The 144,179-nt window shown below is 36.7% G+C and overlaps 4 protein-coding genes, 8 long non-coding RNA genes and 1 other non-coding gene across 16 annotated transcripts in view; 10 read left to right on the top strand and 3 right to left on the bottom strand.

Annotated features, from left to right (window-relative positions):
* Positions 1-33,187, top strand: part of LOC106911123 (protein NLRC3-like) — a 52,310-nt gene extending 19,123 nt beyond the window's left edge. Inside the window, exon 11 of the mRNA XM_088010774.1 lies at positions 32,288-33,187. Coding sequence (XP_087866900.1) covers positions 32,288-32,294 — 7 coding nt within the window. The 3' untranslated portion in view covers positions 32,295-33,187. The remainder of the gene's footprint in view (positions 1-32,287) is intronic.
* LOC148160422 (uncharacterized) lies at positions 8,802-10,124 on the top strand. The gene is made up of 3 exons (XR_015764857.1): positions 8,802-8,888; positions 9,299-9,425; positions 9,638-10,124. It is a non-coding gene; the product is annotated as an uncharacterized LOC148160422 (long non-coding RNA).
* Positions 17,644-18,500, top strand: LOC148160421 (uncharacterized). Its single transcript, XR_015764845.1, has 2 exons — positions 17,644-17,940; positions 18,012-18,500. It is a non-coding gene; the product is annotated as an uncharacterized LOC148160421 (long non-coding RNA).
* On the bottom strand, positions 19,766-20,370 carry LOC148160420 (uncharacterized). Its single transcript, XR_015764848.1, has 2 exons — positions 20,226-20,370; positions 19,766-20,125 (listed from the first exon to the last, which is right to left on the bottom strand). It is a non-coding gene; the product is annotated as an uncharacterized LOC148160420 (long non-coding RNA).
* A 16,335-nt stretch (positions 33,188-49,522) lies between the features above and the next one.
* Positions 49,523-49,657, top strand: LOC148160419 (small nucleolar RNA SNORA17). Its single transcript, XR_015762426.1, has one exon. It is a non-coding gene; the product is annotated as a small nucleolar RNA SNORA17 (small nucleolar RNA).
* Positions 49,658-51,532: 1,875 nt separating this feature from the next.
* On the top strand, positions 51,533-52,348 carry LOC148160418 (uncharacterized). Its single transcript, XR_015764862.1, has 2 exons — positions 51,533-51,648; positions 51,861-52,348. It is a non-coding gene; the product is annotated as an uncharacterized LOC148160418 (long non-coding RNA).
* Positions 52,349-58,895: 6,547 nt separating this feature from the next.
* On the top strand, positions 58,896-73,985 carry LOC148160416 (NLR family CARD domain-containing protein 3-like). 3 transcript variants are annotated; one of them, XM_088010799.1, is made up of 10 exons: positions 58,896-59,188; positions 62,048-62,194; positions 62,969-63,088; positions 64,282-64,360; positions 64,466-64,667; positions 65,495-67,250; positions 69,027-69,206; positions 70,169-70,342; positions 70,866-71,018; positions 71,536-73,985. In XM_088010799.1, the coding sequence occupies exons 2-10, from the start codon at positions 62,067-62,069 to the stop codon at positions 71,549-71,551; spliced, it is 2,808 nt and encodes a 935-aa protein (XP_087866925.1). In that variant the 5' UTR covers positions 58,896-59,188; positions 62,048-62,066; the 3' UTR covers positions 71,552-73,985. The 3 variants fall into 3 exon arrangements, with proteins under 3 accessions (XP_087866925.1, XP_087866922.1, XP_087866931.1); XM_088010796.1 differs by lacking the exon at positions 58,896-59,188 and having other exon boundaries at positions 61,902-62,194; XM_088010805.1 differs by lacking the exons at positions 58,896-59,188; positions 62,969-63,088 and having other exon boundaries at positions 61,903-62,194.
* Positions 58,982-59,663, bottom strand: LOC148160417 (uncharacterized). The gene is made up of 2 exons (XR_015764844.1): positions 59,443-59,663; positions 58,982-59,342 (listed from the first exon to the last, which is right to left on the bottom strand). It is a non-coding gene; the product is annotated as an uncharacterized LOC148160417 (long non-coding RNA).
* Positions 73,986-89,517: 15,532 nt separating the features above from the next.
* LOC148160415 (uncharacterized) lies at positions 89,518-91,215 on the top strand. The gene is made up of 4 exons (XR_015764855.1): positions 89,518-89,807; positions 89,880-89,975; positions 90,385-90,511; positions 90,729-91,215. It is a non-coding gene; the product is annotated as an uncharacterized LOC148160415 (long non-coding RNA).
* A 6,617-nt stretch (positions 91,216-97,832) lies between these two features.
* LOC148160413 (NLR family CARD domain-containing protein 3-like) lies at positions 97,833-111,777 on the top strand. Of its 2 annotated transcripts, XM_088010810.1 has the most exons (10): positions 97,833-98,260; positions 101,114-101,260; positions 102,036-102,155; positions 103,343-103,421; positions 103,527-103,728; positions 104,556-106,311; positions 108,082-108,261; positions 109,224-109,397; positions 109,921-110,073; positions 110,591-111,777. In XM_088010810.1, the coding sequence occupies exons 2-10, from the start codon at positions 101,133-101,135 to the stop codon at positions 110,595-110,597; spliced, it is 2,799 nt and encodes a 932-aa protein (XP_087866936.1). In that variant the 5' UTR covers positions 97,833-98,260; positions 101,114-101,132; the 3' UTR covers positions 110,598-111,777. The 2 variants fall into 2 exon arrangements, with proteins under 2 accessions (XP_087866936.1, XP_087866938.1); XM_088010812.1 differs by lacking the exon at positions 102,036-102,155 and having other exon boundaries at positions 97,967-98,260.
* LOC148160414 (uncharacterized) lies at positions 98,054-98,773 on the bottom strand. The gene is made up of 2 exons (XR_015764846.1): positions 98,514-98,773; positions 98,054-98,413 (listed from the first exon to the last, which is right to left on the bottom strand). It is a non-coding gene; the product is annotated as an uncharacterized LOC148160414 (long non-coding RNA).
* A 7,706-nt stretch (positions 111,778-119,483) lies between the features above and the next one.
* Positions 119,484-120,804, top strand: LOC148160412 (uncharacterized). Its single transcript, XR_015764860.1, has 3 exons — positions 119,484-119,570; positions 119,979-120,105; positions 120,318-120,804. It is a non-coding gene; the product is annotated as an uncharacterized LOC148160412 (long non-coding RNA).
* Positions 120,805-127,400: 6,596 nt separating this feature from the next.
* Positions 127,401-141,304, top strand: LOC148160411 (NLR family CARD domain-containing protein 3-like). The gene is made up of 10 exons (XM_088010818.1): positions 127,401-127,632; positions 130,489-130,635; positions 131,411-131,530; positions 132,718-132,796; positions 132,902-133,103; positions 133,931-135,686; positions 137,464-137,643; positions 138,607-138,780; positions 139,304-139,456; positions 139,974-141,304. The coding sequence occupies exons 2-10, from the start codon at positions 130,508-130,510 to the stop codon at positions 139,978-139,980; spliced, it is 2,799 nt and encodes a 932-aa protein (XP_087866944.1). The 5' UTR covers positions 127,401-127,632; positions 130,489-130,507; the 3' UTR covers positions 139,981-141,304.
* The last annotated feature ends 2,875 nt before the right edge of the window (positions 141,305-144,179 follow it).

Here is a 144,179-nt window from a genome sequence, read left to right as displayed (position 1 = left end):
CCGTGTGCTTAGAATGATTTTATTATCTTTCGGTCTAACAAATAGGTTTTTTGCTTCTACGAATTTTTTGTCTTTAACCGTTTTAATTTGTTCTTTCCGGTCTATGGCTGCTTTTAACCATAATTTAGCACATCTCAGCTCATCCTCCTTTTTAGCCTTTATTATTCCCGTTTTTCTTTCTTCACTACTCTCCAAAATTCCAACAATTGTTTGTCATTGATCAATTTTTAGCTTCGAAAATTTTTATTTATTTAAATTTAGTCCAGGTTCGTTGACTCCTAGGGAGTCCTATGAACTGGAGATCTTTTCAGTAGGCCAGCAATTAAAAATACCTTGTTGTGGTATTCTCCACTTCAACTCTTTTGAGTGGGAGAATCTCGCCTTTGCATCCACAAGAGGTTTGCTGCTTACAACCCTACTGTGTTATATGAGGTAAAATACTGAGCAGTATTTAAACCTCCAATCACTCTTTCACGCACACACACACATCAAAGCAGCAGACAAACAGCAATATCAGCACAGTAATAACAGAACAGTAATAATAAGCTAGGACTTACCCTTAAGAGGTGTCCTCTAAATAAGGAGGCTCTCTAAGAGCCTTTCCTTTTGCCTTTAGTTGAAACTCTGTCAACTGGGACCCTTATAACTTCTTTAGTCAAGCTGGTATCTGACAAGGACTCAAACCTCTAGGACTTTAGTCAAAACGCTGTTTGACAAGGACTCTAACCTCTAGGACTTTAGTCAAAACGCTGTTTGACAAGGACTCTAACCTCTAGGACTTTAGTCAAAACGCTGTTTGACAAGGACTCTAACCTCTAGGACTTTAGTCAAAACGCTGTTTGACAAGGACTCAAACCTCTAGGACTTTAGTCAAAACGCTGTTTGACAAGGACTCAAACCTCTAGGACTTTAGTCAAAACGCTGTTTGACAAGGACTCAAACCTCAGAGTTTTAGCAGAGCGACATCATACAAGGATACTCAAACCTCAGAGTTTTAGCAGAGCGACATCATACAAGGATACTCAAACCTCAGAGTTTTAGCAGAGCGACATCATACAAGGATACTCAAACCTCTAAAATAGTCATTTTAAAATTCACCTACGTTTCTGTAGTTTTCGGGTTGTCCAGTCGGATCTCGTCACTCCGCCGTTGGCAGACAAAGTCGGACATGTGTCGCTGGCCCAGCGAAGAATTTTGCTTCCTGGGTCTTTCTTTCCAGGTCCAGTTGACTCTGGCCGTGCACGGATTCAGCGCGTCTTCCTCTGCCTGTCAGCGAGCGGGGAGAGATCCGGGTCACGGCACCAATTAATGTTGGGTATTTTTCTCGAACCTATATAAAAGACCACAGACAACGTATATGAATTTTATAGACAAAGCTTTTGCAAAAGGAGAATTTTCCGCCAACGACTTCATCAGCCGTTCACAGAGAGTTCTGATCTGCTTTCACGTGAGCTCCTTCTTTTATTGTCAAAGAAAAACAGTCACAGGGGGCAGTCAGGAAAACAACAGAGGTCGTAAAACATTTAACCTAAACAAACCAGTAACTCAGTTCCAGGTGTGATATCTGATCTACTGTCTGAGCCCAGTTCAGCTCTAGGTCAAACTGTCAACAAAGAGGGAGGATAAACAAGAGACAAAATACGACTGCTCATAGGCAGTTAGGAGGTATTCTGGTTGATAAGAATTAAGGTCTGGGAAACACAGAGTTAACTGTTTCACATGAAGATGAAACAGTCAGTCGTAACCTCCAGGTCAGTTTATACACACATAAGGAAGAGAACACTTTAGACTAAAAGTCTTAACATTAGACTGAATATGAACAAAATGATAATACCAAAAAATCTCTATCACTTCTAACATCTGGTTAGCATTCTCTGAACACTAGCCAAAGTTTACCTAAACATTAGTTGAAAGCTTTAGCTAAGATTCTCTAAATACCGTCAAATTGTTAGCTAAAACCTTTAGCTAATATTCTCTAAATAGGTCATATCGTTATTTAAATTGTTAGCTTAAACTTTTAGCTAAGGTTCTCTAAATACGTCAAATTGTTATTTAAATTGTTAGCTAAAACTTTTAGCTAAGATTCTCTAAATACCGTCAAATTGTTATTTAAATTGTTAGCTTAAACTTTAAGCTAAGGTTCTCTAAATACCATCAAATTGTTATTTAAATGTTAGCTAAAACATTTAGATAATGTTCTCTAAATATGTCAAATTGTTATTTAAATTGTTAGCTAAAACCTTTAGCTAATGTTATCGAAATACCGTCAAATTATTTAAATTCTTAGCTAAAACTTTTAGCTAAGGTTTTCTAAATACTGTCAAATGTTTTATTTAAATATTAGCTGAAACCTTTAGCTAATCTTCTCCAAATAATGCTGAAAGGTTAGCTATTCTACCTGTTACTTCTAACATCTGGTTAGCATTCCTTGAACACTAGCCAAAGTTTACCTAAACATTAGTTGAAAGCTTTAGCAAAGGTTCTCTTAATACGTCAAATTGTTATTTAAATTGTTAGCTAAAACCTTTAGCTAATGTTCTCTAAATACCATCAAAATGTTATTTAAATTGTTAGCTAAAACCTTTAGCTAAGATTCTCTAAGTACCGTCAAATTGTTATTTAAATGTTAGCTAAAACCTTTAGCTAATGTTCTCTAAATAACGTCAAATTGTTATTTAAACGTTAGCTAAAACCTTTAGCTAAGATTCTCTAAGTACCGTCAAATTGTTATTTAAATGTTAGCTAAAACCTTTAGCTAATGTTCTCTAAATACCATCAAATTGTTGTTTAAATTGTTAGCTTAAACTTTAAGCTAAGGTTCTCTTAATACCATCAAATTAATTAAATGTCAGCTAAAACTTTTAGCTAAGATTCTCTAAATACCGTCAAATTGTTATTTAAATGTTAGCTAAAACCTTTAGCTAATGTTCTCTAAATACCATCAAATTGTTATTTAAATTGTTAGCTAAAACCTTTAGCTAAGATTCTCTGAATACCGTCAAATTGTTATTTAAATGTTAGCTAAAACCTTTAGCTAAGATTCTCTAAATACATGAAATTGTTATTTAAATTGTTAGCTAAAACTTTTACCTAAGGTTTTATAAATAACGTCAAATTGTTATTTAAACGTTAGCTGAAATCTTTAGCTAATGTTCTCTAAATTCCGTCAAATTGTTATTTAAATTGGTAGCTTAAAATTTAAGCTAAGGTTCTCTAAATGCCATCAAATTATTTAAATGTTAGCTAAAACCTTTAGCTACTATTCTCTAAATAACATCAAATTGTTATTTAAATTGTTAGCTTAAACTTTAAGCTAAGGTTCCCTAAATACCATCAAATTGTTATTTAAATGTTAGCTAAAACTTTTACCTAAGGTTTTCTAAATACCTTCAAAATTTTTATTAAAATATTAGCTTAAACCTTTATCTAATCATCTCCAAATAATGCTGAAAGGTTAGTTTTTCTACCTGTTACTTCTAACATAGGGTTAGCATTCTCTGAACACTAGCCAAAGTTTACCTTAACTTTAGTTGAAAGCTTTAGCTAAGGTTCTCTAAATACCATCAAATTGTTATTCAAATGTTAGCTGAAACTCTTAGCTAAGATTCTCTAAATACCGTCAAATTGTTATTTTAATATTAGCTAAAACCTTAAGCTAATGTTCTCTAAATACCGTCAAATTGTTATTTTAATAATAGCTAAAACCTTAAGCTAATGTTCTCTAAATACCGTCAAATTGTTAATGTTAGCTGAAACCTTTAGCTAATGTTCTCTAAATACCATCAAATTGTTATTCAAATGTTAGCTGAAACTCTTAGCTAAGATTCTCTAAATACCGTCAAATTGTTATTTTAATATTAGCTAAAACCTTAAGCTAATGTTCTCTAAATACCGTCAAATTGTTATTTTAATATTAGCTAAAACCTTAAGCTAATGTTCTCTAAATACCGTCAAATTGTTAATAAATGTTAGCTGAAACCTTTAGCTAATGTTCTCTAAATACGTCAAATTGTTATTTAAATTGTTAGCTTAAACTTTTAGCTAAGGTTCTCTAAATACGTCATATCGTTATTTAAATTGTTAGCTTAAACTTTTAGCTAAGGTTCTATAAATACGTCAAATTGTTATTTAAAGTGTTAGCTAAAACTTTTAGCTAAGATTCTCTAAATACCGTCAAATTGTTATTTAAATGTTAGCTAAGACATTTAGCTAATGTTCTCTAAATACTTCAAATTGTTATTTAAATTGTTAGCTAAAACCTTTGGCTAAGGTTCTGTAAATACGTCAAATTGTTATTTAAATGTTAGCTAAAACCTTTAGCTAATGTTATCTAAATACCATCAAATTATTTAAGTTGTTAGCTAAAACTTTTACCTAAGGTTTTATAAATAACGTCAAATTGTTATTTAAACGTTAGCTGAAACCTTTAGCCAATGTTCTCTAAATACCGTCACGTTATTTAAATATTAGCTGAAACCTTTAGCTAATCTTCTCCAAATAATGCTGAAAGGTTAGCTATTCTACCTGTTACTTCTAACATCTGGTTAGCATTCTCTGAACACTAGCAAAAGTTTACCTAAACATTAGTTGAAAGCTTTAGCTAAGGTTCTCTAAATACCGTCAAATTGTTATTTAAAGTGTTAGCTAAAACCTTTAGCTAATATTCTCTAAATACCGTCAAATTGTTATTTAAAGTGTTGGCTAAAACCTTTAGCTAATGTTCTCTAAATACCGTCAAATTATGTAAATTGTTAGCTAAAACCTTTAGCTAATGTTCTCTAATGTTCTCTTTAACAGGACATGAGAAAAAAACTTAGAGCATGGCAGACAGGTGTGACCTCTGACCTCACAGCCTGTGATGTCCTCAACTATGCGAAGTCCTAGATAGAACTGATCTTTGGTCCTACAGCCTCTGATGTCGTAAAGTATGCGAAATCCCTAGAATATGTGAGACATTCCTTCTGACAATAACTTACACTGCATTATTTGGTGTTTGACAACAGACTTATAGCTAGTTAAGAGGGGCTGACCTCTGACCCTGCAACCGTTGATGACTGTCTCAGGCAATTGTTCTGAAGGAAAACAACAGTTTAACTGTTTTACTGCAATATTTATGTGTAACACCTGCTAGTGTGATACATTTCAGTAAAAGTTCCTCATCTGTAACTGTATTTCTTAAGGATATGTGTCAGGTACTAAACAGGCCTACATGAGGCTACTCAAATTTTACTTTTAGCTTTCTGCAGTTAAAGTGAAAGACAAACTCTAACATCGATCCCTTTCCAGAATTTGTCCTCACATCATTGTGAATGCTACTTTGCTTCAGTCTTTTTTTTCTGTTGTTGAATCAACACTGATCTTCTCAGTGCTTCATGGTTTCTCCAAAATAGTAAAGGTTGGTACATTTGAAACTCACAGATTTTTTTTAATGCAACACTTGCTAGTGTGACACATTTCAGTAAAAGTTCCTCATCTGTAAATGTATTTCTTAAGAATATGTGACAGCGACTAAACAGGCCCAGGTGAGGCTGCTGCTCATATTTATCTTTCAGTTTTCCCCAAAGTTTAAAGTTTTTTTACACTGTACAACCACACTCCAAGAGTTGCTCCAACATGGTAAATTGTTTTGCTACCTTTAAAATTATCTACAGCTTTTGTTTCTGACTTATACGCTGTTTGCTTTTTTTGGCCCTAATGATTCTTTTACTCCATCCGTTATCTTACATGCTTAAGTGCTCTAACAAAATATAGTTCACCTGTAGTTGTTAAGGTTCCATTACTAAAAAATTATAAAATATCAATGTGAACCGTCAGTCTTAAAATATTTAGTAAAATTTCTATTTATTTAGATTTGATGTTTTGATGTGAGCACTTGGATTTCTATCGATTTATTGAATGATGCTCTATGTAAATATTTATCAAACTGAATGATCATTCAGGATTTATATAGTTTTTTGCTTTTCTTTCAATGTTTGTTGCACAAATTCAAACATATGCTGGCTATCGACCAACAATTCAATCAGTGAATCTTTGCTTTTTTCTCAAGTAGCCCCTCTCACGGAGACTTACTTACATCTTCTGACACCTGGCCCAACTTATAATAACATTAACCAACTTAGCTGTTGGTACACTTACCTAAAGAGTAAAACCTGCTCGCTACACAACCAGGCTCCATGAGTTGGTCACAATGTGGTAAATTGTTTTGTTACCTTTAAAATGATCTACAGCTTTATTTTTCCCTTGGTCCTAATGATGCTACCTGTTCATTAATGTTCACTAACAGACAGTACACCTCTTGTAACTGATAAGTGTATAAATGTGAAGCATCAGTCTGCGTTCAAGAAGATCACATCAGTCAGATTTCGTAAAATATCATGAAACTCCAAGGAATCAAAATTATAGTTCACAGAAAGGTAATCTATCCCTTTTAGGGAGCTTTGACTGTGAAAAGAATGAATGAAATATACTATGAAAAAATTCAATTTGCAGAATCCTGATAATAAAACTTCAATTGTGAACTGAATGATTAGATTGTATCTAGACACAAAAGAATCAACTGTTAATTAGTAACAATACTGTGGAAATGACCACCAAGATCTGAACAAACAAGAAACTTGACTACCTCAAGAGATTTCACTCGTTGGAGAATGAACCGTCTGACTTTCTTTAGTCGACTAAATTTAATCTTACCACATTTTAGCTGTAGAGCAAACAGGTACTGAGTTTGAAGTGGATCAGATGCCTCCAGCCGTCTGCTAAAGCTAGACTCCGGCCTTCCTCACTGTAAAATAAAACATTCTGCTTTATTAAAGAGTTCAAGTGAACATCACTTCATTCTCAACAACTTGTTTGTACTCATCTTAAACAAGCGGCAGGAACTTTTGGATTTAGAAAAGAAAAAAAGATGCTTTATAAGTTAATCCATTTAAGTTGAGTCTGCAACAACTAGAATAAAATAAAAAGTGAACTATTTGAAAGTAGTGAGGATTTTGGGTGGTAAATGTTTAACATTTTAACATACACAGACATTACTCCATTTCTACTCAAGCAAACCAAAAGGTTTGGAACAGAACCGCTATGTCAAGTAACGACATTAAGTAAATACATTGCTGCAGCTGCTGCTGCCGCTGCTGCTGCTGCCGCTGCTTCTGCTGCTGCTGCTGCCGCTGCCGCTGCTGCTGCTGCCGCTGCTGCTGCTGCCGCTGCTGCTGCTGCCGCTGCTTCTGCTGCTGCTGCTGCCGCCGCTGCCGCCGCCGCCGCCGCTGCCGCTGCCGCTGCTGCTGCCGCTGCTGCAGCTGCTGCTGCTGCTGCTGCTGCTGCCGCTGCTGCTGCTGCTGCCGCTGCCGCTGCTGCTGGCAGAAAGTAAAATACATTTTGCATTGAATAATATTTTGGATGAGTTTAAGAATATTATTTGCCAAAATCACACAATGTAGCTACACTTGTCTTTTACATGTTGCAGTAATTGAATCTTTTGAGACAATTGGTTTGCATAAATTTAAGTAACTACAACCTATTTTCCTGCTCCACATACTTGGCTAGCAATTTTCCAGTTAGCTTCCCAGCCTGAACTTCTGCACAACGTCTCGATTCAGTCAAATCTTCTATCCTGTGTCTCCTGTACTTTGATATTCTACTACATCCACTCTGTGAAAGCTTTGCTTGCTGGTCTTCTTCATGCTTTGAATGCAGTATCTGGTTTCTCTTACTTTAACCCGCCCAACATGCAGCTGATTGGCTTGTTAGCCTTTCCATTCCCTCCCAGTGAGGCGGTGCTTCACCAACAAACTGTTTGTCAAACTGTTGATGTCCCTCAGAAGACATGGTGACTGAGTTTTAGACACTAGCAGCCAGGTCATACGGCTTTTTTACTAAACGGCAGTCCTAAAAGTATATATCTTTATTTATGAATAAATACGTACAATTTCATAATTATTCGATCCAGCAGTTATAGAAGTTTGGTAATATTGTTGTTTCTTAATGTCAGTGTTTCTGCTACTAGACAGTAAGAAGACAAGGAACAGGGTTAAACGAGGATTTAGAAATAAAACTACAAAGATGATAGTTGTATTTACTGGGAGAAAGGCTATGACTAGTTATCAGGACAGAATGAGACCCGTAAAACTGTTGGGTCCATATGATCCAACCGGTCATCTGCTCCAACAATTTATTACCCTTTAGGAACCATGTCTGGACACAAGGAGCAGGAACATCACAACATCCTCATATCAAACACTTTTCATCCTTATATCAGCGATTTAAAACTATTTCTAATTTCTGATACCATACGGCAGGCTGCAAAGTTGTGCATGACTGTAAAAGTCAATTATTTTCTTCACCGATAGAAAAGTGCAATGTGTTTATTATGAGTAGGATTAACCGAGCTGAAGGAAAACAAAGGAGAAATAAATATTCAACGATACAGAACCGAATCAGCAAATATGAACTTATGAAACTATTGAAAACCTTCAAGAATCTTATGTTGTGTAAGAAAATAATTCTGAAACCGCACACATGAATTTCTTTATTTGACTGTTATCTCTAAAATATGTTACTTTTTATGTTGAACACCAGACATCTCACCTCTTTCCCACAGTTTTTCATTTAGTTCTGCGACTGCAGTGGATTTTATAGTCAATGTTTAAAGCAGCACAGAGTCTGAACCGATGGAGGAAATTTACGTCAACATGGAACCTGTTGGACAAACTGCATCTAATCACACAGGTAAGAATAAAGTTACAGATAAATCTAGTATGTATTTAATTACATTTTGGTAAAGTTCAGGTTTTCGTTAAGGTTCAGCTCCAAAGAGAGGCTCTGCCTCTGTGTGGCTTTGGGATTCCTGAATGTTTTACTTTTGGCTGAACTCATCGCCATCAGTGAACGCAGTGAGTCTTCTTCTAGTCACCTGAAAGATGAGTACATTTTAATAGAGTAAATTTCATGTTTCTGTAATAAAAAATGTCATCGGCTCTTCTGAAATCAAACTGACCAAATAACAAGGGTTTGAAAAGCATAAAGCTTGGTGACTCAAAGTGCTGCAGAGGTGAATCATTACACTGTGTTACGTGAGTTTGGTTCATTTTGAGCATTGGATGCATTTGCAGCCATTTAGGTTAGCATGTCTTTAATATCTCCTCTTTTTCACACTATTTACCCAACAATTTATTGTTCAGTGTTACCTCAGTTTAAGTTCTACAGCCATAACCAAAATCATAAAACAATTTTATAAGTCTTAAGTGAAAATTCGATGTGACTTCTATTTTTGCAAACATGCTTGTTGATTTTTTTTTTCCAGCTCATGACATGACAGCAGATTTTTCTGACATTAGTAACTTTCTGACTGAGCAGAGCAGCGACAGCAAGTTTCCCTCCACAAACGCTAACTTCACTGAAACGACTCCACGAGCTGAAGAGACTTCAAGGTTTGTCAAAACTTTGAAAAAATGTGGATCTCATTAAAATGTCTAAAACCTTTTCCCCTCTGAATTGTAGAGCATAACTAATAACGTTCCTTTTGTGGCTAAATGAATATAATGTAAATGAACAACATTTATTTTAATTTATTAAGTACTGTATAATTTGTGTGCTCTAAAAACAACAATGTAAAAGAAGCAAAACTTTTTTTTTCTTACAGAACGAACAAACATCAATTGCTCCTTTTAATCCAGGGACTGCAGAAGAAGAAGAGAGGAGCAGATCCAGTAGAGATTTATGATTAGGATTTGTGTTCGGTGTGATATTATTTACCAACAATCATGTAGCTTATTAGTATGGTGTTACATAAAACCTAGAGATAAAATGTACACTTGTTGTGACTTATAAAGCAACAATTTTACCGGTTGTCCTCTTTCTTGTTAAAACTCTGACTTGATAAACAAACGTTGGAGGATGGCTGGTTGTGGGGAGAATCGGTTCAGCATGAGGCTTTCTGATTGTGTCTTAATGTGACTTTTACTACGAGACTTTATGGAACTCCATTGGTGCCCAGTAATAAAGAAACAAAGAAAGAAGGTAGCATACGTACATGTTGGTTCCCCTGAAGAAATGGATAAAATCAGTCATTACAGGGTAAAAGTAATTTGAAGAGGGGGAAGCATATAAACAAGTCAAGTCAATAACAAGTCAATGACTTGATGCAATCCACATTTTTAACTCGGATAACTTAACTTTTTTTTTACTGTCTTAAATAATACATTTAAATTGCTGCACTGTTAAGTAGAATGGAAATGACTTTTTTGTAAATTGTCTTAAGATTACCTATTGTAAATTAGTGTTATGTAAATCAAATTAATTGTATTATGAAAGGTTTCAATTTGCCCAACGGACTGGACTGAAGAAAAATGATGAGCAATGTTTTATAGGATGATGAAAGCAAAAATTGGTATTTTTTTGGTAACATGAAAAGTTCATTTTTGAGGTCAAACTAAAAATATGTACATTTCTTTCCAATACATTTTCCCACATACCATGGCCTGGTGTCTGAGCAGATGAAGGTCATCCCTATTGTCAGAAACCGTGATGTTAAGTTTGACTTACGAACCAGTTTTCAAACACACTAGTCATAATATCCTGTTCGGCATAATTCACAGTACACAAAGTCTAAACAGTCTAAAAACAAGCATAAGAATCACCATAAAGTCATGACCTAAAAACGCTTGTGAAAACATTCTTGCTCCTGAATCTGGCTCAGGAAAATAAAGCTAGAGGAGCAAACTCTTCCTCAATTTAAATTTACATTTTAATAAATAAAACAATGTATACATAACCATTGCATTTCATTTGCCTGGTGTTCTTTGTTGGATCATTTTTGTAGCTTGATGTACTAGTACTAGTAATATCATGTAGTGCGATAGTGACAGAGAGCAACATCAAAGTTTGCAATAAGTTTTGCATTAAATCAATGGCAGGAAACTGAGTTGTCATTATGGTACTTTTATTTGAAGAACTTTTATTCCTTAGATAATAGTGCTGCAGGAGGAGGTTCTATATTTAGGACCTTGTAAATATATAATGTTGTATTTACCCCCATATTCCACCCTCATTTGTTTATTTTACATCAATGGGATGTTAAATGGGCAGGCTGTACACCGTGATGGAGATATTTGTGTCTTTAAAGACTTGTTCCAGGATCTTTGTAAAGTAAACATCTGATTTTCACTTTTGAGACGATGGCATCAAGCTGTACGCCAAGAGCGAGCGAGACATCGACTCACTGATCCACACCACCAGGATCTACAGCACTGACATCGGGATGTCATTCGGACTAGAGAAGTGTGGCCGGATGGTTACAAAGAGAGGGAAGGTCGTCCGCACAGAGGGGTCTCACTCCCAGAAGGAACAATAGCAGACATAGAGCACAGCTACAAGTACCTGGGAATACCACAAGCAAATGGCAACCTGGATGAGGTCACAAGGAAAGGAGCCACAGCCAAATACCTCCAACGAATAAGGCAAGTCCTGAGAAGCCAGCTCAATGGCAAGAACAAGATCTGTGTGATAAACAGCTATGCCTTACCAGTAATCAGACACCCTGCAGGAATAACTAGCTGGCCAAAGGAGGAGACAAACACCACGGATGTTAAGACTCGGAAGCTACTAACCATGCATGGAGGGTTCCACCCCAAATCCAGCACCCTGAGACTGAACACGAGCCGTAAGGAAGGTCAATAAGGCAGGTGGTTCCTTGAGTTTTGGTTTTCTAAATTGAGGGAACCAAACCTTTAGAGAATCCTAAAGACCTTTATTGGAAATAAAGGCCCCTCTTAGAGGATTAAGAGGCAGAGCGACCACAAAGCTGATTTGTTGGATTCTGTGAAGACGTTTGCAGTCTACAGAGGAAATCCCACCCAGTTCTAGAAGAACGGGTCTAAGTGGTTCCAGCACACAACCTCCTCCTCTGGGTGAATTGATTGGAATAAAATGCTGAACATAAATCTGTTGTTGATAAATTACAGGCCTTAATATGTTTAATTTTTCTTTTGTGTGTTTGAATAAATAAATAAATATTTCTTAAAAGGATCAATCAATTAATGAATTTTATTTATAAGGGACCCTTTCATACTAAAAGCAGCTCTAAGAGCTGTTCCAACAATGAGCCCTCAGGTTTCTCTGACAAACTTTTCCAAAAACAGGAGCCATAATACTGGATGGATAATAAATGACTAAAACTATATGATCACGTAAAAGGTTAAAATAAGATTCATAAGTATAAATGTATATGTATGGAAAACAACAAGGAAAATGACAAGACAAACCCTCATCGATTTTCTATTTGCTTTTTCTCTTCCCTTCTGTCTGAGCCTCACACGGTGCATCTGACCTCTGACCTCAACGCCTCCCATCTGTCCCTCCTACAAAACCAGCCAATGAAAATGATGGAGAAGATCTGGAGGATCAAGAAGACAAAAAAGACCTCCATCACCTGCAGGGGACAACTGTCGGTCTCCTGTTGGGCATTTGGACTGAAAACCTCCGCTGGTCTGCTGTCCAGTATCAGCGAAGAGGAAGAAAAGCTCTTCTCTCACAGGAGCTGTGAGAGAAAAAGACTCTGAACTGTTGACTCTTGTTTCATCTGTGGACAACATGGACATTTCCTGAGGGACGATCTGGATAACCCAAAGAACCAACACCAGAACCAGTTGGACTGACAGGAAGCTGGAGGAGAGAGACGGGGCAGGATTTGGCTGCAGCAGCACCGAGACCGACTGGGGCAGAGGGGCGAGAAGGAAGGAACAACCTGGATCCACATCAACCACTGTGAAGGACGACCTGTCTGTAACGTCCATCTAGATCACGACTTTAAATCTGAAGCAGCAGCAAAACTTCCCTCTACCAAGTATCAAGAACTTCAACTGTTGACACCAAAGAGGACAACGTCCAGAGCAACAGCGACTTTAGATGTTTCTGAAAGGATCTCCACTCAAAGGACTATTGCTGGTCCACTGGCGAGTGACCGAAGCGGAGAGTGAAGATTTAGACTTTTCTGACAGGAGGGAACAAATCCTCCTGAGCAGACAGACGATCCGTGTTCCTGCTTCTACGCTTTACCTACAGATGGAAAATCTGTGCTTTCTTGTTGGGATTTGAACAGAAACTTATCTGTACCTTCACTGCACTGATGTCATTTTTTTGTGGGGTTTCCTAGAAAACACATGAAATTTGGTAGCTTAATTATAATCTTTCTTAGTTGTTTGACTCCTCAGGATGTTTAAGAGTTTAGAAATTCATTCTTCTAGACATAAGAGAAGTCAACTTAAAATGAACTTTAATGTGTGTAAAATTAAAACTGATAAGTTTAAAACTTTGGACTTATTTAATTACGCATCAGGAATGCACAAATTTATGTTCTGTCACCGCATTAAAATAAGACATTAAGGTTTAGATTAAACAAATGAACTAAATGACTTAATATGTACATTTAGGCTGTAACACCAAAATTAAACTGTGCATAGATCAAAAGTGAATGGGGTTAACATAAAAGCATGTAATGCATGTGTAGAAATGTAAAATTAAATTATTCACAGGGAGGTCTAAGGATTGAAATAGATGCACTTATTTTGCACGGAAGAATTTGGGATTAAAATAATGACTTATTTAAGCAATTGGACATATTACTTTGAAAACGGTTTGGTATTCTGCTGGTCCAAATACATTACTTCAAATTTCTGCTTTAAAAGTTTTGTGAAAGATGACAAAAGATATAGATGACAAAAGATATAGATGACCGTCTCCCTGGCAAGGAGAAACAATAAAGGGATGAATGGATGAATGCCGGTAGGTTTTTTGTATCCTGCCTATATGTTTTTGTTTCATCTTACAGAATAATGTTTCAGTGACTGAATGAATATGTAATGTCTTCAAATGTATGGGATAATTTCTCACTTCTCACCATAAAAATTGTACAAATGTCCTTTTATATAATCAGTGGGGATGGAATAAAATTTGACGTGTGATTAATAGTAAATATTACATATTTACTAATAATCAAAAGGAGGGAAAAGTGGTGGAAAATTACTACAAGTTAACATCTGCTGATCATATTATATGAAATGCTTGTGAGCTCATTAAAAGAGCTATTTGGGTCACATGTAGAAGACTGGGAGTCGTTTTCTACAGCTGCATCAGAACCAGACTGTGTCGCCCATGTTTTGAATTCTTTTCCCTTGGTATAAAACTCATATGTTGTCTCTGCCTGGCAGAGCTTTTCACCGAGATCTGCTTCATGATTGGTTGTCCTACCAGCTCTGAGTTGTGCACAATTCATAAATAAACCTGATTGAGTAATTTTACCCGAACAGTGCTTGTCCCCCCTCCCCACAACAATGGATACAGACAAATACAGATCACCGCAACTCTTTTTTTGCGCATTAATACGTTGCATGACAGACTTTATTCAATGCAGCGCAGCCGCAATGTGTCCACCGAACTGCGCAGGTCACTGTGCACCTGAAATGACAGGATATGATTCACGTACACTGATATTACACAGCTTCAGTGTCGCTGCCAACATCTATTTAGCAAAGTTTTGTAATAACGAGTACGGTGATATTTTAAAGTATAGGCACAAAAAAAGTCCACAAGACAACGTATTTTGTCCTGATTAACCACCAAACAATAATTTGTATAACGACATTGCCAGGTGCGGAGCTATGGGGGGGCGGGGGGGGCGGCTGCCCCCCGGCCCGGGATGCGGTTTCAAGTCGCTTATAGACAGAGAAAGTGGGTCCACGCCTGTTGAGAAAGGACCATTCAATGTTAAAGTCCCTCAATGGAATATATATCAGTCCCATTGACCGTTTCACTCACGGTTTTGCCGAAGTGCTTCCTGGGTAAAAATCAAACGAAAAACGCTTCTGTGATAATTTGGTCACTTTGTCTTTTTTTGTCAAGTCAGTGTTTGTAAAAACAAAAACGCAAATATTCTAACAGTTTATAAAATGTATATTTACAGTTGTGGTCAAAAGTGTACATACACTTGTAAAAAATCATAATGTTATGGCTGTCTTGAGTTTCCAATAAGTTCTACAACTCTTATTTTTCTGTGATAGAGTGATCGGAACACATACATGTTTGTCACAAAAAACAGTCATAAAATTTGGTTCTTTCATAAATTTTTTATGGGTCTGCTGAAAATGTCACCAAATCTGCTGGGTCAAAAATATACATACAGCAACAAAATTTGTCAACTTTGGTGATGTAGCGAGTTGTGTCAATCAAATTAGCTTCATGTCATGGCCTCTTCACTTCTTCTAAGTGATTCTGATTGACTACAGCTGTTGACTTCTCATGAGCCCATTTAAATAGGGCTCATTTGACCCAGTGATTAGACTCAGCTACAAAAGCTACAATGGGAAAGTCAAAGGAACTCAGTGTGGATCTGAAAAAGCGAATTATTGACTTGAACAAGTCAGGGAAGTCACTTGGAGCCATTTCAAAGCAGCTACAGGTCCCAAGAGCAACTGTGCAGACAATTATACGCAAGTATAAAGTGCATGGAACAGTTGTGTCACTGCCACGATCAGGAAGAAAACGCAAGCTATCACATGCTGCCGAGAGGAGATTGGTCAGGATGGTCAAGAGTCAACCAAGAATCACCAAGAAGCAGGTCTGCAAGGATTTGGAAGCTGATGGAACACAGGTGTCAGTCTCCACAGTCAAGCGTGTTTTACATCGGCATGGACTGAGTGGCTGCCGTGCAAGAAAGAAGCCCTTGCTCCAGAAAAGGCACCTTAAGACTCGGCTGAAGTTTGCTGCTGATCACATGGACAAAGATAAAACCTTCTGGAGGAAAGTTCTCTGGTCAGACGAAACAAAAATTGAGCTGTTTGGCCACAACACCCAGCAATATGTTTGGAGGAGAAAAGGTGAGGCCTTTAATCCCAGGAACACCATGCCTACTGTCAAGCATGGTGGTGGTAGTATTATGCTCTGGGGATGTTTTGCTGCCAGTGGAACTGGTTCTTTGCAGAAAGTAAATGGGATAATGAAGAAGGAGGATTACCTCCAAATTCTGCAGGAAAACTTAAAACCATCAGCCCGAAGGTTGGGTCTTGGGCGCAGTTGGGTGTTCCAACAAGACAATGACCCAAAACACACATCAAAAGTGGTAAAGGAATGGCTAAACCAGGCTAGAATTAAGGTTTTAGAATGGCCTTCCCAAAGTCCTGACTTAAACCCCATTGAGAACATGTGGACAGTGCTAAAGAAACAGGTTCATGCAAGAAAACCATCACATTTAGCTGAACTGCACCAATTCTGTCAAGAAGAGTGGTCAAACATTCGACCTGAAGCTTGCCAGGAGCTTGTGGATGGCTACCAAAAGCGCCTAGTTGCCGTGAAAATGGCCAAGGGACATGTAACCAAATACTAATGTTGCTGTATGTATATTTTTGACCCAGCAGATTTGGTGACATTTTCAGCAGACCCATAATAAATTTATGAAAGAACCAAATTTTATGACTGTTTTTTGTGACAAACATGTATGTGTTCCGATCACTCTATCACAGAAAAATAAGAGTTGTAGAACTTATTGAAGACTCAAGACAGCCATAACATTATGATTTTTTACAAGTGTATGTACACTTTTGACCACAACTGTATATTACCAAAAAAAAATTACATACAATCTTAACTAAAGGGGCTATAAATAGAAATATATAAAATTATAAAGAATACATTGAAATACTGTAGGTAATAAGGCCTGTTCGTAATCTGCACCTGATTGGCTCAGCTGGTCATTGGTGGCGTGATCCTCGGATACTCAAACCCCGAATCACACGTCACAGATTGACGTCAATGACCGCCTGAGGAGAGTCATTGAATGTAGGCCTTCATCGATCATTTGGTCACTAATCATTTTCTTTGTCTTGCAGGTAAAAACTTTAAAAAAAAAAAAAGCCATTAAACATAGGTTATCCTTTCTTAATGGTCGAGCATCACAATGCAGGATAAAAAGAGAATCTTTAGTCCAGGTCTTTATTTAAAGGCCTGCATGAAAAGGAGGATGTGTGGACTGTCATTGGCTCAGAGTCCAATCAGAGGCTGGTTTTAAACGGGCTGGTCTCAAGTACAACAAACAGCTGGCTTCCCTAAAACTAACACACTGCGCTCCCCACAACAACCGGACACTTTTCTAGCTCTTCTTCCTCCCATCGCCTACATGTTGCTCTCTGCTGCCCCCTAGGGAAGAGAGGGGGCACCAGCTACACAACACTGCACACTTTAATTCATATTTTAAAATGTATTAATATGCACTGATGCGCTCGTGGATCCAACAGTAAAACAAAATAAGAAAGCGTAAAATATTCTTGCAAGACTAAGTTGCTGGGGTTTTAAAGAACCTTTATAATAATCGGGAGATTGAATAATTTTTAATATTATGTTAATGATAATTATTGGTAAGTTACTAAATAATATTTTTAAATGTGTAAATAACATTACAACATTATTAAGTAATATTTATATTATATACTGAGACAAATTTAAAGACAAATAAGACACTTCCGGTTTGTGTTTTTCAAAACAATCAGTATGATGTCTATGGTGATAAGAAACTACAGCTATGCCATTAAGCTAGAGAATTTACACATCACTTCCACTTCTTTTGAATACTTTCACATTAAGAGCTATGTGTAGCCGGGGCATATTGTTTCACACTGAATGTGTGCTGCTGCGCCCTCTTCCTCTTGCCCATATATGGAAGATGCTGTGACAGAGCGCAGCTGGCTTGTTAGGGAGACAGGTGATCAGCATTTGCATTTAAAAGCAGGTAGATCGCTGAGATGATCAGATGCAGGCTGAGAACTTGTGCACAGGTATGTTTAACATCAATCATGGAGTGAGTTTAGAATTTGTCTGATTCTGCCACTGATTGTTGTAGGAAACGCACTTTAGAGAGTGACGTCAAGAGCAACATTTACTGGTTTCACTGTAGAGAAGGTAAGGGCCGTTTCTTATGATTTATCTGGCTGATTAATGTTCTTGTCTAACTTGATTTCTTTTGTGTGTAGGTTGGCCTGCTACTGTTTCAGTTTTTGATTTGTTTTGATTTCAATTTACTTATTTTTAGAGGTTGTTGATTAAAAATAACTTTTCTTTTTTTGGGGGGTTTGTTTAGGGAAAGGGACTTTCTATTTTAGCCCGCTGACTTGTTTTAAACTGGGACCTATGCTGTCCCTGGGTCCTAGGCTGTTTTATTTAGATTGAGGAGACTAGTGGAAGGGGAGTTTCTTTGTTTCTTTTCCTTTGTATTCACTAGGGATTTTTGTGTGAGTGTGCTTTTGTTGGAACACTTAGGTGTATTTGGTTATACTTTTGTTTTCTTATTATTCCTCCCCCAAACAGTCAAATTTTTATCTAGTTTTTAATTATTCAGCTTTAAGGATCCCAGGGCCAGCATAGACTTCCACCTTTAGTGTGGTCATTTGGTATAATAAAATAAGTTGACTATTATTGCACATGAAACATTTGTGAATTCAATAAACTGTTTGTAATCTGCAGCAGTACCTCTGTCCATTTTTACAAACTTACCTGAGTGATCTGGTAAAAAGATCTAAAGCTGTACCCAAGGTCACATATGGAAATGAGTTCATATCCTCTGTTAGCTTTATATTAAATAATGCATTTTACTTTTCTTGTTTCCACCCTTAAACTTTTATTTAGAAGCATGAAATTAAATTCTGCCGAGGTTTTCCACCACCACCGTATAACTTTCCTGTTCCTAGTCATTTAAAACAGATTAAAGTATTTAAATAATATTAGCAGTTGCACCTTGATGTTGTTGTACATGTAATACATTTATTCACAGATGAATTCAGTTATACAACATGTAGTGGCGATTGTTTGTCAAACCAAACATCCAACAAAAGTTCCAATAAGCCACTGAGACACTGGGGTCAAGTATTTCAACGCAGGCAAAGAAGGTTCAGGATCCAAACTTGTAACATGTTCTTCATGATTTATTTTGATATCTTTGCAAAACAAACAATTACAGAGTTCAAACTTCCTTTGTTTTCTCTGCTACCTCCTTGCACTGGTAAAAACCATAGGCCCCTAACCCAAATGCCTGCTGGTCCTTTACCAGGCCCCTACATTTATAGAAAGTGGACCAACCCACCTCACTTCCTGTTTACTTAAAAAATATCAATAAGAAAAATAATAAAACAAACAATATACATTTAAGAACAAACTAACAAAATTCAAATGGATAAAGAATATAAACAATAAATAGCTCCAACACAACAGATTGCAGTTAAATAAGTAATATTAACTAGTCACATTTTAAACTTTAACTTTTATATTAAGTTTTTTTCCCATTAGGAAAAAAAATGCATTGAGCAGCATTTTCATCCTGCTCAATGCTCTGATCTCAGCAGGTTGGATTTAATTACGCATTTTTATAGTTTATATATTTTTTCAGGCTTGATTCTTAAAGTTACAGACATCCTCTTTTTGTGAGGATTTTTAACTAAGTAAGTTTAATTTTCTTTTCCATTTATTAACCCTGCAGTGGCTCTTTAACAACATTAATTTAAGCTGATTTTATTTGACCTGATAAAGGTGAAAATGAGAACAAATGAAGTTAAACAAATTACCTGGTTAGTATGTAGCGGAATATCTGTAGTTACAATAGGTGACCACCAGAGGGCAGTGAGCGCTCATAATCCACAATCAAAAACCTGTTAAACTCGTTTGTTCTGCTGGTTTTCTGCAGAACAAAAAGCTGCTCAGCTCCAGATCTTCTTCAATAACAGCAAAACAGAAATACCGAAAGTTTTCTATCTTTATTCTAGTTTTATTTCACTTTGTAAACTGAAACTGATGAATCAAACTTTGATTCTGGACGCAGAAGAAAACACAAGTCACCTGACTTTCTGTGAAAAAGAAACTGAAACTAACTTTGATATTTTTCTTCAAGTCAGCCTCCATTTTGAGCGGAGGGTGGAAATAACATGTTGACTTGTTAACAGAGGTAAGTGTTGCCGCTCCGGGTCCCTCCGAGTCTCTCTCGGCTCTCTGGAGCCTTTCTGACCGATAAACCCTCCGAGGCTTCCCGGGGCCTCGGCCACCTCGGTCTGGGTCCCTCGTCTCTCATAGGGTGTGGTCCCCACAGCAGTGCTCTGATCTGGAAAGGAATTAGATTCAATGAAATGTTTTATTGTGAGACGTTGCTGCTTATAAAGTGATTCTAAGTGAGGATACATTATGAGAGAAATAACACAAACCATAAACACACAGCTCAGTAACAGTGTTGTAGTACTCGAGATCGGTCTTGGTCTCTAGACCATTTTTTGATGGCATTTGGTCTCGGGCGCTGAGGACTCGGCATTTTATTGCAAGATCAGTCGAGACCGCAACTGTGAAAATATCACTAAGCGTACAGCATTCTGTCCAGTTTCTTTGTTAACATCTTTGTTTTCCGTGGATGCCAAACGCACCGACTAAAATCCAGGCAATAACGTGTTTCTGTTACTCCCCCTCCCCACCCTTCACTCGCAACGCGGCGCTCCAGACATGCGCAGTGGTTTCCTCTGAGTGGCAGAAGATGTCTGTCTAATCGTCAGTAATATAATAGCGCTGCATAAATCATAAGAAATCCAATGGGCACTGCTAACTCAGCAGCGCTTCATTTTCACAGCCAGTGGGGAAAACGTCTAACTTTTTTCGTCACTTAGAAAAGTAGCTCAAAGAAAGGTAAGCTCCGTTGACGTGATGTTAGCGAAGCTAGCTGTATAGAGACACTAAGCATTTGTGATGGAAAAAAAAGTCACTCACTGCACTTAATTATTGTGCGGAGGTGTTGACTGACTTGTCCCAGATATGGGACAACGCTGTGTCCAAAAGTCTGCAATATAATGATGTGATATTCAGGAACAGTCCGGTTCTTCTGAACGGCTCTTTACTTAGAAAATAGGACTGGAGGGTCACTGAGAGCCGTTCTTTGTTCTTGTAATGCTTTGGGTACACTGCAGTAGCTATCATTATTTAATCATATGCATTGATATTTTTTTAATTGACAAATAAATAAAACACAAGAATGAAAAAGCATGCACATTGCTCTATGATCGTTTTTGTTCAAAGTGGCAGCTGTCATGTCTGCCATGGTGTCAGACTACCTGGCCTCATGTAGCGGGAGAGAGGGTGAAAACAGTCACAGTGAGCACCTTGTGCTTGGTTACTTCTTTGTTGCTCCCTGGTCAATGTTCATAGTTGAGCGTTATTTACCGTCAGAGCATTGCCTCAATTGCTATGTTTAAAGGTGCAGACAGTGATGGTTTCTGACATGACTAATATGGGCGTTATCTTTTTAGGGATGGCAGGAGACCACAGCGGATTGTAGCACTTCACTTTAATATTGGTAAAATTTATTAAGTATTTAATATCTAGGTGTTTTTATGGGAATATGGATCTTTCAGATCAATTTGAGAAGCAATTTTGATAATATTTCAAATTTTATCGTGTCATTTAGCGCAGGCCGCTGTTCTTGGTCTTGACTCGGTCTCGACTTCCCTCGGTCTTGGTCTCGACTTGGTCTCGGACCCTAAAAGTCTTGGTCTTGTCTTGGTCTCGGGTTAGGTGGTCTTGACCACAACACAGCTCAGTAACTGCAGAGTTAACCTGGTGAATGATCAACTCTATGATACAACTTTTAAAAACTCACTTAAAACCCATTTATTTCTCTGGGTTTTAACCCTGAGTGAGCTATAGAGTTAAAACCCTTGTCTCCACCTTGTATGTTGAAATGGGGTCCAATCGACCCCACACACGTAAAACCTGCATCATTTTCCATAGACCTCTACGTTTGCCTCAGTCCTCGCACCCACAAGGGTTAATGCTGCACTGCTACTTGTATTTCTGATGTTTGATTTCTATTTTTCTTATATTTTATCATTTGTTTTCATTTTCCTGCAACCCTTTGGTCAGCTGCTGTTTTATTTTAAGTGCTTTAGAGATAAAGTGGTCCACCATGACAGCTGCATCTAACTCTGATCTGTTTGAGTGGAGTGTGCAGCAATGACCTTCTCAAATCTAACCTAAATGAACTAAACTAAAAAAGTTAACCTCATGTAACTTTTTACATCAGTGTTCTTGTTGTAGGGACTCTCTGTGAATCTTTTTAACCTAAAAATCAGAACAAAAACAGTTTTAAACTAGTTTCTCTGCTTGTTGAAGTCAGCAGAAAGTGAAAGACATCACTCCGTCCCTCATCAGTCTGGGTTCATCACAAACTGACGTTTCTCTTGTCTGGATCAGAACCGGCTTTAACCAGTCCACAGATTTCCTCTCTTCCTCTTCACTGACTTTGGTCTTTTTTAATTTTTACCTCTTGTTGCTCCTTGCAGCAGAAAGAATCAGGCCTCGCTGAGTGTTTGGGGGCTTCATCCCCTCATTGAAGCAGCTGATTACCCATGATTCCTTGCAGTGGGTCCAGCTGGTACCTCAGCTGGATGCTGTGGTCCCTGAAAGCAGCTTTAGCTGAGAGGAAATCCTGCTGAGCTGCTCACATGACCACAGAGGCTGACATGTTGCTGAGATCCCAGCTGGACCCGGTTCTGTCTGGAGGAGAGCTGTGGACCCGACCTGAGCTGCTGCTCCCTCAGAACCTTCTGCACACTGACTCCCTCCATACGGAGCTACAATAGAGTCATGATGCGTTCAGGTCCACTGTGGGAGCTAAACAAGTTCACTAGTTCATAGGAAATGTTCACTTGTTCATTCATCTGATTCACTCTGATCCTCTGAACTCCTGATGGGAACCAGCTTTCTGCTTCACAGGACACTTACTGGACCTGGACCACTGGTCTGACTGGTTCTGGTTTCTTTCTCAGGCTGACTGAAGTCCAGAAGATGGAAGATCTGGATCTAAAGAAGGACAGAGCAAAACCTCCAGGACCCATCAGTCCGTCTGTGAGGAGTGACTGGTCCAAAGATGAAGATCTAGACTTCAGTACTGAACCTGGACCCTCAGACAGAAAGTAAGAAACCAGTTTCTATCTGGTTCATGTGAATCTATAGAGATAAAATATAGATGATATTAACTGGTTGATCTTCAGTGTTTGATCAAAAGTAACTTAAATTTCTTCCATATTAATTTAAAGTTAAACATGAAGGATGTTGGTCAGTAAATCAGTTTGAATGAAAAATGATGAAAATGAAACAAAAACCAGCAACAATGTGAGGAGCAACGACTCAGATTGTCTCTGAACTGGATGTTGCAGCAACTAGTTGACTCTTTACTCTGTAGTAACTTTTCCATCACTAGTCTCTCGTCTCAATCACGTCACTAAACTGATTTTTACAAGAAGATGAACCAGGTGAGTTTGTCAAAGTTTAAATTGGATAAACTTCCAGAAAACTGTACAAGAGTCGAAACACTGAATTTCTTTAACTCCAGACTAAAAACCATCTGATTTTAGTGGCTTTGATTAGAAATGAAACAGTGACCAACATATTTGATGGTTATGATTTTGGTGATGCTCTCATCAAATATGTCTGTTCAGTTGTTGAATGCCTGGTGTTTTCTTTATAGCTTTCTGTCTTTATTATGCAAAGCGCCTTGAACTGCCTTGCTGCTGAAATGAACTGAACTAATAAAGTTGAATGAAGGTTCAGTTTGACCAACAGATCAGTCTGAATGTTTCACTCTGGAGCTTCAGACCTGCAGCAGTTTGTGTTCAGAGCTTCTTCTCTGGGTTTTATCTCAGTTTCTCACTGATTGATCTGAATAACAACATGTTTGTGTTTCAGAGGTCAGAACCACAGAGGGAGAGCAGAACCTCCAGGATCCAGCTGTCCCTCAATGAGGAGTGACTGGTCCAAAGATCAACCTCCATTCTTCAGGACTGAACCTGGACCATCAGAACCAGAGTAAGAAACCAGTTTCTAACTGGTTCATGTGACTCTGCAGAGCAGGACTGGTTCTAGGCTTGGATACACGAGGAGACAGGCAGAAAGTAAAGGAGGCTTTATTATGCGTCCATTTTCTGCTCCATGATATTTATTAACATTGATGACTAGTGATTGATTGATGGGATAAACTTTGTCCAACTCCACAACAAAACTCAACCCTAAAACCTTGAAATGAAAAAGTTTCTTCATAAACTTTTTATTTTCTTGTTAAATCCAAGATTTAACCAACAACATAACATTTATCTACTTGGATTGTGATCATGCAGTTTTGCATCTTAAGCTGATTTGAACCTAAATGAAGATAAAAACACATTTCTTTCAAACAGTAATAACAGACAGACTAAAGCAGAAGGTTTTTAAACTCAAAGCTTCAAAAGTCTTTCTTCCTGCTCCTGTTTTCTACTGTCTCTTTGCTTCAGTGCTCAGTGAGACATCAGGCAGGATGAATGATCTTAAAGATTGACTGAATGTTGGCTGTGGTTGGTTACCCAGCATTGGCTCAGGTGATGCACAGCAGCTTTATTACAGGAGACACACCTGATGGAGAACCAACACAGAAAATGAGAAGGGAGAGGGCAGGTCAGACATTTTCTGTTTCATTTGGAAAAGGCAGCAATTTGACTCAAAATAGGGATTTTGTTTGAAGTTGAAAAAGAGGAAAAGGATAAAGAAGGAAGATATGTAATGATTGTAGGACGAATCGGAGAAATGACAATTTGAGTAATAAATGTTTATGAGGAGAAGGACAGTTTCCTGAAACAAATAGTCAGAATAATAACTGATGATGGAAAAGGAATGAAACTGATGGGGGGAGACTTTAATACGGTTTAAAATAATGTATTAGTTAGATAATCTTCTGATTATGGGCCACAGACAACGACATCCAGAATGCTAAATAATATTACTAAAGAGCTGGTCTGATTGATGCTTGGAGAAATATCAACCCCAAGAAGAGAGACGACACATTTTACTCAGATCCACACAAAAGCTACTCTGGAATAGATTATCTATACAAATCTGAGCCACATATACATAAGGTATTAAAATGTAACATAGAAAATCTAACTATAAGTGGCCATGCAGCTATAATGTTGTCTCTGTGTGGACAGACAGATTCTGGTTCATTTGTCCTGGTTCCTCCACAGAGAGGATCTGCAGAGCTCAGAGGTTCCCACTGATCCGTCTGTCCAGCTGGACTCCATATTTATGGTCTGTACATCGGTTCTGTTCAGTCTGTAGACCAGAGGACTGTCAGTCTGTCCAACATGGACCTGATGTTCAGATCTAGTCTGATATCTTCTCATTCTGTTCCAGCTGCTGGAGGAAAACATTGTCACATTCGTGAAGAACGAGCTGAAGAAGATCCAAAAGGTTCTGAGTCCAGATGACCCAGAATGCTCAGAGGGTCAGAGTGAGGATGAGGAGCAGAGGAGGAGCAGCAGAGAGGCGTTGATGAAGATCACCCTGAACTTCCTGAGGAAGATGAAGCAGGAGGAGCTGGCTGACCGTCTGCAGAGCAGTAAGAGGATTTCTACAACAATTCTGCTGTTATGTTGAATAATTAAAACATGATTACATGAGAAAATGAATTCAACTGAAATCAAACAAGAGAAACGAACAAATACAGAAAATCTTAATCAAACAGTCACATGAGCTCAATGACGTTCTGGATTCAGCAGCTTTTTTATTTAAACATCACCTGTGGTGACTGATGTGCTGCTCATGAAATATAAACTTTGGGAACTTTATATTTACCGTAAAATACTGTAAAAAACAAACATGGCAGCAATGCACAAGATAAAAACCCATTTTAGTTTTAATTCCTGCACCCAGTACATAAAAATGTTCCATTCAGCTGCAGATGAAGAACCTTCAGAAACACACAGACAGCTACCAAATTCACCCTGTGATGCAGCAGCGCCAACATTGAGGGCCAGTAAATGATAAACTGCTGCTGATCTGCATGACATGAACTCTCCGACTGTCTACCGTCCATCTACATGCATCCAGACAGAAGAGGTGGCTAGAAGGCCTCCTTGTTGAACTGAGCTGCAGGCATTTGATGCAGATCAAGTTCAAAAAGTTCTTGCCAAGGTTTTTCTACAGTTTTTCCTGTTTATCCCTAAACAACCAACTATCAAAGTGTCTCTGAATCCTTCTGCTTAGGGCAGAACCTGGATTTCTACTGGAAGTCGGTTTGTAAAGAGTAAACAGGACAGTGGAGAGAACAGTTCCCTGGCTTGACCCAGTGCTGCGTAAAATTGTGTCCCAGTTTGCTGTTTTCATTGGTCACTCTCCCCAGCTACAGTGGCCTGTCCAGACCTTACAGTGTGTTGTCTCCATGCAGGGACTGGAGCTGGAAAATGTCAACGGAAACTCAAGTTAAACTTGAAGAAGAAGTTCCAGAGTCTCTCTGAAGGCGTCGCTGAAGCTGGAAATCAAACCTTTCTGAACCAGATCTACACAGAGCTCCACATCACAGAGGGGTTAACTAGAGAGGTCAACCAGGAACATGAGGTCAGACGGATTGAAACAGCATCCAGGAAACAAGAAACAATCAGGAGAGAAGACATCTTTAAACCTGGAAGTGATCAACCAATCAGAACAGTGATGACCATGGGAGTGGCTGGCATTGGGAAAACACTGTTAACACAGAAGTTCACTCTGGACTGGGCTGAGGGCAGAACCAACCAGAACATCCAGTTCATATTTCCATTCACTTTCAGAGAGCTGAATGTACTGAAAGAAGAAAAGTTCAGCTTGGTGGAACTGATTCATCACTTCTTTGAAGATATTAAAGACGCAGGAATCCGCAGCTTTAAAAACTTCCAGGTTCTGTTCATCTTTGACGGTCTGGATGAGAGTCGACTTCCTCTGGACTTTGATGATAATCTGATCCTGACTGATGCTACAGAGTCCAGCTCAGTGGATGTTCTGCTGACAAACCTCATCAGGGGGAAACTGCTTCCCTCTGCTCTCCTCTGGATAACCACACGACCTGCAGCAGCCAATCAGATCCCTGCTGAGTGCGTTGGCATGGTAACAGAGGTCAGAGGGTTCACTGACCCCCAGAAGGAGGAGTACTTCAGGAAGAGATTCAGAGGTGATGAAGAGAAGGCCAGCAGGATCATCTCCCACATCCAGAAATCAAAAAGTCTCCACATCATGTGTCACATCCCAGTTTTCTGCTGGATCACTGCTAAAGTTCTGGAGGATGTGATGAAGACCAGAGAGGGAGGAGAGCTGCCCAAGACCCTGACTGAGATGTACATAGAGTTCCTGCTGGTTCAGCTCAAAATCAAGAAGGAAAAGTTTGATGGACGACGAAAGACAAGAAATATCTGGAGTCCAGAGAACAGGAAGCTGATTGAGTCTCTAGGAAGACTGGCTCTAGATCAGCTGCTGGAGGGAAACCTGGTCTTCTATGACAAAGATCTTGATAAATGTGGCATCAACATCAAAGATGCTGCGTTGTTCTCAGGAGTTTTCACTGAGATGTTTAAAACGGAGAGAGGAACGCGCAACATCTCCGTCTACTCCTTTGTTCATCTGAGCATCCAGGAGTTTCTGGCTGCCGTCTACATGATCCACTGCTTCACCAGCAGGAGGTCAGAGGTCATCAAGACGTTCCTGGGAGAAAAATACAATGAAACATCTCTAGATGACTTCATGAAGAAAGTCATGAAGAAATCCCTCAGCAGTAAAAATGGCCACCTGGACCTGTTTGTCCGCTTCCTTCATGGTCTCACTGTGGAGTCCAACCAGAGACTCTTAGAGGATCTGCTGGGTCAGAGAGAGAACCGTCCAAAAACCATCCAGAGAATCATCACCAACCTGAAGGAGATGAACACTGATAGAATCTCTCCTGACAGAAGCATCAACATCTTCTACTGTCTGGTGGAGATGAACGACGTCTTATTTTATCAGGAGATCCAACGGCTGCTGGATTCAGGGAAGCAGCTCTCAGAGACTGACTGTTCAGCTCTGGCCTTCATGCTGCAGATGTCAGAGGTTCTGGATGAGTTGGACCTGGAGAAGTACAACACATCACCAGATGGACAACAGAGACTGGTTCCAGCTGTGAGGAACTGCAGAAAGGCTCGGTGAGTCCAGATGTTTTCATTGTGTGAATGCTGATTCAGCACTATTGTCCTCCTGTTTCTTCTTCTTTCTTCAAGTTGATTCTGGATGTTTTTGGCCTTTAACTACTTCCTTCATCCTCTGGATGATTTCAGCCATTCAAACATCTAAACATTCAGTTCATCCAGGACAGCTGCAGCTTCTGGTTTTTACACATTTTGATCTTTTAAAAATATTTAACTTTTTATCAGTTTTCAGGTTGAAATGAATAGAAAACCCTGAACTCTAGAAAATGTCTATTTCCTCTCAGATCCAATCAGCCAGAGAGATTTTTAAACTTTAAACTCTCTTCACTCGTTGAGCTGCTGCTCCATAATTCACCTTTTAGGATCTTTGACTGTTTTTATAAAATAATTGTTTAGGTTTGATGGAAAGTTGAACCATTAAAATAAAGCGTTGCATTAATTATAAACTTTGTGAACAGTGTTGATCTTCTTCATCCCGTCATCATCCTCTCCTCTTCCTCCTCCACTAGTTTCCTCTGAGTTTGTAACTGAGACCAAAATGTGGTGATTGTTGTCTGGTTCCAGAAAAAGTCCTAGTTTCTGTCAGATCCTCCCAAAGCTCTGAGAACTCTGCTTCCAGAGCTGGAACCATTTTCCTCATCAACTCTTCATCTGCAGCCTTTGTTGAAGCTGTTAGCTGTCCTCCATGAAGACCTGCAGAGACATGAGCTTCAGCTCTTTAGACATCCCAGCCTCTTTAGTTCTGGAGAACTTTCACTGCTTCACCATGAAGATGCTGCTGGACCCAAACGCTCCGTCTCCTCCAGGGGTTTTGCTCTTCAGCTCTTTAGGAGTTTAGCAACAATTTCTTCTGACATCCAAACCTTTGTTCCTCTGAGACGATGGACAGACCACTGCAGAGACACGTGTCCCTCTTCCAACCAGTTTGTCCCAGTTCCTCTCAGGTCAACAGAGGACGGTCCAGACCTGAAGGAGCAGCAGGACCGGTTCTGCTGCTGCTCTGCAGGACGACCAGAACAATCTGCAGCTTTTAGCTGAAGCAGGTTGACGACTGTCCACTTTCTACTTTGTTACAGCATCAAATCCAGCAGATGAACGGAGACACAACTGGGAGCATCATGTGTCTGGTCTGCTCCCAGTTTCCTCTGTGGCAGCATTTAATAATCTGCTGCTGGGAGCCACGTTTCTATAGAATATACTACTATTATTAATGATGAGGAGGATTCTAGATGCTGCAGCAGCAGATATGGGCTAAACAAACCCAGAGATGCCAGAGGTCCACAGCAGGCTGGACTTCCTGCTCTGCTCACTTCATTTATAACTCACTTCCTGCTTGGTGGAAGATCTCAAGGAGCCAAACGGTCTAGTCCAAGTCAGTGTGACTTGTCAGAGCTGTGAGCAGTTCCTCCTCCTCTCCATCATCTCCAGTAGTTTCCTTCATTCAGCTCAGTCAGCCTCTTCATCAGCTGCTGCAGCTCCTTTGAGGCTCTGATGCTGCAGAGAAACTGAACTTTCCTTCACAGATGATAGAAGATCTTCAACATCTGACTGAGCTGAAGGTCTGAGGACATGAAGCCTGGACCAGAACCAGAACCTGGACTTTAGTCAGGAGCTGCACAGACTCTCTGTCGGGTCAAACTCAGTAAACTGAAGATCAGATGTTGATCAGATGATGACATCATGATGACATCACTGTTATCATATTTTATCTGTTTATGATCCAGATTGATTTCATTAGAACTGAATTTATTTCTTCTCTCATCACAGACTTGGTGGCTGTTCGATCCAAAAGGCTGAATGTGAAGTTTTGGCTTCAGCTCTGAAGTCCAACTCAGATCTGACTGAACTGGAAATAAGTGGGATCTGGATAAATAGAGGTGGAGACTCTGATATGAAGAATGTGTCTGAGATCCTGCAGAGTTCAGTCAGTAAAGTGAAGAATCTGAGGTTTGTTTTCTCTATTTCTACAATAAAATCATTCATTGATACTTTAATCCTTAGTTTAATTAATAATTTAGTTGTAATATTTAAAATCAATATTTTTAAATGTCAGATTCAAATTTCAAACAATTTTACCTTATAAATAAATGATTTTCTTATTTCAGACTTTGAGATCATTGAACTTTGTTTTTCAGTTTTTAAAATGTTTCTGACTGATGAACAAAATGAGTAAAATAATTCAAATGAAGTTAATTAACGATGGAGATGTTTCAGTTTGGTTGGTAAAGATTCAGATTGTTTTATTTCTGATTCTCATCTTTACATCCAGAATGAAATGTTTTCCTCCAGTCGAGCCACAAACACTGACCAGTTCAAACCATCATTAATGAAACATCTAAGAAGTGACTGATTGTAGAAAAGCAAATCTAGATGAGCTGAATGACAGTGAGGTTTGCAGCAGGTTCCTCACTTTGTCCTGAAGCTGTGGTTCTGTTGGGCCGGGTCAGAGAGGAACCGTCCTCTTCAGTCTGACAGCTGTCAGTCGGTTGGAGCCTCGTCTCTGTGATGAAGCTTCATCAGGTCACGTCTCCTTAGGAAATAATGGCCTCCATTGGCTTTCAGCAGCTTTAAGAAGAATCCAAGGCCATTGATGAATAAACTGAGTGGTTCTGATCTGGTTACCAAGTCGGGTCTCCAGCTGATGATCAGAACCAGCAGAAATAGCTCACCTCATCCAGGCTGCTGCTCATAGAAAACTTTGAGTTTCTTTGTTGATCAAATGTTCTGGTTCTGCTGGTTTGGACTCTTTAAACCAGTTTGACTGGATCAGATGTTAGAATCAGTTCATCATGTTTCTTTTACATTCAGGGAAATTAATTTTCTACATTTTATTATTTATTTGTTCATATTTCAATTTTAACTGCGACCTGTTGGCTTCAGCTCATCTTTTATTCTTTATTCAGATTGGAGGACTGCAGTTTGTCAGAGACCAGCTGGACGTCTCTGTTCTCAGCTCTGAAGTCCAACCCGACCCATCTGACAGAACTGAAGCTGATCAACACCAACCTGGAAGATTCTGGACTAAAGGAGCTCTGTGGTTTTCTACAGACTAAAGGCTGCAGACTGGAAACATTGAGGTTTGTAATTATATAATTATCAATATTTCAGTGAATAATTATCTATAAATTGATCATTAATCAAAGTTCATATCTTCTGTTCTAATAAATATTTTCTGAGTTTGTTCCTGGATCCAGAGTTTAATTTAGTCCCTCTGTGTAACTGAGTTGGACCTGCTGACCTGAGGTCAGAACAGGACAGCATTCGGACCCCCAGTGTGTAGAAATCCCCCTCATGTCAAGCAGGTCAAAGGTCATTCAACCCAGTCTAGAAAAGTGAATTCCTGGAATCTGACAGGAACAAATCAATAATCAATGATTGATGCTTCAACACTTTGATCAGAACCTGGAATGATTTTACTGACTAAAATCCTCCAACACAACATGACCCAGTACCAGGTTCTGGTTCTGGTTCTGAAGTCAGCAGGTCTTTATTGAAGCAGCAGCTTGTTGGCTTTAATATTCATGAGAATCTTTAACTGGTTCTGTTGGACTGGTTCACCTGCATCCTGTTGGCTTCAGCTCATCTTTTATTCTTTATTCAGGTTGTGGAGATGCAGTTTGTCAAAGATCAGCTGTGATTTTCTGGCCTCAGCTCTGAAGTCCAACAGCCTCCATCTGACAAAACTGGACCTGTTTGGAAACAACCTGGAGGATTCAGATGTTCAGCAGCTGAAGCGTTTTGTAGAGACTTTACAGTAAGTAAATGTTTGTAGTGAGTCCAGCTGCTGTCAGCATATTGAACTAAACCCAGTTAGCATCAAAGCAAAGCTCCAGTGTTCCCAGTAAAGCTGCAGCTTCTCAGTGGGAGGAGAATGGTTCAGGCTTCCTGATTGGACACAGAGACAGCAATCAGCCAATCAGAGGAGCAGCAGCTTGCTGTGTTCCTGTGTTTGTGTTGGTGTGAATATGAGTGTTGTTGCTGTGTCCATGTCTCCAGGACGTCCAGCTGGACTCCAGCGTCCAGCCGTCCAACATGTCTAGAGACAGTGGTCCTCATTCATCAAACTGTGGCAGCAGCAGATCTGATCTCAGATCTGCTTGTTCTCTCAGTTCAACAGGAAACAAGTGATCAGGTTCATCTTGGTCACAGCTCTGAGATCAGTCTGACTGCAGCCTGGAAACCATCTACTGGATGTGCTGCGTCACTGACTGCTGCTGGAGAGGCTGGAAACACTCACTGATCTGATCTCTCCTTCCTTCTTCTCTCTGCAGGCGATGATCTCTGTAAAGTAGAGAACGGTCTCTGTGTCCTGCTGATCCTCAGAGGTTGAAGCTGCAGCAGTTTGAGTCTAAAGAGACTCTGACTGGATCATGATGATGACCTCTGACCTCCAAGATTTTCCTCCCGTTTATTTTCTCATGTCTGTCATTTAGTGTCTGATATTGTTTGTCTCTTTGGATCAATAAAGATCCGATTCAAACTGGGCTCCATTTAGAGGCTTCATGGAGTTTTGATCTGAACTGGATTCAACTGGAAAGTTGATCTTTTTTCTCTCTGATTCATTTTCATCCTGGAACCAGAAATGGTCTGAGATGGAAACATGGGAATCATTTCAGTTCAGCTTTGAATCATAAAGACACTTCAAACCTCTTTTCTCTGCTGCTTCTTCTTCTGCTGACAGGAAAATGTTCCTCAAAGCTCCACAGATAAAAAGATGCTTTACTGGAAACTGCAGAGAAACTTCAGCTTCCATCACAGAAACCAGTTGAACCAGTTTAGAACTGGATGTCCCACAGGAACTCTGATCTTAGAGCAGTTTTCAGGAACATCCAGCATTTATCTGGACATTATTTTAATATTCTGTATATATTGTTATTTTGTTATCGTCATTCTAAAAATCTTTAAATAATGAAGTTTTGCATCATATTCATTGATCCTCAGCTTTAATATTCCTCAGCCTGTTTTGGTTTTTACTTTTTTAACTCCATGTTTCATGTTTTGAGTTTTCTAGAGAACTTTAGGACTCGATGCGTCACATCAGGCTCTTTACTGAGATTCACTGATTTATTCAGACCTCAGAGAATCACTGGGATAATGTACTGATTGGTTCATGTTTTTATATTTCTCCTAACCTAATATGGGTTATTTGGTTAATAAATATTTTAATAATGCTCTTTGTACAAATATAATAACTGCACCTTTTATTTTAATCCTTTATGCTGTCTAGCTTTTTGTATTAGGATCAACAAAGAATTGAAAATATATTTAAGTTTTCATTTTGACTTTGTTTATTTAGGTTTACTAAATAATTTAGGTTTATTTAGTAACAACAGAAACTTCCTGTTCAGTTGATCTGAGCTTTTGAACTGATTTTGTGGTGAACCTTTTCCATGAACTGCTGAGATTCATGATTGAAGACATTAATGCAATAAAGTCATTAAGTCTCAGTTAATAAATATTGAGGCAGTTTTATTTTTACAGAACGTGTTGTATCAACCATTTTAAAACCTTTAGCTAATGTTCTCTAAATACCGTCAAAATGGTATTTCAATTGTTAGCTAAAACCTTTAGCTAATATTCTCTAAATACGTCATATCGTTATTTAAATTGTTAGCTTAAACTTTTAGCTAATGTTATCTAAATACCGTCAAATTATTTAAATTGTTAGCTAAAACTTTTAGCTAAGGTTTTCTAAATACTGTCAAATTTTTTATTTAAATATTAGCTGAAACATTTAGCTAATCTTCTCCAAATAATGCTGAAAGGTTAGCTATTCTACCTGTTACTTCTAACATCTGGTTAGCATTCCTTGAACACTAGCCAAAGTTTACCTAAACATTAGTTGAAAGCTTTAGCTAAGGTTCTCTAAATACGTCAAATTGTTATTTAAATTGTAAACTAAAACCTTTAGCTAATGTTCTCTAAATACCATCAAATTGTTGTTTAAATTGTTAGCTTAAACTTTAAGCTAAGGTTCTCTTAATACCATCAAATTAATTAAATGTCAGCTAAAACTTTTAGCTAAGATTCTCTAAATACAGTCAAATTGTTATTTAAATGTTAGCTAAAAACTTTAGCTAATGTTCTCTAAATACCGTCAAATTGTTATTTAAATTGTTAGCTTAAACTTTAAGCTAAGGTTCTCTAAATACCATCAAATTGTTATTTAAATGTTAGCTAAAACATTTAGCTAAGGTTTTGTAAATACGGTCAAATTGTTATTTAAATGTTAGCTAAAACCTATAGCTAATGTTATCTAAATACTGTCAAATTCTTTAAATTGTTAGCTAAAACTTTTACCTAAGGTTTTATAAATAACGTCAAATTGTTATTTAAACGTTAGCTGAAACCTTTAGCCAATATTCTCTAAATACCGTCACGTTATTATTTAAATTGTTAGCTAAAACTTTTAGCTAAAGTTTTCTAAATACCGTCAAATTTTTTATTTAAATATTAGCTGAAACCTTTAGCTAATCTTCTCCAAATAATGCTGAAATGTTAGCTATTCTACCTGTTACTTCTAACATCTGGTTAGCATTCTCTGAACACTAGCCAAAGTTTACCTAAACATTAGTTGAAAGCTTTAGCTAAGGTTCTCTAAATACCTTCAAATTGTTATTTAAAGTGTTAGCTAAAACCTTTAGCTAATGTTCTCTAAATACCGTCAAATTGTTATTTAAAGTGTTAGCTAAAACCTTTAGCTAATGTTCTCTAAATACCGTCAAATTATTTAAATTGTTAGCTAAAACCTTTAGCTAAGATTCTCTAAATACCGTCAAATTGTTATTTAAATGTTAGCTAAAACCTTTAGCTAATTTTCTCTAAATACCATCAAATTGTTATTTAAATTTTTAGCTTAAACTTTAAGCTAAGGTTCTCTAAATATGTCAAATTGTTATTTAAATTGTTAGCTAAAACCTTTAGCTAAGATTGTCTGAATACCGTCAAATTGTTATTTAAATGTTAGCTGAAACCTTTAGCTAATGTTCTCTAAATACGTCAAATTGTTATTTAAATTGTTAGCTAAAACTTTCAGCTAAGATTCTCTAAATACCATCAAATTGTTATTTTAATGTTAGCTAAAACCTTTAGCTACTGTTCTCTAAATACCATCAAATTGTTATTTAAATTGTTAGCTTAAAATTTAAGCTAAGGTTCTCTAAATACCATCAAATTATTTAAATGTTAGCTAAAACCTTTAGCTAATGTTCTTTAAATACCGTCAAATTATTTAAGTTGTTAGCTAAAACTTTTACCTAAGGTTTTATAAATAACGTCAAATTGTTATTTAAATTGTTAGCTAAAACCTTTAGCTAAGGTTCTCGAAATACCGTCAAATTGTTATTTAAATTGTTAGCTTAAACTTTAAGCTAAGTTTCTCTAAATACCATCAAATTATTTAAATGTTAGCTAAAACCTTTAGCTAATGTTATCTAAATACCGTCAAATTATCTAAATTGTTAGCTAAAACTTTTACCTAAGGTTTTATAAATAACGTCAAATTGTTATTTAAACGTTAGCTGAAACCTTTAGCTAATGTTCTCTAAATACCGTCACATTATTATTCAAATTGTTAGCTAAAACTTTTAGCTAAGGTTTTCTAAATACCGTCAAATTGTTATTTTAATATTAGCTAAAACATTTAGCTAATGTTCTCTAAATACGTCAGATTGTTATTTAAATGTTAGCTAAAACATTTAGCTAATGTTCTCTAAATACGTCAAATTATTATTTAAATTGTTAGCTAAAACCTTTAGCTAAGGTTCTCGAAATACCGTCAAATTGTTATTTAAATGTTAGCTAAAACCTTTAGCTAATGTTATCTAAATACCGTCAAATTATCTAAATTGTTAGCTAAAACTTTTACCTAAGGTTTTATAAATAACGTCAAATTGTTATTTAAACGTTAGCTGAAACCTTTAGCTAATGTTCTCTAAATACCGTCACATTATTATTCAAATTGTTAGCTAAAACTTTTAGCTAAGGTTTTCTAAATACCGTCAAATTGTTATTTTAATGACAATTTGGTATTTAGATCCTCTAAATACCGTCAAATTGTTATTTAAATTGTTAGCTTAAACTTTAAGCTAAGGTTCTCTAAATACCATCAAATTATTTAAATGTTAGCTAAACCATTTAGCTAATGTTCTCTAAATACGTCAAATTGTTATTTAAATTGTTAGCTTAAACTTTTAGCTAAGTTTCTCTAAATACGTCATATCGTTACTTAAATTGTTAGCTTAAGCTTTTAGCTAAGGTTCTCTAAATCCGTCAAATTGTTATTTAAAGTGTTAGCTAAAACTTTTAGCTAAGATTCTCTAAATACCGTCAAATTGTTATTTAAATGTTAGCTAAAACATTTAGCTAATGTTCTCTAAATACTATCAAATTGTTATTTAAATAGTTAGCTTAAACTTTAAGCTAAGGTTCTCTAAATACCATCAAATTGTTATTTAAATGTTAGCTAAAACATTTAGCTAATGTTCTCTAAATATGTCATTGTTATTTAAATTGTTAGCTAAAACCTTTGGCTAAGGTTTTGTAAATACAGTCAAATTGTTATTTAAATGTTAGCTAAAACCTATAGCTAATGTTATCTAAATACTGTCAAATTCTTTAAATTGTTAGCTAAAACTTTTACCTAAGGTTTTATAAATAACGTCAAATTGTTATTTAAACGTTAGCTGAAACCTTTAGCCAATGTTCTCTAAATACCGTCACGTTATTATTTAAATTGTTAGCTAAAACTTTTAGCTAAAGTTTTCTAAATACCGTCAAATTTTTTATTTAAATATTAGCTGAAACCTTTAGCTAATCTTCTCCAAATAATGCTGAAATGTTAGCTATTCTACCTGTTACTTCTAACATCTGGTTAGCATTCTCTGAACACTAGCCAAAGTTTACCTAAACATTAGTTGAAAGCTTTAGCTAAGGTTCTCTAAATACCTTCAAATTGTTATTTAAAGTGTTAGCTAAAACCTTTAGCTAATTTTCTCTAAATACCATCAAATTGTTATTTAAATTTTTAGCTAAAACTTTAAGCTAAGGTTCTCTAAATATGTCAAATTGTTATTTAAATTGTTAGCTAAAACCTTTAGCTAAGATTGTCTGAATACCGTCAAATTGTTATTTAAATGTTAGCTGAAACCTTTAGCTAATGTTCTCTAAATACGTCAAATTGTTATTTAAATTGTTAGCTAAAACCTTTGGCTAAGGTTTTGTAAATACAGTCAAATTGTTATTTAAATGTTAGCTAAAACCTATAGCTAATGTTATCTAAATACTGTCAAATTCTTTAAATTGTTAGCTAAAACTTTTACCTAAGGTTTTATAAATAACGTCAAATTGTTATTTAAACGTTAGCTGAAACCTTTAGCCAATGTTCTCTAAATACCGTCACGTTATTTAAATTGTTAGCTAAAACGTTTAGCTAAAGTTTTCTAAATACCGTCAAATTTTTTATTTAAATATTAGCTGAAACCTTTAGCTAATCTTCTCCAAATAATGCTGAAATGTTAGCTATTCTACCTGTTACTTCTAACATCTGGTTAGCATTCTCTGAACACTAGCCAAAGTTTACCTAAACATTAGTTGAAAGCTTTAGCTAAGGTTCTCTAAATACCTTCAAATTGTTATTTAAAGTGTTAGCTAAAACCTTTAGCTAATGTTCTCTAAATACCGTCAAATTGTTATTTAAAGTGTTAGCTAAAACCTTTAGCTAATGTTCTCTAAATACCGTCAAATTATTTAAATTGTTAGCTAAAACCTTTAGCTAAGATTCTCTAAATACCGTCAAATTGTTATTTAAATGTTAGCTAAAACCTTTAGCTAATTTTCTCTAAATACCATCAAATTGTTATTTAAATTTTTAGCTTAAACTTTAAGCTAAGGTTCTCTAAATATGTCAAATTGTTATTTAAAGTGTTAGCTAAAACCTTTAGCTAAGATTGTCTGAATACCGTCAAATTGTTATTTAAATGTTAGCTGAAACCTTTAGCTAATGTTCTCTAAATACGTCAAATTGTTATTTAAATTGTTAGTTAAAACTTTCAGCTAAGATTCTCTAAATACCATCAAATTGTTATTTTAATGTTAGCTAAAACCTTTAGGTACTGTTCTCTAAATACCATCAAATTGTTATTTAAATTGTTAGCTTAAAATTTAAGCTAAGGTTCTCTAAATACCATCAAATTATTTAAATGTTAGCTAAAACCTTTAGCTAATGTTCTTTAAATACCGTCAAATTATTTAAGTTGTTAGCTAAAACTTTTACCTAAGGTTTTATAAATAACGTCAAATTGTTATTTAAATGTTAGCTAAAACCTTTAGCTAATGTTCTGTAAATACCATCAAATGGTTGTTTAAATTGTTAGCTTAAACTTTAAGCTAAGGTTCTCTTAATACCATCAAATTCATTAAATGTCAGCTAAAACTTTTTGCTAAGATTCTCTAAATACCGTCAAATTGTTATTTAAATGTTAGCTAAAACCTTTAGCTAATTTTCTCTAAATACCATCAAATTGTTATTTAAATTGTTAGCTTAAACTTTAAGCTAAGATTCTCTAAATACGTCAAATTGTTATTTAAATTGTTAGCTTAAACTTTTAGCTAGGGTTCTCTAAATACGTCATATCGTTATTTAAATTGTTAGCTTAAACTTTTAGCTAAGGTTCTCTAAATACGTCAAATTGTTATTTAAATTGTTAGCTAAAACCTTTAGCTAAGGTTCTCGAAATACCGTCAAATTGTTATTTAAATGTTAGCTAAAACCTTTAGCTAATGTTATCTAAATACCGTCAAATTATCTAAATTGTTAGCTAAAACTTTTACCTAAGGTTTTATAAATAACGTCAAATTGTTATTTAAACGTTAGCTGAAACCTTTAGCTAATGTTCTCTAAATACCGTCACATTATTATTCAAATTGTTAGCTAAAACTTTTAGCTAAGGTTTTCTAAATACCGTCAAATTGTTATTTTAATGACAATTTGGTATTTAGATTCTCTAAATACCGTCAAATTGTTATTTAAATTGTTAGCTTAAACTTTAAGCTAAGGTTCTCTAAATACCATCAAATTATTTAAATGTTAGCTAAACCATTTAGCTAATGTTCTCTAAATACGTCAAATTGTTATTTAAATTGTTAGCTTAAACTTTTAGCTAAGTTTCTCTAAATACGTCATATCGTTACTTAAATTGTTAGCTTAAGCTTTTAGCTAAGGTTCTCTAAATCCGTCAAATTGTTATTTAAATGTTAGCTAAAACCTTTAGCTAATGTTCTGTAAATACCATCAAATGGTTATTTAAATTGTTAGCTTAAAATTTAAGCTAAGGTTCTCTAAATACCATCAAATTATTTAAATGTTAGCTAAAACCTTTAGCTAATGTTCTTTAAATACCGTCAAATTATTTAAGTTGTTAGCTAAAACTTTTACCTAAGGTTTTATAAATAACGTCAAATTGTTATTTAAACATTAGCTGAAACCTTTAGCCAATGTTCTCTAAATACCGTCACGTTATTATTTAAATTGTTAGCTAAAACTTTTAGCTAAGGTTTTCTAAATACCGTCAAATTTTTTATTTAAATATTAGCTGAAACCTTTAGCTAATCTTCTCCAAATAATGCTGAAAGGTTAGCTATTGTACCTGTTACTTCTAACATCTGGTTAGGATTCTCTGAACACTAGCCATAGTTTACCTAAACATTAGTTGACAGCTTTAGCTAAGGTTCTCTAATTACCGTCAAATTGTTATTTAAAGTGTTAGCTAAAACCTTTAGCTAATGTTCTCTAAATACCGTCAAATAATTATTTAAAGTGTTAGCTAAAACCTTTAGCTAATGTTCTCTAAATACCGTCAAATAATTTATATTTTTAGCTAAAACCTTTAGCTAATGTTCTCTAAATACGTCAAATTGTTATTTAAATTGTTAGCTAAAACCTTTAGCTAAGATTCTCTAAATACCGTCAAATTGTTATTTAAACGTTAGCTGAGACCTTTAGCTAATGTTATCTAAATACCATCACATCATTATTTAAATTGTTAGCTGAAACCTTTAGCTAAGATTCTCTAAATACCGTCAAATTGTTATTTAAACGTTAGCTGAGACCTTTAGCTAATGTTCTCTAAATACCGTCAAATTGTTATTTAAATGTTAGCTAAAACCTTTAGCTAATGTTCTGTAAATACCATCAAATGGTTGTTTAAATTGTTAGCTTAAACTTTAAGCTAAGGTTCTCTTAATACCATCAAATTCATTAAATGTCAGCTAAAACTTTTTGCTAAGATTCTCTAAATACCGTCAAATTGTTATTTAAATGTTAGCTAAAACCTTTAGCTAATTTTCTCTAAATACCATCAAATTGTTATTTAAATTGTTAGCTTAAACTTTAAGCTAAGATTCTCTAAATACGTCAAATTGTTATTTAAATTGTTAGCTTAAACTTTTAGCTAGGGTTCTCTAAATACGTCATATCGTTATTTAAATTGTTAGCTTAAACTTTTAGCTAAGGTTCTCTAAATACGTCAAATTGTTATTTAAATTGTTAGCTAAAACCTTTAGCTAAGGTTCTCGAAATACCGTCAAATTGTTATTTAAATGTTAGCTAAAACCTTTAGCTAATGTTATCTAAATACCGTCAAATTATCTAAATTGTTAGCTAAAACTTTTACCTAAGGTTTTATAAATAACGTCAAATTGTTATTTAAACGTTAGCTGAAACCTTTAGCTAATGTTCTCTAAATACCGTCACATTATTATTCAAATTGTTAGCTAAAACTTTTAGCTAAGGTTTTCTAAATACCGTCAAATTGTTATTTTAATGACAATTTGGTATTTAGATTCTCTAAATACCGTCAAATTGTTATTTAAATTGTTAGCTTAAACTTTAAGCTAAGGTTCTCTAAATACCATCAAATTATTTAAATGTTAGCTAAACCATTTAGCTAATGTTCTCTAAATACGTCAAATTGTTATTTAAATTGTTAGCTTAAACTTTTAGCTAAGTTTCTCTAAATACGTCATATCGTTACTTAAATTGTTAGCTTAAGCTTTTAGCTAAGGTTCTCTAAATCCGTCAAATTGTTATTTAAATGTTAGCTAAAACCTTTAGCTAATGTTCTGTAAATACCATCAAATGGTTATTTAAATTGTTAGCTTAAAATTTAAGCTAAGGTTCTCTAAATACCATCAAATTATTTAAATGTTAGCTAAAACCTTTAGCTAATGTTCTTTAAATACCGTCAAATTATTTAAGTTGTTAGCTAAAACTTTTACCTAAGGTTTTATAAATAACGTCAAATTGTTATTTAAACATTAGCTGAAACCTTTAGCCAATGTTCTCTAAATACCGTCACGTTATTATTTAAATTGTTAGCTAAAACTTTTAGCTAAGGTTTTCTAAATACCGTCAAATTTTTTATTTAAATATTAGCTGAAACCTTTAGCTAATCTTCTCCAAATAATGCTGAAAGGTTAGCTATTGTACCTGTTACTTCTAACATCTGGTTAGGATTCTCTGAACACTAGCCATAGTTTACCTAAACATTAGTTGACAGCTTTAGCTAAGGTTCTCTAATTACCGTCAAATTGTTATTTAAAGTGTTAGCTAAAACCTTTAGCTAATGTTCTCTAAATACCGTCAAATAATTATTTAAAGTGTTAGCTAAAACCTTTAGCTAATGTTCTCTAAATACCGTCAAATAATTTATATTTTTAGCTAAAACCTTTAGCTAATGTTCTCTAAATACGTCAAATTGTTATTTAAATTGTTAGCTAAAACCTTTAGCTAAGATTCTCTAAATACCGTCAAATTGTTATTTAAACGTTAGCTGAGACCTTTAGCTAATGTTATCTAAATACCATCACATCATTATTTAAATTGTTAGCTGAAACCTTTAGCTAAGATTCTCTAAATACCGTCAAATTGTTATTTAAACGTTAGCTGAGACCTTTAGCTAATGTTCTCTAAATACCGTCAAATTGTTATTTAAATGTTAGCTAAAACCTTTAGCTAATGTTCTGTAAATACCATCAAATGGTTGTTTAAATTGTTAGCTTAAACTTTAAGCTAAGGTTCTCTTAATACCATCAAATTCATTAAATGTCAGCTAAAACTTTTTGCTAAGATTCTCTAAATACCGTCAAATTGTTATTTAAATGTTAGCTAAAACCTTTAGCTAATTTTCTCTAAATACCATCAAATTGTTATTTAAATTGTTAGCTTAAACTTTAAGCTAAGATTCTCTAAATACGTCAAATTGTTATTTAAATTGTTAGCTTAAACTTTTAGCTAAGTTTCTCTAAATACGTCATATCGTTATTTAAATTGTTAGCTTAAACTTTTAGCTAAGGTTCTCTAAATACGTCAAATTGTTATTTAAATTGTTAGCTAAAACCTTTAGCTAAGGTTCTCGAAATACCGTCAAATTGTTATTTAAACGTTAGCTGAAACCTTTAGCTAATGTTCTCTAAATACCATCACATTATTATTCAAATTGTTAGCTAAAACTTTTAGCTAAGGTTTTCTAAATACCGTCAAATTGTTATTTTATTGACAATTTGGTATTTAGATTCTCTAAATACCGTCAAATTGTTATTTAAATTGTTAGCTTAAACTTTAAGCTAAGGTTCTCTAAATACCATCAAATTATTTAAATGTTAGCTAAACCATTTAGCTAATGTTCTCTAAATACGTCAAATTGTTATTTAAATTGTTAGCTTAAACTTTTAGCTAAGTTCCTCTAAATACGTCATATCGTTACTTAAATTGTTAGCTTAAGCTTTTAGCTAAGGTTCTCTAAATACCGTCAAATTGTTATTTAAATGTTAGCTAAAACATTTAGCTAATGTTCTCTAAATACTATCAAATTGTTATTTAAATAGTTAGCTTAAACTTTAAGCTAAGGTTCTCTAAATACCATCAAATTGTTATTTAAATGTTAGCTAAAACATTTAGCTAATGTTCTCTAAATACGTCAAATTGTTATTTAAATTATTAGCTAAAACCTTTGGCTAAGGTTTTGTAAATACAGTCAAATTGTTATTTAAATGTTAGCTAAAACCTATAGCTAATGTTATCTAAATACTGTCAAATTCTTTAAATTGTTAGCTAAAACTTTTACCTAAGGTTTTATAAATAACGTCAAAATGTTATTTAAACGTTAGCTGAAACCTTTAGCCAATGTTCTCTAAATACCGTCACGTTATTATTTAAATTGTTAGCTAAAACGTTTAGCTAAAGTTTTCTAAATACCGTCAAATTTTTTATTTAAATATTAGCTGAAACCTTTAGCTAATCTTCTCCAAATAATGCTGAAATGTTAGCTATTCTACCTGTTACTTCTAACATCTGGTTAGCATTCTCTGAACACTAGCCAAAGTTTACCTAAACATTAGTTGAAAGCTTTAGCTAAGGTTCTCTAAATACCTTCAAATTGTTATTTAAAGTGTTAGCTAAAACCTTTAGCTAATGTTCTCTAAATACCGTCAAATTGTTATTTAAAGTGTTAGCTAAAACCTTTAGCTAATGTTCTCTAAATACCGTCAAATTATTTAAATTGTTAGCTAAAACCTTTAGCTAAGATTCTCTAAATACCGTCAAATTGTTATTTAAATGTTAGCTAAAACCTTTAGCTAATTTTCTCTAAATACCATCAAATTGTTATTTAAATTTTTAGCTTAAACTTTAAGCTAAGGTTCTCTAAATATGTCAAATTGTTATTTAAAGTGTTAGCTAAAACCTTTAGCTAAGATTGTCTGAATACCGTCAAATTGTTATTTAAATGTTAGCTGAAACCTTTAGCTAATGTTCTCTAAATACCAACAAATTGTTATTTAAATTGTTAGCTTAAAATTTAAGCTAAGGTTCTCTAAATACCATCAAATTATTTAAATGTTAGCTAAAACCTTTAGCTAATGTTCTTTAAATACCGTCAAATTATTTAAGTTGTTAGCTAAAACTTTTACCTAAGGTTTTATAAATAACGTCAAATTGTTATTTAAATGTTAGCTAAAACCTTTAGCTAAGATTCTCTAAATACCGTCAAATTGTTATTTAAACGTTAGCTGAGACCTTTAGCTAATGTTATCTAAATACCATCACATCATTATTTAAATTGTTAGCTGAAACCTTTACCTAAGATTCTCTAAATACCATCAAATTGTTATTTAAACGTTAGCTGAGACCTTTAGCTAATGTACTCTAAATACCGTCAAATTGTTATTTAAATGTTAGCTAAAACCTTTAGCTAATGTTCTGTAAATACCATCAAATGGTTGTTTAAATTGTTAGCTTAAACTTTAAGCTAAGGTTCTCTTAATACCATCAAATTCATTAAATGTCAGCTAAAACTTTTTGCTAAGATTCTCTAAATACAGTCAAATTGTTATTTAAATGTTAGCTAAAACCTTTAGCTAATTTTCTCTAAATACCATCAAATTGTTATTTAAATTGTTAGCTTAAACTTTAAGCTAAGATTCTCTAAATACGTTAAATTGTTATTTAAATTGTTAGCTTAAACTTTTAGCTAAGGTTCTCTAAATACGTCATATCGTTATTTAAATTGTTAGCTTAAACTTTTAGCTAAGGTTCTCTAAATACGTCAAATTGTTATTTAAATTGTTAGCTAAAACCTTTAGCTAAGGTTCTCGAAATACCGTCAAATTGTTATTTAAATGTTAGCTAAAACCTTTAGCTAATGTTATCTAAATACCGTCAAATTATCTAAATTGTTAGCTAAAACTTTTACCTAAGGTTTTATAAATAACGTCAAATTGTTATTTAAACGTTAGCTGAAACCTTTAGCTAATGTTCTCTAAATACCGTCACATTATTATTCAAATTGTTAGCTAAAACTTTTAGCTAAGGTTTTCTAAATACCGTCAAATTGTTATTTTAATGACAATTTGGTATTTAGATTCTCTAAATACCGTCAAATTGTTATTTAAATTGTTAGCTTAAACTTTAAGCTAAGGTTCTCTAAATACCATCAAATTATTTAAATGTTAGCTAAACCATTTAGCTAATGTTCTCTAAATACGTCAAATTGTTATTTAAATTGTTAGCTTAAACTTTTAGCTAAGTTTCTCTAAATACGTCATATCGTTACTTAAATTGTTAGCTTAAGCTTTTAGCTAAGGTTCTCTAAATCCGTCAAATTGTTATTTAAAGTGTTAGCTAAAACTTTTAGCTAAGATTCTCTAAATACCGTCAAATTGTTATTTAAATGTTAGCTAAAACATTTAGCTAATGTTCTCTAAATACTATCAAATTGTTATTTAAATAGTTAGCTTAAACTTTAAGCTAAGGTTCTCTAAATACCTTCAAATTGTTATTTAAAGTGTTAGCTAAAACCTTTAGCTAATGTTCTCTAAATACCGTCAAATTGTTATTTAAAGTGTTAGCTAAAACCTTTAGCTAATGTTCTCTAAATACCGTCAAATTATTTAAATTGTTAGCTAAAACCTTTAGCTAAGATTCTCTAAATACCGTCAAATTGTTATTTAAATGTTAGCTAAAACCTTTAGCTAATTTTCTCTAAATACCATCAAATTGTTATTTAAATTTTTAGCTTAAACTTTAAGCTAAGGTTCTCTAAATATGTCAAATTGTTATTTAAAGTGTTAGCTAAAACCTTTAGCTAAGATTGTCTGAATACCGTCAAATTGTTATTTAAATGTTAGCTGAAACCTTTAGCTAATGTTCTCTAAATACGTCAAATTGTTATTTAAATTGTTAGTTAAAACTTTCAGCTAAGATTCTCTAAATACCATCAAATTGTTATTTTAATGTTAGCTAAAACCTTTAGCTACTGTTCTCTAAATACCATCAAATTGTTATTTAAATTGTTAGCTTAAAATTTAAGCTAAGGTTCTCTAAATACCATCAAATTATTTAAATGTTAGCTAAAACCTTTAGCTAATGTTCTTTAAATACCGTCAAATTATTTAAGTTGTTAGCTAAAGCTTTTACCTAAGGTTTTATAAATAACGTCAAATTGTTATTTAAATGTTAGCTAAAACCTTTAGCTAAGATTCTCTAAATACCGTCAAATTGTTATTTAAACGTTAGCTGAGACCTTTAGCTAATGTTATCTAAATACCATCACATCATTATTTAAATTGTTAGCTGAAACCTTTAGCTAAGATTCTCTAAATACCGTCAAATTGTTATTTAAACGTTAGGTGAGACCTTTAGCTAATGTTCTCTAAATACCGTCAAATTGTTATTTAAATGTTAGCTAAAACCTTTAGCTAATGTTCTGTAAATACCATCAAATGGTTGTTTAAATTGTTAGCTTAAACTTTAAGCTAAGGTTCTCTTAATACCATCAAATTCATTAAATGTCAGCTAAAACTTTTTGCTAAGATTCTCTAAATACCGTCAAATTGTTATTTAAATGTTAGCTAAAACCTTTAGCTAATTTTCTCTAAATACCATCAAATTGTTATTTAAATTGTTAGCTTAAACTTTAAGCTAAGATTCTCTAAATACGTCAAATTGTTATTTAAATTGTTAGCTTAAACTTTTAGCTAAGGTTCTCTAAATACGTCATATCGTTATTTAAATTGTTAGCTTAAACTTTTAGCTAAGGTTCTCTAAATACGTCAAATTGTTATTTAAAGTGTTAGCTAAAACGTTTAGCTAAGATTCTCTAAATACCGTCAAATTGTTATTTAAATGTTAGCTAAAACATTTAGCTAATGTTCTCTAAATACTATCAAATTATTTAAATTGTTAGCTTAAACTTTAAGCTAAGGTTCTCTAAGTACCATCAAATTGTTATTTAAATGTTAGCTAAAACTTTTAGCTAATGTTCTCTAAATACGTCAAATTGTTATTTAAATTGTTAGCTAAAACCTTTGGCTAATGTTATCTAAATACCGTCAAATTATTTAAATTGTTAGCTAAAACTTTTACCTAAGTTTTTATAAATAACGTCAAATTGTTATTTAAACGTTAGCTGAAACCTTTAACTAATGTTCTCTAAATACGTCAAATTGTTATTTAAATTGTTAGCTAACACTTTCAGCTAAGATTCTCTAAATACCGTCAAATTATTTAAATTGTTAGCTAAAACCTTTAGCTAATGTTCTCTAAATACCGTCAAATTGTTATTTTAATGTTAGCTAAAACCTTTAGCTAATGTTCTCTAATGTTCTCTTTAACAGGACATGAGAAAAAACTTAGAGCATGGCAGACAGGTGTGACCTCTGACCTCACAGCCTGTGATGTCCTCAACTATGCGAAGTCCTAGATAGAACTGATCTTTGGTCCTACAGCCTCTGATGTCGTAAAGTATGCGAAATCCCTAGAATATGTGAGACATTCCTTCTGACAATAGCTTACACTGCATTATTTGGTGTTAGACAACAGACTTATAGCTAGTTAAGAGGGGCTGACCTCTGACCCTGCAACCATTGATGACTGTCTCAGGCAATTGTTCTGAAGGAAAACAACAGTTTAACTGTTTTACTGCAATATTTATGTGTAACACCTGCTAGTGTGATACATTTCAGTAAAAGTTCCTCATCTGTAACTGTATTTCTTAAGGATATGTGTCAGGTACTAACAGGCCTACATGAGGCTACTCAAATTTTACTTTTAGCTTTCTGCAGTTAAAGTGAAAGACAAACTCTAACATCGATCCCTTTCCAGAATTTGTCCTCACATCATTGTGAATGCTACTTTGCTTCAGTCTTTTTTTTCTGTTGTTGAATCAACACTGATCTTCTCAGTGCTTCATGGTTTCTCCAAAATAGTAAAGGTTGGTACATTTGAAACTCACAGATTTTTTTTATGCAACACTTGCTAGTGTGATACATTTCAGTAAAAGTTCCTCATCTGTAAATGTATTTCTTAATATGTGACAGCGACTAAACAGGCCCAGGTGAGGCTGCTGCTCATATTTATCTTTCAGTTTTCCCCAAAGTTTAAAGTTTTTTTACACTGCACAACCTCACTCCAAGAGTTGCTCCAACATGGTAAATTGTTTTGCTACCTTTAAAATTATCTACAGCTTTTGTCTCTGACTTATACGCTGTTTGCTTTTTTTGGCCCTAATGATTCTTTTACTCCATCCGTTATCTTACATGCTTAAGTGCTCTAACAAAATATAGTTCACCTGTAGTTGTTAAGGTTCCATTACTAAAAAATTATAAATGATCAATGTGAACCGTCAGTCTTAAAATATTTAGTACGATTTCTATTTATTTAGATTTGATGTTTTGATGTGAGCACTTGGATTTCTATCGATTTATTGAATGACGCTCTATATAAATATTTATCAAACTGAATGATCATTCAGGATTTATATAGTTTTTTGCTTTTCTTTCAATGTTTGTTGCAGAAATTCAAACATATGCAGGCTATCGACCAACAATTCAATCAGTGAATCTTTGCTTTTTTCTCAAGTAGCCCTTCTCACGGAGACTTACTTACATCTTCTGACACCTGGCCCAACTTATAATAACATTAACCAACTTAGCTGTTGGTACACTTACCTAAAGAGTAAAACCTGCTCGCTACACAACCAGGCTCCATGAGTTGGTCACAACGTGGTAAATTGTTTTACCTTTAAAATTATCTACAGCTTTATTTTTCCCTTGGTCCTAATGATGCTACCTGTTCATTAATGCTCACTAACAGACAGGTCACCTCTTGTAACTGATAAGTGTATAAATGTGAAGCATCAGTCTGCGTTCAAGAAGATCATATCAGTCAGATTTCGTAAAATATCATGAAACTCCAAGGAATCAAAATTATAGTTCACAGAAAGGTAATCTATCCCTTTTAGGGAGCTTTGACTGTGAAAAGAATGAATGAAATATACTATGAAAATATTCCATTTGCAAAATCCTGATAATAAAACTTCAATTGTGAACTGAATGATTAGATTGTATCTAGACACAAAAGAATCAACTGTTAATTAGTAACAATACTATGGAAATGACCACCAAGATCTGAACAAACAAGAAACTTGACTACCTCAAGAGATTTCACTTGTAATGAACCGTCTGACTTTCTTTAGTCGACTAAATTTAATCTTACCAAATTTTAGATGTAGAGCAAACAGGTACTGAGTTTGAAGTGGATCAGATGCCTCCAGCCGTCTGCTAAAGCTAGACTCCGGCCTTCCTCACTGTAAAATAAAACATTCTGCTTTATTAAAGAGTTCAAGTGAACATCACTTCATTCTCAACAACTTGTTTGTACTCATCTTAAAGAAGCGGCAGGAACTTTTGGATTTAGAAAAGAAAAAAAGATGCTTTATAAGTTAATCCATTTAAGTTGAGTCGGCAACAACTAGAATAAAATAAAAAGTGAACTATTTGAAAGTAGTGAGGATTTTGGGTGGTAAATGTTTAACATTTTAACACACACAGACATTACTCCATTTCTACTCAAGCAAACCAAAAGGTTTGGAACAGAACCGCTATGTCAAGTAACGACATGCAGTAAATACATTGCTGCAGCTGCTGCTGCTGCTGCTGCTGCTGCCGCTGCAGCTGCTGCTGCCGCTGCTGCTGCTGCCGCTGCTGCTGCTGCAGCTGCTGCAGCTGCTGGCAGAAAGTAAAATAAATTTTGCATTGAATAATATTTTGGATGAGTTTAAGAATATTATTAGCCAAAATCACACAATGTAGCTACACTTGTCTTTTACATGTTGCAGTAATTGAATCTTTTGAGACAATTGGTTTGGATAAATTTAAGTAACTACAACCTATTTTCCTGCTCCACATACTTGGCTAGCAATTTTCCAGTTAGCTTCCCAGCCTGAACTTCTGCACAACGTCTCGATTCAGTCAAATCTTCTATCCTGTGTCTCCTGTACTTTGATATTCTACTACATCCACTCTGTGAAAGCTTTGCTTGCTGGTCTTCTTCATGCTTTGAATGCAGTATCTGGTTTCTCTTACTTTAACCCGCCCAACATGCAGCTGATTGGCTTGTTAGCCTTTCCATTCCCTCCCAGTGAGGCGGTGCTTCACAAAGCAAACTGTTTGTCAAACTGTTGATGTCCCTCAGAAGACATGGTGACTGAGTTTTAGACACTAGTATCCAGGTCATACGGCTTTTTTACTAAACGGCAGTCCTAAAAGTATATATCTTTAAATTATGAATAAATACGTACAATTTCATAATTATTCGATCCAGCGGTTATAGAAGTTTGGTAATATTGTTGTTTCTTAATGTCAGTGTTTCTGCTACTAGACAGTAAGAAGACAAGGAACAGGGTTAAACGAGGATTTAGAAATAAAACTACAAAGATGATAGTTGTATTTACTGGGAGAAAGGCTATGACTAGTTATCAGGACAGAATGAGACCCGTAAAACTGTTGGGTCCATATGATCCAACCGGTCATCTGCTCCAACAATTTATTACCCTTTAGGAACCATGTCTGGACACAAGGAGCAGGAACATCACAACATCCTTATTTCAAACACTTTTCATCCTTATATCAGCGATTTAAAACTATTTCTAATTTCTGATACCATACGGCAGGCTGCAAAGTTTTCATGACTGTAAAAGTCAATTATTTTCTTCACCGATAGAAAAGTGCAATGTGTTTATTATGAGTAGGATTAACCGAGTTGAAGGAAAACAAAGGAGAAATAAATATTCAACGATACAGAACCGAATCAGCAAATATTAACTTATGAAACTATTGAAAACCTTCAAGAATCTTATGTTGTGTAAGAAAATAATTCTGAAACCGCACACATGAATTTCTTTATTTGACTGTTATCTCTAAAATATGTTACTTTTATGTTGAACACCAGACATCTCACCTCTTTCCCACAGTTTTTCATTTAGTTCTGCGACTGCAGTGGATTTTATAGTCAATGTTTAAAGCAGCACAGAGTCTGAACCGATGGAGGAAATTTACGTCAACATGGAACCTGTTGGACAAACTGCATCTAATCACACAGGTAAGAATAAAGTTACAGATAAATCTAGAATGTATCTAATTACATTTTGGTAAAGTTCAGGTTTTCGTTAAGGTTCAGCTCCAAAGAGAGGCTCTGCCTCTGTGTGGCTTTGGGATTCCTGAATGTTTTACTTTTGGCTGAACTCATCGCCATCAGTGAACGCAGTGAGTCTTCTTCTAGTCACCTGAAAGATGAGTACATTTTAATAGAGTAAATTTCATGTTTCTGTAATAAAAAATGTCATCGGCTCTTCTGAAATCAAACTGACCAAATAACAAGGGTTTGAAAAGCATAAAGCTTGGTGACTCAAAGTGCTGCAGAGGTGAATCATTACACTGTGTTACGTGAGTTTGATTCATTTTGAGCATTGGATGCATTTGCAGCCATTTAGGTTAGCATGTCTTTAATATCTCCTATTTTCTCACTATTTACCCAACAATTTATTGTTCAGTGTTACCTCAGTTTAAATTCTACAGCCATAACCAAAATCATAAAACTATTTTATAAGTCTTAAGTGAAAATTCGATGTGACTTCTATTTTTGCAAACATGCTTGTTGATTTTTTTTTCCAGCTCATGACATGACAGCAGATTTTTCTGACATTAGTAACTTTCTGACTGATCAGAGCAGCGACAGCAAGTTTCCCTCCACAAACGCTAACTTCACTGAAACGACTCCACGAGCTGAAGAGACTTCAAGGTTTGTCAAAACTTTAAAAAAATTTGGATCTCATTAAAATGTCTAAAACCTTTTCCCCTCTGAATTGTAGAGCATAACTAATAACTTTCCTTTTGTGGCTAAATGAATATAATGTAAATGAACAACTTTTATTTTAATTTATTAAGTACTGTATCATTTGTGTGCTCTAAAAACAACAATGTAAAAGAAGCAAAACTTTTTTTTTCTTACAGAACGAACAAACATCAATTGCTCCTTTTAATCCAGGGACTGCAGAAGAAGAAGAGAGGAGCAGATCCAGTAGAGATTTATGATTAGGATTTGTGTTCGGTGTGATATTATTTACCAACAATCATGTAGCTTATTAGTATGGTGTTACATAAAACCTAAAGATAAAATGTACACTTGTTGTGACTTATAAAGCAACAATTTTACCGGTTGTACTCTTTCTTGTTAAAAACTCTGACTTGATAAACAAACGTTGGAGGATGGCTGGTTGTGGGGAGAATCGGTTCAGCATGAGGCTTTCTGATTGTGTCTTAATGTGACTTTTACTACGAGACTTTATGGAACTCCATTGGTGCCCAGTAATAAAGAAACAAAGAAAGAAGGTAGCATACGTACATGTTGGTTCCCCTGAAGAAATGGATAAAATCAGTCATTACAGGGTAAAAGTAATTTGAAGAGGGGGAAGCATATAAACAAGTCAAGTCAATAACAAGTCAATGACTTGATGCAATCCACATTTTTTAACTCGGATAACTTAACTTTTTTTTACTGTCTTAAATAATACATTTAAGTTGCTGCACTGTTAAGTAGAATGGAAATGACTTTTTTGTAAATTGTCTTAAGATTACCTATTGTACATTAGTGTTATGTAAATCAAATTAATTGTATTATGAAAGGTTTCAATTTGCCCAACGGACTGGACTGAAGAAAAATGATGAGCAATGTTTTATAGGATGATGAAAGCAAAAATTGGTATTTTTTGGTAACATGAAAAGTTCATTTTTGAGGTCAAACTAAAAATATGTACATTTCTTTCCAATACATTTTTCCACATACCATGGCCTGGTGTCTGAGCAGATGAAGGTCATCCCTATTGTCAGAAACCGTGATGTTAAGTTTGACTTACGAACCAATTTTCAAACACACTAGTCATAATATCCTGTTCGGCATAATTCACAGTACACAAAGTCTAAACAGTCTAAAAACAAGCATAAGAATCACCATAAAGTCATGACCTAAAAACGCTTGTGAAAACATTCTTGCTCCTGAATCTGGCTCAGGAAAATAAAGCTAGAGGAGCAAACTCTTCCTTAATTTAAATTTACATTTTAATAAATAAAACAATGTATACATAACCATTGTATTTCATTTGCCTGGTGTTCTTTGTTGGATCATTTTTGTAGCTTGATGTACTAGTACTAGTAATATCATGTAGTGCGATAGTGACAGAGAGCAACATCAAAGTTTGCAATAAGTTTTGCATTAAATCAATGGCAGGAAACTGAGTTGTCATTATGGTACTTTTATTTGAAGAACTTTTATTCCTTAGATAATAGTGCTGCAGGAGGAGGTTCTATATTTAGAACCTTGTAAATATATAATGTTGTATTTACCCCCATATTCCACCCTCATTTGTTTATTTTACTTCAATGGGATGTTAAATGGGCAGGCTGTACACCGTGATGGAGATATTTGTGTCTTTAAAGACTTGTTCCAGGATCTTTGTAAAGTAAACATCTGATTTTCACTTTTGAGACGATGGCATCAAGCTGTACGCCAAGAGCGAGCGAGACATCGACTCACTGATCCACACCACCAGGATCTACAGCACTGACATCGGGATGTCATTCGGACTAGAGAAGTGTGGCCGGATGGTTACAAAGAGAGGGAAGGTCGTCCACACAGAGGGGTCTCATTCCCAGAAGGAACAATAGCAGACATAGAGCACAGCTACAAGTACCTGGGAATACCACAAGCAAATGGCAACCTGGATGAGGTCACAAGGAAAGGAGCCACAGCCAAATACCTCCAACGAATAAGGCAAGTCCTGAGAAGCCAGCTCAATGGCAAGAACAAGATCTGTGTGATAAACAGCTATGCCTTACCAGTAATCAGACACCCTGCAGGAATAACTAGCTGGCCAAAGGAGGAGACAAACACCACGGATGTTAAGACTCGGAAGCTACTAACCATGCATGGAGGGTTCCACCCCAAATCCAGCACCCTGAGACTGAACACGAGCCGTAAGGAAGGTCAATAAGGCAGGTGGTTCCTTGAGTTTTGGTTTTCTAAATTGAGGGAACCAAACCTTTAGAGAATCCTAAAGACCTTTATTGGAAATAAAGGCCCCTCTTAGAGGATTAAGAGGCAGAGCGACCACAAAGCTGATTTGTTGGATTCTGCGAAGACGTTTGCAGTCTACAGAGGAAATCCCACCCAGTTCTAGAAGAACGGGTCTAAGTGGTTCCAGCACACAACCTCCTCCTCTGGGTGAATTGATTGGAATAAAATGCTGAACATAAATCTCTTGTTGATAAATTACAGGCCTTAATATGTTTAATTTTTCTTTTGTGTGTTTGAATAAATAAAAAAATATTTCTTAAAAGGATCAATCAATTAATGAATTTTATTTATAAGGGACCCTTTCATACTAAAAGCAGCTCTAAGAGCTGTTCCAACAATGAGCCCTCAGGTTTCTCTGACAAACTTTTCCAAAAACAGGAGCCATAATACTGGATGGATAATAAATGACTAAAACTATATGATCACGTAAAAGGTTAAAATAAGATTCATAAGTATAAATGTATATGTATGGAAAACAACAAGGAAAATGACAAGACAAACCCTCATCGATTTTCTATTTGCTTTTTCTCTTCCCTTCTGTCTGAGCCTCACACGGTGCATCTGACCTCTGACCTCAACGCCTCCCATCTGTCCCTCCTACAAAACCAGCCAATGAAAATGATGGAGAAGATCTGGAGGATCAAGAAGACAAAAAAGACCTCCATCACCTGCAGGGGACAACTGTCGGTCTCCTGTTGGACATTTGGACTGAAAACCTCCGCTGGTCTGCTGTCCAGTATCAGCGAAGAGGAAGAAAAGCTCTTCTCTCACAGGAGCTGTGAGAGAAAAAGACTCTGAACTGTTGACTCTTGTTTCATCTGTGGACAACATGGACATTTCCTGAGGGACGATCTGGATAACCCAAAGAACCAACACCAGAACCAGTTGGACTGACAGGAAGCTGGAGGAGAGAGACGGGGCAGGATTTGGCTGCAGCAGCACCGAGACCGACTGGGGCAGAGGGGCGAGAAGGAAGGAACAACCTGGATCCACATCAACCACTGTGAAGGACGACCTGTCTGTAACGTCCATCTAGATCACGACTTTAAATCTGAAGCAGCAGCAAAACTTCCCTCTACCAAGTATCAAGAACTTCAACTGTTGACACCAAAGAGGACAACGTCCAGAGCAACAGCGACTTTAGATGTTTCTGAAAGGATCTCCACTCAAAGGACTATTGCTGGTCCACTGGCGAGTGACCGAAGCGGAGAGTGAAGATTTAGACTTTTCTGACAGGAGGGAACAAATCCTCCTGAGCAGACAGACGATCCGTGTTCCTGCTTCTACGCTTTACCTACAGATGGAAAATCTGTGCTTTCTTGTTGGGTTTTGAACAGAAACTTATCTGTACCTTCACTGCACTAATGTCATATTTTTGTGGGGTTTCCTAGAAAACACATGAAATTTGGTAGCTTAATTCTAATCTTTCTTAGTTGTTTGACTCCTCAGGATGTTTAAGAGTTTAGAAATTCATTCTTCTAGACATAAGAGAAGTCAACTTAAAATTAACTTTAATGTGTGTAAAATTAAAACTGATAAGTTTAAAACTTTGGACTTATTTAATTACGCATCAGGAATGCACAAATTTATGTTCTGTTACCACATTAAAATAAGACATTAAGGTTTAGATTAAACAAATGAACTAAATGACTTAATATGTACATTTAGGCTGTAACACCAAAATTAAACTGTGCATAGATCAAAAGTGAATGGGGTTAACATAAAAGCATGTAATGCATGTGTAGAAATGTAAAATTAAATTATTCACAGGGAGGTCTAAGGATTGAAATAGATGCACTTATTTTGCACGGAAGAATTTGGGATTAAAATAATGACTTATTTAAGCAATTGGACATATTACTTTGAAAACGGTTTGGTATTCTGCTGGTCCAAATACATTACTTCAAATTTCTGCTTTAAAAGTTTTGTGAAAGATGACAAAAGATATAGATGACAAAAGATATAGATGACCGTCTCCCTGGCAAGGAGAAACAATAAAGGGATGAATGGATGAATGCCGGTAGGTTTTTTGTATCCTGCCTATATGTTTTTGTTTCATCTTACAGAATAATGTTTCAGTGACTGAATGAATATGTCATGTCTTCAAATGTATGGGATAATTTCTCACTTCTCACCATAAAAATTGTACAAATGTCCTTTTATATAATCAGTGGGGATGGAATAAAATTTGACGTGTGATTAATAGTAAATATTACATATTTACTAATAATCAAAAGGAGGGAAAAGTGGTGGAAAATTACTACAAGTTAACATCTGCTGATCATATTATATGAAATGCTTGTGAGCTCTCATTAAAAGAGCTATTTGGGTCACATGTAGAAGGCTGGGAGTCGTTTTCTACAGCTGCATCAGAACCAGACTGTGTCGCCCATGTTTTGAATTCTTTTCCCTTGGTATAAAACTCATATGTTGTCTCTGCCTGGCAGAGCTTTTCACCGAGATCTGCTTCATGATTGGTTGTCCTACCAGCTCTGAGTTGTGCACAATTCATAAATAAACCTGATTGAGTAATTTTACCCGAACAGTGCTTGTCCCCCCTCCCCACAACAATGGGTACAGACAAATACAGATCACCGCAACTCTTTTTTTGCGCATTAATACGTTGCATGACAGACTTTATTCATTGCAGCGCAGCCGCAATGTGTCCACCGAACTGCGCAGGTCACTGTGCACCTGAAATGACAGGATATGATTCACGTACACTGATATTACACAGCTTCAGTGTCGCTGCCAACATCTATTTAGCAAAGTTTTGTAATAACGAGTACGGTGATATTTTAAAGTATAGGCACAAAAAAAGTCCACAAGACAACGTATTGTGTCCTGATTAACCACCAATCAATAATTTGTATAACGACATTGCCAGGTGCGGAGCTATGGAGGGGGCTGGGGGTGCGGCTGCCCCCAGGCCCGGGATGCGGTTTCAAGTCGCTTATAGACAGAGAAAGTGGGTCCACGCCTGTTGAGAAAGGACTATTTAATGTTAAAGTCCCTCAATGGAATATATATCAGTCCCATTGACCGTTTCACTCACGGTTTTGCCGAAGTGCTTCCTGGGTAAAAATCAAACGAAAAAACGCTTCTGTGATAATTTGGTCACTTTGTCTTTTTTTGTCAAGTTAGTGTTTGTAAAAACAAAAATGCAAATATTCTAACAGTTTATAAAATGTATATTTATATTACCAAAAAAAATTACATACAATCTTAACTAAAGGGGCTATAAATAGAAATATATAAAATTATAAAGAATACATTGAAATACTGTAGGTAATAAGGCCTGTTCGTAATCTGCACCTGATTGGCTCAGCTGGTCATTGGTGACGTGATCCTCGGATACTCAAACCCCGAATCACACGTCACAGATTGACGTCAATGACCGCCTGAGAGTCATTGAATGTAGGCCTTCATCGATCATTTGGTCACTAATCATTTTCTTTGTCTTGCAGGTAAATACTTGTAAAAAAAAAAAAAAAAAAAAGCCATTAAACATAGGTTATCCTTTCTTAATGGTCGAGCATCACAATGCAGGATAAAAAGAGAATCTTTAGTCCAGGTCTTTATTTAAAGGCCTGCATGAAAAGGAGGATGTGTGGACTGTCATTGGCTCAGAGTCCAATCAGAGGCTGGTTTTAAACGGGCTGGTCTCAAGTACAACAAACAGCTGGCTTCCCTAAAGCTAACACACTGCGCTCCCCACAACAACCGGACACTTTTCTAGCTCTTCTTCCTCCCATCGCCTACATGTTGCTCTCTGCTGCCCCCTAGGGAAGAGAGGGGGCACCAGCTACACAACACTGCACACTTTAATTAATATTTTAAAATGTATTAATATGCACTGATGCGCTCGTGGATCCAACAGTAAAACAAAATAAGAAAGCGTAAAATATTCTTGCAAGACTAAGTTGCTGGGGTTTTAAAGAACCTTTATAATAATCGGGAGATTGAATAATTTTTAATATTATGTTAATGATAATTATTGGTAAGTTACTAAATAATATTTTTAAATGTGCAAATAACATTACAACATTATTAAGTAATATTTATATTATATACTGAGACAAATTTAAAGACAAATAAGACACTTCCGGTTTGTGTTTTTCAAAACAATCAGTATGATGTCTATGGTGATAAGAAACTACAGCTATGCCATTAAGCTAGAGAATTTACACATCACTTCCACTTCTTTTGAATACTTTCACATTAAGAGCTATGGAAATGAGTTCATATCCTCTGTTAGATTTATATTAAATAATGCATTTTACTTTTCTTGTTTCCACCCTTAAACTTTTATTTAGAAGCTTGAAATTAAATTCTGCCGAGGTTTTCCACCACCACCGTATAACTTTCCTGTTCCTAGTCATTTAAAACAGATTAAAGTATTTAAATAATATTAGCAGTTGCACCATGATATTGTTGTACATGTAATACATTTATTCACAGATGAATTCAGTTATGCAACAGATTGCAGTTAAATAAGTAATATTAACTAGTCACATTTTAAACTTTAATTTTTATATTAAGTTTTTTTCCCATTAGGAAAAAAAATGCATTGAGCAGCATTTTCATCCTGCTCAATGCTCTGATCTCAGCAGGTTAGATTTAATTACGCATTTTTATAGTTTATATATTTTTTCAGGCTTGATTCTTAAAGTTACAGACATCCTCTTTTTGTGAGGATTTTTAACTAAGTAAGTTTAATTTTCTTTTCCAATTATTAACCCTGCAGTGGCTCTTTAAAAACATTAATTTAAGCTGATTTTATTTGACCTGGTAAAGGTGTAAATGAGAACAAATGAAGTTAAACAAATTACCTGGTTAGTATGTAGCGGAATATCTGTAGTTACAATAGTTGACCACCAGAGGGCAGTGAGCGCTCATAATCAACAATCAAAAACCTGTTAAACTCGTTTGTTCTGCTGGTTTTCTGCAGAACAAAAAGCTGCTCAGCTCCAAATCTTCTTCAATAACAGCAAAACAGAAATACCGAAAGTTTTCTATCTTTATTCTAGTTTTATTTCACTTTGTAAACTGAAACTGAAGAATCAAACTTTGATTCTGGACGCAGAAGAAAACACAAGTCACGTGACTTTCTGTGAAAAAGAAACTGAAACTAACTTTGATATTTTTCTTCAAGTCAGCCTCCATTTTGAGCGGAGTGTGGAAATAACATGTTGACTTGTTAACAGAGGTAAGTGTTGCCGCTCCGGGTCCCTCCGAGTCTCTCTCGGCTCTCTGGAGCCTTTCTGACCGATAAACCCTCCGAGGCTTCCCGGGGCCTCGGCCACCTCGGTCTGGGTCCCTCGTCTCTCATAGGGTGTGGTCCCCCACAGCAGTGCTCTGATCTGGAAAGGAATTAGATTCAATGAAATGTTTTATTGTGAGACGTTGCTGCTTATAAAGTGATTCTAAGTGAGGATACATTATGAGAGAAATAACACAAACCATAAACACACAGCTCAGTAACAGTGTTGTAGTACTCGAGATCGGTCTTGGTCTCTAGACCATTTTTTGATGGCATTTGGTCTCGGGCGCTGAGGACTCGGCATTTTATTGCAAGATCAGTCGAGACCGCAACTGTGAAAATATCACTAAGCGTACAGCATACTGTCCAGTTTCTTTGTTAACATCTTTGTTTTCCGTGGATGCCAAACGCACCGACTAAAATCCAGGTAATAACGTGTTTCTGTTACTCCCCCTCCCCACCCTTCACTCGCAACGCGGCGCTCCAGGACATGCGCAGTGGTTTCCTCTGAGTGGCAGAAGATGTCTGTCTAATCGTCAGTAATATAATAGCGCTGCATAAATCATAAGAAATCCAATGGGCACTGCTAACTCAGCAGCGCTTCATTTTCACAGCCAGTGGGGAAAACGTCTAACTTTTTTCGTCACTTAGAAAAGTAGCTCAAAGAAAGGTAAGCTCCGTTGACGTGATGTTAGCGAAGCTAGCTGTATAGAGACACTAAGCATTTGTGATGGAAAAAAAAGTCACTCACTGCACTTAATTATTGTGCGGAGGTGTTGACTGACTTGTCCCAGATATGGGACAACGCTATGTCCAAAAGTCTGCAATATAATGATGTGATATTCAGGAACAGTCCGGTTCTTCTGAACGGCTCTTTACTTAGAAAATAGCACTGGAGGGTCACTGAGAGCCATTCTTTGTTCTTGTAATGCTTTGGGTACACTGCAGTAGCTATCATTATTTAATCATATGCATTGATATTTTTGTAATTGACAAATAAGTAAAACACAAGAATGAAAAAGCATGCACATTGCTCTATGATCGTTTTTGTTCAAAGTGGCAGCTGTCATGTCTGCCATGGTGTCAGACTACCTGGCCTCATGTAGCGGGAGAGAGGGTGAAAACAGTCACAGTGAGCACCTTGTGCTTGGTTACTTCTTTGTTGCTCCCTGGTCAGTGTTCATAGTTGAGCGTTATTTACCGTCAGAGCATTGCCTCAATTGCTATGTTTAAAGGTGCAGACAGTGATGGTTTCTGACATGACTAATATGGGCGTTATTTTTTTAGGGATGGCACGAGACCACAGCGGATTGTAGCACTTCACTTTAATATTGGTAAAATTTATTAAGTATTTAATATCTAGGTGTTTTTATGGGAATATGGATCTTTCAGATCAATTTGAGAAGCAATTTTGATAATATTTCAAATTTTATCGTGTCATTTAGCGCAGGCCGCTGTTCTTGGTCTTGACTCGGTCTCGACTTCCCTCGGTCTTGGTCTCGACTTGGTCTCGGACCCTAAAAGTCTTGGTCTTGTCTTGGTCTCGGGTTAGGTGGTCTTGACCACAACACAGCTCAGTAACTGCAGAGTTAACCTGGTGAATGATCAACTCTATGATACAACTTTTAAAAACTCACTTAAAACCCATTTATTTCTCTGGGTTTTAACCCTGAGTGAGCTATAGGGTTAAAACCCTTGTCTCCACCTTGTATGTCGAAATGGGGTCCAATCGACCCCACACACGTAAAACCTGGATCATTTTCCATAGACCTCTACGTTTGCCTCAGTCCTGCACCCACAAGGGTTAATGCTGCACTGCTACTTGTATTTCTGATGTTTGATTTCTATTTTTCTTATATTTTATCATTTGTTTTCATTTTCCTGCAACCCTTTGGTCAGCTGCTGTTTTATTTTAAGTGCTTTAGAGATAAAGTGGTCCACCATGACAGCTGCATCTAAATCTGATCTGTTTGAGTGGAGTGTGCAGCAACGACCTTCTCAAATCTAACCTAAATGAACTAAACTAAAAAAGTTAGCCTCATGTAACTTTTTTACATCAGTGTTCTTGTTGTAGGGACTCTCTGTGAATCTTTTTAACCTAAAAATCAGAACAAAAACAGTTTTACACCAGTTTCTTTGCTTGTTGAAGTCAGCAGAAAGTGAAACGCATCACTCCGTCCCTCATCAGTCTGGGTTCATCACAAACTGATGTTTCTCTTGTCTGGATCAGAACCGGCTTTAACCAGTCCACAGATTTCCTCTCTTCCTCTTCACTGACTTTGGTCTTTTTTAATTTTTACCTCTTGTTGCTCCTTGTAGCAGAAAGAATCGGGCCTCGCTGAGTGTTTGGGGGCTTCATCCCCTCATTGAAGCAGCTGATTACCCATGATTCCTTGCAGTGGGTCCAGCTGGTACCTCAGCTGGATGCTGTGGTCCCTGAAAGCAGCTTTAGCTGAGAGGAAATCCTGCTGAGCTGCTCACATGACCACAGAGGCTGACATGTTGCTGAGATCCCAGCTGGACCCGGTTCTGTCTGGAGGAGAGCTGTGGACCCGACCTGAGCTGCTGCTCCCTCAGAACCTTCTGCACACTGACTCCCTCCATACGGAGCTACAATAGAGTCATGATGTGTTCAGGTCCACTGTGGGAGCTCAACAAGTTCACTAGTTCATAGGAAATGTTCACTTGTTCATTCATCTGATTCACTCTGATCCTCTGAACTCCTGATGGGAACCAGCTTTCTGCTTCACAGGACACTTACTGGACCTGGACCACTGGTCTGACTGGTTCTGGTTTCTTTCTCAGGCTGACTGAAGTCCAGAAGATGGAAGATCTGGATCTAAAGAAGGACAGAGCAAAACCTCCAGGACCCATCAGTCCGTCTGTCAGGAGTGACCGGTCCAGACATGATCCTCCAGACTTCAGTACTGAACCTGGACCCTCAGACAGAAAGTAAGAAACCAGTTTCTATCTGGTTCATGTGAATCTATAGAGATAAAATATAGATGATATTAACTTGTTGATCTTCAGTGTTTGATCAAAAGTAACTTAAATTTCTTCCATATTAATTAAAGTTAAACATGAAGGATGTTGGTCAGTAAATCAGTTTGAATGAAAAATGATGAAAATGAAACAAAAACCAGCAACAATGTGAGGAGCAACGACTCAGATTGTCTCTGAACTGGATGTTGCAGCAACTAGTTGACTCTTTACTCTGTAGTAACTTTTCCATCACTAGTCTCTCGTCTCAATCACGTCACTAAACTGATTTTTACAAGAAGATGAACCAGGTGAGTTTGTCAAAGTTTAAATTGTATAAACTTCCAGAAAACTGTACAAGAGTCGAAACACTGAATTTCTTTAACTCCAGACTAAAAACCATCTGATTTTAGTGGCTTTGATTATAAATGAAACAGAGACCAACATATTTGATGGTTATGATTTTGGTGATGCTCTCATCAAATATAATGTCTGTTCAGTTGTTGAATGCCTGGTGTTTTCTTTATAGCTTTCTGTCTTTATTATGCAAAGCGCCTTGAACTGCCTTGCTGCTGAAATGAACTGAACTAATAAAGTTGAATGAAGGTTCAGTTTGACCAACAGATCAGTCTGAATGTTTCACTCTGGAGCTTCAGACCTGCAGCAGTTTGTGTTCAGAGCTTCTTCTCTGGTTTTTATCTCAGTTTCTCACTGATTGATCTGAATAACAACATGTTTGTGTTTCAGACGTCAGAACCACAGAGGGAGAGCAGAACCTCCAGGATCCAGCTGTCCCTCCATGAGGAGTGACCGGTCCAAAGGAGGCAATCCAAACTTCAGAACTGAACCTGGACCATCAGAACCAGAGTAAGAAACCAGTTTCTAACTGGTTCATGTGACTCTGCAGAGCAGGACTGGTTCTAGGCATGGATACACGAGGAGACAGGCAGAAAGTAATGGAGGCTTTATTATGCGTCCATTTTCTGCTCCATGATATTTATTAACATTGATGACTAGTGATTGATTCATGGGATAAACTTTGTCCAACTCCACAACAAAACTCAACCCTAAAACCTTGAAATGAAAATGTTTCTTCATAAACTTTTTATTTTCTTGTTAAATCCAAGATTTAACCAACAACATAACATTTATCTACTTGGATTGTGATCATGCAGTTTTGCATCTTAAGCTGATTTGAACCTAAATGAAGATAAAAACACATTTCTTTCAAACAGTAATAACAGACAGACTAAAGCAGAAGGTTTTTAAACTCAAAGCTTCAAAAGTCTTTCTTCCTGCTCCTGTTTTCTACTGTCTCTTTGCTTCAGTGCTCAGTGAGACATCAGGCAGGATGAATGATCTTAAAGATTCACTGAATGTTGGCTGTGGTTGGTTACCCAGCATTGGCTCAGGTGATGCACAGCAGCTTTATTACAGGAGACACACCTGATGGAGAACCAACACAGAAAATGAGAAGGGAGAGGGCAGGTCAGACATTTTCTGTTTCATTTGGAAAAGGGAGGGGCAGCAATTTGACTCAAAATAGGGATTTTGTTTGAAGTTGAAAAAGAGGAAAAGGATAAAGAAGGAAGATATGTAATGATTGTAGGACGAATCGGAGAAATGACAATTTGAGTAATAAATGTATATGAGGAGAAGGACAGTTTCCTGAAACAAATAGTCAGAATAATAACTGATGATGGAAAAGGAATGAAACTGATGGGGGGAGACTTTAATTCGGTTTAAAATAATATATTAGTTAGATACTCTTCTGATTATGGGCCACAGACAACGACATCCAGAATGCTAAATAATATTACTAAAGAGCTGGTCTGATTGATGCTTGGAGAAATATCAACCCCAAGAAGAGAGACGACACATTTTACTCAGATCCACACAAAAGCTACTCTGGAATAGATTATCTATACAAATCTGAGCCACATATACATAAGGTATTAAAATGTAACATAGAAAATAGAACTAGAAGTGGCCATGCAGCTATAATGTTGTCTCTGTGTGGACAGACAGATTCTGGTTCATTTGTCCTGGTTCCTCCACAGAGAGGATCTGCAGAGCTCAGAGGTTCCCACTGATCCGTCTGTCCAGCAGCACCAAACACAGCTGGACTCCATATTTATGGTCTGTACATCGGTTCTGTTCAGTCTGTAGACCAGAGGACTGTCAGTCTGTCCAACATGGACCTGATGTTCAGATCTAGTCTGATATCTTCTCATTCTGTTCCAGCGGCTGGAGGAAAACATTGTCACATTCGTGAAGAACGAGCTGAAGAAGATCCAAAAGGTTCTGAGTCCAGATGACCCAGAATGCTCAGAGGGTCAGAGTGAGGATGAGGAGGTGATGAGGAGCAGAGAGGCGGTGATGAAGATCACCCTGAACTTCCTGAGGAAGATGAAGCAGGAGGAGCTGGCTGACCGTCTGCAGAGCAGTAAGAGGATTTCTACAACAATTCTGCTGTTATGTTGAATAATTAAAACATGATTACATGAGAAAATGAATTCAACTGAAATCAAACAAGAGAAACGAACAAACACAGAAAATCTTCATCAAACAGTCACATGAGCTCAATGACGTTCTGGATTCAGCAGCTTTTTTATTTAAACATCACCTGTGGTGACTGATGTGCTGCTCATGAAATATAAACTTTGGGAACTTTATATTTACCGTAAAATACTGTAAAAAACAAACATGGCAGCAATGCACAAGATAAAAACCCATTTTAGTTTTAATTCCTGCACCCAGTGCATAAAAATGTTCCATTCAGCTGCAGATGAAGAACCTTCAGAAACACACAGACAGCTACCAAATTCACCCTTGATGCAGCAGCGCCAACATTGAGGGCCAGTAAATGATAAACTGCTGCTGATCTGCATGACATGAACTCTCCGACTGTCTACCGTCCATCTACATGCATCCAGACAGAAGAGGTGGCTAGAAGGTCTCCTTGTTGAACTGAGCTGCAGGCATTTGATGCAGATCAAGTTCAAAAAGTTCTTGCCAAGGTTTTTATACAGTTTTTCCTGTTTATCCCTAAACAACCAACTATCAAAGTGTCTCTGAATCCTTCTGCTTAGGGCAGAACCTGGATTTCTACTGGAAGTCGGTTTGTAAAGAGTAAACAGGACAGTGGAGAGAACAGTTCCCTGGCTTGACCCAGTGCTGCGTAATATTGTGTCCCAGTTTGCTGTTTTCATTGGTCACTCTCCCCAGCTACAGTGGCCTGTCCAGACCTTACAGTGTGTTGTCTCCATGCAGGGACTGGAGCTGGAAAATGTCAACGGAAACTCAAGTTAAACTTGAAGAAGAAGTTCCAGAGTCTCTCTGAAGGCGTCGCTGAACCTGGAAATCAAACCTTTCTGAACCAGATCTACACAGAGCTCCACATCACAGAGGGGTTAACTAGAGAGGTCAACCAGGAACATGAGGTCAGACGGATTGAAACAGCATCCAGGAAACAAGAAACAATCAGGAGAGAAGACATCTTTAAACCTGGAAGTGATCAACCAATCAGAACAGTGATGACCATGGGAGTGGCTGGCATTGGGAAAACACTGTTAACACAGAAGTTCACTCTGGACTGGGCTGAGGGCAGAACCAACCAGAACATCCAGTTCATATTTCCATTGACTTTCAGAGAGCTGAATGTACTGAAAGAAGAAAAGTTCAGCTTGGTGGAACTGATTCATCACTTCTTTGAAGATATTAAAGACGCAGGAATCCGCAGCTTTAAAAAGTTCCAGGTTCTGTTCATCTTTGACGGTCTGGATGAGAGTCGACTTCCTCTGGACTTTGATGATAATCTGATCCTGACTGATGCTACAGAGTCCAGCTCAGTGGATGTTCTGCTGACAAACCTCATCAGGGGGAAACTGCTTCCCTCTGCTCTCCTCTGGATAACCACACGACCTGCAGCAGCCAATCAGATCCCTGCTGAGTGCGTTGGCATGGTAACAGAGGTCAGAGGGTTCACTGACCCCCAGAAGGAGGAGTACTTCAGGAAGAGATTCAGAGGTGATGAAGAGAAGGCCAGCAGGATCATCTCCCACATCAGGAAATCAAAAAGTCTCCACATCATGTGTCACATCCCAGTTTTCTGCTGGATCACTGCTAAAGTTCTGGAGGATGTGATGAAGACCAGAGAGGGAGGAGAGCTGCCCAAGACCCTGACTGAGATGTACATAGAGTTCCTGCTGGTTCAGCTCAAAATCAAGGAGGAAAAGTATGATGGACGACGAAAGACAAAAAATATCTGGAGTCCAGAGAACAGGAAGCTGATTGAGTCTCTAGGAAGACTGGCTCTAGATCAGCTGCTGGAGGGAAACCTGGTCTTCTATGACAAAGATCTTGATAAATGTGGCATCAACATCGAAGATGCTGCGTTGTTCTCAGGAGTTTTCACTGAGATGTTTAAAACGGAGAGAGGAACGCGCAACATCTCCGTCTACTCCTTTGTTCATCTGAGCATCCAGGAGTTTCTGGCTGCCGTCTACATGCTCCACTGCTTCACCAGCAGGAGGTCAGAGGTCATCAAGACGTTCCTGGGACAAAAATACAACAAAACATCTCTAGATGACTTCATGAAGAAAGTCATGGAGAAATCCCTCAGCAGTAAAAATGGCCACCTGGACCTGTTTGTCCGCTTCCTTCATGGTCTCACTGTGGAGTCCAACCAGAGACTCTTAGAGGATCTGCTGGGTCAGACAGAGAACCGTCCAGAAACCATCCAGAGAATCATCACCAACCTGAAGGAGATGAACACTGATAGAATCTCTCCTGCCAGAAGCATCAACATCTTCTACTGTCTGGTGGAGATGAACGACGTCTCATTTTATCAGGAGATCCAACGGCTGCTGGATTCAGGGAAGCAGCTCTCAGTGACTGACTGTTCAGCTCTGGCCTTCATGCTGCAGATGTCAGAGGTTCTGGATGAGTTGGACCTGGAGAAGTACAACACATCATTAGATGGACGACTGAGACTGGTTCCAGCTGTGAGGAACTGCAGAAAGGCTCGGTGAGTCCAGATGTTTTCATTGTGTGAATGCTGATTCAGCACTATTGTCCTCCTGTTTCTTCTTCTTTCTTCAAGTTGATTCTGGATGTTTTTGGCCTTTAACTACTTCCTTCATCCTCTGGATGATTTCAGCCATTCAAACATCTAAACATTCAGTTCATCCAGGACAGCTGCAGCTTCTGGTTTTTACACATTTTGATCTTTTAAAAATATTTAACTTTTTATCAGTTTTCAGGTTGAAATGAATAGAAAACCCTGAACTCTAGAAAATGTCTATTTCCTCTAAGATCCAATCAGCCAGAGAGACTTTTTAAACTTTAAACTCTCTTCACTCGTTGAGCTGCTGCTCCATAATTCACCTTTTAGGATCTTTGACTGTTTTTATAAAATAATTGTTTAGGTTTGATGGAAAGTTGAACCATTAAAATAAACCGTTGCATTAATTATAAACTTTGTGAACAGTGTTGATGTTCTTCATCCCGTCATCATCCTCTCCTCTTCCTCCTCCACTAGTTTCCTCTGAGTTTGTAACTGAGACCAAAATGTGGTGATTGTTGTCTGGTTCCAGAAAAAGTCCTAGTTTCTGTCAGATCCTCCCAAAGCTCTGAGAACTCTGCTTCCAGAGCTGGAACCATTTTCCTCATCAACTCTTCATCTGCAGCCTTTGTTGAAGCTGTTAGCTGTCCTCCATGAAGACCTGCAGAGACATGAGCTTCAGCTCTTTAGACATCCAGCCTCTTTAGTTCTGGAGAACTTTCACTGCTCCACCATGAAGATGCTGCTGGACCCAAACGCTCCGTCTCCTCCAGGGGTTTTGCTCTTCAGCTCTTTAGGAGTTTAGCAACAATTTCTTCTGACATCCAAACCTTTGTTCCTCTGAGACGGTGGACAGACCACTGCAGAGACACGTGTCCCTCTTCCAGCCAGTTTGTCCCAGTTCCTCTCAGACCAACAGAGGACGGTCCAGACCTGAAGGAGCAGCAGGACCGGTTCTGCTGCTGCTCTGCAGGACGACCAGAACAATCTGCAGCTTTTAGCTGAAGCAGGTTGACGACTGTCCACTTTCTACTTTGTTACAGCATCAAATCCAGCAGATGAACGGAGACACAACTGGGAGCATCATGTGTCTGGTCTGCTCCCAGTTTCCTCTGTGGCAGCATTTAATAATCTGCTGCTGGGAGCCACGTTTCTATAGAATATACTACTATTATTAATGATGAGGAGGATTCTAGATGCTGCAGCAGCAGATATGGGCTAAACAAACCCAGAGATGCCAGAGGTCCACAGCAGGCTGGACTTCCTGCTCTGCTCACTTCATTTATAACTCACTTCCTGCTTGGTGGAAGATCTCAAGGAGCCAAACGGTCTAGTCCAAGTCAGTGTGACTTGTCAGAGCTGTGAGCAGTTCCTCCTCCTCTCCATCATCTCCAGTAGTTTCCTTCATTCAGCTCAGTCAGCCTCTTCATCAGCTGCTGCAGCTCCTTTGAGGCTCTGATGCTGCAGAGAAACTGAACTTTCCTTCACAGATGATAGAAGATCTTCAACATCTGACTGAGCTGAAGGTCTGAGGACATGAAGCCTGGACCAGAACCAGAACCAGAACCTGGACTTTAGTCAGGAGCTGCACAGACTCTCTGTCGGGTCAAACTCAGTAAACTGAAGATCAGATGTTGATCAAATGATGACATCATGATGACATCACTGTTATCATATTTTATCTGTTTATGATCCAGATTGATTTCATTAGAACTGAATTTATTTCTTCTCTCATCTCAGACTTGGTGGCTGTTCGATCCAACAGGCTGAATGTGAAGTTTTGGCTTCAGCTCTGAAGTCCAACCCAGATCTGACTGAACTGGAAATAACTTGGATCATCATAGATGGAGCTGGAGACTCTGATATGAAGAATGTGTCTGAGATCCTGCAGAGTTCAGTCAGTAAAGTGAAGAATCTGAGGTTTGTTTTCTCTATTTATACAATAAAATCATTCATTGATACTTTAATCCTTAGTTTAATTAATAATTTAGTTGTAATATTTAAAAACAATATTTTTAAATGTCAGATTCAAATTTCAAACAATTTTACCTTATAAATAAATGATTTTCTTATTTCAGACTTTGAGATCATTGAACTTTGTTTTTCAGTTTTTAAAATGTTTCTGACTGATGAACAAAATGAGTAAAATAATTCAAATGAAGTTAATTAACGATGGAGATGTTTCAGTTTGGTTGGTAAAGATTCAGATTGTTTTATTTCTGATTCTCATCTTTACATCCAGAATGAAATGTTTTCCTCCAGTCGAGCCACAAACACTGACCAGTTCAAATCATCATTAATGAAACATCTAAGAAGTGACTGATTGTAGAAAAGCAAATCTAGATGAGCTGAATGACAGTGAGGTTTGCAGCAGCAGCAGGTTCCTCACTTTGTCCTGAAGCTGTGGTTCTGTTGGGCCGGGTCAGAGAGGAACCGTCCTCTTCAGTCTGACAGCTGTCAGTCGGTTGGAGCCTCGTCTCTGTGATGAAGCTTCATCAGGTCACGTCTCCTTAGGAAATAATGGCCTCCATTGGCTTTCAGCAGCTTTAAGAAGAACCCAAGGCCATTCATGAATAAACTGAGTGGTTCTGATCCGGTTACCAAGTCGGGTCTCCAGCTGATGATCAGAACCAGCAGAAATAGCTCACCTCATCCAGGCTGCTGCTCAGAGAAAACTTTGAGTTTCTTTGTTGATCAAATGTTCTGGTTCTGCTGGTTTGGACTCTTTAAACCAGTTTGACTGGATCAGATGTTAGAATCAGTTCATCATGTTTCTTTTACATTCAGGGAAATTAATTTTCTACATTTTATTATTTATTTGTTCATATTTCAGTTTTAACTGCATCCTGTTGGCTTCAGCTCATCTTTTATTCTTTATTCAGATTGTTGGGCTGCAGTTTGTCAGAGACCAGCTGGACGTCTCTGTTCTCAGCTCTGAAGTCCAACCCGACCCATCTGACAGAACTGATCCTGAGCAGAACCAACCTGGAAGGTTCTGGACTGAAGGAGCTCTGTGGTTTTCTACAGACTAAAGGCTGCAGACTGAAAACATTGGTGTATGTAATTATATAATTATCAATAATTCAGTGATTAATTATCTATAATTGATCATAAATCAAAGTTCATATCTTCTGTTCTAATAAATATTTTCTGAGTTTGTTCCTGGATCCAGAGTTTAATTTAGTCCCTCTGTGTAACTGAGTTGGACCTGCTGACCTGAGGTCAGGACAGGACAGCATTCGGACCCCCAGTGTGTAGAAATCCCCCTCATGTCAAGCAGGTCAAAGGTCATTCAACCCAGTCTAGAAAAGTGAATTCCTGGAATCTGACAGGAACAAATCAATAATCAATGATTGATGCTTCAACACTTTGATCAGAACCTGGAATGATTTTACTGACTAAAATCCTCCAACACAACATGACCCAGTACCAGGTTCTGGTTCTGGTTCTGAAGTCAGCAGGTCTTTATTGAAGCAGCAGCTTGTTGGCTTTAATATTCATGAGAATCTTTAACTGGTTCTGTTGGACTGGTTCACCTGCATCCTGTTGGCTTCAGCTCATCTTTTATTCTTTATTCAGGTTGATGAGCTGCAGTTTGTCAAAGATCAGCTGTGATTTTCTGGCCTCAGCTCTGAAGTCCAACAGCCTCCATCTGACATTTCTGGACCTGAGAGGAAACAACCTGAAGGATTCAGATGTTCAGCAGCTGAACCGTTTTGTAAAGACTTTACGGTAAGTAAATGTTTGTAGTGAGTCCAGCTGCTGTCAGCATATTGAACTAAACCCAGTTAGCATCAAAGCAAAGCTCCAGTGTTCCCAGTAAAGCTGCAGCTTCTCAGTGGGAGGAGAATGGTTCAGGCTTCCTGATTGGACACAGAGACAGCAATCAACCAATCAGAGGAGCAGCAGCTTGCTGTGTTCCTGTGTTTGTGTTGGTGTGAAGATGAGTGTTGTTGCTGTGTCCATGTCTCCAGGACGTCCAGCTGGACTCCAGCGTCCAGCCGTCCAACATGTCTAGAGACAGTGGTCCTCATTCATCAAACTGTGGCAGCAGCAGATCTGATCTCAGATCTGCTTGTTCTCTCAGTTCAACAGGAAACAAGTGATCAGGTTCATCTTGGTCACAGCTCTGAGATCAGTCTGACTGCAGCCTGGAAACCATCTACTGGATGTGCTGCGTCACTGACTGCTGCTGGAGAGGCTGGAAACACTCACTGATCTGATCTCTCCTTCCTTCTTCCCTCTGCAGGTTCGGATCTCTGTAAAGTAGAGAACGGTCTCTGTGTCCTGCTGATCCTCAGAGGTTGAAGCTGCAGCAGTTTGAGTCTAAAGAGACTCTGACTGGATCCTGATGATGACCTCTGACCTCCAAGATTTTCCTCCCGTTTATTTTCTCATGTCTGTCATTTAGTGTCTGATATTGTTTGTCTCTTTGGATCAATAAAGATCCGATTCAAACTGGGCTCCATTTAGAGGCTTCATGGAGTTTTGATCTGAACTGGATTCAACTGGAAAGTTGATCTTTTTTCTCTCTGATTCATTTTCATCCTGGAACCAGAAATGGTCTGAGATGGAAACATGGGAATCATTTCAGTTCAGCTTTGAATCATAAAGACACTTCAAACCTCTTTTCTCTGCTGCTTCTTCTTCTGTTGACAGGAAAATGTTCCTCAAAGCTCCACAGATAAAAAGATGCTTTACTGGAAACTGCAGAGAAACTTCAGCTCCCATCACAGAAACCAGTTGAACCAGTTTAGAACTGGATGTCCCACAGGAACTCTGATCTTAGAGCAGTTTTCAGGAACATCCAGCATTTATCTGGACATTATTTTAATATTCTGTATATATTGTTATTTTGTTATAGTCATTCTAAAAATCTTTAAATAATGAAGTTTTGCATCATATTCATTGATCCTCAGCTTTAATTTTCCTCAGCCTGTTTTGGTTTTTCCTTTTTTAACTCCATGTTTCATGTTTTGAGTTTTCTAGAGAACTTTAGGACTCGATGTGTCACATCAGGCTCTTTACTGAGATTCACTGATTTATTCAGACCTCAGAGAATCACTGGGATAATGTGCTGATTGGTTCATGTTTTTATATTTCTTCTAACCTAATATGGGTTATTTGGTTAATAAATATTTTAATAATGCTCTTTGTACAAATTTAACAGTGATTCTTGAGAATAGGGACAAAATGGGTTTTAATTTTCCCATATTATTTTTTTATTATTTCTCAACCTTATGTATGGAAATATGACAAATAATGTTTAGAAAATATGAAGATGCTAAGGTACAGGCTCCCAGTTGCGAATTTTTTTTAAAAAATTACATTTTTAATCGACCTGACCCAGAACTTTGTCATCACCATCTGACAAAAATAAATCTAAAATGATTTTTAAAATACCCCATTAGTGATATTTTTACTCAATTTACAGACAAATGCTTCTCAAGAAATAAAATAAATATTATTTAAAACAAAAAACAAGAAAAAGTCCATCTGATGGAGTTGACAGTGCATGACGGAGTTGACACAGAACTGAAGGTGGTGACAAACTAGTGAGTAAAATGAAAAACTTGGTACATGTGAAGTAATGCAATTCATGTAAAATACATTAAAATAAATTAGCTGCACAATTAAGTGAGATTTGACAACAATTTCACTGAAAGAGTCAGAAAAACTCTGACGGAGTTGACGAAATGCCAAACTACCTCAATTTATATGATGTTATTCTGAAGGAGGCCATATTGTAGCTCGTCAGGTCCATGAAATCTTTACAGTTTACCAAAATTAAGCTTTAATTTCACAAAATTTCATCAAAGTTTTGTAAATTGTCAGTTATGGAGTTGACACACCATGGTTGTGACAAACAATTTAGGAATAAAACAGAAGAAAAAACTAAAGAATAACTTAAGCTACCCGGAGCTAACTAGCCCTCCTAGCAAAGGAAGAGAAAAGACAACGTCACGGGGTCCTCAGAAGTTCTGGTGCCCCCCAATAATGCCTGATTTTTTTTTTACATTCTTTTCATTTCTGACGGTGTTGACAAAAACTAAGGACAAATTTCAACGGAGTTGGAAAATATCTAAAAATTATTTTTAATTCAATTTGTCGATACTTTTATAATTATTTATATGACTACTTATACTTAATTGTCATAATATATAATTTTAGTATTTCTTTAATTGTTTTAAACTATAAGAATGTGTTGAGTTCTGCTCCTGGACAAGGGCTTTTACAGGCATCATCCACCGACTACAATCTTTAAAATAAAAAAATATTCAGCAAAAAAAGGAAAAATATACATTGTTGTGCTCACATGACCCAGGTTAGTTTAGTTAGATATTTGAAAAAAATATATTTTGTGTATATTTTATTCAAATTTCATGCTTTATCCATAGGACCTGTTTTGTCCCTATTCTCAAGAATCACTATAACTGCACCTTTTATTTTAATCCTTCATGCTGTCTAGCTTTTTGTATTAGGATCAACAAAGAATTGAAAATATATTTAAGTTTTCATTTTGACTTTGTTTATTTAGGTTTACTAAATAATTTAGGTTTATTTAGTAACAACAGAAACTTCCTGTTCAGTTGATCTGAGCTTTTGAACTGATTTTGTGGTGAACCTTTTCCATGAACTGCTGAGATTCATGATTGGAAGACATTAATGCAATAAAGTCATTAAGTCTCAGTTAATAAATATTGAGGCAATTTATTTTTACAGAACGTGTTGCATCAACCATTTTAAAACCTTTAGCTAACGTCAAATTATTTAAATTGTTAGCTAAAACATTTACCTAAGGTTATATAAATAACGTTAAATTGTTATTTAAACGTTAGCTGAAACCTTTAGCTAATGTTCTCTAAATACCGTCACATTATTATTTAAATTGTTAGCTAAAACTTTTAGCTCAGGTTTTCTAAATACCGTCAAATTTTTATTTAAATATTAGCTGAAACCTTTAGCTAATCTTCTCCAAATAATGCTGAAAGGTTAGGTATTCTCCTGTTACTTCTAACATCTGGTTAGCATTCTCTGAACACTAGCCAAAGTTTACCTAAACATTAGTTGAAACCTTTAGCTAATGTTCTCTAAATACCGTTAAAATGTTATTTCAATTGTTAGCTAAAACCTTTAGCTAATATTCTCTAAATACGTCATATCGTTAATTAAATTGTTAGCTTAAACTTTTAGCTAAGGTTCTCTAAATACGTCAAATTGTTATTTAAATTGTTAGCTAAAACTTTTAGCTAAGATTCTCTAAATACCGTCAAATTGTTATTTAAATTGTTAGCTTAAACTTTAAGCTAAGGTTCTCTAAATACCATCAAATTGTTATTTAAATGTTAGCTAAAACATTTAGCTAATGTTCTCTAAATACGTCAAATTGTTATTTAAATTGTTAGCTAAAACCTTTAGCTAATGTTATCTAAATACCGTCAAATTATTTAAATTGTTAGCTAAAACTTTTAGCTAAGGTTTTCTAAATACTGTCAAATTGTTATTTAAATTGTTAGCTAAAACTTTTAGCTAAGATTCTCTAAATACCGTCAAATTGTTATTTAAATTGTTAGTTTAAACTTTAAGCTAAGGTTCTCTAAATACCATCAAATTGTTATTTAAATGTTAGCTAAAACATTTAGCTAATGTTCTCTAAATACGTCAAATTGTTATTTAAATTGTTAGCTAAAACCTTTAGCTAATGTTATCTAAATACCGTCAAATTATTTAAATTGTTAGCTAAAACTTTTAGCTAAGGTTTTCTAAATACTGTCAAATTGTTATTTAAATTGTTAGCTAAAACTTTTAGCTAAGATTCTCTAAATACCGTCAAATTGTTATTTAAATTGTTAGTTTAAACTTTAAGCTAAGGTTCTCTAAATACCATCAAATTGTTATTTAAATGTTAGCTAAAACATTTAGCTAATGTTCTCTAAATACGTCAAATTGTTATTTAAATTGTTAGCTAAAACCTTTAGCTAATGTTATCTAAATACCGTCAAATTATTTAAATTGTTAGCTTAAACTTTTAGCTAAGGTTCTCTAAATACGTCAAATTGTTATTTAAATTGTTAGCTAAAACTTTTAGCTAAGATTCTCTAAATACCGTCAAATTGTTATTTAAATTGTTAGCTTAAACTTTAAGCTAAGGTTCTCTAAATACCATCAAATTGTTATTTAAATGTTAGCTAAAACATTTAGCTAATGTTCTCTAAATACGTCAAATTGTTATTTAAATTGTTAGCTAAAACCTTTAGCTAATGTTATCTAAATACCGTCAAATTATTTAAATTGTTAGCTAAAACTTTTAGCTAAGCTTTTCTAAATACTGTCAAATTGTTATTTAAATTGTTAGCTAAAACTTTTAGCTAAGATTCTCTAAATACCGTCAAATTGTTATTTAAATTGTTAGTTTAAACTTTAAGCTAAGGTTCTCTAAATACCATCAAATTGTTATTTAAATGTTAGCTAAAACATTTAGCTAATGTTCTCTAAATACGTCAAATTGTTATTTAAATTGTTAGCTAAAACCTTTAGCTAATGTTATCTAAATACCGTCAAATTATTTAAATTGTTAGCTAAAACTTTTAGCTAATCTTCTCCAAATAATGCTGAAAGGTTAGCTATTCTACCTGTTACTTCTAACATCTGGTTAGCATTCCTTCAACACTAGCCAAAGTTTACCAAAACATTAGTTGAAAGTTTTTGCTAATGCTCCCTAAATACGTCAAATTGTTATTTAAATTGTTAGCTAAAACCTTTAGCTAAGATTCTCTAAATACCGTCAAATTGTTATTTAAATGTTAGCTAACACCTTTAGCTAATGTTATCTAAATACCGTCAAATTATTTAAATTGTTAGCTAAAACTTTTAGCTAAGGTTTTCTAAATACTGTCAAATTGTTATTTAAATTGTTAGCTAAAACTTTTAGCTAAGATTCTCTAAATACCGTCAAATTGTTATTTAAATTGTTAGTTTAAACTTTAAGCTAAGGTTCTCTAAATACCATCAAATTGTTATTTAAATGTTAGCTAAAACATTTAGCTAATGTTCTCTAAATACGTCAAATTGTTATTTAAATTGTTAGCTAAAACCTTTAGCTAATGTTATCTAAATACCGTCAAATTATTTAAATTGTTAGCTTAAACTTTTAGCTAAGGTTCTCTAAATACGTCAAATTGTTATTTAAATTGTTAGCTAAAACTTTTAGCTAAGATTTTCTAAATACTGTCAAATTGTTATTTAAATTGTTAGCTAAAACTTTTAGCTAAGATTCTCTAAATACCGTCAAATTGTTATTTAAATTGTTAGTTTAAACTTTAAGCTAAGGTTCTCTAAATACCATCAAATTGTTATTTAAATGTTAGCTAAAACATTTAGCTAATGTTCTCTAAATACGTCAAATTGTTATTTAAATTGTTAGCTAAAACCTTTAGCTAATGTTATCTAAATACCGTCAAATTATTTAAATTGTTAGCTAAAACTTTTAGCTAAGGTTTTCTAAATACTGTCAAATTTTTTATTTAAATATTAGCTGAAACCTTTAGCTAATCTTCTCCAAATAATGCTGAAAGGTTAGCTATTCTACCTGTTACTTCTAACATCTGGTTAGCATTCCTTCAACACTAGCCAAAGTTTACCAAAACATTAGTTGAAAGTTTTTGCTAATGTTCCCTAAATACGTCAAATTGTTATTTAAATTGTTAGCTAAAACCTTTAGCTAAGATTCTCTAAATACCGTCAAATTGTTATTTAAATGTTAGCTAACACCTTTAGCTAATGTTCTCTAAATACCGTCAAATTGTTATTTAAATGTTAGCTAAGACCTTTAGCTAAGGTTCTCTAAATACGTCAAATTGTTATTGAAATTGTTAGCTAAAACTTTTACCTAATGGTTTATAAATAACGTCAAATTGTTATTTAAACGTTAGCTGAGACCTTTAGCTAATGTTCTCTAAATACCATCACATCATTATTTAAATTGTTAGCTGAAACCTTTAGCTAATGTTCTCTAAATACCATCACATCATTATTTAAATTGTTAGCTAAAACCTTTAGCTAATGTTCTCTAAATACAGTCACATTATTATTTAAATGATTAGCTAAAACGTTTAGCTAAGATTCTCTAAGTACCGTCAAATTGTTATTTAAATGTTAGCTAAAACCTTTAGCTAATGTTCTCTAAATACCATCAAATTGTTATTTAAATTGTTAGCTTAAACTTTAAGCTAATGTTCTCTAAATACATCAAATTGTTATTTAAATGTTAGCTAAAACCTTTAGTTAATGTTCTCTAAATACAGTCAAATTGTTATTTAAATGTTAGCTGAAACCTTTAGCTAATGTTCCCTAAATTCTCTCATATCGTTATTTAAATTGTTAGCTTAAACTTTTAGCTAAGGTTCTCTAAATACGTCAAATTGTTATTTAAATTGTTAGCTACAACTTTTACCTAAGGTTTTATAAATAACGTCAAATTGTTATTTAAACGTTAGCTGAAACCTTTAGCTACTGTTCTCTAAATACCATCAAATTGTTATTTAAATTGTTAGCTTAAAATTTAAGCTAAGGTTCTCTAAATACCATCAAATTATTTAAATTGTTTGCTAAAACCTTTAGCTAAGATTCTCTAAATACGTCAAATTGTTATTTAAATTGTTAGCTACAACTTTCAGCTAAGATTCTCTAAATACCGTCAAATTGTTATTTTAATGTTAGCTATAAACCTTTAGCTACTGTTCTCTAAATACCATCAAATTGTTATTTAAATTGTTAGCTAAAACCTTTAGCTAATGTTATCTACCGTCAAATTATTTAAATTGTTAGCTAAAACTTTTAGCTAAGGTTTTCTAAATACTGTCAAATTTTTTATTTAAATATTAGCTGAAACCTTTAGCTAATCTTCTCCAAATAATGCTGAAAGGTTAGCTATTCTACCTGTTACTTCTAACATCTGGTTAGCATTCCTTGAACACTAGCCAAAGTTTACCTAAATATTAGTTGAAAGCTTTAGCTAATGTTCTCTAAATACGTCAAATTGTTATTTAAATTGTTAGTTAAACCTTTAGCTAAGATTCTCTAAATACCGTCAAATTGTTATTTAAATGTTAGCTAAAACCTTTAGCTAATGTTCTCTAAATACCGTCAAATTGTTATTTAAATGTTAGCTAAGACCTTTAGCTAAGGTTCTCTAAATACGTCAAATTGTTATTTAAATTGTTAGCTAAAACATTTACCTAAGGTTCTCTAAATACCATCAAATTGTTATTTAAATGTTAGCTAAAACATTTAGCTAATGTTCTCTAAATACGTCAAATTGTTATTTAAATTGTTAGCTAAAACCTTTAGCTAATGTTATCTAAATACCGTCAAATTATTTAAATTGTTAGCTAAAACTTTTAGCTAAGGTTTTCTAAATACTGTCAAATTGTTATTTAAATTGTTAGCTAAAACTTTTAGCTAAGATTCTCTAAATACCGTCAAATTGTTATTTAAATGTTAGCTAAGACCTTTAGCTAAGGTTCTCTAAATACGTCAAATTGTTATTTAAATTGTTAGCTAAAACTTTTACCTAATGGTTTATAAATAACGTCAAATTGTTATTTAAACGTTAGCTGAGACCTTTAGCTAATGTTCTCTAAATACCATCACATCATTATTTAAATTGTTAGCTGAAACCTTTAGCTAATGTTCTCTAAATACCATCACATCATTATTTAAATGTTAGCTAACACCTTTAGCTAATGTTCTCTAAATACCGTCAAATTGTTATTTAAATGTTAGCTAAGACCTTTAGCTAAGGTTCTCTAAATACGTCAAATTGTTATTGAAATTGTTAGCTAAAACTTTTACCTAATGGTTTATAAATAACGTCAAATTGTTATTTAAACGTTAGCTGAGACCTTTAGCTAATGTTCTCTAAATACCATCACATCATTATTTAAATTGTTAGCTGAAACCTTTAGCTAATGTTCTCTAAATACCATCACATCATTATTTAAATTGTTAGCTAAAACCTTTAGCTAATGTTCTCTAAATACAGTCACATTATTATTTAAATGATTAGCTAAAACGTTTAGCTAAGATTCTCTAAGTACCGTCAAATTGTTATTTAAATGTTAGCTAAAACCTTTAGCTAATGTTCTCTAAATACCATCAAATTGTTATTTAAATTGTTAGCTTAAACTTTAAGCTAATGTTCTCTAAATACATCAAATTGTTATTTAAATGTTAGCTAAAACCTTTAGTTAATGTTCTCTAAATACAGTCAAATTGTTATTTAAATGTTAGCTGAAACCTTTAGCTAATGTTCCCTAAATTCTCTCATATCGTTATTTAAATTGTTAGCTTAAACTTTTAGCTAAGGTTCTCTAAATACGTCAAATTGTTATTTAAATTGTTAGCTACAACTTTTACCTAAGGTTTTATAAATAACGTCAAATTGTTATTTAAACGTTAGCTGAAACCTTTAGCTACTGTTCTCTAAATACCATCAAATTGTTATTTAAATTGTTAGCTTAAAATTTAAGCTAAGGTTCTCTAAATACCATCAAATTATTTAAATTGTTTGCTAAAACCTTTAGCTAAGATTCTCTAAATACGTCAAATTGTTATTTAAATTGTTAGCTACAACTTTCAGCTAAGATTCTCTAAATACCGTCAAATTGTTATTTTAATGTTAGCTATAAACCTTTAGCTACTGTTCTCTAAATACCATCAAATTGTTATTTAAATTGTTAGCTAAAACCTTTAGCTAATGTTATCTACCGTCAAATTATTTAAATTGTTAGCTAAAACTTTTAGCTAAGGTTTTCTAAATACTGTCAAATTTTTTATTTAAATATTAGCTGAAACCTTTAGCTAATCTTCTCCAAATAATGCTGAAAGGTTAGCTATTCTACCTGTTACTTCTAACATCTGGTTAGCATTCCTTGAACACTAGCCAAAGTTTACCTAAATATTAGTTGAAAGCTTTAGCTAATGTTCTCTAAATACGTCAAATTGTTATTTAAATTGTTAGTTAAACCTTTAGCTAAGATTCTCTAAATACCGTCAAATTGTTATTTAAATGTTAGCTAAAACCTTTAGCTAATGTTCTCTAAATACCGTCAAATTGTTATTTAAATGTTAGCTAAGACCTTTAGCTAAGGTTCTCTAAATACGTCAAATTGTTATTTAAATTGTTAGCTAAAACATTTACCTAAGGTTCTCTAAATACCATCAAATTGTTATTTAAATGTTAGCTAAAACATTTAGCTAATGTTCTCTAAATACGTCAAATTGTTATTTAAATTGTTAGCTAAAACCTTTAGCTAATGTTATCTAAATACCGTCAAATTATTTAAATTGTTAGCTAAAACTTTTAGCTAAGGTTTTCTAAATACTGTCAAATTGTTATTTAAATTGTTAGCTAAAACTTTTAGCTAAGATTCTCTAAATACCGTCAAATTATTATTTAAATTGTTAGTTTAAACTTTTAGCTAAGGTTTTCTAAATACTGTCAAATTTTTTATTTAAATATTAGCTGAAACCTTTAGCTAATCTTCTCCAAATAATGCTGAAAGGTTAGCTATTCTACCTGTTACTTCTAACATCTGGTTAGCATTCCTTCAACACTAGCCAAAGTTTACCAAAACATTAGTTGAAAGTTTTTGCTAATGTTCCCTAAATACGTCAAATTGTTATTTAAATTGTTAGCTAAAACCTTTAGCTAAGATTCTCTAAATACCGTCAAATTGTTATTTAAATGTTAGCTAACACCTTTAGCTAATGTTCTCTAAATACCGTCAAATTGTTATTTAAATGTTAGCTAAGACCTTTAGCTAAGGTTCTCTAAATACGTCAAATTGTTATTTAAATTGTTAGCTAAAACTTTTACCTAATGGTTTATAAATAACGTCAAATTGTTATTTAAACGTTAGCTGAGACCTTTAGCTAATGTTCTCTAAATACCATCACATCATTATTTAAATTGTTAGCTGAAACCTTTAGCTAATGTTCTCTAAATACCATCACATCATTATTTAAATGTTAGCTAACACCTTTAGCTAATGTTCTCTAAATACCGTCAAATTGTTATTTAAATGTTAGCTAAGACCTTTAGCTAAGGTTCTCTAAATACGTCAAATTGTTATTGAAATTGTTAGCTAAAACTTTTACCTAATGGTTTATAAATAACGTCAAATTGTTATTTAAACGTTAGCTGAGACCTTTAGCTAATGTTCTCTAAATACCATCACATCATTATTTAAATTGTTAGCTGAAACCTTTAGCTAATGTTCTCTAAATACCATCACATCATTATTTAAATTGTTAGCTAAAACCTTTAGCTAATGTTCTCTAAATACAGTCACATTATTATTTAAATGATTAGCTAAAACGTTTAGCTAAGATTCTCTAAGTACCGTCAAATTGTTATTTAAATGTTAGCTAAAACCTTTAGCTAATGTTCTCTAAATACCATCAAATTGTTATTTAAATTGTTAGCTTAAACTTTAAGCTAATGTTCTCTAAATACATCAAATTGTTATTTAAATGTTAGCTAAAACCTTTAGTTAATGTTCTCTAAATACAGTCAAATTGTTATTTAAATGTTAGCTGAAACCTTTAGCTAATGTTCCCTAAATTCTCTCATATCGTTATTTAAATTGTTAGCTTAAACTTTTAGCTAAGGTTCTCTAAATACGTCAAATTGTTATTTAAATTGTTAGCTACAACTTTTACCTAAGGTTTTATAAATAACGTCAAATTGTTATTTAAACGTTAGCTGAAACCTTTAGCTACTGTTCTCTAAATACCATCAAATTGTTATTTAAATTGTTAGCTTAAAATTTAAGCTAAGGTTCTCTAAATACCATCAAATTATTTAAATTGTTTGCTAAAACCTTTAGCTAAGATTCTCTAAATACGTCAAATTGTTATTTAAATTGTTAGCTACAACTTTCAGCTAAGATTCTCTAAATACCGTCAAATTGTTATTTTAATGTTAGCTATAAACCTTTAGCTACTGTTCTCTAAATACCATCAAATTGTTATTTAAATTGTTAGCTAAAACCTTTAGCTAATGTTATCTACCGTCAAATTATTTAAATTGTTAGCTAAAACTTTTAGCTAAGGTTTTCTAAATACTGTCAAATTTTTTATTTAAATATTAGCTGAAACCTTTAGCTAATCTTCTCCAAATAATGCTGAAAGGTTAGCTATTCTACCTGTTACTTCTAACATCTGGTTAGCATTCCTTGAACACTAGCCAAAGTTTACCTAAATATTAGTTGAAAGCTTTAGCTAATGTTCTCTAAATACGTCAAATTGTTATTTAAATTGTTAGTTAAACCTTTAGCTAAGATTCTCTAAATACCGTCAAATTGTTATTTAAATGTTAGCTAAAACCTTTAGCTAATGTTCTCTAAATACCGTCAAATTGTTATTTAAATTGTTAGCTAAAACATTTACCTAAGGTTCTCTAAATACCATCAAATTGTTATTTAAATGTTAGCTAAAACATTTAGCTAATGTTCTCTAAATACGTCAAATTGTTATTTAAATTGTTAGCTAAAACCTTTAGCTAATGTTATCTAAATACCGTCAAATTATTTAAATTGTTAGCTAAAACTTTTAGCTAAGGTTTTCTAAATACTGTCAAATTGTTATTTAAATTGTTAGCTAAAACTTTTAGCTAAGATTCTCTAAATACCGTCAAATTATTATTTAAATTGTTAGTTTAAACTTTTAGCTAAGGTTTTCTAAATACTGTCAAATTTTTTATTTAAATATTAGCTGAAACCTTTAGCTAATCTTCTCCAAATAATGCTGAAAGGTTAGCTATTCTACCTGTTACTTCTAACATCTGGTTAGCATTCCTTCAACACTAGCCAAAGTTTACCAAAACATTAGTTGAAAGTTTTTGCTAATGTTCCCTAAATACGTCAAATTGTTATTTAAATTGTTAGCTAAAACCTTTAGCTAAGATTCTCTAAATACCGTCAAATTGTTATTTAAATGTTAGCTAACACCTTTAGCTAATGTTCTCTAAATACCGTCAAATTGTTATTTAAATGTTAGCTAAGACCTTTAGCTAAGGTTCTCTAAATACGTCAAATTGTTATTTAAATTGTTAGCTAAAACTTTTACCTAATGGTTTATAAATAACGTCAAATTGTTATTTAAACGTTAGCTGAGACCTTTAGCTAATGTTCTCTAAATACCATCACATCATTATTTAAATTGTTAGCTGAAACCTTTAGCTAATGTTCTCTAAATACCATCACATCATTATTTAAATTGTTAGCTAAAACCTTTAGCTAATGTTCTCTAAATACAGTCACATTATTATTTAAATGATTAGCTAAAACGTTTAGCTAAGATTCTCTAAGTACCGTCAAATTGTTATTTAAATGTTAGCTAAAACCTTTAGCTAATGTTCTCTAAATACCATCAAATTGTTATTTAAATTGTTAGCTTAAACTTTAAGCTAATGTTCTCTAAATACATCAAATTGTTATTTAAATTGTTAGCTAAAACCATTAGCTAAGATTCCCTGAATACCGTCAAATTGTTATTTAAATGTTAGCTAAAACCTTTAGTTAATGTTCTCTAAATACAGTCAAATTGTTATTTAAATGTTAGCTGAAACCTTTAGCTAATGTTCCCTAAATTCTCTCATATCGTTATTTAAATTGTTAGCTTAAACTTTTAGCTAAGGTTCTCTAAATACGTCAAATTGTTATTTAAATTGTTAGCTACAACTTTTACCTAAGGTTTTATAAATAACGTCAAATTGTTATTTAAACGTTAGCTGAAACCTTTAGCTACTGTTCTCTAAATACCATCAAATTGTTATTTAAATTGTTAGCTTAAAATTTAAGCTAAGGTTCTCTAAATACCATCAAATTATTTAAATTGTTTGCTAAAACCTTTAGCTAAGATTCTCTAAATACGTCAAATTGTTATTTAAATTGTTAGCTACAACTTTCAGCTAAGATTCTCTAAATACCGTCAAATTGTTATTTTAATGTTAGCTATAAACCTTTAGCTACTGTTCTCTAAATACCATCAAATTGTTATTTAAATTGTTAGCTTAAAATTTAAGCTAAGGTTCTCTAAATACCATCAAATTATTTAAATGTTAGCTAAAACCTTTAGCTAATGTTCTCTAAATAACATCAAATTGTTATTTAAATTGTTAGCTTAAAGTTTAAGCTAAGGTTCCCTAAATACCATCAAATTGTTATTTAAATGTTAGCTAAAACTTTTACCTAAGGTTTTCTAAACACCGTCAAAATTTTTATTAAAATATTCGCTTAAACCTTTATCTAATCTTCTCCAAATAATGCTGAAAGGTTAGTTATTCTACCTGTTACTTCTAACATAGGGTTAGCATTCTCTGAACACTAGCCAAAGTTTACCTAAACTTCAGTTAAATGCTTTAGCTAAGGTTCCCTAAATACCATCAAATTGTTATTCAAATTTTAGCTGAAACTTTTAGCTAAGATTCTCTAAATACCGTCAAATTGTTATTTTAATGTTAGCTTAAACTTTAAGCTAAGGTTCTCTAAATACCATCAAATTATTTAAATGTTAGCTAAAACATTTAGCTAATGTTCTCTAAATATGTCAAATTGTTATTTAAATTGTTAGCTAAAACCTTTAGCTAAGGTTCTCGAAATACCGTCAAATTGTTATTTAAATGTTAGCTAAAACCTTTAGCTAATGTTATCTAAATACCGTCAAATTATTTAAATTGTTAGCTAAAACTTTTACCTAAGGTTTTATAAATACCGTCAATTTGTTATTTACACGTTAGCTGAAACCTTTAGCTAAGATTCTCTAAATACCGTCAAATTGTTATTTAAATTGTTAGCTTAAACTTTAAGCTAAGGTTCTCTAAATACCATCAAATTATTTAAATGTTAGCTAAACCTTTTAGCTAATGTTCTCTAAATACGTCAAATTGTTATTTAAAATGTTAGCTTAAACTTTTAGCTAAGGTTCTCTAAATACGTCATATCGTTATTTAAATTGTTAGCTTAAACTTTTAGCTAAGGTTCTCTAAATACGTCAAATTGTTATTTAAAGTGTTAGGTAAAACTTTTAGCTAAGATTCTCTAAATACCGTCAAATTGTTATTTAAATGTTAGCTAAAACATTTAGCTAATGTTCTCTAAATACGTCAAATTGTTATTTAAATTGTTAGCTAAAACCTTTGGCTAAGGTTCTGTAAATACGTCAAATTGTTATTTAAATTGTTAGCTAAAAGCTTTAGCTAAGGTTCTCTAAATACCGTCAAATTGTTATTTAAATGTTAGCTAAAACCTTTAGCTAATGTTATCTAAATACCGTCAAATTATTTAAATTGTTAGCTAAAACTTTTACCTAAGGTTTTATAAATAACGTCAAATTGTTATTTAAATATTAGCTGAAACCTTTAGCTAATCTTCTCCAAATAATGCTGAAAGGTTAGCTATTCTACCTGTTACTTCTAACATCTGGTTAGCATTCTCTGAACACTAGCCAAAGTTTACCTAAACATTAGTTGAAAGCTTTAGCTAAGGTTCTCTAAATACCGTCAAATTGTTATTTAAAGTGTTAGCTAAAACCTTTAGCTAATGTTCTCTAAATACCGTCAAATTATTTAAATTGTTAGCTAAAACCTTTAGCTAAGGTTCTCTAGATACGTCAAATTGTTATTTAAAGTGTTAGCTAAAACCTTTAGCTAATGTTCTCTAAATACCGTCAAATTGTTATTTTAATGTTAGCTAAAACCTTTAGCTAATGTTCTCTAATGTTCTCTTTAACAGGACATGAGAAAAAACTTAGAGCATGGCAGACAGGTGTGACCTCTGACATCACAGCCTGTGATGTCCTCAACTATGTGAAGTCCTAGATAGAACTGATCTTTGGTCCTACAGCCTCTGATGTCGTAAAGTATGCGAAATCCCTAGAATATGTGAGACATTCCTTCTGACAATAGCTTACACTGCATTATTTGGTGTTAGACAACAGACTTATAGCTAGTTAAGAGGGGCTGACCTCTGACCCTGCAACCGTTGATGACTGTCTCAGGCAATTGTTCTGAAGGAAAACAACAGTTTAACTGTTTTACTGCAATATTTATGTGTAACACCTGCTAGTGTGATACATTTCAGTAAAAGTTCCTCATCTGTAACTGTATTTCTTAAGGATATGTGTCAGGTACTAAACAGGCCTACATGCGGCTACTCACATTTTACTTTTAGCTTTCTGCAGTTAAAGTGAAAGACAAACTCTAACATCGATCCCTTTCCAGAATTTGTCCTCACATCATTGTGAATGCTACTTTGCTTCAGTCTTTTTTTTCTGTTGTTGAATCAACACTGATCTTCTCAGTGCTTCATGGTTTCTCCAAAATAGTAAAGGTTGGTACATTTGAAACTCACAGATTTTTTTTATGCAACACTTGCTAGTGTGACACATTTCAGTAAAAGTTCCTCATCTGTAAATGTATTTCTTAAGAATATGTGACAGCGACTAAACAGGCCCAGGTGAGGCTGCTGCTCATATTTATCTTTCAGTTTTCCCCAAAGTTTAAAGTTTTTTTACACTGTACAACCACACTCCAAGAGTTGCTCCAACATGGTAAATTGTTTTGCTACCTTTAAAATTATCTACAGCTTTTGTCTCTGACTTATACGCTGTTTGCTTTTTTTGGCCCTAATGATTCTTTTACTCCATCCGTTATCTTACATGCTTAAGTGCTCTAACAAAATATAGTTCACCTGTAGTTGTTAAGGTTCCATTACTAAAAAATTATAAATTATCAATGTGAACCGTCAGTCTTAAAATATTCAGTAAAATTTCTATTTATTTAGATTTGATGTTTTGATGTGAGCACTTGGATTTCTATCGATTTATTGAATGATGCTCTATGTAAATATTTATCAAACTGAATGATCATTCAGGATTTATATAGTTTTTTGCTTTTCTTTCAATGTTTGTTGCACAAATTCAAATATATGCAGGCTATCGACCAACAATTCAATCAGTGAATCTTTGCTTTTTTCTCAAGTAGCCCCTCTCACGGAGACTTACTTACATCTTCTGACACCTGGCCCAACTTATAATAACATTAACCAACTTAGCTGTTGGTACACTTACCTAAAGAGTAAAACCTGCTCGCTACACAACCAGGCTCCATGAGTTGGTCACAACATGGTGAATTGTTTTGTTACCTTTAAAATGATCTACAGCTTTATTTTTCCCTTGGTCCTAATGATGCTACCTGTTCATTAATGTTCACTAACAGACAGGTCACCTCTTGTAACTGATAAGTGTATAAATGTGAAGCATCAGTCTGCGTTCAAGAAGATCACATCAGTCAGATTTCGTAAAATATCATGAAACTCCAAGGAATCAAAATTATAGTTCACAGAAAGGTAATCTATCCCTTTTAGGGAGCTTTGACTGTGAAAAGAATGAATGAAATATACTATGAAAAAATTTCAATTGGCAGAATCCTGATAATAAAACTTCAATTGTGAACTGAATGATTAGATTGTATCTAGACACAAAAGAATCAACTGTTAATTAGTAACAATACTATGGAAATGACCACCAAGATCTGAACAAACAAGAAACTTGACAACCTCAAGAGATTTCACTCGTTGGAGAATGAACCGTCTGACTTTCTTTAGTCGACTAAATTTAATCTTACCAAATTTTAGCTGTAGAGCAAACAGGTACTGAGTTTGAAGCGTGGATCAGATGCCTCCAGCCGTCTGCTAAAGCTAGACTCCGGCCTTCCTCACTGTAAAATAAAACATTCTGCTTTATTAAAGAGTTCAAGTGAACATCACTTCATTCTCAACAACTTGTTTGTTCTCATCTTAAACAAGCGGCAGGAACTTTTGGATTTAGAAAAGAAAAAAAGATGCTTTATAAGTTAATCCATTTAAGTTGAGTCTGCAACAACTAGAATAAAATAAAAAGTGAACTATTTGAAAGTAGTGAGGATTTTGGGTGGTAAATGTTTAACATTTTAACATACACAGACATTACTCCATTTCTACTCAAGCAAACCAAAAGGTTTGGACCAGAACCGCTATGTCAAGTAACGACATGCAGTAAATACATTGCTGCAGCTGCTGCAGCTGCTGCTGCAGCTGCTGCTGCTGGCAGAAAGTAAAATACATTTTGCATTGAATAATATTTTGGATGAGTTTAAGAATATTATTTGCCAAAATCACACAATGTAGCTACACTTGTCTTTTACACGTTGCAGTAATTGAATCTTTTGAGACAATTGGTTTGCATAAATTTAAGTAACTACAACCCATTTTCCTGCTCCACATACTTGGCTAGCAATTTTCCAGTTAGCTTCCCAGTCTGAACTTCTGCACAATGTCTCGATTCAGTCAAATCTTCTATCCTGTGTCTCCTGTACTCTGATATTCTACTACATCCACTCTGTGAAAGCTTTGCTTGCTGGTCTTCTTCATGCTTTCAATGCAGCATCTGGTTTCTCTTACTTTAACCCGCCCACCATGCAGCTGATTGGCTTGTTAGCCTTTCCATTCCCTCCCAGTGAGGCGGTGCTTCACCAAGCAAACTGTTTGTCAAACTGTTGATGTCCCTCAGAAGACGAGAAGACATGGTGACTGAGTTTTAGACACTAGTATCCAGGTCATACGGCTTTTTTACTAAACGGCAGTCCTAAAAGTATATATCTTTAAATTATGAATAAATACGTACAATTTCATAATTATTCGATCCAGCGGTTATAGAAGTTTGGTAATATTGTTGTTTCTTAATGTCAGTGTTTCTGCTACTAGACAGTAAGAAGACAAGGAACAGGGTTAAACGAGGATTTAGAAATAAAACTACAAAGATGATAGTTGTATTTACTGGGAGAAAGGCTATGACTAGTTATCAGGACAGAATGAGACCCGTAAAACTGTTGGGTCCATATGATCCAACCGGTCATCTGCTCCAACAATTTATTACCCTTTAGGAACTATGTCTGGACACTAGGAGCAGGAACATCACAACATCCTTATATCAAACACTTTTCATCCTTATATCAGCGATTTAAAACTATTTCTAATTTCTGATACCATACGGCAGGCTGCAAAGTTGTGCATGACTGTAAAAGTCAATTTTCTTCACCGATAGAAAAGTGCAATGTGTTTATTATGAGTAGGATTAACCGAGCTGAAGGAAAACAAAGGAGAAATATTCAACGATACAGAACCGAATCAGCAAATATGAACTTATGAAACTATTGAAAACCTTCAAGAATCTTATGTTGTGTAAGAAAATAATTCTGAAACCGCACACATGAATTTCTTTATTTGACTGTTATCTCTAAAATATGTCACTTTTTATGTTGAACACCAGACATCTCACCTCTTTCCCACAGTTTTTCATTTAGTTCTGCGACTGCAGTGGATTTTATAGTCAATGTTTAAAGCAGCACAGAGTCTGAACCGATGGAGGAAATTTACGTCAACATGGAACCTGTTGGACAAACTGCATCTAATCACACAGGTAAGAATAAAGTTACAGATAAATCTAGTATGTATCTAATTACATTTTGGTAAAGTTCAGGTTTTCGTTAAGGTTCAAACGGCTCCAAAGAGAGGCTCTGCCTCTGTGTGGCTTTGGGATTCCTGAATGTTTTACTTTTGGCTGAACTCATCGCCATCAGTGAACGCAGTGAGTCTTCTTCTAGTCATCTGAAAGATGAGTACATTTTAATAGAGTAAATTTCATGTTTCTGTAATAAAAAATGTCATCGGCTCTTCTGAAATCAAACTGACCAAATAACAAGGGTTTGAAAAGCATAAAGCTTGGTGACTCAAAGTGCTGCAGAGGTGAATCATTACACTGTGTTACGTGAGTTTGATTCATTTTGAGCATTGGATGCATTTGCAGCCATTTAGGTTAGCATGTCTTTAATATCTCCTCTTTTTCACACTATTTACCCAACAATTTATTGTTTAGTGTTGCCTCAGTTTAAATTCTACAGCCATAACCAAAATCATAAAACAATTTTATAGGTCTTAAGTGAAAATTCGATGTGACTTCTATTTTTGCAAACATGCTTGTTGATGTTTTTTTCCAGCTCATGACATGACAGCAGATTTTTCTGACATTAGTAACTTTCTGACTGAGCAGAGCAGCGACAGCAAGTTTCCCTCCACAAACGCTAACTTCACTGAAACGACTCCACGAGCTGAAGAGACTTCAAGGTTTGTCAAAACTTTAAAAAAATGTGGATCTCATTAAAATGTCTAAAACCTTTTCCCCTCTGAATTGTAGAGCATAACTAATAACTTTCCTTTTGTGGCTAAATGAATATAATGTAAATGAACAACATTTATTTTAATTAATTAAGTACTGTATAATTTGTGTGCTCTAAAAACAACAATGTAAAAGAAGCAAAACTTTGTTGTTTTTTTCTTACAGAACGAACAAACATCAATTGCTCCTTTTAATCCAGGGACTGCAGAAGAAGAAGAGAGGAGCAGATCCAGTAGAGATTTATGATTAGGATTTGTGTTCGGTGTGATATTATTTACCAACAATCATGTAGCTTATTAGTATGGTGTTACATAAAACCTAAAGATAAAATGTACACTTGTTGTGACTTATAAAGCAACAATTTTACCGGTTGTACTCTTTCTTGTTAAAACTCTGACTTGATAAACAAACGTTGGAGGATGGCTGGTTGTGGGGAGAATCGGTTCAGCATGAGGCTTTCTGATTGTGTCTTAATGTGACTTTTACTACGAGACTTTATGGAACTCCATTGGTGCCCAGTAATAAAGAAACAAAGAAAGAAGGTAGCATACGTACATGTTGGTTCCCCTGAAGAAATGGATAAAATCAGTCATTACAGGGTAAAAGTAATTTGAAGAGGGGGAAGCATATAAACAAGTCAAGTCAATAACAAGTCAATGACATGATGCAATCCACATTTTTAACTAGGATAACTTAACTTTTTTTTTACTGTCTTAAATAATACATTTAAATTGCTGCACTGTTAAGTAGAATGGAAATGACTTTTTTGTAAATTGTCTTAAGATTACCTATTGTAAATTAGTGTTATGTAAATCAAATTAATTGTATTATGAAAGGTTTCAATTTGCCCAACGGACTGGACTGAAGAAAAATGATGAGCAATGTTTTATAGGATGATGAACGCAAAAATTGGTATTTTTTGGTAACATGAAAAGTTCATTTTTGAGGTCAAACTAAAAATATGTACATTTCTTTCCAATACATTTTTCCACATACCATGGCCTGGTGTCTGAGCAGATGAAGGTCATCCCTATTGTCAGAAACCGTGATGTTAAGTTTGACTTACGAACCAATTTTCAAACACACTAGTCATAATATCCTGTTCGGCATAATTCACAGTACACAAAGTCTAAACAGTCTAAAAACAAGCATAAGAATCACCATAAAGTCATGACCTAAAAACGCTTGTGAAAACATTCTTGCTCCTGAATCTGGCTCAGGAAAATAAAGCTAGAGGAGCAAACTCTTCCTCAATTTAAATTTACATTTTAATAAATAAAACAATGTATACATAACCATTGTATTTCATTTGCCTGGTGTTCTTTGTTGGATCATTTTTGTAGCTTGATGTACTAGTACTAGTAATATCATGTAGTGCGATAGTGACAGAGAGCAACATCAAAGTTTGCAATAAGTTTTGCATTAAATCAATGGCAGGAAACTGAGTTGTCATTATGGTACTTTTATTTGAAGAACTTTTATTCCTTAGATAATAGTGCTGCAGGAGGAGGTTCTATATTTAGAACCTTGTAAATATATAATGTTGTATTTACCCCCATATTCCACCCTCATTTGTTTATTTTACATCAATGGGATGTTAAATGGGCAGGCTGTACACCGTGATGGAGATATTTGTGTCTTTAAAGACTTGTTCCAGGATCTTTGTAAAGTAAACATCTGATTTTCACTTTTGAGACGATGGCATCAAGCTGTACGCCAAGAGCGAGCGAGACATCGACTCACTGATCCACACCACCAGGATCTACAGCACTGACATCGGGATGTCATTCGGACTAGAGAAGTGTGGCCGGATGGTTACAAAGAGAGGGAAGGTCGTCCACACAGAGGGGTCTCATTCCCAGAAGGAACAATAGCAGACATAGAGGACAGCTACAAGAACCTGGGAATACCACAAGCAAATGGCAACCTGGATGAGGTCACAAGGACAGGAGCCACAGCCAAATACCTCCAACGAATAAGGCAAGTCCTGAGAAGCCAGCTCAATGGCAAGAACAAGATCTGTGTGATAAACAGCTATGCCTTACCAGTAATCAGACACCCTGCAGGAATAACTAGCTGGCCAAAGGAGGAGACAAACACCACGGATGTTAAGACTCGGAAGCTACTAACCATGCATGGAGGGTTCCACCCCAAATCCAGCACCCTGAGACTGAACACGAGCCGTAAGGAAGGTCAATAAGGCAGGTGGTTCCTTGAGTTTTGGTTTTCTAAATTGAGGGAACCAAACCTTTAGAGAATCCTAAAGACCTTTATTGGAAATAAAGGCCCCTCTTAGAGGATTAAGAGGCAGAGCGACCACAAAGCTGATTTGTTGGATTCTGTGAAGACGTTTGCAGTCTACAGAGGAAATCCCACCCAGTTCTAGAAGAACGGGTCTAAGTGGTTCCAGCACACAACCTCCTCCTCTGGGTGAATTGATTGGAATAAAATGCTGAACATAAATCTCTTGTTGATAAATTACAGGCCTTAATATGTTTAATTTTTCTTTTGTGTGTTTGAATAAATAAAAAAATATTTCTTAAAAGGATCAATCAATTAATGAATTTTATTTATAAGGGACCCTTTCATACTAAAAGCAGCTCTAAGAGCTGTTCCAACAATGAGCCCTCAGGTTTCTCTGACAAACTTTTCCAAAAACAGGAGCCATAATACTGGATGGATAATAAATGACTAAAACTATATGATCACGTAAAAGGTTAAAATAAGATTCATAAGTATAAATGTATATGTATGGAAAACAACAAGGAAAATGACAAGACAAACCCTCATCGATTTTCTATTTGCTTTTTCTCTTCCCTTCTGTCTGAGCCTCACACGGTGCATCTGACCTCTGACCTCAACGCCTCCCATCTGTCCCTCCTACAAAACCAGCCAATGAAAATGATGGAGAAGATCTGGAGGATCAAGAAGACAAAAAAGACCTCCATCACCTGCAGGGGACAACTGTCGGTCTCCTGTTGGGCATTTGGACTGAAAACCTCCGCTGGTCTGCTGTCCAGTATCAGCGAAGAGGAAGAAAAGCTCTTCTCTCACAGGAGCTGTGAGAGAAAAAGACTCTGAACTGTTGACTCTTGTTTCATCTGTGGACAACATGGACATTTCCTGAGGGACGATCTGGATAACCCAAAGAACCAACACCAGAACCAGTTGGACTGACAGGAAGCTGGAGGAGAGAGACGGGGCAGGATTTGGCTGCAGCAGCACCGAGACCGACTGGGGCAGAGGGGCGAGAAGGAAGGAACAACCTGGATCCACATCAACCACTGTGAAGGACGACCTGTCTGTAACGTCCATCTAGATCACGACTTTAAATCTGAAGCAGCAGCAAAACTTCCCTCTACCAAGTATCAAGAACTTCAACTGTTGACACCAAAGAGGACAACGTCCAGAGCAACAGCGACTTTAGATGTTTCTGAAAGGATCTCCACTCAAAGGACTATTGCTGGTCCACTGGCGAGTGACCGAAGCGGAGAGTGAAGATTTAGACTTTTCTGACAGGAGGGAACAAATCCTCCTGAGCAGACAGACGATCCGTGTTCCTGCTTCTACGCTTTACCTACAGATGGAAAATCTGTGCTTTCTTGTTGGGTTTTGAACAGAAACTTATCTGTACCTTCACTGCACTAATGTCATTTTTTTGTGGGGTTTCCTAGAAAACACATGAAATTTGGTAGCTTAATTATAATCTTTCTTAGTTGTTTGACTCCTCAGGATGTTTAAGAGTTTAGAAATTCATTCTTCTAGACATAAGAGAAGTCAACTTAAAATTAACTTTAATGTGTGTAAAATTAAAACTGATAAGTTTAAAACTTTGGACTTATTTAATTACGCATCAGGAATGCACAAATTTATGTTCTGTTACCGCATTAAAATAAGACATTAAGGTTTAGATTAAACAAATGAACTAAATGACTTAATATGTACATTTAGGCTGTAACACCAAAATTAAACTGTGCATAGATCAAAAGTGAATGGGGTTAACATAAAAGCATGTAATGCATGTGTAGAAATGTAAAATTAAATTATTCACAGGGAGGTCTAAGGATTGAAATAGATGCACTTATTTTGCACGGAAGAATTTGGGATTAAAATAATGACTTATTTAAGCAATTGGACATATTACTTTGAAAACGGTTTGGTATTCTGCTGGTCCAAATACATTACTTCAAATTTCTCCTTTTAAAGTTTTGTGAAAGATGACAAAAGATATAGATGACAAAAGATATAGATGACCGTCTCCCTGGCAAGGAGAAACAATAAAGGGATGAATGGATGAATGCCGGTAGGTTTTTTGTATCCTGCCTATATGTTTTTGTTTCATCTTACAGAATAATGTTTCAGTGACTGAATGAATATGTAATGTCTTCAAATGTATAGGATAATTTCTCACTTCTCACCATAAAAATTGTACAAATGTCCTTTTATATAATCAGTGGGGATGGAATAAAATTTGACGTGTGATTAATAGTAAATATTACATATTTACTAATAATCAAAAGGAGGGAAAAGTGGTGGAAAATTACTACAAGTTAACATCTGCTGATCATATTACATGAAATGCTTGTGAGCTCTCATTAAAAGAGCTATTTGGGTCACATGTAGAAGGCTGGGAGTCGTTTTCTACAGCTGCATCAGAACCAGACTGTGTGGCAGAGCTTTTCACCGAGATCTGCTTCATGATTGGTTGTCCTACCAGCTCTGAGTTGTGCACAATTCATAAATAAACCTGATTGAGTAATTTTACCCGAACAGTGCTTGTCCCCCCTCCCCACAACAATGGATACAGACAAATACAGATCACCGCAACTCTTTTTTTGCGCATTAATACGTTGCATGACAGACTTTATTCAATGCAGCGCAGCCGCAATGTGTCCACCGAACTGCGCAGGTCACTGTGCACCTGAAATGACAGGATATGATTCACGTACACTGATATTACACAGCTTCAGTGTCGCTGCCAACATCTATTTAGCAAAGTTTTGTAATAAGGAGTACGGTGATATTTTAAAGTATAGGCACAAAAAAAGTCCACAAGACAACGTATTTTGTCCTGATTTGACCAAACAATAATTTGTATAACGACATTGCCAGGTGCGGAGCTATGGAGGGGGCTGGGGGTGCGGCTGCCCCCCGGCCCGGGATGCGGTTTCAAGTCGCTTATAGACAGAGAAAGTGGGTCCACGCCTGTTGAGAAAGGTATATTTAATGTTAAAGTCCCTCAATGGAATATATATCAGTCCCATTCACCGTTTCACTCACAGTTTTGCCGAAGTGCTTCCTGGGTAAAAATCAAACGAAAAAACGCTTCTGTGATAATTTGGTCACTTTGTCTTTTTTTGTCAAGTCAGTGTTTGTAAAAACAAAAATGCAAATATTCTAACAGTTTATAAAATGTATATTTATATTACCAAAAAAAAAAATTACATACAATCTTAACTAAAGGGGCTGTAGATAGAAATATATAAAATTATAAAGAATACATTGAAATACTGTAGGTAATAAGGCCTGTTCGTAATCTGCACCTGATTGGCTCAGCTGGTCATTGGTGACGTGATCCTCGGATACTCAAACTCCGAATCACACGTCACAGATTGACGTCAATGACCGCCTGAGGAGAGTCATTGAATGTAGGCCTTCATCGATCATTTGGTCACTAATCATTTTCTTTGTCTTGCAGGTAAATACTTGTAAAAAAAAAAAAAAAAAAGCCATTAAACATAGGTTATCCTTTCTTAATGGTCGAGCATCACAATGCAGGATAAAAAGAGAATCTTTAGTCCAGGTCTTTATTTAAAGGCCTGCATGAAAAGGAGGATGTGTGGACTGTCATTGGCTCAGAGTCCAATCAGAGGCTGGTTTTAAACGGGCTGGTCTCAAGTACAACAAACAGCTGGCTTCCCTAAAGCTAACACACTGCGCTCCCCACAACAACTGGACACTTTTCTAGCTCTTCTTCCTCCCATCGCCTACATGTTGCTCTCTGCTGCCCCCTAGGGAAGAGAGGGGGCACCAGCTACACAACACTGCACACTTTAATTAATATTTTAAAATGTATTAATATGCACTGATGCGCTCGTGGATCCAACAGTAAAACAAAATAAGAAAGCGTAAAATATTCTTGCAAGACTAAGTTGCTGGGGTTTTAAAGAACCTTTATAATAATCGGGAGATTGAATAATTTTTAATATTATATTAATGATAATTATTGGTAAGTTACTAAATAATATTTTTAAATGTGTAAATAACATTACAACATTATTAAGTAATATTTATATTATATACTGAGACAAATTTAAAGACAAATAAGACACTTCCGGTTTGTGTTTTTCAAAACAATCAGTATGATGTCTATGGTGATAAGAAACTACAGCTATGCCATTAAGCTAGAGAATTTACACATCACTTCCACTTATTTTGAATACTTTCACATTAAGAGCTATGGAAACGAGTTCATATCCTCCGTTAGCTTTATATTAAATAATGCATTTTACTTTTCTTGTTTCCACCGTTAAACTTTTATTTAGAAGCTTGAAATTAAATTCTGCCGAGGTTTTCCACCACCACCATATAACTTTCCTGTTCCTAGTCATTTAAAACAGATTAAAGTATTTAAATAATATTAGCAGTTGCACCTTGATGTTGTTGTACATGTAATACATTTATTCACAGATGAATTCAGTTATACAACATGTAGTGGCGATTGTTTGTCAAACCAAACATCCAACAAAAGTTCCAATAAGCCACTGAGACACTGGGGTCAAGTATTTCAACGCAGGCAAAGAAGGTTCAGGATCCAAACTTGTAACTTGTTCTTCATGATTTATTTTGATATCTTTGCAAAACAAACAATTACAGAGTTCAAACTTCCTTTGTTTTCTCTGCTACCTCCTTGCACTGGTAAAAACCATAGGCACCTAACCCAAATGCCTGCTGGTCCTTTACCAGGCCCCTACATTTATAGAAAGTGGACCAACCCACCTCACTTCCTGTTTACTTAAAAAATATCAATAAGAAAAATAATAAAACAAAAAAATATACATTTAAGAACAAACTAACAAAATTCAAATGGATAAAGAATATAAACAATAAACAGCTCCAACACAACAGATTGCAGTTAAATAAGTAATATTAACTAGTCACATTTTAAACTTTAACTTTTATATTAAGTTTTTTTCCCATTAGGAAAAAAATGCATTGAGCAGCATTTTCATTAAATCAGCTTAAATTTCATTAATTTAAGCTGATTTTGTTTGACCTGGTAAAGGTGAAAATGAGAACAAATGAAGTTAAACAAATTACCTGGTTAGTATGTAGCGGAATATCTGTAGTTACAATAGTTGACCACCAGAGGGCAGTGAGCGCTCATAATCCACAATCAAAAACCTGTTAAACTCGTTTGTTCTGCTGGTTTTCTGCAGAACAAAAAGCTGCTCAGCTCCAAATCTTCTTCAATAACAGCAAAACAGAAATACCGAAAGTTTTCTATCTTTATTCTAGTTTTATTTCACTTTGTAAACTGAAACTGATGAATCAAACTTTGATTCTGGACGCAGAAGAAAACACAAGTCACCTGACTTTCTGTGAAAAAGAAACTGAAACTAACTTTGATATTTTTCTTCAAGTCAGCCTCCATTTTGAGCGGAGGGTGGAAATAACATGTTGACTTGTTAACAGAGGTAAGTGTTGCCGCTCCGGGTCCCTCCGAGTCTCTCTCGGCTCTCTGGAGCCTTTCTGACCGATAAACCCTCCGAGGCTTCCCGGGGCCTCGGCCACCTCGGTCTGGGTCCCTCGTCTCTCATAGGGTGTGGTCCCCACAGCAGTGCTCTGATCTGGAAAGGAATTAGATTCAATGAAATGTTTTATTGTGAGACGTTGCTGCTTATAAAGTGATTCTAAGTGAGGATACATTATGAGAGAAATAACACAAACCATAAACACACAGCTCAGTAACAGTGTTGTAGTACTCGAGATCGGTCTTGGTCTCTAGACCATTTTTTGATGGCATTTGGTCTCGGGCGCTGAGGACTCGGCATTTTATTGCAAGACCAGTCGAGACCGCAACTGTGAAAATATCACTAAGCGTACAGCATACTGTCCAGTTTCTTTGTTAACATCTTTGTTTTCCGTGGATGCCAAACGCACCGACTAAAATCCAGGCAATAACGTGTTTCTGTTACTCCCCCTCCCCACCCTTCACTCGCAACGCGGCGCTCCAGACATGCGCAGTGGTTTCCTCTGAGTGGCAGAAGATGTCTGTCTAATCGTCAGTAATATAATAGCGCTGCATAAATCATAAGAAATCCAATGGGCACTGCTAACTCAGCAGCGCTTCATTTTCACAGCCAGTGGGGAAAACGTCTAACTTTTTTCGTCACTTAGAAAAGTAGCTCAAAGAAGGTAAGCTCCGTTGACGTGATGTTAGCGAAGCTAGCTGTACAGAGACACTAAGCATTTGTGATGGAAAAAAAGTCACTCACTGCACTTAATTATTGTGTGGAGGTGTTGACTGACTTGTCCCAGATATGGGACAACGCTGTGTCCAAAAGTCTGCAATATAATGATGTGATATTCAGGAACAGTCCGGTTCTTCTGAACGGCTCTTTACTTAGAAAATAGGACTGGAGGGTCACTGAGAGCCGTTCTTTGTTCTTGTAATGCTTTGGGTACACTGCAGTAGCTATCATTATTTAATCATATGCATTGATATTTTTTTAATTGACAAATAAATAAAACACAAGAATGAAAAAGCATGCACATTGCTCTATGATCGTTTTTGCTCAAAGTGGCAGCTGTCATGTCTGCCATGGTGTCAGACTACCTGGCCTCATGTAGCTGGAGAGAGGGTGAAAACAGTCACAGTGAGCACCTTGTGCTTGGTTACTTCTTTGTTGCTCCCTGGTCAGTGTTCATAGTTGAGCGTTATTTACCGTCAGAGCATTGCCTCAATTGCTATGTTTAAAGGTGCAGACAGTGATGGTTTCTGACATGACTAATATGGGCGTTATTTTTTTAGGGATGGCACGAGACCACAGCGGATTGTAGCACTTCACTTTAATATTGGTAAAATTTATTAAGTATTTAATATCTAGGTGTTTTTATGGGAATATGGATCTTTCAGATCAATTTGAGAAGCAATTTTGATAATATTTCAAATTTTATCGTGTCATTTAGCGCAGGCCGCTGGTCTTGGTCTTGACTCGGTCTCGACTTCCCTCGGTCTTGGTCTCGACTTGGTCTCGGACCCTAAAAGTCTTGGTCTTGTCTTGGTCTCGGGTTAGGTGGTCTTGACCACAACACAGCTCAGTAACTGCAGAGTTAACCTGGTGAATGATCAACTCTATGATACAACTTTTAAAAACTCACTTAAAACCCATTTATTTCTCTGGGTTTTAACCCTGAGTGAGCTATAGGGTTAAAACCCTTGTCTCCACCTTGTGTGTCGAAATGGGGTCCAATCGACCCCACACACGTAAAACCTGCATCATTTTCCATAGACCTCTACGTTTGCCTCAGTCCTGCACCCACAAGGGTTAATGCTGCACTACTACTTGTATTTCTGATGTTTGATTTCTATTTTTCTTATATTTTATCATTTGTTTTCATTTTCCTGCAACCCTTTGGTCAGCTGCTGTTTTATTTTAAGTGCTTTAGAGATAAAGTGGTCCACCATGACAGCTGCATCTAAATCTGATCTGTTTGAGTGGAGTGTGCAGCAACGACCTTCTCAAATCTAACCTAAATGAACTAAACTAAAAAAGTTAACCTCATGTAACTTTTTACATCAGTGTTCTTGTTGTAGGGACTCTCTGTGAATCTTTTTAACCTAAAAATCAGAACAAAAACAGTTTTAAACTAGTTTCTCTGCTTGTTGAAGTCAGCAGAAAGTGAAACACATCACTCCGTCCCTCATCAGTCTGGGTTCATCACAAACTGATGTTTCTCTTGTCTGGATCAGAACCGGCTTTAACCAGTCCACAGATTTCCTCTCTTCCTCTTCACTGACTTTGGTCTTTTTTAATTTCTACCTCTTGTTGCTCCTTGCAGCAGAAAGAATCAGGCCTCGCTGAGTGTTTGGGGCTTCATCCCCTCATTGAAGCAGCTGATTACCCATGATTCCTTGCAGTGGGTCCAGCTGGTACCTCAGCTGGATGCTGTGGTCCCTGAAAGCAGCTTTAGCTGAGAGGAAATCCTGCTGAGCTGCTCACATGACCACAGAGGCTGACATGTTGCTGAGATCCCAGCTGGACCCGGTTCTGTCAGGAGGAGAGCTGTGGACCCGACCTGAGCTGCTGCTCCCTCAGAACCTTCTGCACACTGACTCCCTCCATACGGAGCTACAATAGAGCCATGATGCGTTCAGGTCCACTGTGGGAGCTAAACAAGTTCACTAGTTCATAGGAAATGTTCACTTGTTCATTCATCTGATTCACTCTGATCCTCTGAACTCCTGATGGGAACCAGCTTTCTGCTTCACAGGACACTTACTGGACCTGGACCACTGGTCTGACTGGTTCTGGTTTCTTTCTCAGGCTGACTGAAGTCCAGAAGATGGAAGATCTGGATCTAAAGAAGGACAGAGCAAAACCTCCAGGACCCATCAGTCCGTCTGTGAGGAGTGACCGGTCCAAAGATCATCCTCTAGTCTTCAGTACTGAACCTGGACCCTCAGACAGAAAGTAAGAAACCAGTTTCTATCTGGTTCATGTGAATCTATAGAGATAAAATATAGATGATATTAACTGGTTGATCTTCAGTGTTTGATCAAAAGTAACTTAAATTTCTTCCATATTAATTAAAGTTAAACATGAAGGATGTTGGTCAGTAAATCAGTTTGAATGAAAAATGATGAAAATGAAAACAAAAACCAGCAACAATGTGAGGAGCAACGACTCAGATTGTCTCTGAACTGGATGTTGCAGCAACTAGTTGACTCTTTACTCTGTAGTAACTTTTCCATCACTAGTCTCTCGTCTCAATCACGTCACTAAACTGATTTTTACAAGAAGATGAACCAGGTGAGTTTGTCAAAGTTTAAATTGTATAAACTTCCAGAAAACTGTACAAGAGTTGAAACACTGAATTTCTTTAACTCCAGACTAAAAACCATCTGATTTTAGTGGCTTTGATTATAAATGAAACAGTGACCAACATATTTGATGGTTGTGATTTTGGTGATGCTCTCATCAAATATAATGTCTGTTCAGTTGTTGAATGCCTGGTGTTTTCTTTATAGCTTTCTGTCTTTATTATGCAAAGCACCTTGAACTGCCTTGCTGCTGAAATGAACTGAACTAATAAAGTTGAATGAAGGTTCAGTTTGACCAACAGATCCGTCTGAATGTTTCACTCTGGAGCTTCAGACCTGCAGCAGTTTGTGTTCAGAGCTTCTTCTCTGGTTTTTATCTCAGTTTCTCACTGATTGATCTGAATAACAACATGTTTGTGTTTCAGAGGTCAGAACCTTAAACGGAAAGCAGAACCTCCAGGATCCAGCTGTCCCTCCATGAGGAGTGACCGGTCCAAACGAACCAATCCAAACTTCAGTCCTGAACCTGGACCATCAGAACCAGAGTAAGAAACCAGTTTCTATCTGGTTCATGTGACTCTGCAGAGCAGGACTGGTTCTAGGCATGGATACACGAGGAGACAGGCAGAAAGTAAAGGAGGCTTTATTATGCGTCCATTTTCTGCTCCATGATATTTATTAACATTGATGACTAGTGATTGATTCATGGGATAAACTTTGTCCAACTCCACAACAAAACTCAACCCTAAAACCTTGAAATGAAAAAGTTTCTTCATAAACTTTTTATTTTCTTGTTAAATCCAAGATTTAACCAACAACATAACATTTATCTACTTGGATTGTGATCATGCAGTTTTGCATCTTAAGCTGATTTGAACCTAAATGAAGATAAAAACACATTTCTTTCAAACAGTAATAACAGACAGACTAAAGCAGAAGGTTTTTAAACTCAAAGCTTCAAAAGTCTTTCTTCCTGCTCCTGTTTTCTACTGTCTCTTTGCTTCAGTGCTCAGTGAGACATCAGGCAGGATGAATGATCTTAAAGATTCACTGAATGTTGGCTGTGGTTGGTTACCCAGCATTGGCTCAGGTGATGCACAGCAGCTTTATTACAGGAGACACACCTGATGGAGAACCAACACAGAAAATGAGAAGGGAGAGGGCAGGTCAGACATTTTCTGTTTCATTTGGAAAAGGCAGCAATTTGACTCAAAATAGGGATTTTGTTTGAAGTTGAAAAAGAGGAAAAGGATAAAGAAGGAAGATATGTAATGATTGTAGGACGAATCGGAGAAATGACAATTTGAGTAATAAATGTTTATGAGGAGAAGGACAGTTTCCTGAAACAAACAGTCAGAATAATAACTGATGATGGAAAAGGAATGAAACTGATGGGGGGAGACTTTAATACGGTTTAAAATAATATATTAGTTAGATACTCTTCTGATTATGGGCCACAGACAACGACATCCAGAATGCTAAATAATATTACTAAAGAGCTGGTCTGATTGATGCTTGGAGAAATATCAACCCCAAGAAGAGAGACGACACATTTTACTCAGATCCACACAAAAGCTACTCTGGAATAGATTATCTATACAAATCTGAGCCACATATACATCAGGTATTAAAATGTAACATAGAAAATATAACTAGAAGTGGCCATGCAGCTATAATGTTGTCTCTGTGTGGACAGACAGATTCTGGTTCATTTGTCCTGGTTCCTCCACAGAGAGGATCTGCAGAGCTCAGAGGTTCCCACTGATCCGTCTGTCCAGCAGCACCAAACACAGCTGGACTCCATATTTATGGTCTGTACATCGGTTCTGTTCAGTCTGTAGACCAGAGGACTGTCAGTCTGTCCAACATGGACCTGATGTTCAGATCTAGTCTGATATCTTCTCATTCTGTTCCAGCTGCTGGAGGAAAACATTGTCACATTCGTGAAGAACGAGCTGAAGAAGATCCAAAAGGTTCTGAGTCCAGATGACCCAGAATGCTCAGAGGGTCAGAGTGAGGATGAGGAGCAGAGGAGCAGCAGAGAGGCGGTGATGAAGATCACCCTGAACTTCCTGAGGAAGATGAAGCAGGAGGAGCTGGCTGACCGTCTGCAGAGCAGTAAGAGGATTTCTACAACAATTCTGCTGTTATGTTGAATAATTAAAACATGATTACATGAGAAAATGAATTCAACTGGAATCAAACAAGAGAAACGAACAAACACAGAAAATCTTAATCAAACAGTCACATGAGCTCAATGACGTTCTGGATTCAGCAGCTGTTTTATTTAAACATCACCTGTGGTGACTGATGTGCTGCTCATGAAATATAAACTTTGGGAACTTTATATTTACCGTAAAATACTGTAAAAAACCAACATGGCAGCAATGCACAAGATAAAAACCCATTTTAGTTTTAATTCCTGCACCCAGTACATAAAAATGTTCCATTCAGCTGCAGATGAAGAACCTTCAGAAACACACAGACAGCTACCAAATTCACCCTGTGATGCAGCAGCGCCAACATTGAGGCCAGTAAATGATAAACTGCTGCTGATCTGCATGACATGAACTCTCCGACTGTCTACCGTCCATCTACATGCATCCAGACAGAAGAGGTGGCTAGAAGGCCTCCTTGTTGAACTGAGCTGCAGGCATTTGATGCAGATCAAGTTCAAAAAGTTCTTGCCAAGGTTTTTCTACAGTTTTTCCTGTTTATCCCTAAACGACCAACTATCAAAGTGTCTCTGAATCCTTCTGCTTAGGGCAGAACCTGGATTTCTACTGGAAGTCGCTTTGTAAAGAGTAAACAGGACAGTGGAGAGAACAGTTCCCTGGCTTGACCCAGTGCTGCGTAATATTGTGTCCCAGTTTGCTGTTTTCATTGGTCACTCTCCCCAGCTACAGTGGCCTGTCCAGACCTTACAGTGTGTTGTCTCCATGCAGGGACTGGAGCTGGAAAATGTCAACGGAAACTCAAGTTAAACTTGAAGAAGAAGTTCCAGAGTCTCTCTGAAGGCGTCGCTGAAGCTGGAAATCAAACCTTTCTGAACCAGATCTACACAGAACTCCACATCACAGAGGGGTTAACTAGAGAGGTCAACCAGGAACATGAGGTCAGACGGATTGAAACAGCATCCAGGAGACAAGAAACAATCAGGAGAGAAGACATCTTTAAACCTGGAAGTGATCAACCAATCAGAACAGTGATGACCATGGGAGTGGCTGGCATTGGGAAAACACTGTTAACACAGAAGTTCACTCTGGACTGGGCTGAGGGCAGAACCAACCAGAACATCCAGTTCATATTTCCATTCACTTTCAGAGAGCTGAATGTACTGAAAGAAGAAAAGTTCAGCTTGGTGGAACTGATTCATCACTTCTTTGAAGATATTAAAGACGCAGGAATCCGCAGCTTTAAAAAGTTCCAGGTTCTGTTCATCTTTGACGGTCTGGATGAGAGTCGACTTCCTCTGGACTTTGATGATAATCTGATCCTGACTGATGCTACAGAGTCCAGCTCAGTGGATGTTCTGCTGACAAACCTCATCAGGGGGAAACTGCTTCCCTCTGCTCTCCTCTGGATAACCACACGACCTGCAGCAGCCAATCAGATCCCTGCTGAGTGCGTTGGCATGGTAACAGAGGTCAGAGGGTTCACTGACCCCCAGAAGGAGGAGTACTTCAGGAAGAGATTCAGAGGTGATGAAGAGAAGGCCAGCAGGATCATCTCCCACATCCAGAAATCCAAAAGTCTCCACATCATGTGTCACATCCCAGTTTTCTGCTGGATCACTGCTAAAGTTCTGGAGGATGTGATGAAGACCAGAGAGGGAGGAGAGCTGCCCAAGACCCTGACTGAGATGTACAGAGAGTTCCTGCTGGTTCAGCTCAAAATCAAGGAGGAAAAGTTTGATGGACGACGAAAGACAAAAAATATCTGGAGTCCAGAGAACAGGAAGCTGATTGAGTCTCTAGGAAGACTGGCTCTAGATCAGCTGCTGGAGGGAAACCTGGTCTTCTATGACAAAGATCTTGATAAATGTGGCATCAACATCAAAGATGCTGCGTTGTTCTCAGGAGTTTTCACTGAGATGTTTAAAACGGAGAGAGGAACGCGCAACATCTCCATCTACTCCTTTGTTCATCTGAGCATCCAGGAGTTTCTGGCTGCCGTCTACATGCTCCACTGCTTCACCAGCAGGAGGTCAGAGGTCATCAAGACGTTCCTGGGAGAAAAATACAATGAAACATCTCTAGATGACTTCATGAAGAAAGTCATGGAGAAATCCCTCAGCAGTAAAAATGGCCACCTGGACCTGTTTGTCCGCTTCCTTCATGGTCTCACTGTGGAGTCCAACCAGAGACTCTTAGAGGATCTGCTGGGTCAGACAGAGAACCGTCCAGAAACCATCCAGAGAATCATCACCAACCTGAAGGAGATGAACACTGATAGAATCTCTCCTGACAGAAGCATCAACATCTTCTACTGTCTGGTGGAGATGAACGACGTCTCATTTTATCAGGAGATCCAACGGCTGCTGGATTCAGGGAAGTATCTCTCAGTGACTGACTGTTCAGCTCTGGCCTTCATGCTGCAGATGTCAGAGGTTCTGGATGAGTTGGACCTGGAGAAGTACAACACATCACCAGATGGACGACAGAGACTGGTTCCAGCTGTGAGGAACTGCAGAAAGGCTCGGTGAGTCCAGATGTTTTCATTGTGTGATGCTGATTCAGCACTATTGTCCTCCTGTTTCTTCTTCTTTCTTCAAGTTGATTCTGGATGTTTTTGGCCTTTAACTACTTCCTTCATCCTCTGGATGATTTCAGCCATTCAAACATCTAAACATTCAGTTCATCCAGGACAGCTGCAGCTTCTGGTTTTTACACATTTTGATCTTTTAAAAATATTTAACTTTTTATCAGTTTTCAGGTTGAAATGAATAGAAAACCCTGAACTCTAGAAAATGTCTATTTCCTCTCAGATCCAATCAGCCAGAGAGACTTTTTAAACTTTAAACTCTCTTCACTCGTTGAGCTGCTGCTCCATAATTCACCTTTTAGGATCTTTGACTGTTTTTATAAAATAATTGTTTAGGTTTGATGGAAAGTTGAACCATTAAAATAAACCGTTGCATTAATTATAAAGTTTGTGAACAGTGTTGATCTTCTTCATCCCGTCATCATCCTCTCCTCTTCCTCCTCCACTAGTTTCCTCTGAGTTTGTAACTGAGACCAAAATGTGGTGATTGTTGTCTGGTTCCAGAAAAAGTCCTAGTTTCTGTCAGATCCTCCCAAAGCTCTGAGAACTCTGCTTCCAGAGCTGGAACCATTTTCCTCATCAACTCTTCATCTGCAGCCTTTGTTGAAGCTGTTAGCTGTCCTCCATGAAGACCTGCAGAGACATGAGCTTCAGCTCTTTAGACATCCCAGCCTCTTTAGTTCTGGAGAACTTTCACTGCTTCACCATGAAGATGCTGCTGGACCCAAACGCTCCGTCTCCTCCAGGGGTTTTGCTCTTCAGCTCTTTAGGAGTTTAGCAACAATTTCTTCTGACATCCAAACCTTTGTTCCTCTGAGACGATGGACAGACCACTGCAGAGACACGTGTCCCTCTTCCAACCAGTTTGTCCCAGTTCCTCTCAGACCAACAGAGGACGGTCCAGACCTGAAGGAGCAGCAGGACCGGTTCTGCTGCTGCTCTGCAGGACGACCAGAACAATCTGCAGCTTTTAGCTGAAGCAGGTTGACGACTGTCCACTTTCTACTTTGTTACAGCATCAAATCCAGCAGATGAACGGAGACACAACTGGGAGCATCATGTGTCTGGTCTGCTCCCAGTTTCCTCTGTGGCAGCATTTAATAATCTGCTGCTGGGAGCCACGTTTCTATAGAATATACTACTATTATTAATGATGAGGAGGATTCTAGATGCTGCAGCAGCAGATATGGGCTAAACAAACCCAGAGATGCCAGAGGTCCACAGCAGGCTGGACTTCCTGCTCTGCTCACTTCATTTATAACTCACTTCCTGCTTGGTGGAAGATCTCAAGGAGCCAAACGGTCTAGTCCAAGTCAGTGTGACTTGTCAGAGCTGTGAGCAGTTCCTCCTCCTCTCCATCATCTCCAGTAGTTTCCTTCGTTCAGCTCAGTCAGCCTCTTCATCAGCTGCTGCAGCTCCTTTGAGGCTCTGATGCTGCAGAGAAACTGAACTTTCCTTCACAGATGATAGAAGATCTTCAACATCTGACTGAGCTGAAGGTCTGAGGACATGAAGCCTGGACCAGAACCAGAACCTGGACTTTAGTCAGGAGCTGCACAGACTCTCTGTCGGGTCAAACTCAGTGAACTGAAGATCAGATGTTGATCAGATGATGACATCATGATGACATCACTGTTATCATATTTTATCTGTATATGATCCAGATTGATTTCATTAGAACTTAATTTATTTCTTCTCTCATCACAGACTTGGTGGCTGTTTGATCCAACAGGCTGAATGTGAAGTTTTGGCTTCAGCTCTGAAGTCCAACCCAGATCTGACTGAACTGGACATAAGTTGGATCATCATAAATGGAGCTGGAGACTCTGATATGAAGAATGTGTCTGAGATCCTGCAGAGTTCAGTCAGTAAAGTGAAGAATCTGAGGTTTGTTTTCTCTATTTATACAATAAAATCATTCATTGATACTTTAATCCTTAGTTTAATTAATAATTTAGTTGTAATATTTAAAAACAATATTTTTAAATGTCAGATTCAAATTTGAAACAATTTTACCTTATAAATAAATAATTTTCTTATTTCAGACTTTGAGATCATTGAACTTTGATTTTCAGTTTTTAAAATGTTTCTGACTGATGAACAAAATGAGTAAAATAATTCAAATGAAGTTAATTAACGATGGAGATGTTTCAGTTTGGTTGGTAAAGATTCAGATTGTTTTATTTCTGATTCTCATCTTTACATCCAGAATGAAATGTTTTCCTCCAGTCGAGCCACAAACACTGACCAGTTCAAATCATCATTAATGAAACATCTAAGAAGTGACTGATTGTAGAAAAGCAAATCTAGATGAACTGAATGACAGTGAGGTTTGCAGCAGCAGCAGGTTCCTCACTTTGTCCTGAAGCTGTGGTTCTGTTGGGCCGGGTCAGAGAGGAACCGTCCTCTTCAGTCTGACAGCTGTCAGTCGGTTGGAGCCTCGTCTCTGTGATGAAGCTTCATCAGGTCACGTCTCCTTAGGAAATAATGGCCTCCATTGGCTTTCAGCAGCTTTCAGAAGAACCCAAGGCCATTGATGAATAAACTGAGTGGTTCTGATCCGGTTACCAAGTCGGGTCTCCAGCTGATGATCAGAACCAGCAGAAATAGCTCACCTCATCCAGGCTGCTGCTCATAGAAAACTTTGAGTTTCTTTGTTGATCAAATGTTCTGGTTCTGCTGGTTTGGACTCTTTAAACCAGTTTGACTGGATCAGATGTTAGAATCAGTTCATCATGTTTCTTTTACATTCAGGGAAATTAATTTCCTACATTTTATTATTAATTTGTTCATATTTCAGTTTTAACTGCATCCTGTTGGCTTCAGCTCATCTTTTATTCTTTATTCAGATTGTGGAACTGCAGTTTGTCAGAGACCAGCTGGACGTCTCTGTTCTCAGCTCTGAAGTCCAAACCGACCCATCTGACAGAACTGATCCTGAGCGGATCCAACCTGGAAGGTTCTGGACTGAAGGATCTCTGTGGTTTTCTACAGACTAAAGGCTGCAGACTGAAATCATTGTGGTTTGTAATTATATAATTATTGATATTTCAGTGAATGATTATCTATAATTGATCATAAATCAAAGTTCATATCTTCTGTTCTAATAAATATTTTCTGAGTTTGTTCCTGGATCCAGAGTTTAATTTAGTCCCTCTGTGTAACTGAGTTGGACCTGCTGACCTGAGGTCAGAACAGGACAGCATTCGGACCCCCAGTGTGTAGAAATCCCCCTCATGTCAAGCAGGTCAAAGGTCATTCAACCCAGTCTAGAAAAGTGAATTCCTGGAATCTGACAGGAACAAATCAATAATCAATGATTGATGCTTCAACACTTTGATCAGAACCTGGAATGATTTTACTGACTAAAATCCTCCAACACAACATGACCCAGTACCAGGTTCTGGTTCTGGTTCTGAAGTCAGCAGGTCTTTATTGAAGCAGCAGCTTGTTGGCTTTAATATTCATGAGAATCTTTAACTGGTTCTGTTGGACTGGTTCACCTGCATCCTGTTGGCTTCAGCTCATCTTTTATTCTTTATTCAGGTTGTGGAGCTGCAGTTTGTCAAAGATCAGCTGTGATTTTCTGGCCTCAGCTCTGATGTCCAACAGCCTCCATCTGACAAAACTGGACCTGGGATTCAACAACCTGAAGGATTCAGATGTTCAGCAGCTGAAGCGTTTTGTAGAGACTTTACAGTAAGTAAATGTTTGTAGTGAGTCCAGCTGCTGTCAGCATATTGAACTAAACCCAGTTAGCATCAAAGCAAAGCTCCAGTGTTCCCAGTAAAGCTGCAGCTTCCCAGTGGGAGGAGAATGGTTCAGGCTTCCTGATTGGACACAGAGACAGCAATCAGCCAATCAGAGGAGCAGCAGCTTGCTGTGTTCCTGTGTTTGTGTTGGTGTGAAGATGAGTGTTGTTGCTGTGTCCATGTCTCCAGGACGTCCAGCTGGACTCCAGCGTCCAGCCGTCCAACATGTCTAGAGACAGTGGTCCTCATTCATCAAACTGTGGCAGCAGCAGATCTGATCTCAGATCTGCTTGTTCTCTCAGTTCAACAGGAAACAAGTGATCAGGTTCATCTTGGTCACAGCTCTGAGATCAGTCTGACTGCAGCCTGGAAACCATCTACTGGATGTGCTGCGTCACTGACTGCTGCTGGAGAGGCTGGAAACACTCACTGATCTGATCTCTCCTTCCTTCTTCTCTCTGCAGGTTCTGATCTCTGTAAAGTAGAGAACGGTCTCTGTGTCCTGCTGATCCTCAGAGGTTGAAGCTGCAGCAGTTTGAGTCTAAAGAGACTCTGACTGGATCATGATGATGACCTCTGACCTCCAAGATTTTCCTCCCGTTTATTTTCTCATGTTTGTCATTTAGTGTCTGATATTGTTTGTCTCTTTGGATCAATAAAGATCCGATTCAAACTGGGCTCCATTTAGAGGCTTCATGGAGTTTTGATCTGAACTGGATTCAACTGGAAAGTTGATCTTTTTTCTCTCTGATTCATTTTCATCCTGGAACCAGAAATGGTCTGAGATGGAAACATGGGAATCATTTTCAGTTCAGCTTTGAATCATAAAGACACTTCAAACCTCTTTTGTCTGCTGCTTCTTCTTCTGCTGACAGGAAAATGTTCCTCAAAGCTCCACAGATAAAAAGATGCTTTACTGGAAACTGCAGAGAAACTTCAGCTTCCATCACAGAAACCAGTTGAACCAGTTTAGAACTGGATGTCCCACAGGAACTCTGATCTTAGAGCAGTTTTCAGGAACATCCAGCATTTATCTGGACATTATTTTAATATTCTGTATATATTGTTATTTTGTTATAGTCATTCTAAAAATCTTTAAATAATGAAGTTTTGCATCACATTCATTGATCCTCAGCTTTAATTTTCCTCAGCCTGTTTTGGTTTTTACTTTTTTAACTCCATGTTTCATGTTTTGAGTTTTCTAGAGAACTTTAGGACTCGATGCGTCACATCAGGCTCTTTACTGAGATTCACTGATTTATTCAGACCTCAGAGAATCACTGGGATAATGTTCTGATTGGTTCATGTTTTTATATTTCTTCTAACCTAATATGGGTTATTTGGTTAATAAATATTTTAATAATGCTCTTTGTACAAATATAATAACTGCACCTTTTATTTTAATCCTTTATGCTGTCTAGCTTTTTGTATTAGGATCAACAAAGAATTGAAAATATATTTAAGTTTTCATTTTGACTTTGTTTATTTAGGTTTACTAAATAATTTAGGTTTATTTAGTAACAACAGAAACTTCCTGTTCAGTTGATCTGAGCTTTTGAACTGATTTTGTGGTGAACCTTTTCCATGAACTGCTGAGATTCATGACTGGAAGACATTAATGCAATAAAGTCATTAAGTCTCAGTTAATAAATATTGAGGCAATTTATTTTTACAGAACGTGTTGCATCAACCATTTTAAAACCTTTAGCTAATGTTCTCTAAATACCGTCAAAATGGTATTTCAATTGTTAGCTAAAACCTTTAGCTAATATTCTCTAAATACGTCATATCGTTATTTAAATTGTTAGCTTAAACTTTTAGCTAATGTTATCTAAATACCGTCAAATTATTTAAATTGTTAGCTAAAACTTTTAGCTAAGGTTTTCTAAATACTGTCAAATTTTTTATTTAAATATTAGCTGAAACATTTAGCTAATCTTCTCCAAATAATGCTGAAAGGTTAGCTATTCTACCTGTTACTTCTAACATCTGGTTAGCATTCCTTGAACACTAGCCAAAGTTTACCTAAACATTAGTTGAAAGCTTTAGCTAAGGTTCTCTAAATACGTCAAATTGTTATTTAAATTGTAAGCTAAAACCTTTAGCTAATGTTCTCTAAATACCGTCAAATTGTTATTTAATTGTTAGCTAAAACCTTTAGCTAATGTTCTCTAAACACCGTCAAATTGTTATTTAAATGTTAGCTAAGACCTTTAGCTAAGGTTCTCTAAATACGTCTAATTGTTATTTAAATTGTTAGCTAAAACCTTTAGCTAAGATTCTCTAAATACCGTCAAATTGTTATTCAAATGTTAGCTGAAACTTTTAGCTAAGATTCTCTAAATACCGTCAAATTGTTATTTTAATATTAGCTAAAACCTTAAGCTAATGTTCTCTTAATACCGTCAAATTGTTATTTAAATGTTAGCTGAAACCTTTAGCTAATGTTCTCTAAATACCATCAAATTGTTATTTAAATTGTTAGCTTAATCTTTAAGCTAAGGTTCTCTAAATACCATCAAATTATTTATAAATGTTAGCTAAAACATTTAGCTAATGTTCTCCAAATACGTCAAATTGTTATTTAAATTGTTAGCTTAAACTTTAAGCTAATGTTATCTAAATACCGTCAAATTATTTAAATTGTTAGCTAAAACTTTTACCTAAGGTTTTATAAATAACGTCAAATTGTTATTTAAACATTAGCTGAAACCTTTAGCTAATGTTCTCTAAATACCGTCACATTATTATTTAAACTGTTAGCTAAAACTTTTAGCTAAAGTTTTCTAAATACCGTCAAATTGTTATTTTAATGTTACCTAAAACCTTTAGCTAAGATTCTCTAAATACCGTCAAATTGTTATTTAAATTGTTAGGTTAAACTTTAAGCTAATGTTCTCTAAATACCATCAAATTATTTAAATGTTAGCTAAAACCTTTAGCTAATGTTCTCTAAATACGTCAAATTGTTATTTAAATTGTTAGCTAAAACCTTTAGCTAAGGTTCTCGAAATACCGTCAAATTGTTATTTAAATGTTAGCTAAAACCTTTAGCTAATGTTATCTAAATACTGTCAAATTATTTAAATTGTTAGCTAAAACTTTTACCTAAGGTTTTATAAATAACGTCAAATTGTTATTTAAACATTAGCTGAAACCTTTAGCTAATGTTCTCTAAATACCGTCACATTATTATTTAAATTGTTAGCTAAAACTTTTAGCTAAGGTTTTCTAAATACCGTCAAATTGTTATTTTAATGTTAGCTAAAACCTTTAGCTAAGATTCTCTAAATTCCGTCAAATTGTTATTTAAATGTTAGCTAAAACCTTTAGCTAATGTTATCTAAATACTGTCAAATTATTTAAATTGTTAGCTAAAACTTTTACCTAAGGTTTTATAAATAACGTCAAATTGTTATTTAAACATTAGCTGAAACCTTTAGCTAATGTTCTCTAAATACCGTCACATTATTATTTAAATTGTTAGCTAAAACTTTTAGCTAAGGTTTTCTAAATACCGTCAAATTGTTATTTTAATGTTAGCTAAAACCTTTAGCTAAGATTCTCTAAATTCCGTCAAATTGTTATTTAAATTGTTAGGTTAAACTTTAAGCTAAGGTTCTCTAAATACCATCAAATTATTTAAATGTTAGCTAAACCATTTAGCTAATGTTCTCTAAATACGTCATATCGTTATTTAAATTGTTAGCTTAAACTTTTAGCTAAGGTTGTCTAAATACGTCATATCGTTATTTAAATTGTTAGCTTAAGCTTTTAGCTAAGGTTCTCTAAATACGTCAAATTGTTATTTAAAGTGTTAGCTAAAACTTTTAGCTAAGATTCTCTAAATACCGTCAAATTGTTATTTAAATGTTAGCTAAAACATTTAGCTAATGTTCAATAAATCCTATCAAATTGTAATTTAAATTGTTAGTTTAAACTTTAAGCTAAGGTTCTCTAAATACCATCAAATTGTTATTTAAATGTTAGCTAAAACATTTAGCTAATGTTCTCTAAATATGTCAAATTGTTATTTAAATTGTTAGCTAAAACCTTTCGCTAATGTACTCTAAATACCATCAAATTGTTATTTAAATGTTAGCTAAAACATTTAGCTAATGTTCTCTAAATACGTCAAATTGTTATTTAAATTGTTAGCTTAAACTTTAAGCTAAGGTTCTCTAAATACCATCAAATTATTTAAATGTTAGCTAAACCATTTAGCTAATGTTCTCTAAATACGTCAAATTGTTATTTAAATTGTTAGCTTAAACTTTAAGCTAAGGTTCTCTAAATACATCATATCGTTATTTAAATTGTTAGCTTAAACTTTTAGCTAAGGTTCTCTAAATACGTCAAATTGTTATTTAAAGTGTTAGCTAAAACTTTTAGCTAAGATTCTCTAAATACTGTCAAATTGTTATTTAAATGTTAGCTAAAACAATTAGCTAATGATCTCTAAATATGTCAAATTGTTATTTAAATTGTTAGCTAAAACCTTTGGCTAAGGTTCTGTAAATACGTCAAATTGTTATTTAAATTGTTAGCTAAAACCTTTAGCTAAGGTTGTCTAAATACCGTCAAATTGTTATTTAAATATTAGCTAAAACCTTTAGCTAATGTTATCTAAATACCGTCAAATTATTTAAATTGTTAGCTAAAACTTTTACCTAAGGTTTTATAAATAACGTCAAATTGTTATTTAAACGTTTGCTGAAACCTTTAGCTAATGTTCTCTAAATACCGTCACGTTATTATTTAAATTGTTAGCTAAAACTTTTAGCTAAGGTTTTCTAAATACCGTCAAATTTTTTATTTAAATATTAGCTGAAACTTTTAGCTAATCTTCTCCAAATAATGCTGAAAGGTTAGCTATTCTACCTGTTACTTCTAACATCTGGTTAGCATTCTCTGAACACTAGCCAAAGTTTACCTAAACATTAGTTGAAAGCTTTAGCTAAGGTTCTCTAAATACCATCAAATTGTTATTTAAATGTTAGCTAAAACCTTTAGCTAATGTTCTCTAAATACCGTCAAATTGTTATTTAAAGTGTTAGCTAAATCCTTTAGCTAATGTTCTCTAAATACCGTCAAATTGTTATTTAAAGTGTTAGCTAAAACCTTTAGCTAATGTTCTCTAAATACCGTCAAATTGTTATTTTAATGTTAGCTAAAACCTTTAGCTAATGTTCTCTAATGTTCTCTTTAACAGGACATGAGAAAAAACTTAGAGCATGGCAGACAGGTGTGACCTCTGACATCACAGCCTGTGATGTCCTCAACTATGCGAAGTCCTAGATAGAACTGATCTTTGGTCCTACAGCCTCTGATGTCGTAAAGTATGCGAAATCCCTAGAATATGTGAGACATTCCTTCTGACAATAGCTTACACTGCATTATTTGGTGTTTGACAACAGACTTATAGCTAGTTAAGAGGGGCTGACCTCTGACCCTGCAACCGTTGATGTCTGTCTCAGGCAATTGTTCTGAAGGAAAACAACAGTTTAACTGTTTTACTGCAATATTTATGTGTAACACCTGCTAGTGTGATATATTTCAGTAAAAGTTCCTCATCTGTAACTGTATTTCTTAAGGATATGTGTCAGGTACTAAACAGGCCTACATGAGGCTACACAAATTTTACTTTTAGCTTTCTGCAGTTAAAGTGAAAGACAAACTCTAACATCGATCCCTTTCCAGAATTTGTCCTCACATCATTGTGAATGCTACTTTGCTTCAGTCTTTTTTTTTCTGTTGTTGAATCAATACTGATCTTCTCAGTGCTTCATGGTTTCTCCAAAATAGTAAAGGTTGGTACATTTGAAACTCACAGATTTTTTTAATGCAACACTTGCTAGTGTGATACATTTCAGTAAAAGTTCCTCATCTGTAAATGTATTTCTTAAGAATATGTGACAGCGACTAAACAGGCCCAGGTGAGGCTGCTGCTCATATTTATCTTTCAGTTTTCCCCAAAGTTTAAAGTTTTTTTACACTGTACAACCACACTCCAAGAGTTGCTCCAACATGGTAAATTGTTTTGTTACCTTTAAAATTATCTACAGCTTTTGTCTCTGACTTATACGCTGTTTGCTTTTTTTGGCCCTAATGATTCTTTTACTCCATCCGTTATCTTACATGCTTAAGTGCTCTAACAAAATATAGTTCACCTGTAGTTGTTAAGGTTCCATTACTAAAAAATTATAAATTATCAATGTGAACCGTCAGTCTTAAAATATTCAGTAAAATTTCTATTTATTTAGATTTGATGTTTTGATGTGAGCACTTGGATTTCTATCGATTTATTGAATGATGCTCTATGTAAATATTTATCAAACTGAATGATCATTCAGGTTTTATATAGTTTTTTGCTTTTCTTTCAATGTTTGTTGCACAAATTCAAATATATGCAGGCTATCGACCACCAATTCAATCAGTGAATCTTTGCTTTTTTCTCAAGTAGCCCCTCTCACGGAGACTTACTTACATCTTCTGACACCTGGCCCAACTTATAATAACATTAACCAACTTAGCTGTTGGTACACTTACCTAAAGAGTAAAACCTGCTCGCTACACAACCAAGCTCCATGAGTTGGTCACAACGTGGTAAATTGTTTTGTTACCTTTAAAATTATCTACAGCTTTATTTTTCCCTTGGTCCTAATGATGCTACCTGTTCATTAATGTTCACTAACAGACAGGTCACCTCTTGTAACTGATAAGTATATAAATGTGAAGCATCAGTATGCGTTCAAGAAGATCACATCAGTCAGATTTCGTAAAATATCATGAAACTCCAAGGAATCAAAATTATAGTTCACAGAAAGGTAATCTATCCCTTTTAGGGAGCTTTGACTGTGAAAAGAATGAATGAAATATACTATGAAAAAATTCAATTTGCAGAATCCTGATAATAAAACTTCAATTGTGAACTGAATGATTAGATTGTATCTAGACACAAAAGAATCAACTGTTAATTAGTAACAATACTGTGGAAATGACCACCAAGATCTGAACAAACAAGAAACTTGACTACCTCAAGAGATTTCACTCGTTGGAGAATGAACCGTCTGACTTTCTTTAGTCGACTAAATTTAATCTTACCAAATTTTAGCTGTAGAGCAAACAGGTACTGAGTTTGAAGTGGATCAGATGCCTCCAGCCGTCTGCTAAAGCTAGACTCCGGCCTTCCTCACTGTAAAATAAAACATTCTGCTTTATTAAAGAGTTCAAGTGAACATCACTTCATTCTCAACAACTTGTTTGTACTCATCTTAAACAAGCGGCAGGAACTTTTGGATTTAGAAAAGAAAAAAAGATGCTTTATAAGTTAATCCATTTAAGTTGAGTCTGCAACAACTAGAATAAAATAAAAAGTGAACTATTTGAAAGTAGTGAGGATTTTGGGTGGTAAATGTTTAACATTTTAACATACACAGACATTACTCCATTTCTACTCAAGCAAACCAAAAGGTTTGGACCAGAACCGCTATGTCAAGTAACGACATGCAGTAAATACATTGCTGCAGCTGCTGCTGCTGCTGCTGCTGCTGCTGCTGCTGCTGCTGCCGCTGCTGCAGCTGCTGCCGCTGCTGCAGCTGCTGCCGCTGCTGCCGCTGCTGCTGCTGCCGCCGCTGCTGCTGCTGGTGCTGCTGCTGCTGCTGCTGCTGCTGCCGCTGCTGCAGCAGCAGCAGCAGCTGCTGCTGGTGCTGCTGCTGCCGCTGCCACTGCTGCTGCAGCTGCTGCCGCTGCTGCTGCTGCCGCTGCTGCTGCTGGTGCTGCTGCTGCTGCCGCTGCTGCTGCTGCTGGTGCTGCTGCTGCTGCCGCTGCTGCTGCTGCTGCCGCTGCTGCTGCCGCTGCCACTGCTGCAGCTGCTGCTGCTGCTGGTGCTGCTGCTGCAGCTTCTGGCAGAAAGTAAAATACATTTTGCATTGAATAATATTTTGGATGAGTTTAAGAATATTATTTGCCAAAATCACACAATGTAGCTACACTTGTCTTTTACATGTTGCAGTAATTGAATCTTTTGAGACAATTGGTTTGCATAAATTTAAGTAACTACAACCTATTTTCCTGCTCCACATACTTGGCTAGCAATTTTCCAGTTAGCTTCCCAGTCTGAACTTCTGCACAATGTCTCGATTCAGTCAAATCTTCTACCCTGTGTCTCCTGTACTTTGATATTCTACTACATCCACTCTGTGAAAGCTTTGCTTGCTGGTCTTCTTCATGCTTTGAATGCAGTATCTGGTTTCTCTTACTTTAACCCGCCCAACATGCAGCTGATTGGCTTGTTAGCCTTTCCATTCCCTCCCAGTGAGGCGGTGCTTCACCAAGCAAACTGTTTGTCAAACTGTTGATGTCCCTCAGAAGACATGGTGACTGAGTTTTAGACACTAGTATCCAGGTCATACGGCTTTTTTACTAAACGGCAGTCCTAAAAGTATATATCTTTAAATTATGAATAAATACGTACAATTTCATAATTATTCGATCCAGCGGTTATAGAAGTTTGGTAATATTGTTGTTTCTTAATGTCAGTGTTTCTGCTACTAGACAGTAAGAAGACAAGGAACAGGGTTAAACGAGGATTTAGAAATAAAACTACAAAGATGATAGTTGTATTTACTGGGAGAAAGGCTATGACTAGTTATCAGGACAGAATGAGACCCGTAAAACTGTTGGGTCCATATGATCCAACCGGTCATCTGCTCCAACAATTTATTACCCTTTAGGAACTATGTCTGGACACAAGGAGCAGGAACATCACAACATCCTTATATCAAACACTTTTCATCCTTATATCAGCGATTTAAAACTATTTCTAATTTCTGATACCATACGGCAGGCTGCAAAGTTGTGCATGACTGTAAAAGTCCACTATTTTCTTCACCGATAGAAAAGTGCAATGTGTTTATTATGAGTAGGATTAACCGAGCTGAAGGAAAACAAAGGAGAAATAAATATTCAACGATACAGAACCGAATCAGCAAATATGAACTTATGAAACTATTGAAAACCTTCAAGAATCTTATGTTGTGTAAGAAAATAATTCTGAAACCGCACACATGAATTTCTTTATTTGACTGTTATCTCTAAAATATGTCACTTTTTATGTTGAACACCAGACATCTCACCTCTTTCCCACAGTTTTTCATTTAGTTCTGCGACTGCAGTGGATTTTATAGTCAATGTTTAAAGCAGCACAGAGTCTGAACCGATGGAGGAAATTTACGTCAACATGGAACCTGTTGGACAAACTGCATCTAATCACACAGGTAAGAATAAAGTTACAGATAAATCTAGTATGTATCTAATTACATTTTGGTAAAGTTCAGGTTTCCGTTAAGGTTCGAACGGCTCCAAAGAGGCTCTGCCTCTGTGTGGCTTTGGGATTCCTGAATGTTTTACTTTTGGCTGAACTCATCGCCATCAGTGAACGCAGTGAGTCTTCTTCTAGTCATCTGAAAGATGAGTACATTTTAATAGAGTAAATTTCATGTTTCTGTAATAAAAAATGTCATCAGCTCTTCTGAAATCAAACTGACCAAATAACAAGGGTTTGAAAAGCATAAAGCTTGGTGACTCAAAGTGCTGCAGAGGTGAATCATTACACTGTGTTACGTGAGTTTGATTCATTTTGAGCATTGGATGCATTTGCAGCCATTTAGGTTAGCATGTCTTTAATATCTCCTCTTTTTCACACTATTTACCCAACAATTTATTGTTCAGTGTTACCTCAGTTTAAATTCTACAGCCATAACCAAAATCATAAAACAGTTTTATAGGTCTTAAGTGAAAATTCGATGTGACTTTTATTTTTGCAAACATGCTTGTTGATTTTTTTTCCAGCTCATGACATGACAGCAGATTTTTCTGACATTAGTAACTTTCTGACTGAGCAGAGCAGCGACAGCAAGTTTCCCTCCACGAACGCTAACTTCACTGAAACGACTCCACGAGCTGAAGAGACTTCAAGGTTTGTCAAAACTTTAAAAAAATTTGGATCTCGTTAAAATGTCTAAAACCTTTTCCCCTCTGAATTGTAGAGCATAACTAATAACTTTCCTTTTGTGGCTAAATGAATATAATGTAAATGAACAACATTTATTTTAATTTATTAAGTACTGTATAATTTGTGTGCTCTAAAAACAACAATGTAAAAGAAGCAAAACTTTTTTTTTCTTACAGAACGAACAAACATCAATTGCTCCTTTTAATCCAGGGACTGCAGAAGAAGAAGAGAGGAGCAGATCCAGTAGAGATTTATGATTAGGATTTGTGTTCGGTGTGATATTATTTACCAACAATCATGTAGCTTATTAGTATGGTGTTACATAAAACCTAGAGATAAAATGTACACTTGCTGTGACTTATAAAGCAACAATTTTACCGGTTGTACTCTTTCTTGTTAAAACTCTGACTTGATAAACAAACGTTGGAGGATGGCTGGTTGTGGGGAGAATCGGTTCAGCATGAGGCTTTCTGATTGTGTCTTAATGTGACTTTTACTACGAGACTTTATGGAACTCCATTGGTGCCCAGTAATAAAGAAACAAAGAAAGAAGGTAGCATACGTACATGTTGGTTCCCCTGAAGAAATGGATAAAATCAGTCATTACAGGGTAAAAGTAATTTGAAGAGGGGGAAGCATATAAACAAGTCAAGTCAATAACAAGTCAATGACATGATGCAATCCACATTTTTAACTCGGATAACTTAACTTTTTTTTTACTGTCTTAAATAATACATTTAAATTGCTGCACTGTTAAGTAGAATGGAAATGACTTTTTTGTAAATTGTCTTAAGATTACCTATTGTAAATTAGTGTTATGTAAATCAAATTAATTGTATTATGAAAGGTTTCAATTTGCCCAACGGACTGGACTGAAGAAAAATGATGAGCAATGTTTTATAGGATGATGAAAGCAAAAATTGGTATTTTTTTGGTAACATGAAAAGTTCATTTTTGAGGTCAAACTAAAAATATGTACATTTCTTTCCAATACATTTTTCCACATACCATGGCCTGGTGTCTGAGCAGATGAAGGTCATCCCTATTGTCAGAAACCGTGATGTTAAGTTTGACTTACGAACCAATTTTCAAACACACTAGTCATAATATCCTGTTCGGCATAATTCACAGTACTCAAAGTCTAAACAGTCTAAAAACAAGCATAAGAATCACCATAAAGTCATGACCTAAAAACGCTTGTGAAAACATTCTTGCTCCTGAATCTGGCTCAGGAAAATAAAGCTAGAGGAGCAAACTCTTCCTCAATTTAAATTTACATTTTAATAAATAAAACAATGTACACATAACCATTGTATTTCATTTGCCTGGTGTTCTTTGTTGGATCATTTTTGTAGCTTGATGTACTAGTACTAGTAATATCATGTAGTGCGATAGTGACAGAGAGCAACATCAAAGTTTGCAATAAGTTTTGCATTAAATCAATGGCAGGAAACTGAGTTGTCATTATGGTACTTTTATTTGAAGAACTTTTATTCCTTAGATAATAGTGCTGCAGGAGGAGGTTCTATATTTAGAACCTTGTAAATACATAATGTTGTATTTACCCCCATATTCCACCCTCATTTGTTTATTTTACATCAATGGGATGTTAAATGGGCAGGCTGTACACCGTGATGGAGATATGTGTGTCTTTAAAGACTTGTTCCAGGATCTTTGTAAAGTAAACATCTGATTTTCACTTTTGAGACGATGACATCAAGCTGTACGCCAAGAGCGAGCGAGACATCGACTCACTGATCCACACCACCAGGATCTACAGCACTGACATCGGGATGTCATTCGGACTAGAGAAGTGTGGCCGGATGGTTACAAAGAGAGGGAAGGTCGTCCACACAGAGGGGTCTCACTCCCAGAAGGAACAATAGCAGACATAGAGCACAGCTACAAGTACCTGGGAATACCACAAGCAAATGGCAACCTGGATGAGGTCACAAGGAAAGGAGCCACAGCCAAATACCTCCAACGAATAAGGCAAGTCCTGAGAAGCCAGCTCAATGGCAAGAACAAGATCTGTGTGATAAACAGCTATGCCTTGCCAGTAATCAGACACCCTGCAGGAATAACTAGCTGGCCAAAGGAGGAGACAAACACCACGGATGTTAAGACTCGGAAGCTACTAACCATGCATGGAGGGTTCCACCCCAAATCCAGCACCCTGAGACTGAACACGAGCCGTAAGGAAGGTCAATAAGGCAGGTGGTTCCTTGAGTTTTGGTTTTCTAAATTGAGGGAACCAAACCTTTAGAGAATCCTAAAGACCTTTATTGGAAATAAAGGCCAGTCTTAGAGGATTAAGAGGCAGAGCGACCACAAAGCTGATTTGTTGGATTCTGTGAAGACGTTTGCAGTCTACAGAGGAAATCCCACCCAGTTCTAGAAGAACGGGTCTAAGTGGTTCCAGCACACAACCTCCTCCTCTGGGTGAATTGATTGGAATAAAATGCTGAACATAAATCTGTTGTTGATAAATTACAGGCCTTAATATGTTTAATTTTTCTTTTGTGTGTTTGTATAAATAAATAAATATTTCTTAAAAGGATCAATCAATTAATGAATTTTATTTATAAGGGACCCTTTCATATTAAAAGCAGCTCTAAGAGCTGTTCCAACAATGAGCCCTCAGGTTTCTCTGACAAACTTTTCCAAAAACAGGAGCCATAATACTGGATGGATAATAAATGACTAAAACTATATGATCACGTAAAAGGTTAAAATAAGATTCAAAAGTATAAATGTATATGTATGGAAAACAACAAGGAAAATGACAAGACAAACCCTCATCGATTTTCTATTTGCTTTTTCTCTTCCCTTCTGTCTGAGCCTCACACGGTGCATCTGACCTCTGACCTCAACGCCTCCCATCTGTCCCTCCTACAAAACCAGCCAATGAAAATGATGGAGAAGATCTGGAGGATCAAGAAGACAAAAAAGACCTCCATCACCTGCAGGGGACAACTGTCGGTCTCCTGTTGGGCATTTGGACTGAAAACCTCCGCTGGTCTGCTGTCCAGTATCAGCGAAGAGGAAGAAAAGCTCTTCTCTCACAGGAGCTGTGAGAGAAAAAGACTCTGAACTGTTGACTCTTGTTTCATCTGTGGACAACATGGACATTTCCTGAGGGACGATCTGGATAACCCAAAGAACCAACACCAGAACCAGTTGGACTGACAGGAAGCTGGAGGAGAGAGACGGGGCAGGATTTGGCTGCAGCAGCACCGAGACCGACTGGGGCAGAGGGGCGAGAAGGAAGGAACAACCTGGATCCACATCAACCACTGTGAAGGACGACCTGTCTGTAACGTCCATCTAGATCACGACTTTAAATCTGAAGCAGCAGCAAAACTTCCCTCTACCAAGTATCAAGAACTTCAACTGTTGACACCAAAGAGGACAACGTCCAGAGCAACAGCGACTTTAGATGTTTCTGAAAGGATCTCCACTCAAAGGACTATTGCTGGTCCACTGGCGAGTGACCGAAGCGGAGAGTGAAGATTTAGACTTTTCTGACAGGAGGGAACAAATCCTCCTGAGCAGACAGACGATCCGTGTTCCTGCTTCTACGCTTTACCTACAGATGGAAAATCTGTGCTTTCTTGTTGGGTTTTGAACAGAAACTTATCTGTACCTTCACTGCACTAATGTCATATTTTTGTGGGGTTTCCTAGAAAACACATGAAATTTGGTAGCTTAATTATAATCTTTCTTAGTTGTTTGACTCCTCAGGATGTTTAAGAGTTTAGAAATTCATTCTTCTAGACATAAGAGAAGTCAACTTAAAATTAACTTTAATGTGTGTAAAATGAAAACTGATAAGTTTAAAACTTTGGACTTATTTAATTACGCATCAGGAATGCACAAATTTATGTTCTGTTACCACATTAAAATAAGACATTAAGGTTTAGATTAAACAAATGAACTAAATGACTTAATATGTACATTTAGGCTGTAACACCAAAATTAAACTGTGCATAGATCAAAAGTGAATGGGGTTAACATAAAAGCATGTAATGCATGTGTAGAAATGTAAAATTAAATTATTCACAGGGAGGTCTAAGGATTGAAATAGATGCACTTATTTTGCACGGAAGAATTTGGGATTAAAATAATGACTTATTTAAGCAATTGGACATATTACTTTGAAAACGGTTTGGTATTCTGCTGGTCCAAATACATTACTTCAAATTTCTCCTTTTAAAGTTTTGTGAAAGATGACAAAAGATATAGATGACAAAAGATATAGATGACCGTCTCCCTGGCAAGGAGAAACAATAAAGGGATGAATGGATGAATGCCGGTAGGTTTTTTGTATCCTGCCTATATGTTTTTGTTTCATCTTACAGAATAATGTTTCAGTGACTGAATGTGTAATGTCTTCAAATGTATGGGATAATTTCTCACTTCTCACCATAAAAATTTTACAAATGTCCTTTTATATAATCAGTGGGGATGGAATACAATTTGACGTGTGATTAATAGTAAATATTACATATTTACTAATAATCAAAAGGAGGGAAAAGTGGTGGAAAATTACTACAAGTTAACATCTGCTGATCATATTATATGAAATGCTTGTGAGCTCATTAAAAGAGCTATTTGGGTCACATGTAGAAGGCTGGGAGTCGTTTTCTACAGCTGCATCAGAACCAGACTGTGTCGCCCATGTTTTGAATTCTTTTCCCTTGGTATAAAACTCATATGTTGTCTCTGCCTGGCAGAGCTTTTCACCGAGATCTGCTTCATGATTGGTTGTCCTACCAGCTCTGAGTTGTGCACAATTCATAAATAAACCTGACTGAGTAATTTTACCCGAACAGTGCTTGTCCCCCCTCCCCACAACAATGGATACAGACAAATACAGATCACCGCAACTCTTTTTTTGCGCATTAATACGTTGCATGACAGACTTTATTCAATGCAGCGCAGCCGCAATGTGTCCACCGAACTGCGCAGGTCACTGTGCACCTGAAATGACAGGATATGATTCACGTACACTGATATTACACAGCTTCAGTGTCGCTGCCAACATCTATTTAGCAAAGTTTTGGAATAACGAGTACGGTGATATTTTAAAGTATAGGCACAAAAAAGTCCACAAGACAACGTATTTTGTCCTGATTAACCACCAAACAATAATTTGTATAACGACATTGCCAGGTGCGGAGCTATGGAGGGGGCTGGGGGTGCGGCTGCCCCCCGGCCCGGGATGCGGTTTCAGATCGCTTATAGACAGAGAAAGTGGGTCCACGCCTGTTGAGAAAGGACCATTTAATGTTAAAGTCCCTCAATGGAATATATATCAGTCCCATTGACCGTTTCACTCACGGTTTTGCCGAAGTGCTTCCTGGGTAAAAATCAAACGAAAAACGCTTCTGTGATAATTTGGTCACTTTGTCTTTTTTTGTCAAGTCAGTGTTTGTAAAAACAAAAATGCAAATATTCTAACAGTTTATAAAATGTATATTTATATTACCAAAAAAAAAAATTACATACAATCTTAACTAAAGGGGCTATAAATAGAAATATATAAAATTATAAAGAATACATTGAAATACTGTAGGTAATAAGGCCTGTTCGTAATCTGCACCTGATTGGCTCAGCTGGTCATTGGTGACGTGATCCTCGGATACTCAAACCCCGAATCACACGTCACAGATTGACGTCAATGACCGCCTGAGGAGAGTCATTGAATGTAGGCCTTCTGCGATCATTTGGTCACTAATCATTTTCTTTGTCTTGCAGGTACTTGTAAAAAAAAAAAAAAAAAAAAAGCCATTAAACATAGGTTATCCTTTCTTAATGGTCGAGCATCACAATGCAGGATAAAAAGAGAATCTTTAGTCCAGGTCTTTATTTAAAGGCCTGCATGAAAAGGAGGATGTGTGGACTGTCATTGGCTCAGAGTCCAATCAGAGGCTGGTTTTAAACGGGCTGGTCTCAAGTACAACAAACAGCTGGCTTCCCTAAAACTAACACACTGCGCTCCCCACAACAACCGGACACTTTTCTAACTCTTCTTCCTCCCATCGCCTACATGTTGCTCTCTGCTGCCCCCTAGGGAAGAGAGGGGGCACCAGCTACACAACACTGCACACTTTAATTAATATTTTACAATGTATTAATATGCACTGATGCGCTCGTGGATCCAACAGTAAAACAAAATAAGAAAGCGTAAAATATTCTTGCAAGACTAAGTTGCTGGGGTTTTAAAGAACCTTTATAATAATCGGGAGATTGAATAATTTTTAATATTATGTTAATGATAATTATTGGTAAGTTACTAAATAATATTTTAAATGTGTAAATAACATTACAACATTATTAAGTAATATTTATATTATATACTGAGACAAATTTAAAGACAAATAAGACACTTCCGGTTTGTGTTTTTCAAAACAATCAGTATGATGTCTATGGTGATAAGAAACTACAGCTATGCCATTAAGCTAGAGAATTTACACATCACTTCCACTTCTTTTGAATACTTTCACATTAAGAGCTATGGAAATGAGTTCATATCCTCTGTTAGCTCTATATTAAATAATGCATTTTACTTTTCTTGTTTCCTCCCTTAAACTTTTATTTAGAAGCATGAAATTAAATTCTGCCGAGGTTTTCCACCACCACCGTATAACTTTCCTGTTCCTAGTCATTTAAAACAGATTAAAGTATTTAAATAACATTAGCAGTTGCACCTTGATGTTGTTGTACATGTAATACATTTATTCACAGATGAATTCAGTTATACAACAGATTGCAGTTAAATAAGTAATATTAACTAGTCACATTTTAAACTTTAACTATTATATTAAGTTTTTTTCCCATTAGGAAAAAAAATGCATTGAGCAGCATTTTCATCCTGCTCAATGCTCTGATCTCAGCAGGTTGGATTTAATTACGCATTTTTATAGTTTATATATTTTTTCAGGCTTGAAGTTACAGACATCCTCTTTTTGTGAGGATTTTTAACTAAGTAAGTTTAATTTTCTTTTCCATTTATTAACCCTGCAGTGGCTCTTTAAAAACATTAATTTAAGCTGATTTTATTTGACCTGATAAAGGTGAAAATGAGAACAAATGAAGTTAAACAAATTACCTGGTTAGTATGTAGCGGAATATCTGTAGTTACAATACGTGACCACCAGAGGGCAGTGAGCGCTCATAATCCACAATCAAAAACCTGTAAAACTCGTTTGTTCTGCTGGTTTTCTGCAGAACAAAAAGCTGCTCAGCTCCAAATCTTCTTCAATAACAGCAAAACAGAAATACTTAAAGTTTTCTATCTTTATTCTAGTTTTATTTCACTTTGTAAACTGAAACTGATGAATCAAACTTTGATTCTGGACGCAGAAGGAAACACAAGTCACCTGACTTTCTGTGAAAAAGAAACTGAAACTAACTTTGATATTTTTCTTCAAGTCAGCCTCCATTTTGAGCGGAGGGTGGAAATAACATGTTGACTTGTTAACAGAGGTAAGTGTTGCCGCTGCGGGTCCCTCCGAGTCTCTCTCGGCTCTCTGGAGCCTTTCTGACCGATAAACCCTCCGAGGCTTCCCGGGGCCTCGGCCACCTCGGTCTGGGTCCCTCGTCTCTCATAGGGTGTGGTCCCCCACAGCAGTGCTCTGATCTGGAAAGGAATTAGATTCAATGAAATGTTTTATTGTGAGACGTTGCTGCTTATAAAGTGATTCTAAGTGAGGATACATTATGAGAGAAATAACACAAACCATAAACACACAGCTCAGTAACAGTGTTGTAGTACTCGAGATCGGTCTTGGTCTCTAGACCATTTTTTGATGGCATTTGGTCTCGGGCGCTGAGGACTCGGCATTTTATTGCAAGATCAGTCGAGACCGCAACTGTGAAAATATCACTAAGCGTACAGCATACTGTCCAGTTTCTTTGTTAACATCTTTGTTTTCCGTGGATGCCAAACGCACCGACTAAAATCCAGGCAATAACGTGTTTCTGTTACTCCCCCTCCCCACCCTTCACTCGCAACGCGGCGCTCCAGACATGCGCAGTGGTTTCCTCTGAGTGGCAGAAGATGTCTGTCTAATCGTCAGTAATATAATGGCGCTGCATAAATCATAAGAAATCCAATGGGCACTGCTAACTCAGCAGCGCTTCATTTTCACAGCCAGTGGGGAAAACGTCTAACTTTTTTCGTCACTTAGAAAAGTAGCTCAAAGAAAGGTAAGCTCCGTTGACGTGATGTTAGCGAAGCTAGCTGTATAGAGACACTAAGCATTTGTGATGGAAAAAAAGTCACTCACTGCACTTAATTATTGTGCGGAGGTGTTGACTGACTTGTCCCAGATATGGGACAACGCTGTGTCCAAAAGTCTGCAATATAATGATGTGATATTCAGGAACAGTCCGGTTCTTCTGAACGGCTCTTTACTTAGAAAATAGGACTGGAGGGTCACTGAGAGCCGTTCTTTGTTCTTGTAATGCTTTGGGTACACTGCAGTAGCTATCATTATTTAATCATATGCATTGATATTTTTTTAATTGACAAATAAATAAAACACAAGAATGAAAAAGCATGCACATTGCTCTATGATCGTTTTTGTTCAAAGTGGCAGCTGTCATGTCTGCCATGGTGTCAGACTACCTGGCCTCATGTAGCGGGAGAGAGGGTGAAAACAGTCACAGTGAGCACCTTGTGCTTGGTTACTTCTTTGTTGCTCCCTGGTCAGTGTTCATAGTTGAGCGTTATTTACCGTCAGAGCATTGCCTCAATTGCTATGTTTAAAGGTGCAGACAGTGAATGTTTCTGACATGACTAATATGGGCGTTATTTTTTTAGGGATGGCACGAGACCACAGTGGATTGTAGCACTTCACTTTAATATTGGTAAAATTTATTAAGTATTTAATATCTAGGTGTTTTTATGGGAATATGGATCTTTCAGATCAATTTGAGAAGCAATTTTGATAATATTTCAAATTCTATCGTGTCATTTAGCGCAGGCCGCTGTTCTTGGTCTTGACTCGGTCTCGACTTCCCTCGGTCTTGGTCTCGACTTGGTCTCGGACCCTAAAAGTCTTGGTCTTGTCTTGGTCTCGGGTTAGGTGGTCTTGACCACAACACAGCTCAGTAACTGCAGAGTTAACCTGGTGAATGATCAACTCTATGATACAACTTTTAAAAACTCACTTAAAACCCATTTATTTCTCTGGGTTTTAACCCTGAGTGAGCTATAGGGTTAAAACCCTTGTCTCCACCTTGTATGTCGAAATGGGGTCCAATCGACCCCACACACGTAAAACCTGGATCATTTTCCATAGACCTCTACGTTTGCCTCAGTCCTGCACACACAAGGGTTAATGCTGCACTGCTACTTGTATTTCTGATGTTTGATTTCTATTTTTCTTATATTTTATTATTTGTTTTCATTTTCCTGCAACCCTTTGGTCAGCTGCTGTTTTATTTTAAGTGCTTTAGAGATAAAGTGGTCCACCATGACAGCTGCATCTAAATCTGATCTGTTTGAGTGGAGTGTGCAGCAACGACCTTCTCAATCTAACCTAAATAAACTAAACTAAAAAAGTTAACCTCATGTAACTTTTTTACATCAGTGTTCTTGTTGTAGGGACTCTCTGTGAATCTTTTTAACCTAAAAATCAGAACAAAAACAGTTTTAAACTAGTTTCTTTGCTTGTTGAAGTCAGCAGAAAGTGAAACACATCACTCCGTCCCTCATCAGTCTGGGTTCATCACAAACTGATGTTTCTCTTGTCTGGATCAGAACCGGCTTTAACCAGTCCACAGATTTCCTCTCTTCCTCTTCACTGACTTTGGTCTTTTTTAATTTTTACCTCTTGTTGCTCCTTGCAGCAGAAAGAATCGGGCCTCGCTGAGTGTTTGGGGGCTTCATCCCCTCATTGAAGCAGCTGATTACCCATGATTCCTTGCAGTGGGTCCAGCTGGTACCTCAGCTGGATGCTGTGGTCCCTGAAAGCAGCTTTAGCTGAGAGGAAATCCTGCTGAGCTGCTCACATGACCACAGAGGCTGACATGTTGCTGAGATCCCAGCTGGACCCGGTTCTGTCTGGAGGAGAGCTGTGGACCCGACCTGAGCTGCTGCTCCCTCAGAACCTTCTGCACACTGACTCCCTCCATACGGAGCTACAATAGAGTCATGATGCGTTCAGGTCCACTGTGGGAGCTAAACAAGTTCACTAGTTCATAGGAAATGTTCACTTGTTCATTCATCTGATTCACTCTGATCCTCTGAACTCCTGATGGGAACCAGCTTTCTGCTTCACAGGACACTTACTGGACCTGGACCACTGGTCTGACTGGTTCTGGTTTCTTTCTCAGGCTGACTGAAGTCCAGAAGATGGAAGATCTGGATCTAAAGAAGGACAGAGCAAAACCTCCAGGACCCATCAGTCCATCTGTGAGGAGTGACTGGTCCAGAGATAATCCTCCACTCTTCAGTACTGAACCTGGACCCTCAGACAGAAAGTAAGAAACCAGTTTCTATCTGGTTCATGTGAATCTATAGAGATAAAATATAGATGATATTAACTGGTTGATCTTCAGTGTTTGATCAAAAGTAACTTAAATTTCTTCCACATTAATTTAAAGTTAAACATGAAGGATGTTGGTCAGTAAATCAGTTTGAATGAAAAATGATGAAAATGAAACAAAAACCAGCAACAATGTGAGGAGCAACGACTCAGATTGTCTCTGAACTGGATGTTGCAGCAACTAGTTGACTCTTTACTCTGTAGTAACTTTTCCATCACTAGTCTCTCGTCTCAATCACGTCACTAAACTGATTTTTACAAGAAGATGAACCAGGTGAGTTTGTCAAAGTTTAAATTGTATAAACTTCCAGAAAACTGTACAAGAGTCGAAACACTGAATTTCTTTAACTCCAGTCTAAAAACCATCTGATTTTAGTGGCTTTGATTATAAATGAAACAGTGACCAACATATTTGATGGTTATGATTTTGGTGATGCTCTCATCAAATATAATGTCTGTTCAGTTGTTGAATGCCTGGTGTTTTCTTTATAGCTTTCTGTCTTTATTATGCAAAGCGCCTTGAACTGCCTTGCTGCTGAAATGAACTGAACTAATAAAGTTGAATGAAGGTTCAGTTTGACCAACAGATCAGTCTGAATGTTTCACTCTGGAGCTTCAGACCTGCAGCAGTTTGTGTTCAGAGCTTCTTCTCTGGTTTTTATCTCAGTTTCTCACTGATTGATCTGAATAACAACATGTTTGTGTTTCAGAGGTCAGAACCTTAAACGGAAAGCAGAACCTCCAGGATCCAGCTGTCCCTCCATGAGGAGTGACCGGTCCAAAGGACACAATCCAGACTTCAGTACTGAACCTGGACCATCAGAACCAGAGTAAGAAACCAGTTTCTAACTGGTTCATGTGACTCTGCAGAGCAGGACTGGTTCTAGGCATGGATACACGAGGAGACAGGCAGAAAGTAAAGGAGGCTTTATTATGCGTCCATTTTCTGCTCCATGATATTTATTAACATTGATGACTAGTGATTGATTGATGGGATAAACTTTGTCCAACTCCACAACAAAACTCAACCCTAAAACCTTGAAATGAAAAAGTTTCTTCATAAACTTTTTATTTTCTTGTTAAATCCAAGATTTAACCAACAACATAACATTTATCTACTTGGATTGTGATCATGCAGTTTTGCATCTTAAGCTGATTTGAACCTAAATGAAGATAAAAACACATTTCTTTCAAACAGTAATAACAGACAGACTAAAGCAGAAGGTTTTTAAACTCAAAGCTTCAAAAGTCTTTCTTCCTGCTCCTGTTTTCTACTGTCTCTTTGCTTCAGTGCTCAGTGAGACATCAGGCAGGATGAATGATCTTAAAGATTCACTGAATGTTGGCTGTGGTTGGTTACCCAGCATTGGCTCAGGTGATGCACAGCAGCTTTATTACAGGAGACACACCTGATGGAGAACCAACACAGAAAATGAGAAGGGAGAGGGCAGGTCAGACATTTTCTGTTTCATTTGGAAAAGGCAGCAATTTGACTCAAAATAGGGATTTTGTTTGAAGATGAAAAAGAGGAAAAGGATAAAGAAGGAAGATATGTAATGATTGTAGGACGAATCGGAGAAATGACAATTTCAGTAATAAATGTTAATGAGGAGAAGGACAGTTTCCTGAAACAAACAGTCAGAATAATAACTGATGATGGAAAAGGAATGAAACTGATGGGGGGAGACTTTAATACGGTTTAAAATAATATATTAGTTAGATACTCTTCTGATTATGGGCCACAGACAACGACATCCAGAATGCTAAATAATATTACTAAAGAGCTGGTCTGATTGATGCTTGGAGAAATATCAACCCCAAGAAGAGAGACGACACATTTTACTCAGATCCACACAAAAGCTACTCTGGAATAGATTATCTATACAAATCTGAGCCACATATACATAAGGTATTAAAATGTAACATAGAAAATCTAACTAGAAGTGGCCATGCACCTATAATGTTGTCTCTGTGTGGACAGACAGATTCTGGTTCATTTGTCCTGGTTCCTCCACAGAGAGGATCTGCAGAGCTCAGAGGTTCCCACTGATCCGTCTGTCCAGCAGCACCAAACACAGCTGGACTCCATATTTATGGTCTGTACATCGGTTCTGTTCAGTCTGTAGACCAGAGGACTGTCAGTCTGTCCAACATGGACCTGATGTTCAGATCTAGTCTGATATCTTCTCATTCTGTTCCAGCTGCTGGAGGAAAACATTGTCACATTCGTGAAGAACGAGCTGAAGAAGATCCAAAAGGTTCTGAGTCCAGATGACCCAGAATGCTCAGAGGGTCAGAGTGAGGATGAGGAGCAGAGGAGGAGCAGAGAGGCGGTGATGAAGATCACCCTGAACTTCCTGAGGAAGATGAAGCAGGAGGAGCTGGCTGACCGTCTGCAGAGCAGTAAGAGGATTTCTACAACAATTCTGCTGTTATGTTGAATAATTAAAACATGATTACATGAGAAAATGAATTCAACTGAAATCAAACAAGAGAAACGAACAAACACAGAAAATCTTAATCAAACAGTCACATGAGCTCAATGACGTTCTGGATTCAGCAGCTTTTTTATTTAAACATCACCTGTGGTGACTGATGTGCTGCTCATGAAATATAAACTTTGGGAACTTTATATTTACCGTAAAATACTGTAAAAAACCAACATGGCAGCAATGCACAAGATAAAAACCCATTTTAGTTTTAATTCCTGCACCCAGTGCATAAAAATGTTCCATTCAGCTGCAGATGAAGAACCTTCAGAAACACACAGACAGCTACCAAATTCACCCTGTGATGCAGCAGCGCCAACATTGAGGCCAGTAAATGATAAACTGCTGCTGATCTGCATGACATGAACTCTCCGACTGTCTACCGTCCATCTACATGCATCCAGACAGAAGAGGTGGCTAGAAGGTCTCCTTGTTGAACTGAGCTGCAGGCATTTGATGCAGATCAAGTTCAAAAAGTTCTTGCCAAGGTTTTTATACAGTTTTTCCTGTTTATCCCTAAACAACCAACTATCAAAGTGTCTCTGAATCCTTCTGCTTAGGGCAGAACCTGGATTTCTACTGGAAGTGGGTTTGTAAAGAGTAAACAGGACAGTGGAGAGAACAGTTCCCTGGCTTGACCCAGTGCTGCGTAATATTGTGTCCCAGTTTGCTGTTTTCATTGGTCACTCTCCCCAGCTGCAGTGGCCTGTCCAGACCTTACAGTGTGTTGTCTCCATGCAGGGACTCGAGCTGGAAAATGTCAACGGAAACTCAAGTTAAACTTGAAGAAGAAGTTCCAGAGTCTCTCTGAAGGCGTCGCTGAACCTGGAAATCAAACCTTTCTGGACCAGATCTACACAGAGCTCCACATCACAGAGGGGTTAACTAGAGAGGTCAACCAGGAACATGAGGTCAGACGGATTGAAACAGCATCCAGGAAACAAGAAACAATCAGGAGAGAAGACATCTTTAAACCTGGAAGTGATCAACCAATCAGAACAGTGATGACCATGGGAGTGGCTGGCATTGGGAAAACACTGTTAACACAGAAGTTCACTCTGGACTGGGCTGAGGGCAGAACCAACCAGAACATCCAGTTCATATTTCCATTGACTTTCAGAGAGCTGAATGTACTGAAAGAAGAAAAGTTCAGCTTGGTGGAACTGATTCATCACTTCTTTGAAGATATTAAAGACGCAGGAATCCGCAGCTTTAAAAAGTTCCAGGTTCTGTTCATCTTTGACGGTCTGGATGAGAGTCGACTTCCTCTGGACTTTGATGATAATCTGATCCTGACTGATGCTACAGAGTCCAGCTCAGTGGATGTTCTGCTGACAAACCTCATCAGGGGGAAACTGCTTCCCTCTGCTCTCCTCTGGATAACCACACGACCTGCAGCAGCCAATCAGATCCCTGCTGAGTGCGTTGGCATGGTAACAGAGGTCAGAGGGTTCACTGACCCCCAGAAGGAGGAGTACTTCAGGAAGAGATTCAGAGGTGATGAAGAGAAGGCCAGCAGGATCATCTCCCACATCCAGAAATCAAAAAGTCTCCACATCATGTGTCACATCCCAGTTTTCTGCTGGATCACTGCTAAAGTTCTGGAGGATGTGATGAAGACCAGAGAGGAAGGAGAGCTGCCCAAGACCCTGACTGAGATGTACATAGAGTTCCTGCTGGTTCAGCTCAAAATCAAGGAGGAAAAGTTTGATGGACGACGAAAGACAAGAAATATCTGGAGTCCAGAGAACAGGAAGCTGATTGAGTCTCTAGGAAGACTGGCTCTAGATCAGCTGCTGGAGGGAAACCTGGTCTTCTATGACAAAGATCTTGATAAATGTGGCATCAACATCAAAGATGCTGCGTTGTTCTCAGGAGTTTTCACTGAGATGTTTAAAACGGAGAGAGGAACGCGCAACATCTCCGTCTACTCCTTTGTTCATCTGAGCATCCAGGAGTTTCTGGCTGCCGTCTACATGCTCCACTGCTTCACCAGCAGGAGGTCAGAGGTCATCAAGACGTTCCTGGTAGAAGAATACAATGAAACATCTCTGGATGAGTTCATGAAGAAAGTCATGTATAAATCCCTCAGCAGTGAAAATGGCCACCTGGACCTGTTTGTCCGCTTCCTTCATGGTCTCACTGTGGAGTCCAACCAGAGACTCTTAGAGGATCTGCTGGGTCAGACAGAGAACCGTCCAGAAACCATCCAGAGAATCATCACCAACCTGAAGAAGATGAACACTGATAGAATCTCTGCTGCCAGAAGCATCAACATCTTCTACTGTCTGGTGGAGATGAACGACGTCTCATTTTATCAGGAGATCCAACGGCTGCTGGATTCAGGGAAGTATCTCTCAGTGACTGACTGTTCAGCTCTGGCCTTCATGCTGCAGATGTCAGAGGTTCTGGATGAGTTGGACCTGAAGAAGTACAATACATCACCAGATGGACGACTGAGACTGGTTCCAGCTGTGAGGAACTGCAGAAAGGCTCGGTGAGTCCAGATGTTTTCATTGTGTGAATGCTGATTCAGCACTATTGTCCTCCTGTTTCTTCTTCTTTCTTCAAGTTGATTCTGGATGTTTTTGGCCTTTAACTACTTCCTTCATCCTCTGGATGATTTCAGCCATTCAAACATCTAAACATTCAGTTCATCCAGGACAGCTGCAGCTTCTGGTTTTTACACATTTTGATCTTTTAAAAATATTTAACTTTTTATCAGTTTTCAGGTTGAAATGAATAGAAAACCCTGAACTCTAGAAAATGTCTATTTCCTCTCAGATCCAATCAGCCAGAGAGACTTTTTGAACTTTAAACTCTCTTCACTCATTGAGCTGCTGCTCCATAATTCACCTTTTAGGATCTTTGACTGTTTTTATAAAATAATTGTTTAGGTTTGATGGAAAGTTGAACCATTAAAATAAACCGTTGCATTAATGATAAACTTTGTGAACAGTGTTGATCTTCTTCATCCCGTCATCATCCTCTCCTCTTCCTCCTCCACTAGTTTCCTCTGAGTTTGTAACTGAGACCAAAATGTGGTGATTGTTGTCTGGTTCCAGAAAAAGTCCTAGTTTCTGTCAGATCCTCCCAAAGCTCTGAGAACTCTGCTTCCAGAGCTGGAACCATTTTCCTCATCAACTCTTCATCTGCAGCCTTTGTTGAAGCTGTTAGCTGTCCTCCATGAAGACCTGCAGAGACATGAGCTTCAGCTCTTTAGACATCCCAGCCTCTTTAGTTCTGGAGAACTTTCACTGCTTCACCATGAAGATGCTGCTGGACCCAAACGCTCGGTCTCCTCCAGGGGTTTTGCTCTTCAGCTCTTTAGGAGTTTAGCAACAATTTCTTCTGACATCCAAACCTTTGTTCCTCTGAGACGATGGACAGACCACTGCAGAGACACGTGTCCCTCTTCCAACCAGTTTGTCCCAGTTCCTCTCAGGTCAACAGAGGACGGTCCAGACCTGAAGGAGCAGCAGGACCGGTTCTGCTGCTGCTCTGCAGGACGACCAGAACAATCTGCAGCTTTTAGCTGAAGCAGGTTGACGACTGTCCACTTTCTACTTTGTTACAGCATCAAATCCAGCAGATGAACGGAGACACAACTGGGAGCATCATGTGTCTGGTCTGCTCCCAGTTTCCTCTGTGGCAGCATTTAATAATCTGCTGCTGGGAGCCACGTTTCTATAGAATATACTACTATTATTAATGATGAGGAGGATTCTAGATGCTGCAGCAGCAGATATGGGCTAAACAAACCCAGAGATGCCAGAGGTCCACAGCAGGCTGGACTTCCTGCTCTGCTCACTTCATTTATAACTCACTTCCTGCTTGGTGGAAGATCTCAAGGAGCCAAACGGTCTAGTCCAAGTCAGTGTGACTTGTCAGAGCTGTGAGCAGTTCCTCCTCCTCTCCATCATCTCCAGTAGTTTCCTTCATTCAGCTCAGTCAGCCTCTTCATCAGCTGCTGCAGCTCCTTTGAGGCTCTGATGCTGCAGAGAAACTGAACTTTCCTTCACAGATGATAGAAGATCTTCAACATCTGACTGAGCTGAAGGTCTGAGGACATGAAGCCTGGACCAGAACCAGAACCAGAACCTGGACTTTAGTCAGGAGCTGCACAGACTCTCTGTCGGGTCAAACTCAGTAAACTGAAGATCAGATGTTGATCAGATGATGACATCATGATGACATCACTGTTATCATATTTTATCTGTTTATGATCCATATTGATTTTATTAGAACTGAATTCATTTCTTCTCTCATCACAGACTTGGTGGCTGTTTGCTCCAAAAGGCTGAATGTGAAGTTTTGGCTTCAGCTCTGAAGTCCAACCCAGATCTGACTGAACTGGAAATAAGTCGGATCAACATAGATGGAGGTGGAGACTCTGATATGAAGAATGTGTCTGAGATCCTGCAGAGTTCAGTCAGTAAAGTGAAGAAACTGGGGTTTGTTTTCTCTATTTATACCATAAAATCATTCATTGATACTTTAATCCTTAGTTTAATTAATAATTTAGTTGTAATATTTAAAAACAATATTTTTAAATGTCAGATTCAAATTTCAAACAATTTTACCTTATAAATAAATGATTTTCTTATTTCAGACTTTGAGATCATTGAACTTTGTTTTTCAGTTTTTAAAATGTTTCTGACTGATGAACAAAATGAGTAAAATAATTCAAATGAAGTTAATTAACGATGGAGATGTTTCAGTTTGGTTGGTAAAGATTCAGATTGTTTTATTTCTGATTCTCATCTTTACATCCAGAATGAAATGTTTTCCTCCAGTCGAGCCACAAACACTGACCAGTTCAAATCATCATTAATGAAACATCTAAGAAGTGACTGATTGTAGAAAAGCAAATCTAGATGAGCTGAATGACAGTGAGGTTTGCAGCAGCAGCAGGTTCCTCACTTTGTCCTGAAGCTGTGGTTCTGTTGGGCCGGGTCAGAGAGGAACCGTCCTCTTCAGTCTGACAGCTGTCAGTCGGTTGGAGCCTCGTCTCTGTGATGAAGCTTCATCAGGTCACGTCTCCTTAGGAAATAATGGCCTCCATTGGCTTTCAGCAGCTTTAAGAAGAACCCAAGGCCATTCATGAATAAACTGAGTGGTTCTGATCCGGTTACCAAGTCGGGTCTCCAGCTGATGATCAGGAACCAGCAGAAATAGCTCACCTCATCCAGGCTGCTGCTCAGAGAAAACTTTGAGTTTCTTTGTTGATCAAATGTTCTGGTTCTGCTGGTTTGGACTCTTTAAACCAGTTTGACTGGATCAGATGTTAGAATCAGTTCATCATGTTTCTTTTACATTCAGGGAAATTAATTTTCTACATTTTATTATTTATTTGTTCATATTTCAGTTTTAACTGCATCCTGTTGGCTTCAGCTCATCTTTTATTCTTTATTCAGATTGTGGGACTGCAGGTTGTCAGAGACCAGCTGGACGTCTCTGTTCTCAGCTCTGAAGTCCAACCCGACCCATCTGACAGAACTGGACCTGAACGGATCCAACCTGAAAGGTTCTGGACTGAAGGAGCTCTGTGGCTTTCTACAGACTGAAGGCTGCAGACTGGAAACATTGGGGTTTGTAATTATATAATTATCAATATTTCAGTGAATAATTATATATAATTGATCATAAATCAAAGTTCATATCTTCTGTTCTAATAAATATTTTCTGAGTTTGTTCCTGGATCCAGAGTTTAATTTAGTCCCTCTGTGTAACTGAGTTGGACCTGCTGACCTGAGGTCAGAACAGGACAGCATTCGGACCCCCAGTGTGTAGAAATCCCCCTCATGTCAAGCAGGTCAAAGGTCATTCAACCCAGTCTAGAAAAGAGAATTCCTGGAATCTGACAGGAACAAATCAATAATCAATGATTGATGCTTCAACACTTTGATCAGAACCTGGAATGATTTTACTGACTAAAATCCTCCAACACAACATGACCCAGTACCAGGTTCTGGTTCTGGTTCTGAAGTCAGCAGGTCTTTATTGAAGCAGCAGCTTGTTGGCTTTAATATTCATGAGAATCTTTAACTGGTTCTGTTGGACTGGTTCACCTGCATCCTGTTGGCTTCAGCTCATCTTTAATTCTTTATTCAGGTTGATGGACTGCATGTGGTCAAAGTTCAGCTGTGATTTTCTGGCCTCAGCTCTGATGTCCAACAGCCTCCATCTGACAGAACTGGACCTGGAAGAAAACAACCTGGGGGATTCAGATGTTCAGCAGCTGAAGTGTTTTGTAGAGACTTTACAGTAAGTAAATGTTTGTAGTGAGTCCAGCTGCTGTCAGCATATTGAACTAAACCCAGTTAGCATCAAAGCAAAGCTCCAGTGTTCCCAGTAAAGCTGCAGCTTCTCAGTGGGAGGAGAATGGTTCAGGCTTCCTGATTGGACACAGAGACAGCAATCAGCCAATCAGAGGAGCAGCAGCTTGCTGTGTTCCTGTGTTTGTGTTGGTGTGAAGATGAGTGTTGTTGCTGTGTCCATGTCTCCAGGACGTCCAGCTGGACTCCAGAGTCCAGCCGTCCAACATGTCTAGAGACAGTGGTCCTCATTCATCAAACTGTGGCAGCAGCAGATCTGATCTCAGATCTGCTTGTTCTCTCAGTTCAACAGGAAACAACTGATCAGGTTCATCTTGGTCACAGCTCTGAGATCAGTCTGACTGCAGCCTGGAAACCATCTACTGGATGTGCTGCGTCACTGACTGCTGCTGGAGAGGCTGGAAGCACTCACTGATCTGATCTCTCCATCCTTCTTCTCTCTGCAGGATCTGATCTCTGTAAAGTAGAGAACGGTCTCTGTGTCCTGCTGATCCTCAGAGGTTGAAGCTGCAGCAGTTTGAGTCTAAAGAGACTGACTGGATCATGATGATGACCTCTGACCTCCAAGATTTTCCTCCCGTTTATTTTCTCATGTCTGTCATTTAGTGTCTGATATTGTTTGTCTCTTTGGATCAATAAAGATCCGATTCAAACTGGGCTCCATTTAGAGGCTTCATGGAGTTTTGATCTGAACTGGATTAACTGGAAAGTTGATCTTTTTTCTCTCTGATTCATTTTCATCCTGGAACCAGAAATGGTCTGAGATGGAAACATGGGAATCATTTCAGTTCAGCTTTGAATCATAAAGACACTTCAAACCTCTTTTCTCTGCTGCTTCTTCTTCTGTTGACAGGAAAATGTTCCTCAAAGCTCCACAGATTAAAAGATGCTTTACTGGAAACTGCAGAGAAACTTCAGCTTCCATCACAGAAACCAGTTGAACCAGTTTAGAACTGGATGTCCCACAGGAACTCTGATCTTAGAGCAGTTTTCAGGAACATCCATCATTTATCTGGACTTTATTTTAATATTCTGTATATATTGTTATTTTGTTATAGTCATTCTAAAAATCTTTAAATAATGAAGTTTTGCATCATATTCATTGATCCTCAGCTTTAATATTCCTCAGCCTGTTTTGGTTTTTACTTTTTTAACTCCATGTTTCATGTTTTGAGTTTTCTAGAGAACTTTAGGACTCGATGTGTCACATCAGGTTCTTTACTGAGATTCACTGATTTATTCAGACCTCAGAGAATCACTGGGATAATGTGCTGATTGGTTCATGTTTTTATATTTCTCCTAACCTAATATGGGTTATTTGGTTAATAAATATTTTAATAATGCTCTTTGTACAAATATAATAACTGCACCTTTTATTTTAATCCTTCATGCTGTCTAGCTTTTTGTATTAGGATCAACAAAGAATTGAAAATATATTTAAGTTTTCATTTTGACTTTATTTGGTTTACTAAATAATTTAGGTTTATTTAGTAACAACAGAAACATCCTGTTCAGTTGATCTGAGCTTTTGAACTGATTTTGTGGTGAACCTTTTCCATGAACTGCTGAGATTCATGATTGAAGACATTAATGCAATAAAGTCATTAAGTCTCAGTTAATAAATATTGAGGCAGTTTATTTTTACAGAACGTGTTGCATCAACCATTTTATTTAATCGTTTGGATAATGTGCTGATTGGTTCATGTTTGATTTTACATTTTTTCTAATGTAATGTGGGTTGCTGTCTGTTTAATGAGCAATAAAGTTTTTAATAACATTCTTTGTGTTTTCTGTTCAGCAAATTGTTTACAAAACTACAGGTCAAAAAATTAGAACATCACAAAAAGTTCATTGAAGTCATTGTTTCCATTCAAAGAGTGAAATTTGTATATTTTATTCATTCAATAAATTCAGACTGATATATTCTCCCGCAGGAGCTTCTGGTTCTGGTTCTGTTCTGGTTCCACCCAGCAGAACCAGTCACAGTTTGACCTCTGACCTCTGGAACCAAAGCAGATGCCCAGATGATTGTTGAATTTCTGGAAGGTTCTGGTTCTGACAGAGAGGAAAACTCCCAGCATGCATCAGGATTCTTGGTCTTCTTTAGAGTCAAAGTTCTGGTTCTGGTCCAGATGGATCTGAAGTCTGTTTCTGAGCAGTTAGATTTACTCAGTTACTTTTACTCCAGTAATCTTTTGTAAAAATGAGCCTTAAAGAGTATTTTTACTACGCTGTACTTTTCCTGATTTCTTTTATTTTGAAGTATTTTTACTCTGACTTCAGTAAATTTTCTGGCTCCTCGACTCGCTGAGAGGAACTTCACTGAACGAAGAACAAACTTGTTTTAGACTAAAATTCACCAGACACACATCTACAGTTTCTGTTACAATTTATACGTTTTATTTAGAGATAAACTGATTTATAAATACATTTACCTTATTTCATTATTCTGACAGTATTATTTATATTAATTAATTTCATTTACTCTTTATAATACCAACATTTCCTCCAAACTTTTATATTTAAAGTTACAAATTTTGGAAATATTTGTTGCCAGGTTTGATAGATTTGTTCATAAACACCAACAACTCACTGAGAGTCCGTTTGGATTTAGGTCACAAAGATCCACAGGAATGGAAGTTCTTCAATAACAGAAGGAGCTACCTGTTCACTAGATACAAAGAAACCTGCTGTTAGGGTATTTATTGACTTAAAAAAGCATTTATACAATTTATCATGAAATACTCATCAAGAAACTCGAGAGCTATGGTTTAAGAGGAGGAGTTTTGCAATGGATGAAAAGTTTTCTCAGCAACAGGCAACAATTTGTGCAAATGGGTGATTTCCATTCCTCATGCTTTGGTAATGGTTGTGGTGTTCCTCAGGGCCCAGTACTGGAACTGAAGATGTACAAAGCTAGAAACAAACTATTAAAATATTCCAAAATTGTTACGGATAGAGTGGGTGGATATGACTATAGAGAAAACCTCAACTTCAGAACTTCACCTGTTGGAACAACGATGAAAATAATGTGCGTCTCAGTAATTGGTGTGAAGATTTGGATCAAACTCAGTGTTGAAGCAAAGTCCAAGCATGACGTATTTTAAGAAAAGCCTCAAAATGGTTATTATTCAAAGGTTCAGGGACAAACAGGGGTGACGAATTTGTCTGGGAGGTGAAATGTTTGTGAAATAAAAATTACTATCATCATCATGTAATTTATAAATATGAATTGATGTTTTGATCAGTGACTCAGAACATGAGAAGCTTTTTCACCAAATCCTTTTTTCCTCTAGTAATTTTTCAGACGCTCCTTTTTCCTTGTCCTTCAGTGAACCATGCTGAGGTTCTGCTGCTCTGGACCACATTTGGTCTCAGCAGTGTTGTGGTACTCGAAGTTGGTCTTGGTCTTAAGACCGGTCTTAAGACCATTTTTTGATGGTCTCGGTCTCGTCTCGGACTCGACCGCATTTGGTCTCGGTCTTGTCTCGGTCTCGGGCTCTGAGGACTCGGCATTTTATTTCAAGACCAGTCAAGACCGCAACTGTGAAAATATCACTAAACGTGCAGCATACTGTCCAGTTTATTTGTTAACATCTTTGTTTTCAGTGGATGCAAAACGCGCCGATTAAAATCCAAGCAACTAAGTGTTTCTGTTACTCCCCCCTCCCCTCCTCACGTTTTACTCTCCCCTCCCCTCCCCACCTTTCACTCGCGCGCGGCGCTCCAGGACATGCGCAGCGGTTACCTCTCAGCGGCAGAAAATGTTTGTCTAATCGTCAGTAATATAATAGCGCTGCATAAATAGTAAGAAATCCAATGGCCACAGTTAACTCAGCAGCGCTTCTCTTTCACAGACAGTGGAGACAACGTCTAACTTTTGTCGTCACTTAGAAAAGTAGCTCAAAGAAGGTAAGCTCCGTTAACGTGATGTTAGCAAAGCTAGCTGTACAGAGACACATAAGCATTGTGATGAAAAATGTTATCACTCACTGTGCTGAATTATTGTGCGGAGGTGTTGACTGACTTGTCGCATATATGGGACAACGCTATGTCCAAAAGTCTGCAATATAGTGAGGTGACATTCAGAAACAGTCGATTCTTCTCCACGGCTCTTTACTTATTAGATAGGACTGGAGTGTCACTCACTGAGAGCCGTTGTTCTATCAGATAGCCATACGCTGTCAGGTTAGCATACATGCATTAAGCATTAAGAAATCCGACCATCAGAGGAGTTGTCAGTTCACCATACGCAGCAAGTTATGATGAACATAAGTCATTAAATTGTTTTCAATGATAACTATAAAGATATACATGTGTTGTCATGGTTTCAAAGTGTATTTAAAGCAGGGGCTGGCTGCAGCTGGAGTCAGCTACAACACACGACCGTGTAAAACTCACTTAACCGCTAAGTCAGGATGCCATACAACTGTTAATAACAAAGTGTATGACGATCTACGTCATGATTCTATGTTGTTGATTAAATGAAATCTTATGGTAATGACGTGTCTGACAGATATAGCCGGTGTTCTATCACATAGCCATACGCTGTCAGAATAGCATACATGCAGTGAGTACCATGCCAGCGCATGCGCATTAAGAAGTCCGACCGTCAGTGGAGTTGTCAGTATACGCAACAAGTTATGACGAAA

Source organism: Poecilia mexicana, unplaced genomic scaffold, assembly GCF_051168715.1.
Source record: "Poecilia mexicana isolate PSO_F unplaced genomic scaffold, ASM5116871v1 scaffold_2, whole genome shotgun sequence".
Lineage (NCBI taxonomy): Eukaryota > Metazoa > Chordata > Actinopteri > Cyprinodontiformes > Poeciliidae > Poecilia > Poecilia mexicana.
The sequence above is the reverse complement of the archived record's forward strand: the minus strand, read 5'-3'. Positions and strand labels throughout refer to the sequence as shown.

Bases quoted from the DNA above. Each gene is read 5' to 3' on its own strand.
- LOC148160416 (XM_088010799.1), top strand. From the start codon at position 62,067: ATGGAAGATCTGGATCTAAAGAAGGACAGAGCAAAACCTCCAGGACCC. The intron at 62,195-62,968 runs GTAAGAAACCAG...TTTGTGTTTCAG, and splicing joins CCTGGACCCTCAGACAGAAA to ACGTCAGAACCACAGAGGGA. The intron at 69,207-70,168 runs GTTTGTTTTCTC...TTCTTTATTCAG, and splicing joins AGTAAAGTGAAGAATCTGAG to ATTGTTGGGCTGCAGTTTGT.
- LOC148160413 (XM_088010810.1), top strand. From the start codon at position 101,133: ATGGAAGATCTGGATCTAAAGAAGGACAGAGCAAAACCTCCAGGACCC. The intron at 103,422-103,526 runs GTCTGTACATCG...ATTCTGTTCCAG, and splicing joins AGCTGGACTCCATATTTATG to CTGCTGGAGGAAAACATTGT. The intron at 103,729-104,555 runs GTAAGAGGATTT...GTCTCCATGCAG, and splicing joins GGCTGACCGTCTGCAGAGCA to GGACTGGAGCTGGAAAATGT.
- LOC148160411 (XM_088010818.1), top strand. From the start codon at position 130,508: ATGGAAGATCTGGATCTAAAGAAGGACAGAGCAAAACCTCCAGGACCC. The intron at 130,636-131,410 runs GTAAGAAACCAG...TTTGTGTTTCAG, and splicing joins CCTGGACCCTCAGACAGAAA to AGGTCAGAACCTTAAACGGA. The intron at 137,644-138,606 runs GTTTGTTTTCTC...TTCTTTATTCAG, and splicing joins AGTAAAGTGAAGAAACTGGG to ATTGTGGGACTGCAGGTTGT.